The 114,868-nt window shown below is 38.0% G+C and overlaps 1 protein-coding gene and 1 long non-coding RNA gene across 2 annotated transcripts; both read left to right on the top strand.

The window, feature by feature from the left end:
* The first annotated feature begins 26,182 nt into the window (after nucleotides 1-26,182).
* On the top strand, nucleotides 26,183-91,614 carry LOC114353071 (uncharacterized). Its single transcript, XM_028304888.1, has 27 exons — nucleotides 26,183-26,822; nucleotides 52,269-52,528; nucleotides 63,270-63,381; nucleotides 67,047-67,200; nucleotides 68,202-68,304; nucleotides 70,227-70,415; nucleotides 70,831-70,903; nucleotides 71,327-71,407; nucleotides 71,871-71,916; nucleotides 72,310-72,466; nucleotides 73,103-73,231; nucleotides 74,112-74,230; nucleotides 74,751-74,875; nucleotides 76,557-76,717; nucleotides 77,341-77,472; nucleotides 78,218-78,349; nucleotides 78,841-79,068; nucleotides 79,520-79,651; nucleotides 79,710-79,841; nucleotides 80,779-80,910; nucleotides 81,629-81,760; nucleotides 84,585-84,749; nucleotides 85,829-85,947; nucleotides 86,779-86,886; nucleotides 89,504-89,621; nucleotides 90,444-91,411; nucleotides 91,450-91,614. The coding sequence occupies exons 2-26, from the start codon at nucleotides 52,441-52,443 to the stop codon at nucleotides 90,584-90,586; spliced, it is 3,210 nt and encodes a 1,069-aa protein (XP_028160689.1). The 5' UTR covers nucleotides 26,183-26,822; nucleotides 52,269-52,440; the 3' UTR covers nucleotides 90,587-91,411; nucleotides 91,450-91,614.
* LOC114353070 (uncharacterized) lies at nucleotides 56,665-58,934 on the top strand. Its single transcript, XR_003655915.1, has 3 exons — nucleotides 56,665-56,791; nucleotides 57,786-57,914; nucleotides 58,812-58,934. It is a non-coding gene; the product is annotated as an uncharacterized LOC114353070 (long non-coding RNA).
* Nucleotides 91,615-114,868: the final 23,254 nt, after the last annotated feature.

Below are 114,868 nucleotides of genomic sequence, written 5' to 3'. Positions count from 1 at the left end.
AAATTAGGTAAAATTGACCATTTTTGGCGAAATACCCAAAGAAATATTAGTGTCACTTAATTCAGATGCTTCAAAAATACGTCTACAAAGAATCTGCAGCTAATAAGAAACTCTTAGCGCGATTTCTCTGGCAAAATAACAGTTATCTTATAATTTTACGAAACATTTTATAGACAATAAAGTATTACTTAGTAATATTGTAAATTATAAATGAAATCTACAAAATCGTAAATCGCGCAAAAGCAATAAAATTGTAATGAGACTTCTTTAAGTTTACGTTAGTAGGACATAAAACGACGTTTACCGACATCACTCACAGCAAAATTAATAATCGCTACCCAAATTGTTCTGGGAAATTAAATAATTGCTGAGAAAATGTTTTCAATCTTCAATTGCAATAATAAAGTCAAAGATCTTTATGATCGTCGCGATATTATTAAAAATAGGTATTTTATAAAGTTTAAAAAACTCATAAAATATTTAATAGCTCAAGCAGTCATGTAAAAAGGCGATTTTTAATTAGGTCTGAATTGTGTCTGAATCTTCGAAAAGTTTTTGTATTTGAGTAAATACCTTAATCGGCCCTTAGTTGGAAAAAAGTAACATTGTAAAGAATATAATTAAGTACAATAATTTTATTTATTATGTCCTTATGTAATACAGAATTACAGACACATGATATGAGATTAATATAACTAAGAAACAAAAGAAAGTAAACTATACAATGCCGCCCTTTTTCTATGTTCATATCTATTTGTAATGTATTTTTTTACCAAATGTAATTTAACCTAAGTTTGTGAGGGGAAATAAATGATTTATTTATTATTATTATTATTTAGGCCTCGCCTCTGCTTTACAATCAGTCACAAAACTTCACGCCTTTTCCAAAACTCAATTAAACTCAACCTCTAAAAATTTCGAAATTTAACCTAACCTTGGCCGGCCGTTTTTGACCGACCATATTATAATAGCTAATCAAATAAAAACTCGGCCCTGAAATGCAGCGCGGCAAAAAACTACTTTCGAGGGTGTTGCGTCATCATTTTGTCCATCGACCTTTTGGCTTTTTTTCCGTTGGCAGCGGAAAATTTTTGACGGCGAACCAATCGTGAGAGCCTCTTGGAAATCTATTTTTTGAACTCGCTTTTTGGGCCACTTAACAAAGTTCGATGTTGAAATTTCGTAGATTGTGCGCGCTATGTTACGTAATATATTTATCTATAGGTAAGAACTAAGAAAGTATTTTGATCTTGGTTATAATAGGGAGTTAATAGGGACTCATAATACCTATAGGTAAGTCCTACCTTTTATAACTTACAGTGATTTGAATGAAAACAGATTTATTTACCTAGATCGAGTAGATTTCGATATAATAAGTAGGTAAATTAACATTGTTGTCCTCAATAAAATAAGACATTGTGAATTTCATCGAAAACCGTTCAGTTATTTTTGCGATATGGCGATATACTTCAAAGCGTCGCAAAAGTGTCGGACTGCAGATTCGAAACGATATGAAACGGCCTTATCACTGGGAAGCGATCTCTTCCATTATTATTTGTTATCACAGTCAGTTAACGGTAAAATTAAAGAAAGATAAATGATACTGTGCTTTGGCACTACAGGGCAAGGACCTATTTAGGAGCTTAGGTAGGTACAGTCAGCGTCAAATAGTTCGGACTCCCAAAGTGGCCAAAAGGACTCCCAAAGTGGCCAAAAGGTTGACAACACAACCGTTGTGAACTTTTTGGCTACTTTGGGTGTCACAAACTAAAGACGCTGACTGTTCTTATGCAAGGTTTCTTATTTTTGGGCCATGTCAGTCTTTTGTAGGTATAAAGACATAAATAAGACTATAAAATCTATAGCTACTCAGTACAAAGTGCAAACCACTGGCCGTACGAGTAAATTCAAACTAGAGAAAAGTTACGTGAATGTACGAAGAGCGATCGGCAATAGACTTTTACTATGGGTTCAATAACACCAAAATTGAAAGGAAAGGATGTGAAACTTGAATATTTCAGAGGTGGGATAACATTTTAGTTTAGTAGAAGGTTGCTGGGTAGCAATCAGTAGCGTAAAACAAGACAAATTGTTAAATCCAAACCTGAAGTAAAACAATTGAATTAAAATTCAAATTCAGATAAATTGTGCCGTTTTAATTTTTTTACGTTCCTGTTGCGTTCCAGCATTACTTTAACTCTACATTGCGGGGGTCAGGACAATAAATAGGTCCGAAAGAACCTAATTCTGTGATATTTGCTTTGAGGGCTACTTAATATAAAGCTGTACGGGTGAAATCAATAACTTAAAATACTACCTAACGCTTCGGTAATTACTTGAGTGTAAGTTTAAATGTGTAAGTTTGGCCCTTCATTTCATAATACGTCCCCAAGTTCCGTAAAGTCTGCAAATCCGCAAAAAAAGTCGCACTTACGCCCCTATAAGTTAAAAACGCAAGGTTGACAACATTTACCTACGTTACGACCGTGCTCTGCGGAGGCGATAGCCAAAAATAAAACTAAATTTACCACACACACACGCACGTGACTTAAAAATACATTACAAAACCTGTTCTAGCCATTCAGAGTCAGACAGTTTTATCATAAAAACATTCGAATAACGCTAACCGTTGTTACGCTGGTGTGGGTCTGACGGGGAGCACCGAGCGGTCTTTCGGACTACGTTCCTAGGTATTACTTAACTGTTATTTGAAGTTTTGTATTATGATTTCTTATCTTTAAGTATGTGCTATGTAAAATAACAGTGGGACATTGAGTTTTTAATTCATATATTGTGCCGTTGCGCGTTGGTTCCAGCTTCCAGCAGAGCATAGAAGACCACTCCCAGTCTTGCCAACCCTTAATAAAAGGCGGCAAAGGACGAAATACTTAAATATGCTCCCCCAACTCGTCTGGCCTTCATGGTTACTTTAGGCCAAATCCATCTATTTTCCTAGCATCTAGATATGCACCTCAAGGAAATTAGTGAGGTTCGTGTCGTGTTCCTGGAGCAGAGATTCCTGTAGAAATTGACATTGATGACGATGAAGAGAAGTTGACGGGTTATTTTCTACAAAAGAAGGTCAGTCAAAAGTAGACGCACTCGGTCGATCCGACCACCGCTCGCAGCACCGGTTACAAAGTCGTCTGCAAGTATTTACATGTTAATGACTGGCTAAAAATAGAGTCCAAATTGTAACTATATTTAGCAGCAACGGTACCGACCGGCGCACGGTGGGCTGATATTAGAGCTTCATAGACTTAGCGTCGCTCAAAAATCAAGTGCCGAATTTTGAAAAAATAAATATGCCAATGTGTTCCTTTACCAAAAANAATAATTTTATTTATTATGTCCTTATGCAAATAGGTAGGATATTAATTATAAACTAAGAAACAAAAGAAAGTAAACTAAATCAGTAGCGGCGTAAGGGGGGGGGGAGGCGGTGGGGGCGGTCCGCCCCGGGTGCCAAGCATCAGGGGGTGACACAAGTCGCGCAGATTAGTACTCACTGGCACATCTGGATGGCAAATCTGCTGTCTATGTCATGATATTGGGGTGCGATGCGATTGTCTTTCAATCTTCGAATCGGTCGCCCCGGGTGCCAACCCATGCTACGCCGCCACTGAACTAAATAATGTCGCCCTTTTTCTATCTTCATATCTATTAGCCCTCACCTCTGCTTTAAAATCAGTCACAAAACTTCACGCCTTTTCCAAAACTCAATTAAACTCAACCTCTAAAAATTTCGAAATTTAACCTAACCTTGGCCGGCCGTTTTTGATCAGCCACATTATAATAGCTAATCAAATAAAAACTCGGCCCTGAAATGCAGCGCGGCAAAAAACTACTTTCGAGGGTGTTGCGTCATCATTTTGTCCATCGACCTTTTGGCTTTTTTTCCGTTGGCAGCGGAAAATTTTTGACGGCGAACCAATCGTGAGAGCCTCTTGGAAATTTATTTTTTGAACTCGCTTTTTGGGCCACTTAACAAAGTTCGATGTTGAAATTTCGTAGATTGTGCGCGCTATGTTACGTAATATAAAATTTAACTGTAGGTAAGAACTAAGAAAGTATTTGATCTTGGTTTTTATAGGGAGTTATAGGGACTCATAATATCTTGTAAGTCCTACCTATTACAACTTACAGTGATATTTTAGTGGAAACAGATTTATTTACCTAGCTCGAGTAGATTTCGATATAACTTAACATTGTTGTCCTCAATAAAATAAAAGATTGTGAATTTCATCGAAATCCGTTCAGTTATTTTTGCGATATGGAGAACACTTCAAAGCGCCGGAAAAGTGTCGGACTGCAGATTCGATGTCGAATCGATACGATTCAGGCGGTCTTATCGATGGGAAGCGATCTCGACCATTACTTATTATTTGTTATGGACAAACGTGCTTCCATTTATTATTTGTATCACAGTTAGTTAACTTAGCCTATAAAATTAACGAAAGATAAGTATTGTGCCTTGTAAGGCAAGATGGCAAGGATCTATGGAGGTATGTACAGTCAGCGTCAATTAGTTCGGACTCCCAAAGTGATCAAAAAGTTGACAACACAACCTTATTCCGATTTTAACATACAAAGACGTGTTGCGAACTTTTTGGCTACTTTGGGTGTCACGAACTAAAGACGCTGACTGTTCTAATGGAAGGTTTCTTATTTTTGGGTCATGCCAGTCTTTTGTAGGTATAAAGACATATAAATAAGACTATGTTAAAGTCTATACTCAGTACAAACCACTGGCCGAACGAGTAAATTCAAAGTAGAGAAAAGTTACGTGAATGTTGAATGTACGAAGAGCGATCGGCAATAGACTTTTACTATGGGTTCAATAACACCAAAATTGAAAGGAAAGGATGTGAAACTTGAATATTTCAGAGGTGGGAGAACATTTTAGTTTAGTAGAAGGTTGCTGGGTAGCACTCAGTAGCGTAAAAGAAGACAAATGGTTGTCCAAACCTGAAGTTTATTCCTTAATTAAAACAATTGAATCTAGATAAAATGTACCGTTTTAATTTTGATTTAGCTTTCGTTCCAGCAGCGTTTCAGCATTACTTTTTAACCCTACACTGTTAAGATCGGGAAAATAAATAGGTCAGAAAAATCCTAATTCTATGATACTTGCTTTGAGTGCTAATATAAAGCTGTAGGTACGGGTAAAATCAATAACTTAAAATACTACCTAACGCTTCGGTAATTACGCTTGAATGCGTCTGTTAAATGTGTAAGTTTGGCCCTTCGTTTCATAATACGTCCCCAAGTTCCGTAAAGTCTGCAAATCCGCAAAAAAAAGTCGCACTTACGCCCCTATAAGTTAAAAACGCAAGGTTGACAACATTTACCTTACGACCGTGCTCTGCGGAGGCGATAGCCAAAAATAAAACTAAATTTACCACACACACACGCACGTGACTTAAAAATACATTACAAAACCTGTTCTAGCCATTCAGAGTCAGACAGTTTTATCATAAAAACATTCGAATAACGCTAACCGTTATTACGCTGGTGTGGGTCTGACGGGGAGCACCAAGCGGTCTTTCGGACCTATTAACTGTTATTTGAAGTTTTGTATGTGATTTCTTATCTTTAAGTATGTGCTATGTAAAATAACAGTGGGACATTGAGTTTTTAACCCTATACTTGGCAAAGACGGTTTTGGTTAATATTTGTGATTTACACTATAAATATTGGATTTAGGACGAGTAAAAATCATGTAAAAAATACGAAAAAAAATCTTAGGTATGTAGTTTTGGAAATATAGTATGTATCTTTAAGTGCACATTGCCAGCTTTGTAGTAAACTAAAAAATGGTTTAATTGTTAGTAAAAATTAGTTATTTAAATGAAAATTACTACAAAACCTTAAGCTATTCCTTATTTGAGAAATAAAAAATAAGTATATTTTACAAAAAACTGAAAACAAAGTAAAAAACCCACTTCAAAGTCTGTAACGCCTTATAAAATCTATGAAAAAAATCATAAAATAAAGTCAACGAGAACCTGGCAATGTGTCTTTAAAGATACATTCAAAATTGAAAGTAAATTATTACGTATCTGACAGTGTGCATTTAGAGATACATTCGGACAATCCGCATCGTACAAGAATAATTATACAAGTTTTGTGATGAAAAAACAGCACTATCATCAAGAAACCTTTATTTACTATCCATATTACTACAAATAATCACCAATATTCTTTGAAAAAAACACCGAAAATAATTAAAATTATTAGCCGGTGCGTAGACGCCTGTCAATGGTCTGACATTTTGTATATTACTGATAAATCTGTGCAGCCTGTAGCGATTCTATACTGTGTAACACAATCTGTAGTATTTGGGCTAATGTTATATTAAAAAAACAATTAAAAATTGTTTTTGGTTTCTCGTCCATATTTTTGTTTTGGTCAACGTATCTTTAAATGCACAATGCCAAGAAAAGGGTTAATTCATATATTGTGCCGTTGGTTCCAGCTTCCAGCAGAGCATAGAAGACCACTCCCAGTCTTGCCAACCCTTAATAAAAGGCGGCAAAGGACGAAATACTTAAATATGCTCCCCCAACTCGTCTGGCCTTCATGGTTACTTTAGGCCAAATCCATCTATTTTCCTAGCATCTAGATATGCACCTCAAGGAAATTAGTTCGTGTCGTGTTCCTGGAGCAGAGATTACAGTAGTAATAGACATTGATGACGATGAAGAGAAGTTGACGGATTATTTTCTACAAAAGAAGGTCAGTCAAAAGTAGACGCACTCGGTCGATCCGACCACCGCTCGCAGCACCGGTTACAAAGTCGTCTGCAAGTATTTACATGTTAATGACTGGCTAAAAATAGAGTCCAAATTGTAACTATATTTAGCAGCAACGGTACCGACCGGCGTTGGACAAAAATGAACGTTAAAAAAAACTGGCGGGTTTTTACGCTTCGCGGTTACGAGTATAATGTGCTCATGGATTGTTGGAAACATTTTTGGACATATTTTCGAGATTTTATCTCAGTATGACGTGTTGGTTTAGTTTTTGAGATTAAAGTGTGGGGCTGTGGACTTTTCGGAACTGTATTTTGAGCATAAGTTGTTGATATTATTATATTATACTAGCTTTCCGCCCGCGTGGAATTTTGTCTGTCACAGAAAAACTTTATCGCGCGCGTCCCTGTTTCTAAAATCGGGATAAAAACTATCATATGTCCTTTCCCGGGACTTAAACTATCTCTATGCCAAATTTCATCAAAATTGGTTCAGTGGTTTAGGCGTGAAAGAGAGACAGACAGACAGAGTTACTTTCGCATTTGTAATATTAGTATAGATTGAGAGCGAGCGAGAGTACAGTCAGCGTCAAATAATTCGTGACACCCAAAGTGGCCAAAAAGTTGACAACACAACCTTATTCCAATTGTAACAAAGACTTTTTTGCGACNTGAAAGACGATTCTGTTTACTCGGCATCTGGGCTGGAGAACATGAATCCTTGCTTACAGATGCAGATGTAAATAGAGTTATAATTGGACAAATTTTACATGAAATGTTTAACAAAACTCAGTTAAAAGACACATACATGGAATACTCAATACTCAATACTCAATACTTTTATTGCATAACCACATTAGCATTCACATTTATAGGTCTTACAATTTAGGCAGTTATACCAATAAGGTTGCGGAGGGAAAGCTACCTATTATAAACTAGCGGCCGCCCGCGACTTCGTTCGCGTGGACCTCGTTTTACACCCTTTTACCCCCGTTAGATATGATGTTTTACCTCATTTTACACATGTTGATAGATGGCGTTTCACGGTTTCCCCCGAATGAATATTTACGAACGTCATACCGTAGTTTGTCCAGTGCTGTAGATTTTAACCAATGACGATAGATGGCGCTTTTAGACACGTCTTATTTATTTATTGAAATTTATTTGCCACATATCGTCATAATGTTAATCTGGGTTATAAACAATAATACTGTAAAGTTTCAACAAAATCCGTTCAGTAGTTTTTGCGTGAAAGAGTAACAAACATCCAGACATCATGACATCCAGACATCCAAACTTTCGCCTTTATAATATTAGTAGGATATTTCACAATCCAAACTAATATTTACTATTTAGCATTTACTTACAGTAAATATTAGTTTGGATCGTGAAATATTTAAAATAAAAAAAAGAATAAAACAAAATAGGGTTTCAAATTACCTATCTATAATCTAATATTATAAAGAGGTAAAGTTTGTGTGTTTGTATATTTGTTAAATTGTAAGGGGTAATCTCGGGATCTACTGAACTGATTTTAAAAAATCTTTCACCAATAGAAAGCCACATTATATCTGAGTGTAATAAGTTATATAAAAACCAAAAAATTCCACGCGGGCGAAGCGGCGGGCGGAAAGCTAGTTTATTTATAATTATGTAAGAGCATAATTATTAAAGTCGAAGTCAAACATTCTTTATTTGTGTGGACCTATATTAACGAGAGATTACAAGAGATTACAAGGCGTCAAATATTTCAAGAAAAAAATTAAAAACTATTATAAAGCTAAATTTTGCTCTCATGGAGCCTTTACCTACTCTGACAAATTAAGACTTAGAGAAGAAACTAATAATAAAACTATTTAACTGTCCTGCAATGAAAAGCTTGATCGGGTACAACACCTCAAGTTATTTCAGAACTTGATTTCATTAAAAGACTCCGAATATCAAATCGCTTAGGTATCTAAAGTCAAACGATTCTGAAATGTCAAGTGGACTAATGAATAACCCATTAAGATAGTAGCGCCCTCCTGTCAATGACATACCTGGAACGATAGAGTTTTGAACAACTAATAAAAATGCTTTGTCCTAAATGACTGACGGATATCGTAGAGACCTGAAAGTTGGAAGGTGTGTTCTTTTTATGACGTAGGCATCTCATAAGAAAAGATTTTCCGAAATGGGGTCATGAAATGAAGGGGGTGAAAAAAGGGGGCAAAGTTTGTATGGGACAAAGTGATTCCTTGGTTCAATCTACTTGAAATTTAGTTTAACAATACCTTAATATAATTCATGAAAGACGTGTGGAACGGGTAGAAAGTAATTTTGGCAGTCATTTTCTTCGAAGTTGATATCAATACTACTTAGTGCCTTTGATTTAATTACTTTTTATTTTTACAAGTGTTTGAAAACTCCATTTCAGATTGTGTTCAATGTCAAGTGAAATCTCAAATTGAAATGTCTCAATCTCAATGAGGAGACTCTGTATTTATTCCTAGAATTCCCCAAACACCGTCAAATTACCCTTTCGAATTCAAGACAGTGCAGTTTCCCATCAGTCTGCTTCGTAATGACTATAAACAAAGCTCAAAGTCAAACTCTAGGGACCTCTGCTTAAACTCCCATGAGTGCACAGAGGTACGCAGGTAACCGCGTGTGATGCTTATAGCAATTTTCGATAGGTACAGAACCCCGTACATACGTCATACATATTATAGAAAGAAAACACCCAGACCAATACAAACAAATATGTTTCTGCAATTTTACTATGATATTTTTATTTATTAATAAACAAAGAGACTGAACAAAATTGATGCGTACCTATACTGATTAATGTTATTAACCACATGCAAAGCTTCGTGAATTGCAACAACTATAATTAAATTTATTATCCAAGCTCTAAATAATAGCTACTAAGAGTAACTTATCATAAAAAAATCCAATCGCTCAAGCTCCCAAGGGCCTACCGATAGGTCGGGTGACGTAATCTTGAAATTCTTTAAGCCGGCGCAGAACTTCCAGAAGGTCGGGCGACGCCACGGCCACTTTGAACAGTGTTTACTTCTGCAGTTATATTTTATATTTATTCGATTCTAGAAAATATTCCCAAAAAGTCTGAAAGGTGTTTTAATTAGTATCACTTGGATATGATTTCTATTAGAAAGTGTTGTGAGTGTGACGCTTGAAAGGAAGGAAGTCAACCTAACCTAACCAACTGCGTATTTCTATACTGTGTAGCTGAAAATTGTGGCGGGAGCTCTTTGACGCGCTGTTTTCGGCGAAGAATTGCGCGCGCAGATTTTGACAGCGCGAAATACCTACTTTAGAAGAAATACCAAGCCTTAATGTGATTAGAAGTTATTTTAGATAACTCATACTTGAACATGTCCGTTAACCAATGATATTATAAAAACAATAGTTCTATAATATCATTGCCGTTAACTAACAGCTTGTCGTGTCTATTGAGGTTTTTTAATTTTTTCCAGGTGCGTTTTCCGAACGAATATAGGTAAGTACCGTACGTTTTTCCGAAACAGCGTCGTTCGCAACTACGTCATTCGAGCCCATAAGCTTTCGAACTTATGAGGCAGTGGAAAAAAATACGCAATTTCGAACCTATAGACTCCAGCGCGTGTTTTGCCCTACACAATCAACAAAAATATGTCAACATTTAACAAAATTGTCTATACAAAACATTGTTTCATTCCACTACGTATTTTCCACCGGATATGGAAAACAAAAACATTGCTGATGCAATCAAAAATGTGTAGTGAAACAATGTTTTGAGTTGACAATTTAAAAACTCATTTATTTATGCAATTAGGCTTTTAAAATGCACTTTTACACGTCCCAGTATAACCCTACTACTTACTACTTACTGCTTCAGGAGAAAATCAATGGGCCAGTGTGCAGTGCTGAGAACAGAGAGCAGTTATTTCTGCTCTCTGGCTGAGAACTGAGAAGAAGCAGCGCAAGAAACTCATACCTGTTTTCACCATCAATCCCTAATTTGTAAGTGACCCTTTGGGAACTAAATTCCTGTCATGTGTTACCATAGGGGTCACTTAAAAATTGGGGATTGATGGTGAAAACGGGCATCAGACACTATTGTCAGCCTCTTTTTCAAGGGTTGTTTTTTGTTTAATGTTGAAATATTTTTGTTGATTGTGTAGGGAAAAAAGCCCAGCCCAGATCCTGGGATCTAAGAGTCCAACTCTCACCATCAGAGCTCTATGTAGATCTATTTTTAGACTATGAATCCATTACCTTAATTTTGTTATTCACTTTTCTTATGCATGTCTGGTTGCTACTTGACCGGACCCAAAATGGCTGCACAAAAACTTTAGGTGTCTAGCGGTCTGCAAAAACAAGTTATTTTTAATTCATTTCTATTTTTGGAATTGCGGTCAATCGACTGGGTCTAGTTTTTTGGTTTCAAGATAGATTTAAGAGTAGCGTTTTTGAATTGAAGCATTAACTTCTATGTAGTGCTAGATTGGATTTCTTTCCGTCAAGAAAATTCATGAAATTGTGGTCGTAATCGCGGTAGCAGCTAGCTAGTGGGTTATGTGGGGAGTGGGGCTCTCCCTAACAGAAGGGCAGGCCCCAAACTAAAAACTAATAAAGCCTGACAGTGTCCTACATTTAGAGCCTTGAGTAGGGAACGCGGGAAATCGCCATTGGCTTGACTATTTATTGCCTGTAGCATTCGGGTATTTCTCATCGCCACGGTTCTCATCGTCACCTTCGTGGCAAATTTTATTTCTAACTTATTTCAACTTTTTGTAAACAAAAATTGTAGCGCTTGATGTGAAGAGTGTATTCTCAGTAAATCAGTCAAATAGTGAGTCTCGTTTGGAAGCTTAACGTTTTGAATTTTTTGATGCCACGAAAGTGATTCTGTACTTCACAGCAATATTTTTTTCAAACTTTACTACTGTAAATGACTCTTAAGTGTTTATAAAACATATATTTTGTCTTATTTTCATAGATGAATAGAAATAACATAATATAAATAGGTACCTACTCAAATACAAGATAAAATTTTACCGATAATGTCACCTACTAAGTTACAAGATTCTACGCAATTGGTTTTAAGGGTGATACTGGTGGCATTCTGAAATGCTAAAGAAGCAAAAAAAGGATTATCAGTACCTCAATAAAAAAGAACTCTAACTGATTATCAGTCCCTCAACAAAAATATATTTTTATTGAGGCCAGAGGGCCTCGTATTTTTGTTGTGCAACTTTTAACTCAAATTTCAGATTAAAATCTTACAAACAGATACACAGTCACATATACAGACATACATACAGTCATACAGATATACATACAGTCATACAGACAGACAGACAACAAAAATACGAGGCCCTTATTTTTTTATTGATGTACTGAACTCAAGTAGAGTTAGCCACCACGTATAATTTATTAGTTATTAAAATATTGTAAAAACATAAACACCAGTCACTATATTTTAAAATAAACCAAAGCAAGAAATCACTTTCGTGGCCTAAAATCACTTTCGTGTATAAAACACCACGAAGGTGATGCCACGAAGGTGACGAAAATTTTAGTTTTTTATGAATTATCCTTAAATTTGAATTTAACGGTTCAAGTCGAATACTACACAAATAAGCCTAACATGTTAAGTTTTCAATAGCCTAAGATTCAATTAAATTGTTTAAATTTTAGAGGTAGAAAATATTGTTCAAGCAAGCGACGATATGTCTATGGATAATCACAAAAAGTTACGTATTTTTTTCGCGGAGCGACGATCGACCTATCTCACCTCCCCAATGGCCGGAGCGCGACTGACGTTAATTAACCGAATGGGCCATTCTTAAATTTGTGCCAATTTTTTTTTAAAAATTAAAGATTTTTTTTTTAAACTTTTTGCGATGTGTATCGAAAGTATAAACCAAAAGCATACTTTTGATGTATATGGACAACCTTAAAGCCCTCGGAAAGAAAACAAAATAGCCTACGTAAACACGGCTGTGACACTGCATGACACGGATGTGACAGTTTTACATTTTTACTGTAAATATTTATATTTATGTTGCTAAATTTATATCATCATAGTTTAAATTGATTAAAAATAAAAATACACTAAATTAATTTCATCAACAAAGGTGTTATTTGGTAATATTATGTACTTTTTTCTGAACATCTAAAAATTTAATAAAAATTGAGATCAAAAGTACATCAGGTAGTTAAATATCTACTAGATAATAAAAAAATAGACTCTATATTATTGGCACTATCTGATCATGCTTCCGATATGCTACCTACATGGTTTCGATATGATATGCTTAACAAATTAGTAAATCTTAAACACAGTAATTGAGTATCAAATAAGATTTTTGTAGGATTCACATAACAGTTAGTTTTGACAACTTAAACATGTTTCATAGTCACATTACCACTAAAAATATGGTTAATAGCAATTCCTTTTAAAACAAAACCGACCACCTCTGCAGGGCCTTTACCGGGAGCTGTCTCAGTAAAATTTGATATTACTGCAGAAATGAGAAAGTGCAATCATTTTTCCTTCGTGGCATCTAGAAAATCATACTAGCGAAAAATCAGTATACTTACTAAAAGGCTACTCCTAAAAATTGCACAATACACAAAAGAATTTAGCAGAACAACAAAAACTATTAAAATAATAAATATAGAATGTCACAACCACGCGTTTTAATGTCACGGCCATGTACTTAAATAGTTTGCGGTGGTGACACATTTTTAATACCATGGCCGTGACAATTTGAAACGTGTCCGATATATCCAAAAAACTATCTGTGAATTAGCAGATCTTGTGTAATTATCTGAAACTATGCTGCATGAGGTACATTATTATATTTTAAACAATAGCGTGACATTGATACCTACCTTTAAAAACCGTACACGGGATGGACGTGTTATGGTTGTCCCTTTTTTCAAATAAATAGGAAAAAATTTTTTGCGGCTCACTCACTACGTTCAGCCATTTGCAAATCTAATAAGATGATAATGTTACTGTTCTAAAAAAACTTAGCAAGGGATGTCAATATCAAACATAGTTTTTTACCGAGCTACGCATATTTAAAGTGGCGCACGTGGTTGTGACACAAAAACTGCTCACACAATGTTTGGTGTTCAAAATCAAAAATGGTCATTATTATTTTTTAACAGTCTTATATAACAAATATTAATCTTGCATAATTACTGTAATATTAATCGAAATAACATAACATCTCTTCAGAAAAAAATATTTTATGTCCAAATCCGGGAATCTCACACTACACGGTCCGTGACATTTTGGACTTTGAATTTTTTTTAAATAATCTTCTAATAGTTTTATGATAAAAATTATATTCGGCCTAGTTAATAGAGGTATTTTACTAAGTAAATTAATATACAGTGCACTGATTTTCTTAAAAAACATATGCTATTCTTACATCTCACACAAAAATGCGTAAGAATAAGAATGGCCCGAATAGAACGATGTGATTGGTTGCTGGTGTTCGGTTTAACGGCAATCTTGTATTATTACTCAAAATTTTAGGTACCTAAAATCGTGTGACCAACGTATTTCGCTTTCTCAATTCGAAATAATTATAAGAAGATATTTTTTTGACTATTGTGTGGAAAGTATATTTAATTACGATGATTTTAGTATATTCTACACACAAATTGAATGAAAATTGTGAATGCAGTAACCAAATGTTTCATTGCAACCGAAGGTGTGACACGATGAGAACGCGAAAAATGACCCCGTTTGTTATCGTTTCATGTGATGTTTTCGTATTATTTTTGCTTCTATTACGATAAAATTTATTTTGTATGTAGCTTAATAGATGTTTTATCATCTGATATCAAAGTTATTGTTCTAACTTATACCGTTTATGAACTATTATTGAGTGACCATCAAATTTGAGTGAAAATGAGAAGTACCCATTCACCGGCGCTCATTGCTAGTAGAGAGGCTGTGTTGAGGCCAGTATTTATGCTATTTTTAACGGTTTTTTTTAATGAATATTAGTATTTTTTGCACAAATTACTATCCCTATCCCTCTAACCCCTACCGATAAGCTTTAATACTTGTTTTAGGAGGGTTATTGAGTCCAGCATTACTATTATTTATTCTGTGGTCCAGCGGCGCCGTGGCGACTTTAGTAGAACCAACGTTTCGGAGTCAGTCAGTCTGACACCGACACCGTTAAGGCGATTNTAAATTAACTAGCTTTTGCCCGCGGTTTTACCCGCGTGAAATTTAGTATGTCACAGATCGTCATAAATTATAGCCTACTAGCTTTCCGCCCGCGGCTTCGCCCGCGTGGAATTTTGTCTGTCACAGAAAAACTTTATCGCGCGCGTCCCTGTTTCAAAAACCGGGATAAAAACTATCCTATGTTCTTTCCCGGGACTCAAACTATCTCTATGCCAAATTTCATCAAAATCGGTTGCGAGGTTTAAGCAGGAAAGCGTAACAGACAGACAGACAGACAGACAGAGTTACTTTCGCATTTATAATATTAGTTGGGATTGGGATATGTTAATCTGGGTTATAAACAGTAATACTGTAAAGTTTCAACAAAATCCGTTCAGTAGTTTTTGCGTGAAACATCCAGACATCCAAACATCCAGACATCATGACATCCAAACTTTCGCATTTATAATATTAATATAGTAGGATACAGGGCCGCCACAAGCGGGCGTGCAATCCTACTAGGATAATACTATCAACAAAACGTGCGACAGCAACTCAGTAAACGCTTAACTGTATTAACTCAGTCAGAACTGTGTTATTGTCCTGATTAAATAAAATATTTAAAGAAATATTTACTAATATAAGTCAAATAAGTCTAGAATAAGTCAATAAACTTTAAATATAAGAAAACATGGAATTATCTCTTCTTACGTAGCTAATCGGGTTAATGGTACCTAACCTATGCATAAAATAAGTATTTACTTTAATACCTATTTCAATCTTCGTAAAGACGCAAATAGCTGCATATTTATCGCGCTTACCGCAAATAAAAAAATATATGACGTCATTCTTTGGAGGACATGATTAAACCATATGAGTTTACTACTTTGAAACTCAAAATTATAGCGAAATCGAACTTAAATGCACAGGGGTAAGGGCGATGAGTGTATTTCTGAAATGTATCGGTAAGTTTGTTCAGATTTTGAGTCGCCATGTCACCGGAAAATAACAAGACTCGTAAGTTGATCAATTTTCTAGGTAGTTGATCAACTCTCGGAAAATAATAAACAGCATTTGAAATGCACTATTTAACGTTTGTATTTTAGTAAGTTGATTAATTTACGGCGTCTTGCCGTTAAATCATCCGACAAAGGCAAGGTGCACGTTGATTGGTTAAAAGACTCTCGTACTTTTATACCGCTCCCCGCCACCCGGCCGCCGCCATTACAGGTTTATNTTTGAGTCGCCATAACAAATATTTTGTATTGTACAGTCAGTATCAAATAATTCGTGACACCCAAAGTGGCCAAAAATTCAACAATCTTATTCCAAGTAACGAAGACGTATTGCGAACTTTTTGGCTACTTGGGTGTCATGAACTATTTGACGCGGACTGTACCTACTACAGTTTTCTGCATTTTTGTAGGAAAATAGCATAAATTTAATAAAACGGTTTTAAGATAAATGTACCTACCGTTATCTGTAAATTCAGACTAACTACGCTATCAATATTTGAATTCGAATATGTTTCTCTATCAACGAAATTAAAATGACATAACATCGAAATTTCAAAATATGAAAACACGGTGTCTATGACGTCTCATTTTTATATTTTTAATTTTTTTCCACACAGCTAAGAGCTACTTTACCTCCTGAAATCCTACCTAATTAAAATTTTGTTTACTTCCTACTAAATCTGAAATCTTTAATTTAAATTAATTCTGTCTGACACATATTATTTTCAGTCAACAACAAGGTCTTCCTTCCCATTTCCATGTTCCCATACCAGTTGCGTTTAAAAATTTCAACATTCAAAAAATATTTGCCGAATGAAATGAACCAATAATGCCGCCAACATAAGTTCAAAAACACACACTGGCCGCCAGACCGTTCTATCGATTTCGAAAAATTTTTTCCCCACGCAGACGCGAGCGAAGATATAAAATTTTTTATAACCTCCCCGCCCGCCCCCGCGTCTCTCAAAATTCCGTCTGCAAGAAAATCGAAGGCCACCAAAAAGAAAAATGGTAGAAAGTTCGCATGTAGCGTTAGCGAAGAAATTTTTAGAGAACGTGCTGTATGTAAGAGGAAACTTGGGAAGTACCGAAGGTGCTTAAGTATACGATAATTAATTAGGTAATAGTCTTGTTGATAATAATAGATAACATGCAGATCATAAATAAATAAATTCTTTATTGAATAACTTATTGACAGTTTAACAATAGGCTAATCTTAAACAATAATACTTAGACCCGTATTCACAAACATTACTATGAGGTCTCACAGGGCGCGTGGACGCACAGGGTGACACACGAACCAATCACAGAGCTCTATTTAACGCTAAAAATAATAGGTAGCTTGCTTTCGTTGTCGCGGCTTCTCTATTGTTCCTTCAGAAGAACATTTTGTGTCAGACTGTAACTAAGTAAATAGTAAAGTCCGATAAACTGTATTAAAAGAACAGACCAAAAATTTCATGTGTGCCAAGTGATTTTTTTTATTAAACCTTGGGAAACAACTTTTCTGCAGTCGCTACCCGCACGTATAGTAACGTAGTACATCAATGTATCAAGATGGCTTCATACATAGGCTGAGTCGAGGGGATACTTTCATAAATCGGCCATTTTGGATTAAAATTGGTAATGACATTTTGGCTCTATTATATGTCAAGATGATGAGGCAGAAAAGTTCTCGAGTGGTGACCGCGGAACATTAGACGTACTTAGTAAGTGTAAGCAGACCTCCCTCCCCCACTTGGTGGACTGACGATTTGATTGAAGGTGAATGCGGGCAGCGCAGGACCAGTCGTTGTGAAAATCCTTGGGGAAGCCTTTTCCAGTAGTGGACTAAGTTGAAACGAAATATCAAAGGGAAAAAACCCAACTGATGGATTCTAGGCGACCGTGGCGCCAATTTCGGTCCCAAATTTTTCAATCTGTTTTACAGAATCGGCCAAGGCTATCGGCATGAAGTTGATAAACTATGATTATTTGGTACAAAATCTCCAAAAATACTGTTGTGTTTTGTGCTCTGGGTTCGAACCAAGAAAAATTCGAGATAATTTCCTCACTATAACCGCAAAAAATTAGCATTAATATAGAAACTAAACTATGATGTCACAACGCCCACTTTATGTGTCGCCCTTGCCTTATTATTTTGTAGCGTTAACTTGACTTGTAGCTCAGATCATATTCTATGATCTGAGGCTTGTAGGTACCTTACAGCTGCCGTTTTTACGTTTATCTATTTATTTAATAGCATCCAAATAAAGATCTATCAAAAAGAAAATGCCTTCCGGAAATGGGCTTACTATACCAACGTCTACGACGCCCTAAAAGAACAGATAAAAACTGGCTGGCTGTAAAACGAAGACGCCCTGAGATGCAAGGAATAAAAAAGAAAAATAAAAAAGCCGTAAAAAGGCATCGGAGAGGGAAGGGGCGGGCGGGGGCCTCCAACTTCTACGCCATTTCGAAAATCGATCACGCGGCGCGTGTATGCCACCGTTTTGAATTTCGAACCCAACTATATTTCCACGAACTTTTGATGTAACCGAAAATGAGCTGTATTTCCAGCTAATGTGGACCATTATGGAATATTGAAAATTTGAAACATCGTTGTGTGTGTTCAAAACACACTCATACAGGAGTTACCAAAATATTAATGTTGGCCTTGCTGAAATAGATTTTTCGTTTTGGGAATTTCGTTTCAGGAGCGACCCTTTTAGGGATATTGTTGAAATACATTTTGAACTCGCATAAACTTTAAAGTTAGGCCTATTTAAAAACATATTCACCACGATATACGGTCATATTACGTAATATTATTATGAAAGGTTAGAACTTAGAACTTGTAAATCAAGATTTCTTAACGCTTTGAGACCAGATAAATAATCAATGGTGTCGGAACGGAATTGAACCCGAAATGTCGTGTCTTTCTTCGCACTGTGGCACCCACCACCATGCTATAGGGGAATTCCGATTTCTCCGAATCGACTATTCTATGATTAAACTTATTATCTATGTAGTTACTTAAACCTAAATTATTTAATAAGTTTCTATAAAAAAAGCATTAAGTAGGTAGATAATAATATGGAGCATGGCTAAAAAGGAAAATTACGGCTGAATTGTAGGCCTAGTTACCACCTAATTTTAACTGTAACTATAACATTAACCGGTGTTTTTGTATGGAATTTAATAGATTTTTGACGTACCGATATTAAAGTAAAAGTAAGATGGTGCAACCCAGCTTAAATTGACAAAAAAACGTTACGTCTTTCTTGAATTTGAAATGTTTCTGGAAAATCTCTTTAATTTTTCTCAGAGTATTACCGCTTTTACAATAAAAATGAGAACGTGTAAAATTATATTTAACAGCAGCAGGTAAAATAACATGTTAACCCTTCAAGTGCCAGCCAACTTGAAGGGTTATGTAAAAACTAGCCGCCCGCGACTTCGTACGCGTGGATCCCGTTTTACCCCCTTCATCTATCTTACGCGGTTTAGATTTTTTCATACAAATGTGGGAATTTTGCAATATCCTGTTGTAACTAAGCTTTAAGTTTACTAAGGTACCTGCATGCCTTTCAAGCGTCTAACTTAAGCGGTTTAGATATTTCATACAAAAGGATTTACCGCTAATTCTCGTTCCCGTGGGAATTTCGGGAATTCCTTTCTTAGTGCACCTCTACGGCACCTAAGCTACTACGTCCCTTCCAAATTTCAAGTGCCTACGTTTAGCCGTTTAGGCTGTGCGTTGATATGTCAGTCAGTCAGTCAGTCAGTTTCTACTTTTATATATTTAGATTCTTACACAAGTTATCGGACGCTATTAATTTATTATTGTAATGATAATTTTATGACTATGACTCATAAATCGGAAGCTTCTAGAAGATACTACGCTAGTAAAATGGGATCAACGACCTTTAAAACTCACAAACGGCTTTTATCACATGTTGGTGCCGTGGTTTCGAAGCTATTTAAAATTTAAACAGTTCAATACATAGAACAAATAATGGTCACAAAATTTGTATAATGGTGCTAGGTATTTAAAATTCTGAGACATAAGTAAACGGAAAATTATGATGTACAGTCAGCGTTAACTAGTTCGTGACACCCAAAGTAGCCAAAAAGTTCGCAACACGTCTTTGTCACAAATGGAATATTAAAGGTTGTGTGTGTTGTCAAGTTTTTGGTCACTTTGGATGTCGCAAACTATTTGACGCTGACACACAGATGTGTGCTGAAAAGTTGTGTTGAGTGAGGATCAGAAAGAAAGAAACCTATAATTGACCGGAAGTTTGAGAAAAATCCTTCATTTCCGGTCAAAAAACGTTATCACGAGAAAGTAAATATTAGGAAGACGGCCCCGGCAGGACGCAGGACTTGAGAAACGTNTTTTCTGGTGCAGATTTTATCGCCATAAATTATGAAACTTGATAGTCATGGATTTGACTGACAGCTGTCCGTCAAATTCCCGCCCCGCACCCCGCACTGTACATATTTTGTTCGCGATGTCTGTTCTATACGTAGTAATATTACTTCAATGTTTGAGACCAGTGGGTCTAGACAAAGTGCCATTATAATCGCAAACCAGTCGAAAAGTGGTCGAAAAGCCCCTTTTTTGTATGGAATTTGACGGATTCGATTTTCGATTCGATCAAAAAGTGCGTTTTGTCTAGGGGGGCAGATAAATAATCAATGGTGTCGGAACGGAATTGAACCCGAAATGTCGTGGCTTTCTTCGCACTGGCAGTGGCACCCACCACCATGCTATAGGGAAATTCCGATTTCTCCGAATAGACTTATTGATGAAACTGATTTCTCCGAATCGAATTATCTATGTACTTATTTAAACTTAAAGTATTTTAATGTTTCTATAAAAAAACAAGTGGGTAAGTAAGTAGAAATGGGGCATGGCTAAAAAGGAAAATTACGGCTGAGTTGTACCACCTAATTTTAATCGTAACTATCACAATAATCGGTGTTTTTGTATGGAATTTAATAGATTTATTAAAGTAAAAGTAAGATGGTGCACGTGCAACCCAGCTTAAATTGACAAAAGAACGTTATATTTTCTTGAATTTGAAATGTTTCTGGAAAATCTTTTTAATTTTTCTCAGAATATTACCGCTTTTACAATAAAAATGAGAACGTGTAAAATTATATGCAGCTTATAACAGCAGCAGGCAGCAGGTAAAATAACATGTTAACCCTTCAAGTGCCAGCCAACTTGAAGGGTTATGTAAAAACTAGCGGCCGCCCGCGACTTCGTACGCGTGGATCTCGTTTTACCCCCTTCATCTATCTTACGCGGTTTAGATTTTTTCATACAAATGTTTTTTCCCGCTAACTCCTGTTCCCATGGGAATTTTGCAATATCCTGTTGTAACTAAGCTTCAAGTTTACTAAGGTACCTGCATGCCAAATTTCAAGCGTCTAACTTAAGCGGTTTAGATATTTCATACAAAAGGATTTTCCCTGTAATTCTCGTTCCCGTGGGAATTTCGGGAATTCCTTTCTTAGTGCACCTCTACAGCACCTAAGCTACTACGTCCCTTCCAAATTTCAAGTGCCTACGTTTAGCCGTTTAGGTTGTGCGTTGATATGTCAGTCAGTTTCTCCTTTTATATTACATTCGATTAAAATGTACACAATTTATCGGACGCTATTAATTAAAATTTGTTACTGTAATGATAATTTTATGACTATGACTCATAAATCGGAAGCTTCTAGAAGATACTACGCTAGTAAAATGGGATCAACGACCTTTAAAACTCACAAACGACTTTTATCACGTTGGTGCCGTGGTCTCGAAGCTATTTAATTTAAACAGTTCAATATATTGAACATATAATGGTCACAAAGTTTGTGTAATGGTGCTATTTAAAATTCTGCTACATAATTATAAGAAAATTATGACGTACAGTCAGCGTCAAATAGTTCTTGACACCCAAAGTAGCCAAAAAGTTCGCAACTCGTCTTTGTCACAAATGGAATATTAAAGGTTGTGTGTGTTGTCAAGTTTTTGGTCACTTTGGATGTCGCGAACTATTTGACGCTGACACACAGATGTGTGCTGAAAAGTTGTGTTTAGTGAGGATCAGAAAGTAAGAAACCTATAATTGACCGGAAGTTTGAGAAAAATCCTTAATTTCCGGTCAATAAACGTTATCATTAGAGAGTAAATATTAGGAAGACGGCCCCGGCAGGACGCAGGACTTGAGAAACGGTGCCAAAGATCACCAGTGGACCACATTATCATCGCTCAAAAGGAACTAGGAACACATCATCATCATCATTATCAACATCATTTCAGCCATAGGACATAGCTGCTGAACATAGGCCTCCCCTGCTTTCCGTGTTGACTGATTGGTAGCGGCCTGTATCCAGCGCCTTCCTGCTACTTTATAAGGTCGTCGGTCCACCTTGTGGGTGGACGTCATACGCTGCGCTTTTCGGATTCCGGTACGAGGCCTCCCCTCCAGAACCTTGTTGCCCCATCGGCCGTCAGTTCTGCGTACTATAATGGCCTGCCCATTGCCACTTCAGGTTGCTAATCCGTTGGGCTACACTTAATAACTTAAAACTGTTTTTTGTTACTACATCCTAATCCTATGGTGTGGGGTATCGTTGCATAGGTTTTTCAAAAATAATGGGAGCGTGTGAAGACCATTTTCCGATTCAGGAATGGATAATTATGATGGATTCTATAATATGGATTTCAGAAATCTTCTCGCGTTAATGTTAGCGGAATCTTTAGCATTTAATATTATACTTATTGTTAAAGACAAGAGTTCAGTCCTCATCAGTCAAATGACTTATAAAAATATTTTTTCTACTTCTATTTTCGTTTCTTCAACAAATATACAATTCACAAACACCTATTAATAAACCGTATATTTTTATTGTATTTCTTTACTTTTACCTATTGTTCTATTAAATTTAACACGAGTACAATAATTATTACTTATTTGAGGTTAAAACTCATAATACACGATACATTCGATAAACACAATTTTTAATTAATATCAAATAGAAAAAATAACATGTGCAACCAACTGTGTTATTGCTTGGCCAGACTTTAAATAAAATTGTATGAAAGATAATTGGTTTGTTGACACCATTAAAAGTCTTTAAAAATACTTTTTAAATCAGTTTTTAATTAACTGTAACAGTTCATATTTAACTGTGATAATTTATTGCGTAATTGTTGTGTTCCGGCAGTTGAGAGGTAAGCTAGCAAGTTCCTTTGTGGTTGAGGATTCCGGGTGAACCTCGCTTCCACCTTCAGCCTGATCATCAGTTTCCATCAGGAGAGACGCAGGCCAAGAGCTTCCTCGTTGTAGATTAAAAATCAATAGGGTGGTTGAGTGGACACCCTAGCTAGTGTAGTTGTCAATTGACGTACTTTTAATGTCAAAACGAAAAACAACACTGCCACAGATTTTTAAGACAATTTATTTTGGAACGATGACGTCATCAGATGATAGCGATCGAACTCAAATTGACTATCAATTTATTTACCTATTGATTTCAAAGCTAATACAGAAAGAAACGGAATTTTACAGCCTTTCTAAAACTATTACTCGGTTTTCAGGCGTCCAAGACCAATTTTATGACAAGTTTTCAACACGACTTTTGCCGTTAGTTTCTAAATCAAAATAATTTAGTTTTTGCATCCGAGCCGGTGCGTCTCGTTGCAAAACAAACTAAGATGAAGAGAAAGGTGGGAAAATTCCATTGAGCGATGCTCGCGAGTGTAGTGCATTTCCTGCTCTACAAGATTTTCTTTCTCTCTCTTTCCCAAGTCTATTTACACCTCAATTTGACAACCATCAGCTGATGACATAAATGAATGTTAAGAAAAGGCGTAACTTTTTGCCAGTTTGGTAGACTTCGCTAATTATAACCAAGAGGCGTCCACAGCTGGACAAAGAAGGATATCCACAATAAGAATAAGAATGTCTTTTTTATTCAGCACAATTTAAGGTATACAAAGCAAGAGTAAGTAAACATAAAAAAATAATAAAAACATAATAATTATGCTGAATAGGCGCCCGCTCAGCAAAAATCGCGACATAACACAAACGTCATGCCGAAGCTGGTTTTCAGCGGGAACCAATGACTGGTCCTGCTCTGCCCGCATCCAGGTTCTTCCCGCGACCTTCACCACATCGTTACACGAGGTTTTCCAGTTTCGTGGTTGCCACCACAGACCATCAAAGAGACCTCTTTCTACGTTCTGTGGTTGCCACTCCCGAACTTTTCTGCCCCAAAAACCGTCAGGTAGATGGTGAGGTATGTATTAATTTGGTAAGCTTTATTTTGGTAAAAATAAATTGTAGCCCATTAGAAATTGGTAAATTAAATAATAGCAAAGCTTGCAACTTCGGAAAACGTGTGTGACGCGAAAAATATCTATCTTAAGTACCTACATGTAAACAATACTATGTATTTATTTACTTAATAGGTACCTACTTAAGTATATTAAAAATAAATACACAGGAATAGGCTTTTGTCCATCAGTGGACGTCTTTCGGCTGAAACGAACATAATATTATGGTTACCTATATTAACCGGATGCATTGACCGACCGCGGAATCGAAACGTAAACCTCACGAAAACATGCAACGGGCAGCAGAATCCAACGGTTACGAAGCGAATTATCAAATGGGTACGTAAGTAGGTACATGAATTACATAAAAACATAATTAAATACTAAATTAATAATCAAAATTTATATTTTAATATTAGAGGTAGGTACTCGTACTTACCTTGTACATAGGTACCATTATATTCTCAACAAACAAATTCATTAACATAGCTATGTACAGTTGTTTGTATACATTCACTGTTTGAGTACCTAATTATTTGTACTGAACCTTCGTATCGTAGTCACACTCACAAGTACCTACATACCTACCTACATAGTAACCCTACATTCTAGGCACAAAATTCTAGTCAAGTAGGTAAGTAGGTATAAACTTCGCCCAAGAAGGTCTACCTACCTAGTTATAGGTCTACCTATNGCAAACGCTTCCTCCAATTTAAGAGACCCAAGGAGGCGAAGGGAATCTCTTTTAATAATTTTAATATTGGGAGCTATGGAATTAAAATTCGAAATGACCCTATCTGAATTAGGGCAGGAGTCGGGTACAAACAATTCACATTTTGAAAAATTTAAATCTAAACCGGCTTTTTCAAAGTTTTGTGTTAACATATTTAAATCGGCCAAAACTGTATTAGGGTCTCCTCCAAGGGTCCCGTCGTCTAAATACCACATTATTATTAGAGGTAGTTACTCGTACCTTGCCTACATACCTAGGTACCATTAAGTATATTCTCAACAAACAAATTCATTAACATAGCTATGTACAGTTGTTTGTACACATTCATAGATTAGATTGACTATTTGAGTACCTAATTATTTGTACTGAACCTTCGTAGTCACACTCACAAGTACATACCTACCTACATAGTAACCCTACATTCTAGCACAAAATTCTAGTCAAGTAAGTATGTAGGTACCTATAAACTTCGCCCAAGAAGGTCTACCTACCTATTTATATAGGTCTACCAAAGTAGGCATACCTACTTACAGTCTACGAGTTTAAACAGCCAAGGCCCATGACTTGCTCAAAAATATAAAATGAATTTTTAGATTATTGATTCCGTAACGTAAGGCGCGCTCGACTATACAATTTTTATATTACCAAGTAATACAAAAACGCACACAGAAGTAACTTTATCCATACGATAACTACACATACGGGAAGTCACGCACACCAACACAGTTTTACATAGAAAAACAGCCGTTCTCCTCTCTAGCCCACTATCTATACGTAGTATAGAAAAAAACTTCAAAATAGTACGGCTTCACACACATTCCCGCATCATTAAACGAATGTCTAACGCGAAAGTATCAAACTAGCACCGCAATACAGTTCAGAATCGCTCGCACTATCTTGGCCGCCGTCTCGTTCTTGCAACCGAACGCTTTCGAGTTTTCCCGTTCACGATATTCCAACTCAAAATACGCCAAAAATGACGTCGAGCCAGTGTTGTTTCGAAAACAGTGTCTCGCGTTTCTTTCAACTGACGCCGCGCGCCCGCTCACCATTTATTATTTGGAATTTTCCGATCGACTGATTACTGTCCGTAGTAAGTTTTACAAACAAATTCGTATCCGTTTCGAATTTTTCGCGATTAGCGCCAAATAGGAAAGTCGTAAGTGGTGGAGTCAATACGGTTCATTTTGGCTTGTCAATCAAAGCTACCCGGCCGAATTAGGACGTCACAATAGTCCGCTGCCCTCGCATTACGACAGTTTGTTTTGTAATCTGCCGTATTGCACATAGAAAATTCTGACAGCTCGGAACCGTCACAAAAAATAATGTCGTTTTTATTACATTTTTTGATAAATTATTATTCAAATTTCATATCGGCGCCGATAGAACGTCCCTATCGATTTTCCTATTTGGCGCGCGACTGTATTTTGTACATTTTCGAAAGGTCCGCGGCGGGGAGTCTAGTCGCTTTCGAAAAAGATAATAAAAATTTTCTCAGCGACCGAACGGACGTCGCAAGCGGTGCTGTAAATTGGTAATAATTCCGTTGATTACACAGTAGTAATACATTGCCCGAATATGGGTTAGCGGCAAGGAATTCCGAGATCTTGCGACCATTGACTTCTGTGATACTTCATAGTTTGTTTGTGTGTGTTTTCTATTTTGTTTGTTTGATAGTTGTGTACAGTGCATTCCAATCGTGAAAGTTACTATAGAATTGTGTTTTTGTGGTGTTTCGGATTGTTTTGGATGCCAGGAGTGGCCTGGGAGGATGACCTAACGGACTCATCATCAGCGTCAGCTGATCGCCGAACGTAAGTTACTTGTATGCCTTCTCTTTAAAAAAAAAGTTGACCCTTCAAATTTCGAATGGCCATAGGTCACTTCAATTTTAAACTTAGAACGCCCTAAATACTATTTAAATTAGCGTTTTGATGACTCATTTCTTCTGATAATTTTGTAACTCATTTGTTGTTATTGAAATGACATCTAACAGTTTAAACATGATATTAAATTCCTGTGAAAGTAAGCAATGCATTAGAATGTAGTATGTTTACATCTGTTTGAGCTACAGTTGATATGTTGAAAGAAATCTGACCATGTTTACTGTTGGTTTCCTTTTAATATCATTGTCACTCCAAATTAGGCAAAAGAAAAACAAAATATAGTTTGACTGTATTATTCATGTTCTATGAAGAAACAATTTTAAAGTTTATTAATCACTTTGTAATTCTTTAGTTAATTACAGGAAGATTACTAGAATGTGATTGGTATTTATTAATAAGTTTTACACCCACAATCTTAATCTAACAATATAAGTACACATTAGGCAATTTAGCATTTAAAAACTAGCGTTTAGAAGATCCCCCATGAGTTATCCTTGGACTACCATGATCAGTAGTCAAATTGGGCTTCTGTCATTCCCAAAATGATTGTCAAAAAGTTTCAAAATGTCCAGTTATGTCATTTGTAGCCATATCCAGAAAGATTCCCAATGAAGCATAATTTTTACGAATATAATTTACGGTGACTTCTAAAATCTATCTACTTTTCCTATAATGTCTATTATGGTGTCCTAGTTATAAGAAATTTATTTCCTTTACTTCATTATTTTGTGTGCTGTATAATCTTAGTATAATTTTTCTGTTTTTTTTTAACGTTACTTTTTGTTATGTCCCGTAGGATAAAAAATAATTCATTTAAATTATTAATAATAAGAGACAAAAACTAAGGTCAAGATGTTTATTTCTGATTTATATTAGACTTAAAACCATTAACTTATCACAAGTTTAAAGAATGTTTAAATAATGCTATCTTGATGGGTTATTTTTAGTAGTTCACTGCCAGGGTTGCGAAACATTAAGCAATATTTACAAATTTTGTATCATATTTATAATACCATGAAGGTACCTATTTTGCTTTAAATGATTGATTTGTAGTGTTTTCTTTAACAAATAAAAATAATCACTTCTTTCACAATATCCATATTGAAAGTGAAATTATTCATCCAATTTTGTACATTATTGTTAGTTAAGGATACATTTGACTTACCTAAATGTAGCTTATTGTAATAATAGAAGGTATTTATTTAAACAATGCAAATATTATGCATGTAAGATAATTTTAATCTTAGACGGGTTATTCCCATTACTAACATATTTGGATGTTATATTTGGTTAAAATTTTCCTATTTTTGTGGTGTGCCTTACTAAAATAATTATGATGTACCTACTCAGTAAAATACTATTGTTACTAGGTTACTTAGGCTGGGTTGCACCATCTTAGTTTAACTTTAACAAACGTCAAAAATCTGTCAATCTCCATACAAAAAAGACTGGTTATTGTTAAAGTTAGGTGGTGCAATTCAGCCTTAGTAGGTAATGTTTGACTGCCATAGGTAATGAATCAACAAAGTCATTGTAGTGATTATTAATTTTAAAATTATTAATATTATTTTTTTAATTAAAGAAAAAATACAATATCAACAGCACCAGTATGTGTCACAGAGGTGTAAATTAAAAAGTGACATGTAACAAAACAATCTTCTTCTTCTTCTTTGGTTTATGGCGATGAACTTGCGTTTTTTCGCCACTGAGGGCACACTATTCCGCCAATGTCACGTGCGCAGCTTTTACACAGTGCAGTGGTTATAAAATAAGTAATTTGTAGCTGCAATTTAAGCAAACTTAAATACCTAAAACAAACAGACATCACAAATAAGACAACACAATACGTGAAAATAAAATATAAAAAGAACAAACAATAAAATTATGGGAGACAATAAAAAGGGATGTTGTTGTTGCGGGCGACAAACTAGGAAAAAAAAAAAAAGTCACAGAGCCAGAGGGATAATTTAAAAACAGAACCATCCACCTACAAATTAATTTTGTTTAAGTTAATGAATTTAACAAGGGATTTTAAAGTGGAAGGGTTATTACAATTAAGTACACACTTAATGTTAGTAGGGAGTGGGATTTTTTTTGGATAACAAAACAATAAAATTCTAGATCTTGTTTTGACACCTTACATGCACAGATGAAAAATGACAGTATGAATAGGTACAAGTATCTCCCTCCCTCCAATTAGGAATACCCCCTACTTCCTATCAAATGCATGATGCAGTGCCACATTATGCATTTAGTCCAACCTTTGCCATTACAGCCAACTCTTGCTACAAAGTGTGTACCAAACATTGGCGCCAATGTTTTAACATCTAGCTCTCGCGTTTGCTCTTATGCTGCTAGTCTAGACTTCAAGCGCGTCGTTATATGACAATGCGCGGGCGCAAAGCCTTTATATTATGTAAATCTTTATTTTACTCACACAAAAAATCGAACAGAATTACATAGTGAATGTATAAGATACGTTTGATGTTCATTCTTGTGTGAGTCTGATGCCTATGCTAGGTATTTAGTATACCTGTATTACAGGTCATCAGGCTCCCACCACCTCAGGTCACTAATAAGCTTTAATTTTACACTTTAATATTAACTTACTCGTATCAGAATTACAAGAAATATGTGTGTGTGTGTGTGTGTGTGTGTGTGTGTGTGTGTGTGTGTGTGTGTGTGTGTGTGTGCGTGAATGTGAGTGCTTCTTTAGAGAATGTTAAGTAAATAATATATTAACCTATACTACCATAATAATAATAATTTCCTATTTGTTTTGGTATTTATGTTAACACTGTTATTAGCTTTTCGGTTTCATCATAGCTCAAGTCCATGAGCCACTCTGAAACTTTCTTTTTACACTCACGATGCAGAAGAGGGTAGATGGTGAGGGTAGAATTAGCATTGTTGTAGAGTCGGTTTCCCAGAAAACAAAAGAATCTGTGGGCAAATTTTGTTTGGAATTGGACGGTGGAGCATACAGTACCCTTCCTGCGTTTGTCAGCGTTAAGAAGCGGGTTATATGGGAAGAGGGCGTGTTTGCGAAGTATGACAGCAAGTACAAACAGTTGTCGGACAGTTAACACTTTCCAATGTTTATATACCTCTGTTGTGGGATGTAGAATGGGTAAGAATGCACCAACCTTGAGCACCGCTCTCTGCGCCCTCTCCACTCTCAATAAATGAGTTTTTGCAGCACCACCCCAAGAGGAGATACAGTACCCTAGGAGGGATTGGCAAAGAGACAAATAGATTGTCCTTATGACCTTATAGCCAGCAACATGGCGTAATGTTTTAAATATATATATTAGTTTCCTTATCCTGGAAGCAAGAAGATTTAAGTGGGGTTGGAAGTTGAGGCAGCAGTCAATCATGACACCCAAATACTTCACAGAGTCAGTGGCGACTAGGCCAGGACAAGAACACGTTGCACATGCAGTCAACCTCTGGCATGAGCCCAAGTGTGATGTAAGATTAAAGTTAACCGGAACATTCCTCCTAGTAATCGAAAACGTCATATATTTGGTCTTGCCTACATTGAGTGACAGCAAATTACCGGCCAGCCAATCCGAGACCAACTCAAATCCAGCCTGGGCAAAACGAAAGACCGATTCCCAACCACGACCACGGAACAGCAAGGCAGTGTCATCGGCAAAAGCCACTATTTTACCATTCTGAAGTTTCATCTGACACAGGTCGTTATTAGCTCCAGCATGTCACAATGTCTTATATTAGCTCCAGCACTGTGTCTTAGTTAACTTAAATTAACTAGGTTTTGTTTTGTTTTGTAACCAATTTGTTTCTGAAAGTTGTTTGAATTACCGGGAAAACTTTTTTGAAAATCGGTACTGTGTTCCATAGATTACATCCTGCAATAAATCGTTTCAGCCAAATGACGTCACCTTTGTTATCCACAACATTACTGCTGGACAAAGGCCTTCCCCAAGGATCTCCACTAGGACCGGTCTCGCGTTGCCGCATTCAGGTACCTACTTGCTGCGTCACGAGATCATCAGTCCACCTGGTGGTCTAATGCCCATTTTCACCATCACTTCCTAATTTTTAAGTGAACCCTATGAAAACAAAATGCCTGTTCTGAGGTTAGGATGTGTTACCATAGGGGTCACTTATAAATTAGGGATTGATGGTGAAAACGGGCATAAATGTCTTCCGACTCGTGGTTGCCACTTGAGAACTTTTCTACAATCCTATACAAACAATGTTCTTTATAATATTAAAGTAGAATAGATACTGCTTCCAAATATTCACGCGTGGATTCCGGTCTAGCCGTCTGACATACAAAATCCTTACACGCGCGTGCCCTCTGACATTTTTACTAATGAATAGCTTAATAATGAGTTCAATATCACCAGCTATTAGATCGTAGATTCTAAACTTTCTTCCCCCATTTCACCGCCACTTTTATTTTCGTCCTCACCTAGGCTAAGACCAATCTGTCTCTCTCTTCAGCAGAATTCATCAAAATTGGTTCAGTAGTTTAGTAGACGACATGGTTAACACATACCAAGATTTAAACTTGGAAGTCCTTCCTTTTGCTCTCCCATTGCCGGTGAAGCTGCGACAGCCGCCTAATCTTCTAAGCCTATACTAGCCTTTTTAAAGAAATTACAATGATTATTAATACAAACGATAGAAATAACAGTAAAGGATATCGTACTCGTACAGCACACAAAGTAAATACAATTAAGGAAAAAAGTAAAAACTACGAAACCGGTAGTTGTAATCTCAGACAGACAGGCTTCCAGACTGTTTCTTGTCCGTTGTAAGCTAGCGGTTTAGTCTCCATATCTTGTTCAACTGAGGTCACAAGTCTGCATAATTCTAGTGTCAGACATTATGAGAAAATATGCAGCTATTAAGATTCGACCAAACCAAGCGTCCGCGATGGCGATGGCGATCACTACGCGTGCATAGATCGCCGCGACCAATGACAGGACGCGTTGATGTGAACTCATCCATCGCTACAAATTCATACACGACGTCTGATTGCCATCGCGCACGCAGGCTGCACGCGTTGGTTTGGCTGCCTGCACCTTTAGCCTAGGCGCAGACCATCGATTTTTCGTCGGCCAATAGTTTAGTCAGGCAGTTGATCAGTATGGGCATGTATGGAAGTGCGCACATTGGTTCTATATTGGCTCACATAAAATTCTAAATCCTATTCTTTGTCTTACTACCGATTTCTGTTCATAATAATCTCTCTTCATAATTTTATTTTTCATACTTTTTTTATTCATACATTTTTATTACTACCATCGGAGCTCATAANCCCGAAACGATGGAATGACCCCATAGGTAATGAATCAACAAAGTCATTGTAGTGATTATTAATTTTAAAATTATAAATATTATTTTTTTAATTAAAAAAAAAATACAATATCAACAGCACCAGTATGTGTCACAGGTGTAAATTAAAAAGTGACATGTAACAAAACAATAAAATTGTAGATCTTGTTTTGACACCTTACATGCACTGATGAAAAATGATAGTACAAATAGCTCTCCCTCGCTCCAATTAGGGATACCCCCTACTTCCTATGCATTTAGTCCAACCTTTGCCATTACAGCCAACTCTTGCTACAAAGTGTGTACCAAACATTGGCGCCAATGTTTTAACATCTAGCTCTCGCGTTTGCTCTTATGCTGCTAGTCTAGACTTCAAGCGCGTCGTTATATGACAATGCGCGGGCGCAAAGCCTTTATATTATGTCACAATGTCTTATTTAGCTCCAGCACTGTGTCTTAGTTAACTTAAACCAACTAGGTCTTGATCGCGAATTTGCGCGCGAAAATGTTTCTGAAAGTTGTTTGAATTACCGGGAAAAGAATTTTTTGAAAATCGGTACAGTGTTCCATAGATTATATCCTGCAATAAATCGTTTCAGCCAAATGACGTCACCTTTGTTATCCACAAAATTACTGCTGGACAAAGGCCTTCCCCAGGGATCTCCACTAGGACCGGTCTCGCGTTGCCACATTCAGGTACCTACTTGCTGCGTCACCAGATCATCAGTCCACCTGGTGGTCTAAATGTCTTCCGAGTTCCGACTCATGGTTGCCACTTGAGAACTTCTACAATCCTATACAAACAATGTTCTTTATAATATTAAAGTAGAATAGATACTGCTTGAAAATATTCACGCGTGGATTCCGGTCTAGCCGTCTGACATACAAAATCCTTACACGCGCGTGCCCCCTGACATTTTTACTAATGAATAGCTTAATAATGAGTTCTATATCACCAGTTATTAGATAGTAGATTCTAAACTTTTATCCCCCATTTCACCGCCTTTAACTTTTATTTACGTCACACCTGGGCTAGGCCAGTAATTTAGTAGACAACATGGTTAACACATACCAAGATTGAAACTTGGAAGTCCTTCCTTTTGCTCTCTCATTGCCGGTGAAGCTGCGACAGCCGCCTATACTCATGGTTTTTAAAGAAATTACAAAGATTATAAATACAAACGATAGAAATAACAGTAAAGGATATCGTACTCGTATAGCACACAAAGTAAATACAATCAAGGAAAAAACTACGAAACCGGTAGTTGTAATCTCAGACAGGCTTCCAGACTGTTTTTCGTCCGTTGTAAGCTAGCGGTTTAGTCTCCATATCTTGTTCAACTGAGGTCACAAGTCTGCATAATTCTAGTTTCAGACAATATAAGAAAGTATGCAGCTATTAAGATTCGGCCAAACCACGCGTCCGCAATGGCGATGGCGATCACTGCGCGTGCATAGATCGTTGCGACCAACGACAGGACGCGTTGATGTGAACTCACCCATCGCTACAAATTCATACACGACGTCTGATTGCCATCGCGCACGCAGGCTGCACGCGTTGGTTTGGCTGCCTGCACCTTTAGCCTAGGCGCAGACCATCGATTTTTCGTCGGCCAATAGTTTAGTCGGGCAGTCCCAAGTAACATTTTACTCCATTTAAGAGTTCACATTTAGTTCCAATGTGTACTTAAAGCATTAGTACAGTTCACTCGTGATGTATAAGCTGTATTATTGCAATTAATTACACCTATACCTGTCTAAGGGACTTATAGGAGTGTAGACTAGTGTAGAGTTATACTTTTATACGATTTTTGGTGTTATAATACTCTAACAACTATCCTTTAGTCAGCCATCTGACTAAGAGCATTATAGGAGGGTAGAGATACGGCAACCGCTGTTTAACGGCCTACTTGTACGATGTTATAGAGCTAGCATTTTAATAGAACACACGTGGTCATTTATAAAGCCAAAGGCTGTTATGTTTACTTGTTTTAGACTGTTATACAGCTAGTAGCTGTAGTAGGACTTGTTTGTGATAATTAAAATAACCTTTTTTTACTATCTGTACAAAAGTGTTTCAATGGTTCGCATGTACACTGTAGGCTGTTAAAAGGACTATATGTGTTGTCCATTAACATCAATAGCAGTTTATTTGTCCACAAGTACTACTCTTATTTGCTTTAAGCTGAAAATGAATGTGAATGTGATATTCTATTACACTTTTCCCCAAGCCTGTTTTTAGTTGTATTTATGGTGGTTCTGTACATGATGCAGAGGAAAATATTATGCCTGAACCTGAAAGTTCCCTTCAAAATATACAGATATCAGAGTGTGATGATTGCAGTTCTAGTGATAGTGAATACAATTTTGATTTAGACAATTATTTAACCTTTAGCAAAAAAATAAGAACATGGGCTATTGAAAATCGTATTCCTCATTCCGCTTTGAATAAATTGTCAGGCATAATAAACGAATTTAAACCGGGAACACTACCGTCTGATGCTTTAGGTATTCATACTTGACTATTAGTACCTGGGCTAGGCGATTTAACGGACATTAATAATTTTTATTGCGGATCTCTAAAATTTCAGTATTTGAAAGAATTAAAGATACACAATTGACCTGAACTAGGTACATCTTAAAGCTGTACATAAGTTCACATTAGAATAAATTTATAGACATTAGCGCTGTAGTGGTACAAATGTGGAACTTAATATAGATAACAGCATTCTAACAGAACACATGTGAACCTAATATACGCTCACCGCATTAAATTGGAGTTATAACAGTTCACATAGCCGTATTTCATTTCCACCATTTTGTTCTACATAACCTAAAATATTTACCAAATAAATCTCCAAAATTAATGCAGATTTATCACAAAATTCGCAGATAGAGCGATTGAGTTTTGGTTTCATGTTATAATTAATTACCGTAGTATAATTATAATGCCAATACAATATCAAAAACTGAAAATTGTAGATTTCCTCTCAGCCAGTTTTAAATATTTTAAAATGAATATCGCGTTTTTACAGAGGCGCGTAAATATTTTAGCTGTAAATATGTATACATTTCACGATAAAGTTGCATTCCCAATGGCATTAACATTATTAAGTATTTAAAACCCGTGTTATTATTTGCATAAATGATTATATTATCCGCCCGAGTTGTTTCCTCTTGGCACTCACGTACAAATACCAAACTAATATTAAAATGTGGAAATAATTTAGGACACACGTGAACTTTATGTAGCATTGGAGTACTTTTGTCGGACTTTATAACTTTGAAAGCTGTGCATTTAGCCACTTGTTACTCTTTATTGTCCTCACGTACGTTGTATGGTTCACACTGCGTCCCATATAGTGCCGTAAGTCAGCCTTAAGTACGATGTTACTACTTAAACTGCTATTATAATGCTATTATACTGCTAATGTACAGCCATAGTGAACTTAAAGCTGTCTAATTTGTGCCCAAACTGGTTCTATAAAAGCATTATAGCAAGCTATACAGCTCGTATACAGCTGACATACACAGCTTGTGGAGTACATGTGAACGACTATTGAACTCTTAAATGGAGTAAAATGTTACTTGGGGTTGATCAGTATGGGCATGTATGAAAGTGCGCACATTACACCGATTTGGTTTGGCCGATTCTTCATACAATTTAAAATCGGGCACAACTATCGGCCAACTAAAAATCGGTTGTCTGCGCCTAGGCTTAGACATGGCTTAATTATTGTTGTAACGTGTTCTGAAAACTCCCAGTAGTGGATTTACCAGTAAGCCGAATTAGGTACAGCCGAGGGCGGAGTTTTAGCGGCGGCGGATTCTGGGCCAAATTCTGTCTGCCTTGCAGAAATGAGAAACCAATAGGCAACAAATATGTAAATCCGTCACTAAGGCTGGGTTGCACCGTCTTGCTTTAACTTTGACAAACGTCAAAAATCTGTCAAACACCATACAAAAACCACCGGTTATCGTTATATTTGGTTTGGCCGATTCTTCATACAATTTAAAATCGGGCACAACTATCGGCCAACTAAAAATCGGTTGTCTGCGCCTAGGCTTAGACATGGCTTAATTATTGTTGTAACGTGTTCTGAAAACTCCCAGTAGTGGATTTACCAGTAAGCCGAATTAGGTACAGCCGAGGGCGGAGTTTTAGCGGCGGCGGATTCTGGGCCAAATTCTGTCTGCCTTGCAGAAATGAGAAACCAATAGGCAACAAATATGTAAATCCGTCACTAAGGCTGGGTTGCACCGTCTTGCTTTAACTTTGACAAACGTCAAAAATCTGTCAAACACCATACAAAAACCACCGGTTATCGTTATAGTTACGGTCAAAGTTAGTGGTGCACTCAGCCTAAGACTCTGAAGCATGTCATTTATTTTGAGTAAATCGATCAATCAAAACCTCCAGCATCCTAAACCATGTGTATTAAATATATTTTTATGCTAACAAATTAAGGATTACGAATTTTAAAACCTTTACCTTGTCATATCCACACTACATACATCCTCAACCCTACCATACATAGATAGACCAAAAATAATGATATAGAACTTCCTCTGTTCCAGTTTCCCAGAACCTGCTCCATCCCTTGAATCCTGATTCCTGCCTGATCCTGTATTTAGCTGTTTAGAAGATAACGCTCTAGAATCCTGTCTTCCTGTTTATATATTTAAGGACAGCTATAACAAGAAGAATCTTATACATGTTTATAGTGTAGCCTTAATTATAAGCTGCCACGACATGTGCATAGATTGCGTGGAAGCGTTGTTGTTTGATAAAATAAAGCGATATTTTGTATTAACCAAATCTATAGGAACACACATTTGCTGAAATTTCGTCTAATACGCTCGCAGGGACAATCCCAATAGCAGGGGTGGCCAACTTGATTAGACATAAGATCTACTGTTTACTAACAAAACCCTGGGCGATCTAACACTTACATACTTCTTGAAATCTTAAATGAAACAGCATAGTTTAGTACACAATCATGTAGTATTTTTTGCCTTGCCACGATCGACTGGACTAATATTCGCGATGGACCGGTTGGCCACCCCTGCCCTAGAGTCTAGTGTCTAAGGCCTAGACTGATTCTTGCTGAAGATCCTGTAATCCCATAAAAATGCTCATGGATTTGGTGTTTTTCTTGAAATAAAATAGAGTTTTACCAAAAACATTGCAGTGCGATACTGGTAAGTTTAGTAGGAACAATGTGAAAAGTTCTAAGAACTACTAAATAGGTCTGGACTAGAACCTTAAAAACTATAAAAACCTTAAAAATTAAACTAGTGAAAAAAGTAATAAAGTCCTATAAAATCACAATAACTATATGAGGAAGGAAAATCGACGAACCCTGAATAGTGGGGCTGGAGGCCGTGCCATTCGTCGATCGAACAGAATTTGGCACAAAAATAACTAGGGCCGAGTTGCTGGCGCGGGTAGATTTGGTGATAATAATAATTTTGATTTAACTAGGCCACTAGTTTTAAACGATCGACGTACAAAAGTAAGGAATAAAATTCGTTGACAGACAGCTGCTTGAGTAGTTCAATACCGAGCCGTGTGCTATTTGTTTGTGGTCGTCACATCTGTTGTTCCTGGTTTCTTCGTCGTGGCAAATGGAGAAAAGATTTTTATGAGTTGTCAAAAATCTTTCATAGATTTTCCAGCATAGGACGTCATCACATCACTATTCCGCCGCCAAATCAAATGATTGGTTGATTTTTAGGCTGGGTTGCTGCACCATCTTACTTTTTAACTTTAACAAACGTCAGAAACCAAACTCCATAGAAAACACACCGTATCGTTATAGTTATACGGTTAAAGTTAGGTGGTGCATCTCAGCCTAAGAATTTGAAAATCGAAAGTTATGGAGAATGCACCTACTAAAAAAAATTAATAACGTGGGACAGAATTATTAGTCAAAATAAAACCTTTATAGTATCTACTAGCTAGATGTAATCTCAAGATTTTTGAAATATCACGTTTCATGACTATCATGAACCTACTTACTAATAACATGCAGCAATTCCAAAACTACCTATGTAGTTGCTTGTCACCTTGAACGCGCAATTTTAGTCAATTTGCGGCCCCTCCCTTTTTGTACAAAAGTTTTCCGCTTGGTCAGTTTTCAGTGCTAACCTTACCAAGGACGACACTCGATTACTTTGAGTTATCAATGTACAGACGGCATGACAAGCTGTGCACTGGCATCTTATGGACTTGAAATACGGTGGATTTTGCAACTAAACATGTTAAGGCTGATGTGCCAATGTTTTGAAGGTAAAGTACTTATACAATCGATCAATGGACTCCGTCATAAAAATCGGCTAATGGGACTCGCATACTGAGGGTTTCGTATAGTCCAGTGTTTCTTAACCTGTGGTCCGCGGACCCCTGGGTTCCGCGAGCATAAGAATGGGGGTCCGCAAGCATATAAATGGGGGTTCGCAGCCAAGACTGATTTCCTAAGGGGCAAAAAAGTTAAGAAACGCTGGTATAGTTTACTATTCTTTCATAGTCTACATAAAATTGGTTTCATGAAAGTTGACTTTTTAACTGCAGTTAAAATACATGGTGGGGTTTTCTATCTTCAAATGTAGTTTGCCATGGCAAGAAAGTGACATCATTCGATTAAAATTGGAACACAATTAGTAGAACCCCAATTCCCATCGGCGGATGAATAAATCATTTCCAAAAACAGTGACGTCACAACAACTTATTGTGAATATTGTTTTGACAGATCAGAAATATTATGTCCATTGGTCATATATACAAACTGTTCTTTAATGTTAAATAAGCTTCAATCAATGATATTACAGAACTATGGATATGTTACGTTCATANCCAAATTCGGTCTGCCTTGCAGAAATGAGAAACCAATAGGCCGCAAATATGTAAATCCGTCACTAAGGCTGGGTTGCACCGTCTTGCTTTAACTTTGACAAACGTCAAAAATCTGTCAAACACCATACAAAAACCACCGGTTATCGTTATATTTACGGTCAAAGTTACCTAACTTACCACCTGGTGCAACTCAGCCTAAGACTCTGAAACATGTCATTTATTTTGAGACAATCGATCAATCAAAACCTGCAGCATCCTAAACCATGTGTATTAAATATTTTTTTATGCTATCAATTAAGGATTACGAATTTTAAAACCTTTACCTTGTGATATCCACACTACATACATCCTCAACCTTACCATACATAGATAAACCAAAAATAATGATAAAGAACTTCCTCTGTTCCAGTTTCCCAGAACCTGCTCCATCCCTTGAATCCTGATTCCTGCCTGATCCTGTATTTAGCTGTTTAGAAGATAACGCTCTAGAATCCTGTCTTCCTGTTTATAATTTAAGGACAGCTAACAAGACTAAACACAATCAAATGGAAAGAAACATTAAATCGTTATACATGTTTATAGTGTAGCCTTAATTATAAGCTGCCACGACATGTGCATAGATTGCGTGGAAGCGTTGTTGTTTGATAATAATAAAGCGATATTTTGTATTAACCAAATCTATAGGAACACACATCTGCTGAAATTTCGTCTAATACGTTCGCAGTGACAATCCCTAGAGTCTAGGGTGAAGGGCCTAGACTGATTCCTGCTGAAGATCATGTAATCCCATAAAAATGCTCATGGATTTGGAGTTTTTCTTGAAATAATAACTATTTTACCAAAAACATTGCAGTGCGATACTGGTAAGTTTAGTAGGAACAATGTGAAAAGTTCTAAGAACGACTAAATAGGTCTGGACTAGAACCTTAAAAACTATAAAAACCTTAAAAATTAAACTAGTGAAAAAAGTAACAAAATTCTATAAAATCACAAAAACTATATGAGGAAGGAAAATCGACGAACCCTGAATAGTGGGGCTGGAGGCCGTGCCATTCGTCGATCGAAGAGAATTTGGCACAAAAATAACTAGGGCCGAGTTGCTGGCGCGGGTAGATTTGGTGATAATAATAATTTTGATTTAACTAGGCCACTAGTTTTAAACGATCGACGTACAAAAGTAAGGAATAAAATTCGTTGACAGACAGCTGCTTGACTAGTTCAATACCGAGCCGTCTGCTATTTGTTTGTGGTCGTCACATCTGTTGTTCCTGGTTTCTTCGTCGTTGCAAATGCATAAGAAAAGATTTTTATGAGATGTCAAAAATCTTTCATAGATTTTTTCCAGCAAAAGGAGCATAGGACGTCATCACATCACTATTCCGCAGCCAAATCAAATGACTGATTGATTTTAAGGCTGGGTTGCTGCACCATCTTACTTTTTAACTTTAACAAACGCCAGAAACCAAACTCCATAGATAAACACACCAGTTATCGTTATAGTTATACAGTTAAAGTTTTAGGTGGTGCATCTCAGCCTAAGAATTAAAAATCGAATTATGATAATGCACCTACAAAAAAAATTGGGACGTAGAATTATTAGTCATAAAACCTTTATTATAGTATTTACTAGCTAGATGAAACCTCAAGATTTTTGAAATATCACGTTTCATGACTATCATGAACCTACTTACTAATAACATGCAGCAATTCCAAAACTACCTATGTATGTAGTTGCTTGTCACCTTGAACGCGCAATTTTAGCCAATTTGCGGCCCCTCCCTTTTTGTACAAAAGTTTTCCGCTTGGTCAGTTTTCAGTGCTAACCTTACCAAGGACGACGCTCGTACTTTGAGTTATTATCAATGTACAGACATGACTAGCTGATCACTGGCATCTTATGGACTTGCAATAGGGTGGATTTTGCAACTAAACATGTTAAGGCTGATGTCCCAATGTTTTGAAGGTAAAGTACTTAACTTATACAATCGATCAATGGACTCCGTCATAAAAATCGGCTAAGTGCGAATCGGACTCGCGTACCTACTGAGGCCGAGGGTTTCGTATAGTTTATTCTTTCAAAGTTTACAAATACGACATTGTAAAGGTAGTAGGAAGGCGCTGGACGCAGGCTGCTACCAACCGGGCAACATGGTAAACATTGGGGAGGCCTATGTTCAGCAGTGGACGTTCTATGGGCATGGCTGAGATGATGATGATGATGATTATTACATAAAAATGATTCCATGAAAGTTTGACTCGTTAACTTTGCAGTTAAAATTACACGTGGGGTTTTCTAGCTGCAAATGTAATTAATTTGCCATGGCAAGAAAGTGACATCATTCGATGAAAATTGGGGCCGAATTAAAATCCCAACTTCCATCGCCGAATCACTTCCAAAAACAGTGACGTCACAACAACTAATTGAGAATATTGTTTTGACAGATCAGAAATTGTCAATTAGTGGTCATATGCGGATACAAACTGATTTTAATGTTAAATAAGCTTCAATACAATGAATATGAAACCTAAGCCATAAATGTAAGTAGATACAAGAAGTCATGCTAAACTCGATCGCACAGAAAATGCAATTCTATGAAATGCAATTGTCTAAGCGATCAAATTGCAGTGTTTATGTGTGGGTGTTTTGTGAGTGTGCACTTGTTGAGTTAGTGTGAGGAACTGTGAATGTTGTAAAAAGTTATGAAATAGGCGCAGGGACATGGTTCAAGGAGTTCACTTGCTGTTTTGTTTATTCGTTTCAACCAAATGACGTCCACTGCTGGACAAATGTCCCCCAAGGATTCCCACAACGACCGGTCCAGCGCCGACCGCATCCAGGTTCTTCCCGCGTCCTTCACCAGATCGTCGGTCCACCTAGTGCACCTAGTTTTGTTTATTACGTGAAAAAAGGTTGGATTGACTTACAGCATTAATTGATAAGCCTGATACATAAAATAACTGAAATACTTTTAAATAACACAGAAAAACTGGAAATCAAACAAATAATGAAGTTTCTCATTCACTTTCCAGCCTAAGCAAATTAGATTTTGAGTTGCTTGGAAATCAAACAAATGAATAACGAACTTAGTAAATAAGTATACCAAATACACAAGTTATGAGATGATGATGATTGTATTTTGTTTTATAGATCGTAAAAAGTATGTTCGAATTTGTAGTGTCATAAGTTTTTGGGAGTTTTAGTTTATTTCAATTAATGTAATTATTTGTATCAGCCGTTTTTACAGACATTAAAATAAAAATACGATGACGTTAAGAACACGAAAACAAAATTAAATAATTGATAACCAACCATTCATCTTTTGTTTGTATTCGTAATGATTGCTTTTATCTGAAAAGCAATTAATTTTTAATAATTTCTATTATTTTTCTCAATCGAACATTATCTTTATTGTGACTACTAGAGTAAAATCCTTGGATTAAGGAAAGTCAAACAATAATAATTATGTAGCGACAGTGGATCAACGTTTTCGGTATTGGTGATTCAAGGGTTGGTAGGTACTTTGTTGGATCCCCGTTGACCGCTCAACTATTATGGTGAACTCCTTCAAGGATTTATTTGAAAGAAAAAAAGCCCTAAAAATAATCACGTAAGGAACCCTTTACAATTTTTACCTTAATATTTTGCTTAGCATTTCCAGAGACAAACATTTGCCAAATGCTTAGAAAATGCTGAGAAAAAGAAATAAACTTACGCTCGAATTCACAAACATTACTGACATGAGGTCTCACAGTGCGCGTGGACGCACAGGGTCCAATCACAACCCAATCAAAGAGCTCTATTCAACGCTGTGCGTTCCGTTTGCTGCTTCACTTAAGCAACAATCAAAATCAAAAATATTTATTCAGTTTAGACCACAAGTGGCACTTATGTTAATCTTATGACAATCTTTTGTGAATACGGGTGTTATGCCGGTTTTCACCATCAATCCCTATTTTTAAGTTACCCCTAAGGTACCACATACAGGCATTTTGTTTTCATAGGGGTCACTTAAAAATTAGGGATTAATTGAAAATGGGCATTAGTCACCAGTCACAGTCGCCACTTTATAAATTACAAAATATTTATGAAAGAAACTGGAAAAGTTTTACAAAGTACCCTGGCTCCTACACTAAAACTAAACCAATAAGTAAAATACACACACACAGGCACACAAACTAGGGTGAAATTGAGAATGATCGATCGCTGTCAGCGCAAAATGCACCTTATGTCATCATTATACAGTTCAATATCCGTCATGGTGGTATACACCTTAACTGCTTTGATATGAGATTGTAGAAAATTGAATTAAGCTCACATATTATTATAGTTATGGTTATGGATTAGGGCACTTACATCAATTTTAACGATGAGTGAGTGGTTATAAATGTACTACTAGTAGACTTATCGCAATATAGTGCTTATTACAACTTACATATGAAACCTAAGCCATGTCGCAGTAACTCAGTTTGATGTGTTGTCGTATGTACTACCTTAATGTCGAAAAGGTTTTACATTGAGGTTAGTCTAAAAGGTATACTAATACTTCTCCAAATTACCCATGAGGATAATATTCAGACATACTCGTACCTATAAGAAAAAGTATTACCTCCTACGTACAGTGAGTACATTACACAGTAGCATTAGAACTTGATAAGACACCACAATTTTCTACGATGACCGAGGCTTGCACGCTGATTCCCGAACTCCTTGGTTATTTTTTAAAATTAACATGCATTCTAAAAAGGTTAGATTACATTTTAATCTCGTAGACACTTCATTCAGTAAACATCTGTAGGTAGGTAATAATTTCCTTGAGCTGCTTTGTTTTAAACAGGCAATGGTCACAGACCAATCTTCTTAGGTTGAGTTGCACCACCTAACTTTGACGATAACCGGTGTTTTTATATGGAGTTTGACGGATTTTTGACGTTTGTAAAAGTTAAAGTAAGATGGTGCAAACCAGCCTTAGTTTAATAATTAATTCAATCAATTCGCGCGAATAAATTAATTCAATGTGATCTGTAAAGTTTTCCGCATTGGCCAAATAGGCACTTTTAACTATTTGAACTTAAATGAACTATAACAGGCAGAATAATGCTATTTTAATACAAAAGTCATTTACCTTTCCATGGAACCACAGAAAGTATAATTTTTCTGCGGTTCTACGGACTAAACAGTAGGTAGGTAGGATTTTTCCTTAAAATAATTAGTTTGTTTCGATAGCAACAAAAAGCAAGGTCATACATATTACAATTACAACATGACATACATAATTATGTAGAATACCTACCTACCTTGAAATTATTATTTCAGTCACCTGAAGAACACTAAACCACACTAAACTTCGAGCTGTCAAAATTTCCCGCCATTTGACAGACGGAAGTAGATTTTTTTTAAATTTTAAATGCTGTGTTTAGTCAAATGCCTTTTTTGAAAAAAAAGTTAATAGGTACCTAGGTGTTTTTCAGAAAAGGCTTTTTCTTAATAATTAGTGTGTGTGTAAAGGTTACAAATCACATACATACCTTTTAAAATGTAGTAGTACAACAAGTACAGGAGAACCAGAGAACCATTTAGTTTTGCAGAACAAGTGAGTCCCGGAAAAACAAAAAAAAAATATGCAGAGAGGAAAAGAAAGTTTTTGCCGCCAAAAGAACTAAAATGAGTAACCTTCATGAAACAAAACACTGTGTGCTGTATCGCCTATTTCCCACATCCGCCTTACCACGTTTTGTTCAAATTTCTTAGAGTAATTTCGAAAACTGACGCAAAATGCAGTGATTGGCAAAAACGCTAGTACCGAAATAATAACCATTGGTAGAAACAAATGAGAATCATTTTTAGAGAAATGAAAAACGGTTTTGGCGCCAAAAAACTAATTGTAACCTTTATGAAACAAAAAACTGCTATTCCCACTTCTTCCTGGGAAATGCGACAGTTTAAATTGTAATAATTTCGAAATCTAACGCTAAAAGCAGTGATTGGCAAAAACGATAGAAAATTTATTAGTAGAAAGAAACAAATGAAAATAATTTTCAGAGCAAAGAAAAACGTTTTTGGCGCCAAAAAAACTAATTGTTACCTTCTTGAAACAAAACATTGCGTATTCCCACATCCGCCCTGTTCAAATTTCTTGGAAATTCGACAGTTTAAATTGTAATAATTTCGAAATCTGACGCAAAAAGCAATGATCGGCAAAATACTTTCAAACCGACGCACTCATGCAAAAATGCGTAGTTACTCAAGCCAAGAGGCGGCGTTTTTAGTTAATGCAAAACACATTTTTACATTGCTAATGTTCTTTTTTATTACACGATACCAAACAATAGATTACTACAATTTGTAATATTGGTAAATAAATATGATACCTAAGTGATTTGTTGTAAACTTATTAACTTACTTTCTTTAGAGTTTTTCTTTTTCTAGTTTCACCGCCAAACGATGTTCTTCTGCTGTTTAGCTAGTTAACCTGACAGAGAATGCCGTATTGAGTCCGTTTAAATTCATTTATAAACTTTTTAAGGGGATGCCCTAAGAAATCCGAACGTTATGAGTTTTTTTTTTCAGAAAGTAAAATAGGAGATCTGCTGACACTGCCAGTCTGCCAGAAGGGATAGTATTCAGCTAATCATCCATTACATCAATATGGTCCTACGATTTTGAAGCGTCAAGTGGTAAAATCAAAAACCAACAACCCAGTATTGATAGTAGCGTTCCCTGTAAATGTCATATTTTAAGATTGTCCAACGTAGCGCCCTCATATTGGTAGGTATATACTTGGAATTTGATTAAAATATAAATTACATTTATGCACTAAGCCATAATAAAAAAAAGAAAAAGAAAGTTTGACGGATTCAACTTTTTTGCCCGGAACAATTTAAAATAAAATTGGACTTGGAATACAGAGGAATAATTTTAAGCTATTTTTGGCAAGAGAGAGATTTGATTGCCCTCAACAAAAAACAAATACTTTACAGTTCTACCGTCCCGGTGAATAATTGAAGATTTGAAGCCAGACAAAACCTTGTAAAAATAATGGCAGCATGATCAGATCTATTTTAACTTAAAAAGGCGTTAACATCGCTTGCGCAACGAGAAACTAGCTGCGCCATAGAGTTTTTGCCTCTAGTTCTCAGCGACAAACGCGCCAGTTTTCACATGAATTTAACTGTTTTCTACTTTTTTTAAAGCATCTTCCGCGGTGAGTAATTACGGCATTGGAACTGTAGGGAATGGCCAATCATGCAAAGTTTTTGTTTAGAAGAAATGAGGTCGATTGAAGTAAATAATCTACAGATTAATTAAAATGAATGTACACGTAAGGGACACGTTCCACACACGCTCCACTCCACTGATATGGTAAACCATTTAAATTGGTTTATTCTACTTTGACCTTTAAATTGATTTGTCCTTTGGATGAACCTTAGATTAAAATGTCATTTCCGTACTAAATGACAATTTAAACCAGAGTTCAACAAGGGTGTAACTTTTATTAATAAGGGGGGCGGAGTTTAGCTTAGTTGAGCTTAGCTAGCATAGTTGACGCAGTTCTCCATAGTCCTGTGCTAATAAACCGCAAACCATACAAACAGAAAACTTAAAATCGGTTGAAAAACAGGTTGCTAGTTAAGTAACTAGCATAACTATTGACTGCAACCACTGCCGACCGCCGAATAATCTTCATTTCTTCGTCGCTACACTCTTGCCAGAGTGGTTGTGGTCGTCACATCTGGTTTGGTGGCAAGCTTCACAATCCGTCGCCATTCCTCCCACATTGCAGCCTTTGAATGTCGAATAGTAGTCAAATCGAATCAGAGTTTCTTGCGCTGCCTCACATTATTGTCATGAACCAGTGTTTAGATACTGAATTTATAAAAGTTATATTTAAAAGCAAAAAGTAAATGACCTTTTATCAACCTCCAAAACGTAATTTCGCTTCAAAACATACAAATAATAATCTTTTATAAACAACTGTTTAATTTAAGAGGATATAAATATAAAATTATCGCCAGACACAAATTTTGACCGGACTTCGAAAACTGGCGATAAGATATCTGCTTACGTAACATTTTCGAAACGAAAGATAACCCGTCAGAGGTACAGCTTATCAGCATTCAAAATAGTGCGTGGCGGACAGAGGACAAAGTTTGACATTCGGAGAATAGGCTGGATATAGTTCCAAAATACTGAACTGTCCTATCCATGACATCGACAGTGGGGCGCCACCGTCAATACCGGATCGCTGGTTCCGATTTTTGCCATGTTGGAAACCATAATTATAGTTGAACGATGGTAGCGCCCCCCTGTCATTGAATTTGGTGGGACAGTTCAGCGTGGGTCATCTATATTAGAAGAGTGGTAGTTTTTTTTTCACTGCTAGCAGACTGAGCAGTCATGCTCTTGCCATAACATTCTTTTTTGTTCAATTATGGCTTCGTGCGGATTGCACATAATAGACAGTGGCAAGTAAGTATGATAAAATTCAAGTATTTATATGATTCAACTAGCTGTGCCCGCGACTTTGTACGAGTGAAAACCCGTTTTCGCAACATTTTTCATAGTTGCTCTGCACCTATTACTCGTAGCGTGATGGTAAAGTAGCCTTCCTCGATATTATGGGCTATCGAATACTGAAAGATTTTTTCAAATCGGACCGGTAGTTCCTAGATTAGCGCGTTTAAGTAAACCAACAAATTTTTCAGCTTTATAATATTAGTATAGATTGATGATGAATGTAGGTAAATGATAGATAGGATGAAATCCTTCCGTTTCCCTTGAGTTTCAGTAAGTTGTGGCACTTTACCGACACCTGAAGCGGACTTTGACAGAATTGTTAATAATGTATCATAAATTAATAGTCAGCTAAACAACTAATTTTAGAAAACAAATCCTGAAAATATGCTAATAATATGAATTAGCATTTGAACCAAAACAAACTTAATATAATGTGAAATGACTTTCTACAAAAGTCTGATCATTGCCATGTACCGCTACATAGATATTTGTTTGGTGCCGCAGTGGAATTTTTTGGTCTACGTAATAGTTAATATTTGCTGAAATATAAAATTATGGGTTATGATAGTTGGTGCTCGGTCGGTTCGTAATAATACTATTTTTGAACTGTTTTTGTGTAGGTACTAAGCTGTTTTTGTTTTCATTTTATACTCGTAGTAGTTCGCGCTACATTGTGTAAATAAGGATTATTTATTAATTTATAGATTGAAAAAGAAATATTCAGAAGAGGTGGGATTTAGTTATACGTTAGATGATCAAAGTAAACTAAAATAATAATTTAACGAGTCTACTTTGATCACCCAAGTCATCTTATTCATGGGTGATCATTTTTTTTTCATTTTCAAAATTTCTTTATTTCGTAAAATATTGTTACATCAAAACAGTTCTAGTGTACATCTTGGGTGATCAAAGGATACCATTCCTTTGACCTTCCCCACCATGGGCCACGGCATATGCTGAGTAGNCAATCGATGATGAATGAAAATGATAGACGAGATGAAATCCCCCTTTTATCTTGAGTTTCACTAACCTGGGGCACTTTACTGAAATCTAACGCGGACTTTTTGAGAGAATTTTAGGACTGATGGTGCATTATTTTTTTCCATTTGCCTACACTCATGCACGCTCACCAACATGGTTAATAAATGCTAACATAAATTAATAGTCAGCTAAACAACTAATTTTAGAAAACAAATCCTGAAAATATGCTAATAATATGAATTAGCATTTGAACCAAAACAAACTTAATATAATGTGAAATGACTTTCTACAAAAGTCTGATCATTGCCATGTACCGCTACATAGATATTTGTTTGGTGCCGCAGTGGAATTTTTTGGTCTACGTAATAGTTAATATTTGCTGAAATATAAAATTATGATAGTTGGTGCTCGCTTGGTTCGTATGTTCGTAATAATACTATTTTTGAACTGTTTTTGTGTACTAAGCTGTCTTGTTTTCATTTTATACTCGTAGTAGTTCGCGAAAAGAAATATTCAGAAGAGGTGGGATTTATTTATATGTTAGGTGATCAAAGTAAACTAAAATAATAATTTAACGAGTCTACTTTGATCACCCAAGTCATCTTATCCATCATGGGTGATCATTTTTTTTTCATTTTCAAAATTTCTTTATTTCGTAAAATAATGTTAACAGTTCTAGTGTACATCTTGGGTGATCAAAGGACACCAAACTGTACTGTAATAGACCGACCTTCCCCACCATGGGCCACGGCATATGCTGAGTGGAGTCCCATTGCGATGGGCATCGCTGTTGCAACAGGGTAGCACTGCTCAGTTCACTTTTTCTTTCCTTGTAATGTTTATGTGCTATTTCAATCTTTTTTGCCGTATACCTTCTTTGTCCTTAACTAAGTGATGTTCATCGTAATAAATGTATCTTTCTTTTCTTTCAAAAAGATGACTTAAAAATGCGGCAGCCACAGCAGCTTTTTGGAACGGTCAATGCAAAAACCGAACGGCCATCTTACTAGAACTTTCCACGAGCATGACGATACCTCTTACGAGTCTAGTTTTTAAATTGAGTCAGCGGTTTTTGAGCCAGAATTTTTTGTTTTTATTCTATCTTGAAATAGCAAAGGCATCAGTTTTACAGCCAAGTTTTTCATTTGAGATTTTTGTCCTTTCACTAGAAAAGGCAAAGGTATAAGGCAGAGTTGCACTCCTAATTTTAACCGTAAGAGTAGGCGCACACCGTTGATTTTTCGTCGGCCGATAGTTTAGTCAGGCAGTTGATCAGTATGGGCATGTATGGGAGTGCGCACACTACGCCGATTCAATTTGGCCGATTCTTCATACAAATTAAAATCGGGCACAACTATCGGCCAACTAAAAATCAACGGTGTGCGCATACTCTAACTAAACGATAACCGATGATTTTTTGTTTGGAGTTTGACAGATTTTTGACGTTTGTTAAACTTAAAATAAGATGGTGCAACTCAGCCTAAGTGGTTATAATTAAAAAACTGATTATCTGCATCTTTCTATAGGAAAAGAGAAAACGAGTTAAGACTTATTAGTTGATGAAACCATAAAGTTACTTTTACTATGCTTTTACCAATATGCCCTGTATGGTTCATGAACCAAACATGTCTATGTTGCTAGAAACACCTAGAACTTTCCAGAAATCTAGCAACTACCCAGTTCTGTTCTTAATTGAAACCAGTAAGTAAACGGCATTTGTTTTTTAACTGTACCTACATTCTTTTGTTTGGTTTTTATTCTTTCACTAGATTTACGCCAAGAAATGATCTATTTTTTTTTAAACAGATTTAACGGCTTCGGATTGTATCCTTACGGCCAAATCTTTAGTGAGATAAAGAAATGATTTACAACCAAGATTGACATTTTACTTCTTTTCATTAAAAAAAAAAGCGAAGGAATAACATCCATAAATCATACTTTTATAACCGCTATCCAAAATCACGCTTTGCCAATAGGATCGTAGAAAGTGACAGCCAGCACAAATGTATTTTTACTTCGAAATAAAAATCGGACAAAAGAGAGTACACTTCTAAAATATTACTCGTATGAAGAAATCTGAAAGGTGTTGAAAAGCAGCTGTCATCGTGTTTTTATTTTTAATTTGATTAATTGTAATCAATGTCAGTGTTTAATTATCGGCGATGTTATGTTTTTAATTAGGTAATCTGTATAATTAACAGTTAAGGAAATATTTAGATTTCAAATTGACTTTTTGTTAGTTTTGTTAATTGTATTCTTAAATGAGTACGACATTTTAATGAAAAAATGTTTGAATCTTTATTGGAACTGTCGCGCTAATAGAAAATGGGTTGTTTTCCAATTATCGAAAATAATACACTTGAATTTTGTTGTTGTAAGCTCGCTAATGTTTTGTACTTTCTTACATTTACATTACAATTAATGTTTGGTTTGTTTATTTTACGTACACACGCCCACACTGTTTACTATCCATTTCCGTTTTTGCTCTCGCTCTAATCAAATGGCGATTCTTTGCGATAGAACGAGATGACATGACTTTCAATGGGCAGTTAACACTGTTGCCGATAGTACGTGCGCTATGATTTTCTCCAAAGATTTTTGACAGAAAAAGATTTGATGGTATTTGACACTACTAATCATTGACGTACTTTTTTATGAACTGTCAAAACGAGACTCCCATAGATTTTGTAGGGCAATACAAGCCGATGACACTATTTTGCCAACTCAAATGACTTACGCTGAGTTGCACCACCTAACTTTAACGGTAACTATTATTATTAGTGTCATATTTTTGACATTTGTTAAATTTAAGTAAGATGGTGCAATCAATTAGAAAGCGACCAAAATCTTCATTTACAATTAATTTAGTTTTTAAAATCAGGATGAAGAGCGTTTTTAAAAAGTTGTGCTAACAATTATTGGTGAATGGAGTCAAATACCCAATTTCTATTTGAATAAATAAAAATGATTGTTTGAAAAATGAATGATGTGTTTTTATTTAGTACGTTCAAAACACCACACAAGACCAATTTGGAATAGGAAGAGGAAAATTGAGAGAATTTCCCGGGAAGTCCGGAAACATTTTCAAATTCGGGAAAGTAAACGAATTTGTCCTGCAGATTTTCATAGGGATCTTTTTTAATGCTTGTCGCATCAACTAGTTATTCGAATAAATGTTTTAGGGGAAGAAATGTAAGCGTTGAATATCAAATTAGCATGTAATGTAGAAGACGTAGCGTGGGCAGGCCTGCTACTAGGTGGACCGACGATCTGGTAAAGGTCGCGAGAAGAGCCTGGATGCGGGCAGCGCAGGACCGTTCATTCTGGAAAACCTTTTGGGAGGCCTTTGTCCAGCAGTGGACGCCATTTGGCTGAAACGAACGAACGAACAACAATATTACAACATAATGATAAATTGCCACATAAAATCACTAAGACTGGGTTGCACCATCTTACTTTAACTTTGACAAAGGTCAAAAATCTGTCAAAATCCATACAAAAACCACCGGTTATCGTTAAAGTAACGGTCAAAGTAAGGTGGTGCAACTCACCCTAAGAGAAAATTATCATTTTGACAGCTCAGCTTTTGAACGAATTTTTAGAACGCGTTTTTATTCTATTTTGTTTTATCTAGCTTCCTTAGCCTACCTATTCTCCATAAAATAAATTACAAATACGACATTCTTTTTAACATTTAATTCCTTTGTTGCAGGTAAAAAAAGAAACAAACCACCGAAGTACGACATTCCAAAGCAAATGTACCTAAAATAAAAGACATAAGAGGCTTGAAGAACGAGCGCGAACGCAGGAGAGCACACGCGAACGCGGGCGAAGCGAACAGAGCGAGATTAGACTGACGCGAGCGCGAACACAAAAGCACACAAATGAAGATGCTGCCCCAACAGTATTGTTTAAGGTGGAAACACCATCATTCTAATGTACAGAATATGTTCGCACAGCTGCTAGAAAAAGGTTGGTATTTTTTTTTTCTTTTAAAAAAAAATAGCAAATAGCCCAGTGCAAGTGGTGTCGTCAGTGACAGACTCTCGGTCTCCTAATCCAGATCCAAGGAACGAGGTTTCACTGTATTGCCGCTGCGGCGCTGCCTCTTGACTATTGTGGTGAACTCGTAACATAAGCATAGTTTAGCTCAACACGAGTAACTATTGATCATCATCATCATTTCAACCACAGGACGTCCACTGCTGAATATAGGCCTCCCAATGTTTTTTATGTTGATCGATTGGTAGCGGCCTGCGTCCAGCGCTTCCCTGCTACCTTTATAGGTGGACGTCGCACGCTTCGTTTTCCGATACGCGGCCTCCATTCCAGAACCTTGCTGCCCCATCGTCTGTCAGTTCTGCGAGTAACTAAACTGGCCATCACTACCTTAGTTTTAGCTTATTTATTGGTAGACGGACAACTTAGTTCTAGTTTAGCTTAGCTTAGTTCACTGAGTTTAGTTTTCATTTAGTTTAGCCGGTGGTGGACGTTCGGCTTTAAGTAATAAAAATACTCTCTGTTTAATATACTAGACAGACAGACAGCAGACAGTTTTCGTTCATTGTTTCGACCAAATATTATTATGTCCAGTGCTCGACAAGATCTCTCCAAAGTTTTCCACAACATTCAGTAGCCTACTGAAGCGAAAATACATAAATAGATTGTGACACATTTTTAACATTTTGGACACTGTGAGCTGTGACAAATTTTTTTTCGTGCGCTGTTTCTTCTCAGGACTGGCCCATTTATTGTCCCGAAGCAGTGGTAGGGTCAATATTGGGACGTGTAAAAGTTCTTTCTAAAAGCCTACTTGCAAAAATAAATGACTTTTGATGAAAAGTAGTACACACAAAAACAGCCTGCATTATAGTGTTTAAAATAAAATAAACTTTAAGTTAAAATTAAGTTGTCCCAAAACAGAATAGAAAAGTCTAAAATACGAATTTCGGCCTCGTTCTGCCTATTTTTACTAACTCTTTGGTCATGAACTAGCGTCAAAAAAACAAAATAATACCACGAGACAAAAGAACGACCTTAGTACATGAAGGCCAACTTCGGTTGCTGCATAATATTTTTAATATGCCATTTTAAATTCGCACAAAAACACTTTTTTGGAAACAACTTCTTAAAATAAACTCGACCTTTTAAAGAGGTCAGTGGTCAGGGCGTATTTTTGAAGCATTCGAATTTAAATTTCGTATACTATTTTGCAAAAATGTTTACGTACGTATTAAGATTAGCTTGATTTCGTATGCGATTTTTAAATTCTAGTATTTCAAAAATACGTCTCAGGTGGAAGTATAAATAAATTCCAATTTTAAACTCGATTTGAATACATTTTTAAGAGTTCAAATTCCGAATTCCAATTTTGACCTTCGAACCTTAGGCAAGAATGGTAAAATCGCTTTTATAAAATAACTGAGTTGCACGGTTGCACCATCTTACTTTACCTTGACAAACGTCAAAAATCTGTCAACTCCATACAAAGAGCACCGGTTATTGTTAATGTGACGGTTAAAATAAGGAGGTGCAACGCAGCCTTAAGTGTACTAAAAGACAACTGTTGGCCAAATCCTCCATTTGTTCAATGGAGACTATTATGACCTGATGACGAAGTATTTAATTTTTGCACTTTTCTTTTGGAAAAAGGAGTCGTTAGTTACTCTTTAATCGCTTTCGAATCGACATTATTGCTTTGTCTATTAATAAAATGCCAAATGTTGTTGCAGGAATGGATAACAACAACTTACTTTTTTATTTATCTTTTTCACTATTAACGACACGCAGCCGATGTAATATGATAAAGTAATACACTCGATTTTGAAATATCGTGTTTATTTTTGTAATTGTTTTACGATATGCACTCGATTTTGAAATATCGTGTTTATTTTTGTAATTGTTTTACACAAATTAATTGCTGTGGTCGCACGCGCATTTGATGTCCTGTTCGGGAATTGACAAATATTGTACTTTTTTCTTCTTTATGAAGAACACGCGACGCGATATTTTTATTTGTTATTTTATAAAAAAAATTTTTTACTGTCGTGAGTTTTAAAATTGTCCCGTGGTTCCTTTTCTTTTTCATGGCACGCGAAGCGGCACGGTTATGTTATTTTATAAAATATCGTCTCAAAAATGACCTTTTTACTGTCGTGGGTTTAAAATTAAAAAAAATCCGTGGTTTCGACACAGCAGAATAGGACCCCATATTGCCGTGGATGTCGTAAGATATGACTAAGGGAGAAATATGCAAACATGCCTCCCCAACCCGTCTAGCCAAGTTTAGGGAGTCTAGGCCAAATACTCCATTTGAATTTTCAGTGAGATGATAAATAAAACTAATCGCTTCTTCTTCTTTTCGTGTCGACAACAAACCTACACAGTGTCAGCCCAAAACTCCGCCACAAGAGTGGCGTTGTCAGTAGCACTCATCAAATCCTCCTGAGTGCAGTTGCTTGGGCACTCAGGGCATGACATTAGGTGCTTCATCGACTGGGGAACAAAACTAATTTGTTTTTTGCAAGTGGGCTTTTAAAAAGCACTTTTAAGTATTAACCATACCACTGCTTCGGAACAATTAATGGGCCAGTGCTGAGAAGAAGCGCAAGAAACTCAGTTACTATTGTCAGCCGGTTTACAGTCTTTAAAATATTACACACTGATAAATATTATAAAATATTTTGGTGCATAATCCAATAAAACAGAGAGTGCATAGATACCTCTCATTATAAACATGGTAGTAGACACCTCTTGGTGTCTACTACATGTCTGTAGAAGTTAAATAAAAGACAAATATTCTTCTATTTTTATGTTTACCGAAATATGACTTAACATAGCACACGTGTCTCGATTTTGAAATGTATTTTTAGATACATTCAAATAATTTATTGTAATTTATTTAAGAGCGTCGCATACATTTTATTCTATTTATACATCAATGATGAAATATTTATAATTTTGAGAAAGTTTGCATGTCTTTACCATTGACCAATACAATTATTGCTTTGCCCGCGACTTCGTACGCGTGAAAATAGTGAATAATATTTCGCGTTATTGCAACATTTTTCTTTACTGCTCCGCCCCTCTTGTCTGTAGGGTGATGTTTTATAGCCTAACTAAAGCCTTCCTCGATAAATGGGCTATCTAACACAAACATTTTTCAACCAGTAGTTTAGAGCAAGATTTTGTAATATTTAGATTTGAAAAAGTAATGAAAAATTGTTAAGGTTTTATCCATAGGTACAGCATTATTTTCTAAAAATAGACAGGCTGGGTTGCACCAAAAATCTGTCAAACTCTGTACAAAAACACCGGTTACTGTTATAGTTACGGTTAAAGTAGGTTGGTGCAACTCAGCCTTAGTTGCATCTGTATGATAATAATATTGTTGCATTATAAAAAAAACCGGCCAAGTGCGAGTCGGGCTCGCACACCGAGGGTTCCGCCGTGCAAACGTAGCGGTTTACAATTTATGACGTATTAAATCAAATTACTTACTTGATTCCGTTGCGAGTAGTGGCGAATTTCAAAATATGCGGTATGATTATTTTTTATTTATTTATTTTNACACCCTGTATACAGCATGAAGGGACTCTCCGCATTTATTAGAATTTCAACTTCAGATGTACGCAGTATGATATCCCTGTGTAGACAAGTAAAACATATTTTTTGTTGTAGTGACACGGGAAGAGAAAGAGATCCAGAATGGCAGCACGGGAACCTGGTAAGTGATGTCTACACAGTGTTTTTTAAAGACCTTATAATTATGTTAGGTATCTAATGAGTGCCTTTATATTGGATTAAGTTTTAGCCTGGGCGCAGACCACCGACTTTTAGTTGGCTGATAGATAGTGGGGCTGTTAATCAGCATGGATGGACAGTGGACACGTATAAAAGTGCGTACACTGGTCTGGTATCAGCCGATTTTTCATACAAATTGTAATCGGGCCCAACTATCGGCTGACTAGAAGTCTGTAGTCTGCACGGAGTCTAGGTTAAGCTTTGTTCTGTAATACGTGCCATTGTCATTTTCAGAATATATTCAATTTTGTCACAAAACTCTTTCTCACCCACAGGATATAACCGCGGAACGCGTAGTCGGTTGGGGCGGCGGCCCGGAATCAGCAGGCGACTGGTCGCGAGAGCCGTCGGATGATGAGTGGGCCGATGCACCCACGGATATCGGGTCCTTCCTGCATACTAGACTGAGGGTCGATGGAGATAATAGCGCTGGTAAGTTTTCATAATAATAAGTTAAGACTAGAAATATTTTTATATCAAGCCCTGTCAACAACTTCGTCACCGAGATGCAGGTTTGCATAAGCAGCGTGTGTACTAAGGATTTAGGATATAGTGCCATCTATTGGTGTTGCGACAACAAGTCGTATTGAAGCAATAGCTGGTGCTTTCAAAAGCAACAAACAGCAGGACGATGAGTGGGCCGATGCACCGACTGATATCGGGTCCTTCCTGCATACCAGGCTGAGGGTCGATGGAGACAACAGTGCTGGTATGTATTTATGAGTATGTGCTGAGGATTTAGGATATAGCGCCATCTATTGGCGTCGCGACAGAATCGCTTTTTAGTTAGTCGGCGCTTTATAAAGCAAGAAACAGCAGAACGTAAGGTTATACAGATAGGTACGTAGACAGCGAGTGGGATGATGCACCCACGGATATCGGGTCCTTCCTGCATACTAGACTGAGAGTCGATGTAGACAACAGCGCTGGTAAGTTATTATAACTTTATCACCAGCAAACGCAGACTATGCTTCTTCAGAGTCAACTTCAAACTTGGGAATAGCATGAACTCCACAGGCTGCTGAGAGTCGATGGAGACAACAGCGCTGGTATGTATTTAAATCAAGCCCTGTCAAAAACTTCGACACCGCGATGCAGGTTTGTGTCACGATAGCGTGTGCCAAAGATTTATTTTACGATAGTGTGTGCTAAGGCTTTAAGCTACAGCGCCATCTATTGGCGTCGCGACAGAACTGCTTTTATTCAGTCGGTGCTAGAAAAAGCAACAAACGTGCTGGTGAGCTGGTACACAAGTGTTTGTTTGTTTATAATGAGCTAAGAAGTAACCAGAGTAACATCGTTTGTCTTTAAAACAAATTTGATCCCTCCTAAACAAAGTAATCGTGACAAAACCAATTTATTGATTATCCTATCGATATATCAATAAACTCTTAAGGTCTTATTCTCAAAATATTGTTTATTTCAGACGACGAGTCAAACGACAGCGCCGGCGGCGCGCGGTCGGTCTCGTCGGTCGCGGCGTCGTCGTCGTCGGTCGCCGACCGGACCGACGTCAAGGTGGAGCCGTTCGCGATCACGCCACAGACCAATAAACGTGAGTATAAAGGTCATAGCAGACTTATCAACTCGGAAAGGGATCAACACCATATCGCCTTTCGTGCGGTGTCAACCGCGAGGCGAGGTGTTTATCCCAACTAACATTATAAATGCGAAAGTAACTCTGTCTGTCTGTCTGTCTGTCTGTCTGTCTGTTACGCTTTCCCGCTTAAACCTCGAAACCGATTTTGATGAAATTTGGCATAGAGATAGTTTGAGTCCCGGGAAAGAACATAGGATAGTTTTTATCCCGGTTTTTGAAACAGGGACGCGCGCGATAAAGTTTTTCTGTGACGGACAAAATTCCACGCGGGCGAAGCCGCGGGCGGAAAGCTAGTATCACATACAAAGAATACTGACCGCCTCGAGTTGATACGGTTACTATCCGTTTCCGGGTTGATAAGTGTGCACGTCCTTACGTCATTGAAGTAACGATTTCAAATTAATTTTTTTTATTGCATAATATGTTTTTATAGGCGTTTTTATAATGTGAAGGCACTCGCTGTCATATAGTATGGAATTATCGGCAGCGCGACTGTCGCACGTTTGTCGCGCTGCTAAGTCGCCTATATGTGAAAGCGCTCATATAGTTGAGCGATGGTGGCCCCTCCCTTGTCAATGAGTTGGGTGGCAGTTCAGTGTAGTTTATCTATATTAATACAGGTCAGTTCCTGTTTACTAACAAAACCCTGGGCGATCTACCACTTACATATTTTTTGACTTGAAATCTTAAATGAAACAGCATAGTTTAGTACACAATCATGTAGTATTTTTGCCTTGCCACGATCGACTGGACTAATAGTCGCGATCCACTCACTAGGAGTTGGCCACCCCTGCTTTATACGACTACACCAGAAGGAGGGTTATGTTTTTAATTGTTTTTTTTTGCCCACAGCGACGGTAGGCCCCAAATCTGGCCCCACGGACCCCCGTTTCACAGACGTGGTGAAACTGACGGACTACCTACAACACGGACGGAGGCCGCAGTTCTGGGAGGAGCACTATGTTAAGAGGGTAAGCTTTTGACCCTTGTGCAAATGTGCTCACTTGCAAAAATAAAATGGGTTTATGAGTTTTTGTGTCATGTCAATAATTAAAATATGCCTTATAAATACTCATTTACATTCTGAAAACCAGGACTTAGCTCTAAAGCTCAGTACTATGCTCAGATTGATGCCTTTTGCTAACGAACAGTATTTTTAAAAGTAAAAGTTATAAGCATGAATAATGAAATCCGCATCACAGTAAAAATGCACTAATGGCCGTTTTCACCATCAATCCTTAATTTTTATGTGACCCATATGGTAACACATAACAGGAATTTAGAATAGAATAGAATAGAATATTATTTATTTGGCACAATACACNACAGACAGACAGACAGACAGACAGACAGACAGAGTTACTTTCGCATTTATAATATTAGTTGGGATAGTTGGGACTAAAGCCTTCCTCGATAAATGGGCTATCTAACATAAAAAATTTTCAACCAGTAGTTTAGAGCAAGATTTTGTAATATTTAGATTTGAAAAAGTAATGAAAAAAATTGTTAACGTTTTAAATTTTCCATACAGCATTATTTTCTAAAAATAGACAGGCTGGGTTGCACCAAAAATCTGTCAAACTCTGTACAAAAACACCGGTTACTGTTATAGTTACGGTTAAAGTAGGTTGGTGCAACTCAGCCTTAGTTGCATCTGTATGATAATAATATTGTTGCATTATAAAAAACGCATCTACATTGAAAAAAGATATCTGTCAAGTATTTATATTTTTAGTTTCGTTGCTATATTAGAATGCGTAATTAACATAACCATGTGTTTCTATACTCGAAATTTATTTTTGGATACATTTGAATAATTTATTTTAATTATTTACTAATGTAGTTGCTATGCGATTAGTAACTTGGTTTTTTTTTGTATTGTTGAAATATTTTTAGCATTGCTTTTTGCAAATTTTGTACTTTGGACATACCTTACCTACGTTGAACTTACGAATACGTAATTATTTTATAAATCCGATTAGTGTAGTCTAGTGATAAGATCACATAGAACCATAGATCGTCTCGGGTTCGATTCCCATTGGGGGCAAAATTTTCTGCTTGGTTGGTGGTGGGCTTGTTAATAATCAGCCTTACTTTAACTATAGCCAAAATCAAATCATTTAATGGAGTTAGTCAAATATGGAGTTTCCATACAAAAAACACCGGTTATCTTTGTAGTTACCGTTAAAGTAAGATGGTGCAACGTAGCCTAGAATTTTTTATTCGATAAGACGCAATAAAAAAAAAGATCGTTTAAAGAAAGAAGCTTACTAAAAAGTTTTACTTGCCACTGGCCAGAGGCGAAAAAACCATTTAAGAAAAATAACTTTTATTTTTAACTAGCTTTCCGCCCGCGGCTTCGCCCGCGTGGAATTTTGTCTGTCACAGAAAAACTTTATCGCGCGCATCCCTGTTTCAAAAACCGGGATAAAAACTATCCTATGTTCTTTCCCGGGACTCAAACTATCTCTATGCCAAATTTCATCAAAATCGGTTGCGAGGTTTAAGCGGGAAAGCGTAACAGACAGACAGACAGACAGACAGACAGACAGAGTTACTTTCGCATTTATAATATTAGTTGGGATTGTATTGCCAGTACGAGTATTACGCAAACCAATGTTTTGATTGCGCGATTCAAAATGACGTCGCCACATTAAATTGATTCAAATTTACATTGACGTGTATGCTATGGACCGGGCATATAAAATAAACGTGCTCGGTACATGCACGATTTGGGAAAGGAACATGGCCGCAATGTAGGCAATCAACTGACAAATACACAAAACCAAATTTTCACAAAAGTTGCCTATATTGCGGCCATGTTCTTTTCCCAAATCGTATTTAAGTACCGAGTACGCATCAGACAGTTGGTGACGTCACATGAAAATGTTGCCAGAAGAATATTGACCAAATATTCATAATCTTTTTTCTTCATACGTCACCATGCCATGGGTAACTTAGAAAAAGATACATAGCAGTTTTTTTTCCATCGCTGCAACTCCTGTGTAGCCAGGATCTACAGCTTGACCGCCAATAAAAAACCAACCAATGAAGGTCAAGTTTGTCCCGGGGGAAAGTTAAACTGTCATTGGACTCGCAACGAAATTAATCAGAAATGTAAATGTTGTCATTAATGTTTCAATTTCATATTTGTGCAATTTTTGTATAAATAAATAGGGCCTCTCCACTTATTTGGTACCTCCATGGTATCATACGACACTAACCTAGCCACTGACGGAAAGTTTTGAACAAAAAACCTACTTGCCAATCGGTTTTTTGACCACACTGGACTTTGAACTCATGATAATACGAGTTGGCCACACAAAGACAAGATTATTAACATTTAAAACGCGTGACCAAAATTTTTATTTGAGTTGAACATTGAGATCGAAAAAATCTACAACTAACATCTAACTTAGTCTGATTTAAAAAAAAATGTTTATAGAGGAAGCTTTGGGATATTAACTTACAGCCAATAGGAGCGGAGCAGTAAAGAAAAATGTTGCAAAAACGGGAAATACCTATCTATTATTCAAACTATTTTCTCATGTAAGTCGCGGGCACCGCTAGTTTAGAATATTTAAAGGGCCATAGATAGATAGATATCTCTATAGGGTTTATGAAACTGCTGTTGGGCTTAAATTGTTATTTTAATTAGCTTAAAACATGCTGAATAAGGCCCAGAACAGACGGTGAAACGCAACTGCAACGAAACTGCAACTTTCTGATGATTCTTATGAATGAAACTGAAACTGAAATTTTCAAACTGGTCGCGTCATGTGTGGTCTCTCAACGGACGCTATGGCAGAAACTTAGATGCAACTCAAAAGTAACTAGCAGTTGCAGTTTCATTGCAGTTGCGTTTCACCGTCTGTTCTGGGCCTACTCGTAAGTGTTCCGAAAAACGTATAGTTTGCGACTTGTAGAGCAAAAACTAAAAAACCGGCCAAGTGCGAGTCGGACTCGCGCACCGAGAGGGTTCCGAACAAATCTGTAGGTGTATAACTGTGATTTTGTTACAGCTTAAAGGTACTATAGACCTGAGTAGGTATTTGATACCTCTTCAGCCAGATAGACAGACGGGACTATTCCCACTTCTTGTTCCCACCACTGCAACTCCTGTGTAGCCAGGATCTACAGCTTGACCGCCATAAAAACCCAACCAATGAAGGTCAAGTTTGTCCCGGTTGAAAATTAAACTGTCATTGGACCGCAACGAAATTAATCAGAAGAACATAGGAGGAGTTCGAAATTAAGGTTCGACTTCCCTCCATTGCAAAGCGGATGACAAGTGACAAACAAACACAGGTGACAGACAGACAGACATGACGAATCTATAGGGTTCAATTTATTGCCATTTGGCTACGGAACCCTTTTGTTAATAAACTGTTTTTATCGGGGTACTCCCAGCGTCCCAGCATAGTTTTTCTCACATAAGTCAAATCAAAATAAAACTGGTTTCTTAGAAGTCGTTCACTCAAAAATTCTCGAAATATTTTTGGTTGAGTCATGCCCGAATCTATTTTAATACTCACGTTGTTTCTTTGTAAACAGGAAACGAGAACGTAAATGTTCAAAATGTTATTATATTACTAAGATAGTGGAGTTCTAAATGAAGGAGAGCTAACTTTGTTCATTCTTCGGCCATTTGCGTTTTTCATACATTCAATTGAGTCTACAACGTGTTGACGAAAAAATTTACGAATAACTTCTTTTTCGCTTTAAAATTACAACTCTATAAACGATCCAGTAATTTCATTTATTTTCGCATATTTTTTCCTTAGTCACCCCTTACGACATGGAGAGTGGGAATCCTCTACTCTGATAGAACCACACGGCTTAAGGCCCGGTTTTCACCAAGGCGTAGCGCAGCGGAGAAGTTTTGGGCCGTGAAATTTTTCTATAGAATTTGACAGCGGCGGTGACTTGTCGAGGACCGCAGCTGTGCACAGCGTAGAGGAGTGGAAATAATCAGAAACACTTCTCCGCTCTGCTCCGCCGTGGTGGAAACCGGGCTTTAGGCAGAACTTTTTTAAAATAACGAATAGTCCCATTAACCCCTTGTGGCAAGTTAAATAAATATGCTTGTGTTACGACAGGGTTCACCACTATACAAGGTTTACGCCACTTCTTGCCCATATTTTGTCCCGAATTGGTGGTAGGGCAATATATATTTGGAAGACATGAGCGCCCTGGAAAGGGCCTAAGTACCTACTGAATAAAATCTTTGTCTTTGAAATACTTTGAATAGTCCATGTATTTTGTTTGCGAATTTTCCCAAGTCTAAAGTAATTTCTATGTTTTTTCCAGAGCGGTTCTGCGACGTGACACTGTACTGTTCACCGAGCTTCGCGACGCAGGTCCCCAATAAAGACACGGTGGACCCCCACCACATACGAGGGGTGTCTCTCAGGGCACACAGGTGAGGAACAAGTTACATTACTATAGCTATAGTAATCAATCAGGTATGTTAAGGATATGAAGTTTCGGATATTAGAATTAAAAAAATGAAAAATTCAAATAGCAAGATGCTGCGCGACCTACATAGCCACTTTATGTACTATGATGACACATATGATAAAGGTAAAACAGGCGAAGATATTAGATGGTGCCAGGGAATGCCAGACAAGTAACAAATATTAAAAATTATTAAGATTTAGACTCCGCCTTTATCTGAAACTATCCGAAACTTTTAAATCGGTTATGGATATTTTTTTTATTTCGGATATCCGATAGCTTCGGTTACGGTTACGGATATCCATAACATCTCTGAGTATCATTCCATCCACGAAGACGCGCCCCACGAATTTTTGGTCTCGGTCACGCGGGGTGCAGGGAGTTTGATCCGAGCAATCCGAGCGGCATTATTGTAGTGTGCGTGTGCACTCACGGATGATTTAGCGTGTACCGATAACACTCAAACATTAGCGGAAGAATGGTGGGGCGCGTCTTCGTGGATGGCACTATTATACATACGAGGGGTCTGTCTCAGGGCACACAGTTGAGAAGTAAGATACTTACTGGACCTTTCCCACCGCCAAAGCCGTGTTTAAACTTCAGGACATGTGGCTTATCATCCCGGAAAGGGATCAACACCATAAATCGCCTTTCGCGAGGCGTTTATGTTACGGTGCAGATAAGTGTACGTTGCATGCAGTACGGAGTTTCATACATAGAATACTGACAGCCTCAAGTTGATACGGTTACGATCCGTTTCCGGGTTGATAAGTGTGCTTCGTCCTTAAGGATTAAAGGCCCTTTGGCTATGTTCAAATGGTCGTAATTACGCGCGTAAAGATTCTTAATTATATTATTAAAAGCCCTAGGAAAGTTTACATGATTGCGTCACGATCGTAAATCGACAATGGTGAATTTTTTCTACTCATGTGTAGTCAGGATCGACTTGATATAAAAAGTGGAAATAATGAAATCCAATTGATTATTCAAAACAACAAGGTGGACCGACGACATCATAAAGGTAGCAGGAAAGCGCTGGACGCAGGCCGCTACCAACCGGGTAACATGGAAAGCATTGGGGGAGGCCTATGTTCAGCAGTGGACGTCCTATGGCTGAGATGATGATGATGATGAATTGATTATTCAAAACATTTCTCCGCTCCGCCTTGGTGGAATCCGAGCCTTAGTCGTCATGCCTATTTGTCTACTACATCAACAAAATAAATGAAAGCAGTTATACAAAAAAGTATTTTTTAACAATTTAGTCGTAAAATTTCAATAACATAATACGTAATTAGACCCACTTACTGTTGTTTACATTTTTAAACGATTTACGTCATTCTCATATAATAAATACTATTAAATACTTACAATTAATATACATTCAAAGCATGTCTGACTTGATATACCTAACTAGATTGATTTATTTTTTTTTGAGTTTTCTTTTTATTTCTAATTACATATCTACTTTCCCGAGCAATTTTAGTGCAAATAATGAAATCGTTTGTTTATAATTTTAATTATAATTAATCATTATTTTTGTTATGTGTAGTGTAGTTGTGAATTTCATCTCAACAAGTTTTAAATCAAAATGTGCGAAGAATTTTATTTTTATAATTGGATGTTCATTTATTTTTTAATTGGTTGATTAGTAGTTTAAGAAGATACATTATTGTATCTTCCCAATCTTCCCATTTATCTATAAATCGATTTTAGCGATAAAAATGCGGTTTTATGTGAAGGGTTCGTAGTATGTATTAAGGAGTAATTCACCACCAGAATTTCAGTTGGTTTAAGAACGCGAACGTTTATTTCTCAAAAGATAGAACGAATTCCGGTTATATTGCGAATTCAAAAACTATATTATACGAATAGCGGCCGCCCGCGACTTCGTACGCGTAGATCCCGTTTTACCCCCTTAGGGTGGAGTTTGGTAAAATCCTTTCTTAGCGGATGCCTACGTCATAACATCTACCTGCATGCCAAATTTCAGCCCGATCCGTCCAGTGGTTTGGGCTTCCAGTGGGTGATCCGAACATAACATTTTCGTTGTCTCCTAGCAAAGGATCATAAAAATACTTGGAAACTGAGCTTTTGCCTGTTGTAAAATTCGTAAGAACTTTATAATTAATAAATGCTTGAGAAATTAGTCTTTAAAAACCAGCGTTGTCTGATTTTTTTTTGCCAAGTCGGGATTTTGGAACTTTTTGAGTCAGAAGTTTTTAAATACATATTTATTTTTTTATTTGAATTGAATTTACATTTGCACGTCAATAGATAGCAAAAACAGCCACGGAAAATGTTTTTTTTATTAAAATATAATGTTTTAAATCCTATCGTTAGATAGTTTAGTTTCGTTTTCGAGTTATCCCCGAAAAGCGGGACTAAACCTGTCCCGGACGGGACATTTAATTTTGATTAAAAATCAGGACGTCCCGCCAAAATCGGGGCGTCTGGCAACACTGGTAGCAACCCTCACTCTACACGTGTCTGATGTCTCTGACCAAGATCACGGTCAGCCTCTTCCAAGAAAACCAAGGCGTGAAACGTGATGACACGCCCTCCAATTTTTGACGTAAACTTTTACACCGTTCACTTTTTGGCCAATGGCGGCGCGCGCGCTAACCCCCGCCTGTTTTTGGCAAGTATAGGTACGCACGCATATCATTTGGAAGTACATAACCATTGGTGGGGCCGTGTAGGTATTCGATGGAATGGCCTTGATTTATACGCTAAGAAAAGAACTCATGGCGCGATTTTCACCCGCGCCGGCGGCGGTTGCGGGCCCGCAGGTTCTGTAGAATGCAGATTATGTAAAAACTAATGCCAGAACTCACGACGCGGTTTACGCCCGCAGCGGGCGCGGTTGTAATCGGGCCCCGCTTGCAAAGAGAATTAACACTAGCGTCTTATAATTTTATTCTCGTTCAACATTTCATCTAATCATCATAATGGGGAATGTGCATGGTTTTTTCGCGCGCTGCCAATCCCCAGGAAAGGCGTTTACGTTACGGTGCGGATAAGTGTGAATTGCAGTATGGAGTTTCATACAAAGAAGACTGACCGCCTCGAGTTGATACGGTTCCTTTCCTTTCCGGGTTGATAAATGTGCTATGACCTTTTACGACATCCACGAGAAGGGGTAATCCTATACTCATCAACATCATTATCATATCAGCCACAGGACGTCCACTGCTGAACATAGACCTCAATGATTTCCATAATGACCGGTTGGTAGCAACCTGCATCCAGTGCCTTCCTACTTTATGAAGTCTTATACTACTCTGCCGTAACCACACTGTTATTCGTTCGTATTTGTTCGTTTCAGCCATATGACGTCCACTACTGGACAAAAGCATGTCCTGCGCTTCCCGCATCCAGGCACCTCCCGCGACCTTCACCAGATCGTCGGTCCACCTAGTGTCTGCCCCATCTGCCATCAGCTCAGCGAGCTATGTGCCCCGCGCACTGCCACTTGATTTAGCAAAAAGACGCCACCTTCCATACAAAATCTGGCATTGCCATTTCAGCCCGATCCGTCCAGTGGTTTGGGCTGTGCGTTGATAGATCACTATATCAGTCAGTCAGTCAGTCACCTTTGAGTTATATATTTATTTGTTATCATTGCAGGGTGGTGTTAGCAGCATGCTCGGAGCTCCTGGGCGCTTTGCTGGGCGCGCACGAGGCGCAGGGCGAGCCTGTGCTGGTCATAGACGGCGCCGAGCCACGACATCTGAGGGCGCTGCTGGATTATATGTATACTGGAGAGATGAACGTCCACCATGTAAGTGTTTATAATAGTCCTTAATGCGTTGGGAATAAAGAACATACTTCTGTGCTTATCATAGACAAAAAATCAAGCAAATAAGGGCAGTGTAAAGTGAGCATAAGGTGCAGTTCTGTGCTTGTCATAGACGGCGCCGAGCCCAGACATCTGAGGGCGCTGCTGGATTACATGTATACGGGAGAGATGAACGTCCACCATGTAAGTGTTTAGATAGGCGAATTAAGTTAGTGATTAATGCGTTGGGAATAAAGAACATAGTTCTGTGCTGGTTAGAGACGGCTCACGCCGCTGAAGCGCGACATCTGAGGGCGCTGCTGGATTACATGTATACGGGAGAGATGAACGTTCACCATGTAAGTGTTTATAAATATAATAGTCTTTAAAGCGTTGGGAATAAAAAACATAGTTCTGTGCTGGTTAGAGACGGCTCACGCCGCCGATGCGCGACATCTGAGGGCGCTGCTGGATTACATGTATACGGGAGAGATGAACGTGCATCATGTAAGTGTTTAGATACAATAAAGTCTTTAAACTGAATTCCTATGACCTGCACAGGACTTCATACTTAGTTGTCGACACGTTACATTCCTGTGCTGGTCATAGATAGGAACATCAAGCAAGCAAAGTGTGTACTATGTCATGTGTGGGTGTCATGGGTGTCATAAGGTGCACAGTTCTGTGCTGTTCATAGACGTAGTTGAGCCACATCAGAGGGCGCTGCTGGATTATATGTATACGGGAGATATGAACGTCCACCATGTAAGTGTATAAAACGGGATTATTCCCACCTCTCGTTCCCACCGCTGAAACTTCTGTTTAGCCAGGATCTACAACTTGACTGCCAATAAAAACCCAACATGCGAAGGATAAGTTTGTCCCGGGGGAAAGTTAAACTATCATTGGATGCAATGAAACTAATCAGAAGAACATCGGAGGAGTTCTAATTTAAAATACAGCACACAATATCACTCCCGTAACATAAAAATGTGTTGTTTCAGTCACAGTTGGCAAGCCTTCTCAAGACGGCCGAGGAGCTGCGCATCAAAGGCCTGACAGATATACGGTGGAACAATAAAGATGAGCCGCCTGACTGCGAGACCGGTAAGTAATAAATCTGTACTATAGTCCGGTCGCCGAGCAGATAAAATTTCGTACAACGACCCCAACCATCGTTCAACTGATAGTTTCCAACATGGCAAAAATCGGAACCAGCGATCCGGTATTGACGGTGGCGCCCCGCTGTCAATGTCACGGGTAGGACAGTTTAGTATATTGGGTCTATACATATTATAGGGCGCTACTTTCTGTAAATATGTAATCCCATCAAAAACAATACTTGTCAAAAAAACCAAGTCTCGCAACTCAGTTGTACTACGGTAAAAAGTTGTGAGATCCATGTAATACCAAGTCCAGGCCAGGAAATCTTTAACGTTTTACATAAATTATTGACTTGGCCATCGCACTAAATAATTTAATTTACACGTGTTTTCATGCGATGGCCAAGTCAATATATTTATNTTGGGCTGTGCGTTGATAGATCACTATGTCAGTCAGTCAGTCACCTTTGAGTTATATATTTATTTGTTATCATTGCAGGGTGGTGTTAGCAGCATGCTCGGAGCTTCTGGGCGCTTTGTTGGGCGCCCATGAAGCGCAGGGCGAGCCTGTGCTGGTCATAGACGGCGCCGAGCCCAGACATCTGAGGGCGCTGCTGGATTATATGTATACGGGAGAGATGAACGTGCACCATGTAAGTGCTTATAATAGTCCTTAATTAGGCTTGTGTAGTACATATACTATGTATGTACTAATAGGAAGCAATTCCTTTAAGTGAACGAGAACGAACTATTCCTTTTCGCCAATAACAACCCAATCAGTGAAGGTCAAGTTTGTCCCGGGGGAAAGTGACTGTCATTGGACCCAACGCGCAACGAAACTAATCAGAAGAACATAGGAGGAGTTAGAATTTTATTAGAATAATGCCTGTTTTCACTATCAAACCCTAATTTTTAAGTGACACCTATGAAAACAAACTTCCTGTTATGTACCATAGGGGTCACTTAAAAATTAGGGATTGATGGTGAAAACGGGCATTAAGCACACAATATCACTCCTCTAACATAAAAATGTGTTGTTTCAGTCACAGTTGGCGAGCCTCCTCAAGACGGCCGAGGAGCTGCGTATCAAAGGCCTGACAGATATACGGTGGAACAATAAAGATGAGCCGCCTGACTGCGAGACAGGTAAACATAATCTACACTATAGTCCGGTCGCCGAGCAGATAAAATTTCGTACAACGACCCCAACCATCGTTCAACTGTATAGTTTCCAACATGGCAAAAATCGGAACCAGCGATCCGGTATTGACGGTGGCGCCCCGATGTCAATGTCACGGGTAGGACAGTTCAGTGTATTGGGTCTATATTATAGGGCGCTACTTTCTGTAAATGTAATAATTACATGGTTGTCATGGCAAAATCGGAACTAAGAGTACGCGCACACCGTTGATTTTTCGTCGGCCGATAGTTTAGTCGGGCAGTTGATCAGTATGGGCATGTATGGGAGTGCGCACACTACGCCGATTCGATTTGGCCGATTCTTCATACAATTTAAAATCGGTCACAGCTATCGGCCAACTAAAAATCAACGGTGTGCGCCTACTCTAATAATCCAGTATTGATAGTAGCGCCCTTCTGTAAGTGTCATAGGACGCTTCAGTGTTGAAGAACTTTTTTGCCACTTGACGTTTCAGAATCGTTTCACTATAAGATGACCCACGCTGAACTGTCCCACCAAACTCAATGACAGGGGGGCGCTACCATCGTTTAACTATATGGTTTCCAACATGGCAAAAATTGGAACCAGCGATCCGGTATAGACGGTGGCGCCCCACTGTCAATGTCATGCATAGGACAGTTCAGTATTTTGGAACTATATACGTCAATGATTTTTATTGCCAAAAATGTCAATGTTAAAATAAAAATACTATTTCCCAACGTAATATAAAACTATTTTTTCCAAAGGAGTAGTAACAGCCGTCCCAACACCATTGAAACCGGAAGCGAAGCAGCCCGCGGCAGAGAAGCAGCCGTCGCCCAAACCGAAGTCGCCGAAGCATTCCCCAGTGAAGTCGCCGAAGCAGATGGAAGCAGAAGTCAAGAAAGAGACTGAAGATGAGGTGGATATCAAGCCAGAGAAATACACTGTTAATGGTGAGTGAGTAGTAAAGACTTATGATAAGGTCGTCTGTCCACCTTGTGGGTGGACGTTCCACGCTGCGCTTTCTGTTACGTGGTCTCCACTCCAGAACCGCTGGGAAGGCGCTGGATGCAGTTCGTTACCAGCCAATCAATGTGGAAATCATTGGGCCTTCAGCAATGGACCTCCTGTGGCTGAAATGATGATGATGATGACTTATTAAATTAAGCAGGTCTAAATAAAAGGAATACGTGAATATTTCTTACCATGTCATCTGAATTCAAGTACATAAGTTATCCAAATAAAGATTATTTCCTAAACCTGCCAATAGATGTCACTGTGCAGAAGAACTTAACTCGCGCTAGTGACTTCTATAACCTAGTGAGAATTACAGGCATGAATAAGAAATTAAATTATGTTTTCTTGCAGGTGGCCCACCTCCTCTCATAAAACTACCCACAAAAGAGAAACCCAGTCCGCCGAAAAGAGAGCATTCAGATTCGTAAGTATATCTTTCATTGCAAAGTCAAATAATGTTGAAATCACTTTAATTACTAATAAAAAAAAATCTGTACTGTACTGTTCCAGTACATTTCTATCATATCTCATCCCATAGCTATGCTCGCACACTCACTGCGGGCGCCCGTCGCACAGTCGCGACAGCAATATAATTACGCGCGAGCGATAAGGATGGGTAGCTTGGGGTCATTGGACAAAATTCTACGTGCTCACGGACCAGGCTTTAGTGATTATTATTAACCTTGGAATTTACTAAAAATAAAAATAAAAATAAAAATTAGTTCCGAGCTTTAAAAAAAGTGTTATATTTAAGAATATTTTTTAACATTTTACCTAGTGAGAGGAATTTTATCTAGAAAATTCAGAATGTTTACTGGATTATACAAGTTTTTTTTTTAATTTGCAGAGAAACGCCCAGTCCGAAGAGACAACGGCTCGCAAGCGGGACAGAACACACAGACGACGAATCCGCTTCGCACTCGTTACCGTAAGTTTGTTTAGTACTCGTAAAGTATTTGAAGTTTTTGAGGTAATAAAAGGTGTGAGAAAACCTAACAAATATGAATTCTGGTGCTCAACCACGACGTTTTAAGGACATCGCATATTTATCAACCCGGAAAGGTCGTAACCGTATCAACTCGAGGCGGCCAGTATTATTTGTAGGAAACTCCATACTGCAACTCAATGACAGGGGGGCGCTACCATCGTTCAACTGTATGGTTTCCAACATGGCAAAAATCGGAAACAGCGATCCGGTATTTACGGTGGCGCCCCACTGTCAATGTCATGCATAGGACAGTTCAGTATTTTGGAACTATATGAGCTTTATTGGGCTTGCTTCGGAAGACCCTTTACGAGTAGATGTCGCTTTTTGATTACCTATATTTTCTAACTTCGTTCTCTTTCCTCCGATTTTTTCATGATTCAATAAAAAATATTTTTTGGTGCAGTGACACGGGGAGAGAACGAGACCCTGAATGGCAACACGGGAACCTGGTAAGTGATATCTATACTGTAATGTCTGTAATATTAATAAGTTAGGTTGTATGTAGGTAGACTGTTCTTCTACATATGTGAATTTAAACAATAATTATTAGATGTCTTTGTTGAGGCCTTACGTTTCAATCTACAGCCTCAATTTGAAGATATCGCTTGAGTTTTAAGTGTCTATTAAAGACACTATTTGATTTCCAGAAAACAAATTCTTGATTCGTCCTAACTTTTTTTAAATTATTTTCCACTATTACTGATTAGTGATTATTTCTATTTTTAGCGCACTTTCTTTAATATGTTGTATTAATTAATTCTCTAAGTACAGATCGTGATTGGTTGTCAAAACATTTCTCTCCGCCGAAACCGGGCATTTCAACTACGTATTGTTATCCACAGGATATAACAGCGGAACGCGTGGTCGGTTGGGGCGGCGGCCCGGAATCAGCAGGCGATTGGTCGCGAGAGCCGTCGGACGACGAGTGGGCCGATGCACCCACGGATATCGGGTCATTCCTGCATACCAGGCTGAGGGTCGATGGAGACAATAGCGCTGGTATGTAAATCAGCTTTGTACTTATAGATAACAGTTTGGTATTTACTTCTGGTCCTTTCAAAAACTTCGTCACCGCGATGCAGGTTTCTTTGAAGAAAGCATATTTGCTAGTGATTTAGGATATAGCGCCATCTATTGGCGTCGCGACAGAACAGCTTTTATTCAATCGGTGCTTGACAAAGCAACAGTGCTGGTAGTTATTTAAATCAAGCCCTGTCAAAAACTGTCACTGCGATGCAGATTTGTATAACGTGTGTGCCACAGCGCCATCTGTTGATATCGAAGCAACAAGAAGTATTTTCGCATTAGTAGCTGCTTGAAAAAGCAACAAACAGCAAAGCAGGTATGTTACACGTTGTGTTTGTGAGTTCGATAGCCTATTTATCGAAGAAGGCTTAAGGCTGTACATGGTGATTAACCAGTGTCCAAATTTTTAGGAGCGACACGGAATCAGTAACTTAATCGATTTACGTAAAGAAAACATTTATTTTTTTCATATTTGAGCAGTAAAGAATACCTAATATTGCAAAAATGGGAAATGTTATTCAAACTACTATCACGCGCGTCGCGTCATCATCACGGACACAGTTTACAATCAATTCTAGGGTCCACTTCTCAAAATATTGTTTATTTCAGACGACGAATCAAACGACAGCGCCGGCGGCGCGCGGTCGGTCTCGTCGGTCGCGGCGTCGTCGTCGTCGGTCGCCGACCGGACCGACGTCAAGGTGGAGCCGTTCGCGATCACGCCACAGACTAATAAACGTGAGTACCGTCATGATCACAGTCACAGTATACGATTCCATCAGAGGTAAAGTCAGCATCAAATAGCTTGTGACGCTACATTTCGTTTGTATTTGTAATTAAAATTAAACGGTAGTAACACGAGCAATATTTTATTGCTGTTCTAACAACTTTCAACTATAGTAGTAAGACGGGTAAACACTTTAACGGTATTACTACTGGTAGTAAGAATGATAGTAAGACGGGCAATAAAGGCACCCAAAGTGGCCAAAAAGTTGACAACATTATGGTGTTGCGAAATGTAGAGTGCCCGTTAAAAGGCTACCTTTTTTATTATTATTTTTGACGTTCATAAGTGCTAAAATATTGGTCTAAAAACTGAATAAAATATTTTTGGTTTTGATTTGACGCTGACTGTACGTGCCCACTGGACGAACATCCGAAGATGAATCCAAAATTCGCCCTGTATAATATTATTTTTGTGGCATTTAAAAATTCACGCTTATTGACCCTTGCAATTTTTTATTGGACTGTTTTTTCCTACAGTGAAATAAGAAATGGTGATTACGAATAAGGCCCAGAACAGACGTTACGGTGAAACGTAACTGCAACGAAACTGCAACTGCTAGTTACTTTTGAGATGCATCTAAGTTTCTGCCATAGCGTCCGTTGAGAGACCACACATGACGCGACCAGTTTGAAACTTTCAGTTTCATTCATCAGAATCATTAGAAAGTTGCAGTTTCGTTGCAGTTGTGTCTCACCGTCTGTTCTGGGCCTAAGGCATTACAAAAATAAAATAATAAAAATACATACATATGTACAATAAAATCATCTTGTCAACATTTGTTTACTCGTACTTAATCTAATTGCTGCTTAATTGGATTTTTTTGGCCCCCAGCGACGGTAGGCCCCAAATCTGGCCCCACGGACCCCCGTTTCACAGACGTGGTGAAGCTGACGGACTACTTACAACACGGACGGAGGCCGCAGTTCTGGGAGGAGCACTATGTTAAGAGGGTAAGCTATAACCAGAGTAAATACAAATGAGTAGGTTATCTTCAAAGAAACGCACCGAGCGCGGTTTGTATGTGAGCGCGCCAATACGTATGCGGCGCGCACGCACACACTGACAAAATTTATCGTGGATTATCGGGGAGCCAGTCGTGGTTGCGCCGAATGCTGCTTTAACTTTTAATTGGACAATTTTTATGTTTTCAAACATCTCGCTTGCTACGGAGATTCCTTATTTGACTGGCCTATTTTATTTAGAGCTCCTGTATTAGATTTTAAAGTTTTAAACTTTCGCGTTCCATTTCGACTTAAATAACTCATTTATAAATGTCGCGTTAAGACCCGTGTCTTTCTATTCAAGTTAGAGCTCCTGGTTGTAAATTAAATTAATAAATAAAATTTTATATTTAGTTTTGAATAGATACTGGTTTTTTTTTGGAGGAAAAAGGAACTGATCATTATTATGCTCAAGGCCCCCTAGGTTAAAGATGGCCATATCCCTAAATTGTACATTTCATTCCCACAGGTAATGGAAGCAGTACGTATGAAGGAATTAGAGATGAAGCAAGCGGCAGAGATTCTCGGTGTGAGCTACGGGACGCTGTACGGGCGGTACAGAGACGTGTACGGGTGCATCAACAGGCCGTACCGGTAAGAAAACATTTATTTTACTTTACTTTATTAGGAAAACAATTAACAAGCTGAAGTGGCAATGGGCACGGAGAACTGACGGCCGATGGGGCAGCAAGGTTTTGGAGTGGAGCTCGCGTACCGGTAAACGCAGCGTGGGACGTCCAGTCGTCCACCCACAAGGTGGACCGACGATATCATAAAGGTAGCAGGAAGACGCTGGACGCAGGCCGCTACCAACCGGGCAACATGGAAAGCATTGGGGGACGCCTATGTTCAGCGGTGAACGTCCTATGGCTGAAATGATGATGATACAGTGTTACTTAACTTACGCCCGTATTCACGAACGATGCTTGCTTAAGTGACGCAGCAAATCGAACGCACAGCGTCGAATAGAGCTCTGTGATTGGTTCGTGTGTCACCATGTGCGTCCACGCGCACTGTGATACCTCATAGTGATGTTTTTGAATACGGGTGTTAGTATGAAGGAACTAGAAATGAAGCAAGCGGCAGAGATCCTCAGCGTGAGCTACGGGACGCTGTACGGGNCCCGTTACAATCGCCAACCAAGTTACATTACAAATATTATGTTATAGGCATATTACATTACAAATATTATGTTATAGACAATTTAGTTTGCAAGGTCACATAAAAATTAGGGATTGATGGTGAAAACGGGCAATAGCCTACTAAATTCATTTGATTCCTACAGGTAATGGAAGCAGTCCGTATGAAGGAATTAGAGATGAAGCAAGCGGCAGAGATCCTCGGCGTGAGCTACGGGACGCTGTACGGACGGTACAGAGACGTGTACGGGTGCATCAACAGGCCGTACCGGTACGTGATACATATTTGACACTGGTCGCTTTAGTTTACAGCTGAAACGAAAGAAACTTGATTGGACAGCTAGTTCAAACGATGCTGAAACGTAAACGGAGCGCAGCGTTGAGTATCTGTACGTACACACACCGACTGGTCGTCCCTGGGATAGATAATTAAGTTGTTGACACTGCAGAGACACTAGACACAATAGAAATTGTATTTTAAATAAACAAGTTGAAAAAATCGAACTGCCCAAGGCGGGAATCGAACTCACGACCTTTCGCTTGCCGGGCGACTAATTGCTCTTCCAACTGAGCTACTTTTGCCCGTTTTCACCATCAATCCCTAATTTTTAAGTAATTCCTATGGTAACACATAACATGAATTTGGTTTTCAAAGGGGTCACTTAAAAATTAGGAATTAATGGTGAAAACGAGCATTAGACACTGGATGAACCCGTCGAAATTTTATTGTATTGTTCGAATCGAGGCTCACCGGTGAGCCGCGTGGCGTCCAGCGTGTTAATTTTATGTCCCTTTAGAAATACGAGTATTAAAAACGCGAATTTGCGTCCACAGTACCTATTGTATGGGCTGTCAAAATTAATCTTCTAATAGGAAAATAGGTGCGATAAGTTCGTATTATAATTGATTTCTAAGCTATTAAAATTTCAATCATACAAAATTTGATGTATTTACGTAAGCTCTGTTTTCGGTGCCCAGTTATTTAAGGGATTGGAGTTCAGAATTAATATTGTGCAATGTTGTTGTGTTAATTGTATTGTTATTGTTTGTTCTTTGTAGCTGTGCCTTAAATAAATAATTAAATTGGTGTTTTGGAATTATTGGTTAATAGAGTCATTCTAATTTGTGTCCCACAGAACGGCCCGCGACTTCTGGCAGGCCAAAGGCCCGTCCGAAGTGCTGGAGCGACTGCAGCGCGGCGAGATCTCGGTGGAGGCGGCGTCTCTAGCGCTCGGCGTCAGCGTCAACAACCTGGCCGCGTACATGGCCGACTTCCCGCAGCCGCATCAGGAGAAAGGTGAATTTATCAAGTCATTTCAGCCACAGGACGTCCACTGAAAATCATCATTTCAGCCACAGGACGTCCACTGCTGAACACAGGCGTCCCCCAAGGATATCCACTGGTCTTGCGCTGCCCGCATCCAGATGCTTTCGTATATGGCCGACTTCCCGCAGTCGCGCCAGGCGGAACGTGAGCTTGATCAAGTCATTAAGTCTCCACAGGAACAAAACTATAATTTACCAACCTGCGCCTTCCTGCTACCTTTATGAGATCATAGCTGCCCCATTGACCGTCAGTTCTGCGTAATTATTTGCTCTGCTCATTGCCATTTCATCCGTCGGGCTATGTCAGCGGCTTTAGTTTGTTCATGGATCTCCTCATGTAGCCTTTTGAGCTTCCTTACAAGGACTATAGTGGAGGCCTCATTTCCCTACCATATTATCATGCTGGTGATACACACTGGTTGCAGACTTTCGTCTTTAGACACTGAGGTAATTTGGACAAAAGGACGTATAATTTCCCAAAAAGTGCCCAGTGGAAGGTTGTAGACTTCTGTCTTTAGGTACTTTGGATAAGAAGACGTTGTGTAGTCTTAACGCTGCCCAACCTATAGGAGAAAGATCACTATAATCCATCAGGCCCGTCCGAAGTGCTGGAGCGACTGCAGCGCGGCGAGATCTCGGTGGAGGCGGCGTCTCTAGCGCTCGGCGTCAGCGTCAACAACCTGGCCGCGTACATGGCCGACTTCCCGCAGACGCACCAGGAGAAAGGTGAGTCAAATGACGTCACAGCTGGACATAGGTCTCCCTCAAGTATCCACAACTCTGCCCGCATCTAGGTGCTTCCATATATGGCCGACTTCCCGCAGCCACATCAGGAGAAAGGTCAGCTTTATCAGGTCATTTCAGCCACAGGACGCCCAATAGGCATTCCCCAGTGACTCCAGATTGGCGGGCTGAGAAAGGACAGTATTTCACTTATTTCAGCCACAGGACCGCAATGGTTTCCAGATCGGTTGGTAGCAGCCTGCGTCCAAAACCTTCCTGCAACCTTTGAGTCCGGATTGGCTGGCTGAGAAAGGACACTATTTCAGCCACAGGACGTCTACTGCAGAACATAGATCTGCCCCAATGATTGCCCGATTGGTTGGTAGCGGCCTGCATCCAGCGCCTTTATGAAGTCATCTGTCCACCTTGTGTTGGGACGTACCGTCTATTCCAGAACCTTGCTGCCCCATCGATAGTCAATTGTGTTCCATAGTAAGCTGGACTTCCTTACGAGGTCTATACTGTAGTGTGAGGCCTCATTTCCCTACCATATTATCATGCTGGTGATACACACTGATTGCAGACTTTCGTCTTTAGACACTGAGGTATTTTGGACAAAAAGACGTGTAATTTCCCAAACAGTGCCCAGTCGAAGGTTGTAGACTTCTGTCTTTAGGTACTTTGGATAAGAAGACGTTGTGTAGTTTCAACGCTGCCCTATAGGAGATAGGTCAGTATAATCCATCAGAACCGTCCGAAGTGCTGGAGCGACTGCAGCGCGGCGAGATCTCGGTGGAGGCGGCGTCTCTAGCGCTCGGCGTCAGCGTCAACAACCTGGCCGCGTACATGGCCGACTTCCCGCAGACGCACCAGGAGAAAGGTGAATTTTATCAAGTCATTTCAGCCACAGGACTCCCACTGCTTAACAAAAGCCTTCCCCAAAGATTTCCACAAAGGTATGTTGGTAGCGGTCTGCATTCAGAGCCTTCCTGCACCTTACAAGGTGGACAGAGCTAGCACCAGGAGAAAGTTGAGCAGCGTCAGATCATTTAGTCTTCACTCACATTAAGAGAAAGGTCAGGATTGCCATAAGTTAGTCTCCTCTGCAGGAACATTAAAACCATCATCGTTATCAGGTCAAAGGGTCTCCACTTCAGGAGCACAACTCTCTAATTTACCAGAGGCAAATAGAGGACTTAAAGTCTATAGCACGCCGCGGCGCGCTGCTTTGTGCTTTCTTATAAGGCCACGTTTCAGTGCCATATGTAACACACTCTGGTTGTAGACTTTCGTCTTTAGGTATTTTGGATAAGAAAACGTTGTGTAGTTTCAACGCTGCCCTATAGGAGAAAGATCAGTATAATCCATCAGGCCCGTCCGAAGTGCTGGAGCGACTGCAGCGCGGCGAGATCTCGGTGGAGGCGGCGTCTCTAGCGCTCGGCGTCAGCGTCAACAACCTGGCCGCGTACATGGCCGACTTCCCGCAGACGCATCAGGAGAAAGGTCAGCCTTATGATAAGTTCCAGATGAAAAAGCTTTCCAGATTCATCCAGGTGCTTCTGTATATGGCGGACTTTCCGCAACCACACCAGGAGAAAGGTGAGCTTCAGAGCTTGATCAAGTCATTTGGTCTCCACAGGAGCGGAACCCCATTTACCAGAAGAAAATTGAGGCCCATCTCAGAAACCAATTACACACTCCCCCCTTATCATGACATTTCAGGGGTCCAGCACCCCTGAAAAATGACCCTAGATACGCCAATGCGAACGCGAGAAAATGTGTGAGAGAAAAGCAAATGGAGGATTTGGCCTCTATAGCACGCTGCTTTGAGCTTTCTTATAAGGCCACGTTTCAGTGCCATATTGGTAACACTGGTTGCAGACTTTCGTCTTTAGACTCTGAGGTATTTTGGACAAAAAGACGTGTAGTTTCCCGAACAGTGCCCAGTCGAAGGTTGTAGACTTCTGTCTTTAGGTACTTTGGATAAGAAGACGTTGTGTAGTCTTAACGCTGCCCAACCTATAGGAGAAAGATCAGTATAATCTATCAGGCCCGTCCGAAGTGCTGGAGCGACTGCAGCGCGGCGAGATCTCGGTGGAGGCGGCGTCTCTAGCGCTCGGCGTCAGCGTCAACAACCTGGCCGCGTACATGGCCGACTTCCCGCAGACGCACCAGGAGAAAGGTGAGTCATTCAGCCCAATGACGTCACAGTCTCCCAAGTATTTCCAAAACGCATCCAGGTGCTCCATTCAGCCAAATGACGTCACAACTGGACATAGACCTCCCCCAAGTTCTAGTTCTAGCGCTCGGCGTGAGCGTCAACAACCTGGCCGCGTACATGGCCGACTTCCCGCAGACGCACCAGGAGGAAGGTCAGTCATATAGCCCAATGACGTCACAGCTGGACATAGACCTCCCTCAAGTATCCACAACGCTGCCCGCATCTAGGTGCTTCCATATATGGCCGACTTCCCGCAGCCACATCAGGAGAAAGGTCAGCTTTATCAGGTCATTTCAGCCACAGGACGCCCAATAGGCATTCCCCAGTGACTCCAGATTGGCTGGCTGAGAAAGGTTAGTCTCCACCACAGAAGCAGAACTACAATTTACCAGAGGCAAATGGAGGAGGAAGGTAGCGGTCTGCATCCAGAGCCTTCGTGCTACCTTTGAGTTCACAAAGTGGACAAATAGCTAGCACCAGGAGAAAGGTCAGCATCATATGTCATTTAGTCTCCTCCCACATCAAGAGAGAAGCCAGGATTGCTATCAGTTAGTGTCCATTGCAAGAGCACTAAGAGCAAGTTCCAGATGAAAAAGCTTTCCAGATTGACCGATTGGTCTGCATCCAGAGTGAAAAGTCAGCATCATCAAGTCATTTGGTCTCCACAGGAACAGAACTCCATTTACNCCATTTACCAGAAGAAAATTGAGGCCCATCTCAGAAACCAATTACACACTCCCCCCTTATCATGACATTTCAGGGGTCCAGCACCCCTGAAAAATGACCCTAGATACGCCAATGCGAACGCGAGAAAATGTGTGAGAGAAAAGCAAATGGAGGATTTGGCCTCTATAGCACGCTGCTTTGAGCTTTCTTATAAGGCCACGTTTCAGTGCCATATTGGTAACACTGGTTGCAGACTTTCGTCTTTAGACTCTGAGGTATTTTGGACAAAAAGACGTGTAGTTTCCCGAACAGTGCCCAGTCGAAGGTTGTAGACTTCTGTCTTTAGGTACTTTGGATAAGAAGACGTTGTGTAGTCTTAACGCTGCCCAACCTATAGGAGAAAGATCAGTATAATCTATCAGGCCCGTCCGAAGTGCTGGAGCGACTGCAGCGCGGCGAGATCTCGGTGGAGGCGGCGTCTCTAGCGCTCGGCGTCAGCGTCAACAACCTGGCCGCGTACATGGCCGACTTCCCGCAGCCGCATCAGGAGAAAGGTCAGTCAAATGACGTCACAGCTGGACATAGACCTCTCTCAAGTATCCACAACTCTGCCCGCATCTAGGTGCTTCCATATATGGCCGACTTCCCGCAGCCACATCAGGAGAAAGGTCAGTGCTAGCGCTAACATTCGTCATCATCATCATTTCAGCCACAGGACGTCCACTGCTGAACACAGGCGTCCCCCAAGGATTTCCACTGGTCTTGCGCTGCCCGCATCCAGATGCTTCCGTATATGGCCGACTTCCCGCAGTCGCTCCAGGCGAAACGTGAGCTTGATCAAGTCATTAAGTCTCCACAGGAACAAAACTATAATTTACCAACCTGCGCCTTCCTGCTACCTTTATGAGATCATAGCTGCCCCATTGACCGTCAGTTCTGCGTAATTATTTGCTCTGCTCATTGCCATTTCATCCGTCGGGCTATGTCAGCGGCTTTAGTTTGTTCATGGATCTCCTCATGTAGCCTTTTGAGCTTCCTTACAAGGACTATAGTGGAGGCGACGTTTCACTACCATATCTCATTGTGATAACACACTGATTGCAGACTTTCAGCTTTAAACACTTGAGGTATTTTGGACGAAAACACTTAGTTTCCCGAATGCTGTCCAGTCGAAGGTTGTAGACTTCCGTCTTTAGGTACTTTGGATAAGAAGACGCCATGTAGTTTTAACGCTGCCCAACCTATAGGAGAAAGATCAGTATAATCTATCAGGCCCGTCCGAAGTGCTGGAGCGACTGCAGCGCGGCGAGATCTCGGTGGAGGCGGCGTCTCTAGCGCTCGGCGTCAGCGTCAACAACCTGGCCGCGTACATGGCCGACTTCCCGCAGCCGCATCAGGAGAAAGGTGAACTTTATCAAGTCATTTCAGCCACAGGACGCCCAAAAAGCATTCCCCAGTGACTCCAGATTAGCCGGCTGAGAAAGGTCAGGGTTAGCGCTAACATTCATCATCATTTCAGCCACAGAACGTCCACTGCTGAACACAGGCCTTCCCCAATAAACTCCACAAAGGTCGGTTGGTAGCGCCCTGCTTCCAGCGCCTTTATGTTGCCTTTAACAGGTCGTCAGCACATCTTGTCCTACGCTGCGCTTGCTGGTACGTGGTCTCCGGAACCTTGCTGCCCCATCGGCCATCAGTTCTGCATACTATGTGCCCTGCTCATTGCCACTTCAGCTTGCTAATCCGTCAGACTATGTTAGCGACTTAAGTTTGTTCATGGGTCTCCTCATTCCTGAATCATGATTCGACTTAAAGAAACATTGAGCATTGCCCTCTCCATAGCTCGCTGAGCTTCTTTAAAAGACTTATAAAGAGAGGCCACGTTCCAGTACCATGTGTAAAAATCATTGGTTCAGACTTTCGTCTTTAGACACTGAGGTAATTTGGACTAAAAGACGTATAATTTCCCAGACGCTGCCCAGTCTAAGGTTGTATAGACCTATTTACATTGTAGACTTTGATTATGTGTATTATTATTTAAACAAACTTCAGAAAGGAGTCTACGTTCATCTGTGGGCACTTCTTCGAAATCGCATTCTTCGGCTGATTCATATGGACAAATTTCAAATTCAATTTTAGGTTTGTAACATAGACTCATATGAAAATAGGTACCCCCAATAACATATATTTGGATAAGGGACTCGTTTTTGTAAAGTAGTTTTCAAGATATCGACGTTCAAATATTTTGTGCCCATATGAATCAGAATTTGTTACATATTAATCAAAAATAGAAATAAAATTTATGATATTTATGTACAATTGGCTCTAAATTAAGAAAATAATCATATTATTACAAAAACAATGATCTGTTGTTATTAAAAAATGCAACGATTCAACAATAATTCGTGAAAAAACTTTTTTTTGAAACTTTAGTATAGGTACATCCATAATATTTTGTCATCATCATAATCATTTCAACTGAACATAAGCCTCTCCCAATGATTTACATAATGACCGGTTGTGTGTTTACATCCTGCGCCTTCCTGTGGGAGGACGTTCTACACTGAGCTTGCCGGCACGTAGCTTTCACTCCAGAAACGTGCTATCCCATCGGCCATCATTTCTGTATTATCACTTCAGCTTGCTAAAACATCGGACTATGCCACTATACGACTTTAGATCGTTTACGGATCTCCTCATTTCGGATTCGATTGCATAAAAAACAAGCATAGTCCACTCCATAGTACACTATGCAATTTTGTGGTTCGTAAGCCTACAGTGAGAGGCTGCTTTTCAGTACAATTTGTCATCACTGATAAACACACACTGGATGTAGACTTTCATCTTATGGCACTAAGGTATTTTAGATGACTACCGAGCTGTATCACTTATCCAAGCTATCGTTGTTAAGACGTCCACCCACAAGGTGAAGAAGGTGAGATGAGCTTATAGAGGTTGTGGCAATGGCAATCAGTTAATCTCGAAATCATTGGAGGCCTATGCTCAGCAGTATATTATTATGTGCTATGGACGCCATAAGTGTAGCTGAAATAATAATAAAAATAAATCGTTGGCAATTTTATACAGCACCATTTAGCTACAAAATAAGCAACAAATAAAATATGCTTGTGTTATGGTTGCTAGCTTAAAGGATATAACTACGTATTTACTGTTTAAACACCAATTATTCTTAGCATAAAAATGATAATGTATTTTTTATTCATAACAAGACCGCAATCGCACCTGGTCTTAAGTGAGATGCAGTCTGGGATGTCATTCTTAGTTAAAAAAAACCCTTTTTTGGTGCTTGAAAGACCAAAAACTAATTTATTTTATGATTCATATAGGGCCCTGACCATATGAATCACGCACAGATAAATCAGTTTTTTGCCTAAAATCAAGCAAAACTCGTCATACATACAGACTACAGTGTTGTCATTTTTCTGCATGAATCTATAACCCAAAAGCATCACAAGAAAGACAGATAAGATTTTTAATGCAATAATGTAATTTTATAAAGTAGGCATTGTAATCAGCATGCCACCTGAACCAAGCACAGATGAATCAAGTATTTGCCTTCGTCACACCGGATTCTAAGCCAACCAGCTCCACGTCTGCCTTCTAGCTCATCCGTTGCAAGATGGGCTTGCCTCCATGCCAGAAANAACAACCTTTCCGCGTACATGGCCGACTTCCCGCAGACGCATCAGGAGAAAGGTCAGTGTCATGATAAGTTCCAGGTGGAAAAAGCTTTCCAGATTGACCGATTGGTCTGTTTCCAGAGCCTTACTGCAACCTTTGAGTCCACAAGGTGGGCTTCATCAGGTCATTTAGTCTCCTCCCACATCAAGAGGAAGGTCAGGATTGCCATCAGTTAGTCTTAGAAGCACTAAATCATCATTAGGATGTTAGTCTCCACTGCAGGAGCAGAACTCCAATTTACCAGTAAATCGAGGTTTTGACTTCTCCATTCGTTCATTCATTCATTTCAGCTAAATTACGTCTACTGCTGGATAAAAACCTCCCCCAAGAATTTCCATAACGACCCATTCTACGTTGTCCGTATCCAAGTGCTTCCCGCGACCTTCACCAGATCTTCGGCCTGCCCACACTACGTCTTCCGGCCCTTGGTCGCTACTTAAGAACTTTTCTGCCTTAAAGACCATCAGCTCTACGGGTATGCTCCGTAATAGCACGCTGTATCTGCAACTTTGAGCTTTATTATAAGGGCAAAAGGAGAAAGATCAGCATAATCCATCAGGCCCGTCGGAAGTGCTGGAGCGACTGCAGCGCGGCGAGATCTCGGTGGAGGCGGCGTCTCTAGCGCTCGGCGTCAGCGTCAACAACCTGGCCGCGTACATGGCCGACTTCCCGCAGACGCATCAGGAGAAAGGTCAGTCGTATAGCCCAATGACGTCACAGCTGGACATAGACCGCCCCCAAGTATTTCCAAAACGCATCCAGGTGCTTCATTCAGCCAAATGACGTCACAGCTGGACATAGATCTCCCCCAAGTATTTCCAAAACGCATCCAGGTGCTTCATTCAGCCAAATGACGTCACAGCTGGACATAGATCTCCCCCAAGTATTTCCAAAACGCATCCAGGTGCTTCCGTATATGGCTGACTTTCTGATCATCATCATCATATTTCAGCCACAGGACGCCCAAGAGGCATTCCCCAGTGACTCAAGATTGGCTGGCTGAGAAAGGTCAGGGTTAGCGCTAACATTCGTCATCATCATCATTTCAGCCATAGGACGTCCACTGCTGAACACAGGCGACCCCCAAGGATTTCCACTGGTCTTGCGCTACCCGCATCCAGATGCTTCCGTATATGGCCGACTTCCCGCAGCCGCATCAGGAGAAAGGTCAGCATCATCAAGTCATTTGGTCTCCACAGGAACAGAACTCCATTTACCAGAAGAAAATGGAGGCCCATCCCAGAAACCAATTGCACCCTCCACCCCTTATTATGACATTTCAGGGGTCCAGCACCCCTGAAAAATGACCCTAGATACGCCAATGCGAACGCGAGAAAATGTGTGCGAGAAAAGCAGTGTAAGTAGATCCGGTCCTGTTGTCTCCACTGCAGGAGTATAACCCTCTAGAAGTAAATGGAGGATTTGGCCTCACCATAGCACGGTGCTTTGAGATTTCTTATAAAGCCACGATTCAATGTCATATTGGTAACACTGGTTGCAGACTTTCGTCTTTAGACACTGAGATATTTTGGACAAGAAGACGTTACTTCGTTAGTGAATCTCCTCATTTCTGATTCGAACACAACCCTGTCCATAGTACGCTGTGCAACTTTAAGCTTAATAAAAAATAGTGAGATGCCAAATTCAGTACCAAATGTCATTAATGGTAACACCGGTTGAAGATGAGTATTGTTTTTAACCGACATAAAAAAGGAAGAGGTTCTATGCTTCACTGTTTGTATTTTTATTTTAAAAATAATATTGTTGCAGAGTTCGAGCCGATCCCCATAGAGATAGATCCGTCTCTAAAGATGCGGCCTCGCACGTACAGCGCCGGCTCCGTCGCCGCCAAGCCGCCGCCAAGGAAGCTAGCGCCTGTGCCCGAAAAGGTAAGATCAGATACGGGACTATTCCCACCTTTCGTTCCCACCGCTGCAACTCCTGTGCAGCCAGGATCTACAGCTTGACCGCCAATAAAAACCCAACCAGTGAGGGTCAAGTTTGTCCCGGGAAAGTTAAACTGTCATTGGACCTGCAACTAAATTAATCAGAAGAACATAGGACTTTGAAGTTAGGGTTCGACTTCCCTCCAGTGCAAAGTCGGTAACAGGTGACAAAATAAAGGTTTAATAACCTTTATGAAACAAGATAATAATATACACCACGGACAGTAAGCAATAACTATGGGAACCTATTTTGTGAACGTGCCAATAATATGTTTCACAAAATTACTTAAAAGCACGGAATTTTTTCTTTGTCGTGGCAAGATCGGTTTTATAATTTGCAGAAACAGGTGTATGTTGTATTGCAATTGAAGTTGTTGGCTAAATTTGGTCCTTCGAGCCGGATGTTGACCAAAAAATTGATTTCTTTTATAATTGACTACCCTCGGCCATCGTAGTTTATAAGGATTCTATGTTATAATAACTTATATTGATTACTGAGATTGTTCCGGCGTTTCTTCTCAGTACTTGCCATAATGTTTGTCTTGAAGCGCTGGTAGGGCCCATAAGATAAGGAGACATGTAAAGTGCTCTATAAGGGATACCTTTTTAATTATATTTGATGTCCAAAATACTGGTCAAAATTGAATAAATATTTTCGATTCCCGCTTTAGGCAGTTCGATTTTTACAAGTTGTTTATTTATTACTTTGAAAAGCGACTCTAAGCGCTAAGAAATTTTAATGAATATTTTTGATTTGATTTGATTGTTATACAGCCATTCCCCGCGAAGCCCGGCTCTCTCGACGGCGCGTTGGCCGCGGGAGATCCCTTCCGCAAGCTGGCGCCTGCGTCGCTGACCGTCGCGCCTGCCGCCTCGGATAAGGTAACGCATTCTAAAGGTCCAGACCAAATTTAGTCAGTGACTGAGTTATGACAGGAGAAGCAATGGAGGGGTGACATTGACATAATATTATAACGTGACAGACCAAACAAATATGAACCACTTTCACATCACAAAATCAAAAACCGCTTGTTCCCAATGAGTCACACCAAAACTCATTTTTATTTTATTCATTTTTATTTTATTTTTCTATGCTGAATAAAGTATTCTTATTCTTATTCGTTGGGGAAAAAAATCCCATCAAGTCACATGGCACACCCCTACTCGATAACCTGTATTTTCTGACTGAAAGCTTTCATATTATTTGATTTTTTAATGTATTTTGTACATTGTTTATTTATAATGAAAGCTCTTTTATCTTGTTATTAAAGGTATTTAATGTATGTGATTAGTACCAGTGTGACTCGTTGGGAGCAAGCGACAAAAATGGGTGTTTTTAAACTCTATGGTGAATATTTCGAATCGCTCCAGTGGTTTCGGAATAAAATAAAATAAAAAATAAAATATAAATATCTTTGGACAATTTCACACAGCGCTATCTAGCCCCAAAGTAAGCAATTCATATTCTTGTGTTATGGGTGCTAGCTTAACGTTTAGGAATTAAGTTTTTATATTTTTGTTTGTAGTGGAGCCGTTTCTAAGTCCGCCTGGCTAGCTACCACTATGTTATTTAAGTCTGTAGCATACGTTTTGGATATGTTACAGGTAATAGGGATATTTCCGGGATAAAAAACCAAGAGTTTGAATTAGTCCTTCAGTTATCAAAAAATACTCGACACGTATTTTTCACTTTTTCAAACTAATGAAAATTGAAAGAGATGAAGGGTGCCAAAAGAGGTTCGTGACGTCAAAGAGTGCTTAAAAGTGCACTACTTTGTGACATCACACGGAACTACATCGCATCATAACTTCGTAATAATGTTCTCAATGGTTGCAGCTCGCTTCTGAGGTCCTGATTAATTGAATTTGTTACAGCAGTCCAAAAAGATAATGATCGGCAGCCTCATCGACGAGGATCCCATACCGGCAACCGTGATCACCACCTCCGATTCCAAGGTGGTTACAACAAATGTGACCACCCCCACCACTGCTGGCAGTGAGTATCACACTACTGTACACTTACCTTAATAGCAATTTAAAATGGAAATTAAAATCAAATAGTTAAAGAGGAAGAATGATGTTTTTTAGAAGAAGTTGTTTATTTTAAACAATGTTTTGTTTAAATTAACTTAAAAAAATCGAACTGCCTAACTCGTGGGTTCGAGTCTCGCCTTAGGGAGTTCGATTTTATCAAGTTGTTTATTTTAAATTTAGTTTGAGAAGCGACTCAATTCGCTAAGAAATGTTAATAACGAAAAAACATTGTATGTATCGGTTTTTAAGCCGATAACAAAAATTTGTCTACAAATAGTTACTCGTAAGCGTAGGCGCAGACCATTCTAGGTTTTGTCTTACTAATATTATAAATGCGAAAGTTTGTATAGATGTTAGGTAGGATGTCACGATGTATGTTTGTTACTCTTTCACGCAAAAACTACTGAACGGATTTTGTTGAAACTTTGCAGTATTATTTTTTGTAACCTAGATTACAAACAACAAAAACACAACTACATATTATACAATCATAGCTGGGCACCGTTAATCAAATAGTTAACTTCGTTAATCGTTAAACCGTTAATAAAAAAATTAACTTCGTTAAACGTTAAAACGTTACATTCAGCAAGACTTAACGCAAGTTAACGTTAATCGTTAATCCGTTAACACATTATAATAAAACGAAAATAATAATTGTATGCAAGGTTCAAATAATTTCGAAAGCTTGTATCGCGCATGGAATTTATTCCTCTTTTTAGCCAGACAGTTTTGACAGTTCCAACTCCTTGCCAGACAGTTTTTTTAGGATAGCTGCCAAAGCCACGATGACCAAAACTTCATAATCCACCAACATTCTAACCTATATTGGGAACATACNATTTTAATAAATATTTTTGATTTGATTTGATTGTTATACAGCCATTCCCCGCGAAGCCCGGCTCTCTCGACGGCGCGTTGGCCGCGGGGGATCCATTCCGCAAGCTGGCGCCTGCGTCCTTGACCGTCGCTCCCGCCGCCTCGGATAAGGTAAAAACAGCTAAAGCCCGGTCTATGAGCACGTAGAATTTTGTCCAATGACCCCAAGCTACCCATCCTTATCGCTCGCGCGTTAATTATTGCTGTCGCGACTGTGCGACGGGCGCCCGCAGTGAATGTGCGAGCGTAGCAAGCGATAAGGATGGGTAGCTTTGGGTCATTGGACAAAATTCTACGTGCTCACAGACCAAACTAAAAATCAATTCAAAAATCAATTCTGACTGCAGCAAGTTTTTGGAAAAGTATGAAACTACGGATTTTGTTGCCCTCGATTAATTATAAAATAAAGTGATTCTCAGCACTTTTTGGGATCTAATAGATCCCGAATTAAACGCTCTAAAAATACTATTTTGTAGAATATTCCTTCTAATAAAATTTATTATTGAGTTGAGTTTTGGCAGTTACTTACAGCCAATTCTCAATGGTGGCAGCTCGCTTCTGAGGTTCTGATTAATTTAATTTGTTACAGCAGTCCAAAAAGATATTGATCGGCAGCCTCATCGACGAGGATCCCATCCCAGCCACCGTGATCACCACCTCCGATTCCAAGGTGGTTACAAACGTGACCACCCCCACCACTGCTGGCAGTAAGTATCACACTACTGTGCACTTACATTACCTTTAGAGACTCAAAATCTAAATGAAATACCTACCAATTGCGTTTTTAGAAAGATAAAAACCTATTTTAAGTGTATTGTCGATGATACTGAATAAACATTTTTTCTTTCTTTCTTTATTCTTTCTTTCTTGTTTTTTAGTGTTCCGTAGTCATGACAAGGAACTCTTAAGTTTCGATATGTCTGTCTGTCTGTACGAGGTTTTGCTTGGAAACTATTGTCACTATCGTTGGATAGGTATTTTAAAATGGCTTAGGGGTTTAGATTAAGTCTATTTTTCCATTTAGGGATCTGTTTGCAAATTATTAAAGTTTAAGTGCCAATTTTTCTTCGAGTAGGGCGTCCGTCTGTACACACTGTATCTGTGTAAAGTCTGTAACCACTAACGAACGTGTAACACTCTTACCATGGATTTCGTAAAAAGTGACTAAAGAAATGAATCCTCCAATATGACTCTGGTAAATTGGAGAGGGTTCATATTGATAATGTGATTTTAAATAAACTTTACAAAAATCTGAGCTACTTATACATTGGGAGAACCTGTCGAAATAGATGCGACTAGAACATTTTATTAACTGTGACGCGTTGAGTCCATAACCTGATGAAATAATAAATCGTTAGATTGAATAAGAACTTAGTTTTGTTTTAGCAAATAAGTTACTATATATATATTTTTTATGTAAACACTGTGACCACAGACCAGAGAGTGGATATAAGCATAGACAATACAGAACGAGATGCGTTCACACTTCATCATAATGTAATGTCAAAATTATCTTTTTAATCCCACAGGTGGTAAATGGCCGACAATCCGCGTGGCTTCTCTAGAGTCCTTAGGAGGGGCGGCCTCGCCCTCTGCTCTAATGAGGACCCGACCCGACCTCACCATAGTGGCGGCCAAGCGACCCGACCAAGACAACTCTGAGTCCAACTAGTGAAGTGCATCAGTGACGCGACTAGTGCGGTGATGTGCAACTAGTGCGGTGACTAAAAATCACAGTGACATTACAACTAGTGCGGTGACTAGTGACAGTAAATCAACTAGTGTGGTGACCAGAAGATTCGGTGACACAGTGAATATACAACTAGTGGAACTCAGTGACACAGTGAATTTACTAGTGCGGTGACCAAAAATTCAGTGACATTGATACTACTGCAGATATATAACCTAACAGAAGGGTAGTTGACATTGTTATGTATTATTAAAAAACGCAATTTATTTAAAACACTTCATTTTGAAAACGTTTATTTTTCGTTGTTGAAATCAAAAAAATAGTCAATTGAATTCCTAACTAGTGGCATCTTAAGGTGAGTATAGACTAAAGCGTATCTATGTAATGTAACGTTCTTACGAATGGTACAATACAGGTATAATGTACATTTGGTTCGTGAAATGGTGATACTAACACTAGAACATTTCATAGAGCGGTTCGTTGTTCTGTTACAAGTGAATGCTTTAAGCTTTAACTACACCAATGCGTGCAGTACGCCATCGCCGGCGCGATCAAAGGCCAATGACAGGGCCCCGATTACGCTAAAAATTTTCATCGTCGTTTCATGTCGTTTTGACAGCTAGTTGAAACGAAGCATAGACGTAAACGTAAAGCTAAATATCTCATGTGACAAGGAAAATACTAGGAAGGTACGTCTGTTACCGTGATACCGAATTCGCATCTCAGCTGGAATGAAAAACGGAGCGCAACTGTAGAAGAAGTGCGTATGTATTGGAGACGTTAAAAATTAGCGTAATCGGGGCACAGGTCGCGTGAACTGTTATAGGTCGCGTGAACTGTTATAGGTCGCGTGAACTGTTATAGGTCGCGATGGCGATCTGCACGCGTTGGTGTGGTTAAAGCATTAGTCTAGACTTTCCTATAGGTTCCTTTCTCATAAAAAGAGTTTTGATGTCAGGTTATGTCAACTACTCTATTCAATACAGAAACAGTATATTAATAACAATAACATAGTGGGCGGGGCACATAGCTCGAAGAGCTGATGGCCGCTGGGGCAGGAAAGTTCTTGAGTGGCGACCACGAGCTGGAAGACGTAGCGTGGGCAGGCCTCCCACTAGGTGGACCGACGATCTGGTAAAGGTCGCGGGAAGTACCTGGATGCAAGCGGCGCAGGACCGGTCTTTGTGGAAGGCCTTTGTCCAGCAGTGGACGTCTTTCGGCTGAAACGAACGAACGAACGAACATAGTGATAATACCACAAGGTAAATAATAATATGATATTTTACTGCCGATAGAATGTTCTTTATTGTACATGAATTAAGCAATCTGTCTGTCTAACCTGGGTGCCTTTAACATTCGAGTAAATAAGTGCTTACTGAGCAATCGTCATTGCTTACCATTTGGTAAAGTTATAAAGGTAATAGCACACTTATCAACCCGCAAAGGGACCAACACCGTATCGCCTTTCGCCGCGAGGCGAGGCGTTTATGTTACGGTGCGAATAAGTGTGCCTTGCTGTACGGAGTTTCGTACAAAGAATACTGACCACCTCGAGTTGATACGCTTGCGATCCGTTTCCGGGTTGTTATGTGTGCTTCGTCCATAACTCTACAAGTTTGAAGCACTTTTGAAGTCTCGCTGACGTTTTACGTAACCAAAAAATCACGAAGGCGAGGGAGCTTTACTTGTGTGCGTACGTGTACATGCACATAACGATAGTGTAATGTCTATCAAAACTTTTGAAAAACGGTCAGCAGCGAGCCACCACACATGTAAAGCTCACTCGCCTTCGTGATTTGGAAGAACTATACTATTTTGGTTACGTAAAACGTCAGCGAGACTTCATGAGGGTTTTCGCGTATGAAAGATCCGCTAGATGGCGGGACGTGGATGTGGGGTCTGACTTCTGCGTGATTGGTGGATTTTGACATATTATCTGTCAATGTCATGTCAAAAATAACCAATAATGCAGCATTTGGAACTCGCGTCTACGTATTGCCATCTAGCGGATTTTTTATTCGCGAAAACCCTCATTGCAACAACTATACTGTCAGTAACCTAGTCGGTTACATCTTATGCCTGTAATTTAAGTTAAAATAAAATAGTGTGCATGTTGATACACTTTTATGATTATTTTAGTTGTCCACATATTTTTCAAGAAACACAAAATAAATATAAAAATATTAAGATTTCTAAACCGACTGGATTTAATTACGGATTAAGTGCACGAGTTATTTAATGTTTAGAGATAATTTAGAGAATGCAATATGTAAGCAATATTGATGTTTATCGTTCTTTTTTATTATTTTTGACAAAACTTTTGGGTCTTTACTAAAAATTATTGTGAAATTAATACCGCGAATTTTGGTCTCTTAAAAAACTTATTAGACCAGATTGGACTTCAGAAATATGCCTCATGATAAAATATTATTGAGAAATCAATACATACTCTTTGTTTTAAAAAAATCTAGTACCTAAGTATTACTTTTTCTCAAATATAGCTATAGATAGACACCACTGACACTATCTTGTTTGTAAATACATAATGTTATATCTTTAGTTAGCTGTAAGTTAGAAGACCAAATTATATATTACTGATACTTCTGTTTGTTCATTATCGTGCTAGATTTAGAAGTTGTTAATATTGGTTCTTTTTAAAGAGTAGACCAAAAGATAGATGTCTGATGATCTAGAAAACTACAAATCTTTAGATCCAGGCCAAATTACTATAAATTATAATAAATATACTGTATCAAAAGCTGTTGTCAACATTTTTGTTTTCTAAATTTTGTTTTTGACAACTACGTATAGGTTACGCAACGAAAGTTGAGGCGAACTTGTTCTCTATGTTCTGATTAATTTCGTTGCGGGTCCAATGACAATGTATTTCCCCCGGGACCAACTTGACCTTCACTGGTTGGGTTTTTATTGGCGGTCACGCTGTAGATTCCTGCTACATGGCAGTTGCAGCGGTGTGAACGAGAGGTGGGAATAGTCCCGTAGCTACCTCGCTCTTGTTAATGTCTGCAAGTGAGACAGAAAGCACTTGTCAGTCCGTTACGAAGACGAAGCGCAGACAGCGTGTACAGATACCATTCTTGCTTGTGTTATTGGCCTGATCTATAATAATTTCTTCAAAAAAAATGAAAAAAGTTATGCAGATTTTAAAGTTTTGTTAACTTATTGGTAAGGCATATAATTTGTGGAGCTACTCTTTAAAAGCAATAAATAAAAATGACAACATCCCTATTAGATATAAATGCATATTTATATGTTATATTTATATACCTAAAGTGTGAAAGTCTAAATTTATATTTAGAACCAAAGTAGCTTAAGATATGTAACAAAACCCACATTTCCATATTATATTCTTACACTTATAAACTGTATATTAAAATTAATATATCAGCATATTAATGTATAGTTTAGACTTAACGTAGTTTAGTAAACATTAATTATATTTGTATAAAATATAAATTAATATAATCAGGTCGAATCGATGAAAACCGTCACTGTATGAGTTAAATTATAACATATACATAGGTTATACATACATAATGTAGATACTAGATACACATAAAAGAAATATATTTATACAATATACTCTCTCGTTCCTGTGTAAGAAATTTCTTTTTGTTAAGGGTAGGCGTTTCATATATTGACGTCAAAATGATTTTCAAATATTTCAACCGCCATTGGAAAAATGATTGTCATTGAGTTTTTGTACAGTAAAGATGACAAAATAACTCTTATGCGTCATCATTGAAACAAATCTAAATCTGGCTATTGAAAAATCTGCTGTAAACTCATTATTTTAGCGATTTTATTTCGACAGAATTAAATGTTACACACACCACACACACACACACACACACACATACACACACACACATACACACACACAACCTGCATGCAAGCCTATGTTTCTTTTTTTTTTGCCCCTTTGACTGTTTTTTACGAGATTGTAATAATATATAGAATCCATTATTGGCTGTAAGAACAAAAATACCTGTTTGTATTATTATTATAAAGAGCTGTGGTTTTCTGAATAAAGAAAAATAAAATAAAATAAAATAAAATGTTAAATTAATTTCAAAGTTAAATGAAATCTTCTATTCTTACAAAAGTGATAAAAAAAGATCTACTGAAACAAACCTTTACTTATACAATAAGATACGTCATTATGACGTAAATATATGAAAGAATTTAGGTATGTTCAATTTTGTAACTTTATTTTTAATCGTCATAAGGCGTGGGGAGATTGTAAAATGTAATTTTTATGTTATTGTAATTTTTAAGTGCGTTATCATAAGTTTTAAAATCTCGGGCCTATGTTATGTTAAATTTTAAAGGCAAGTTATGTGTCATGAGTAGAAAATTTATTGAATGAATGCATTGGTTTTGTGGTGGAGAAATGTTCGAAATACCTATTTATTACCAATAATCTTTTATTTTTTTTGGGGGCAAAATCAAATCAAATTACTTAAATAAAATTAATTTTCTAAACACAATCATTCTTAATTCTTATTTCTGTTGGATAAATAGATTTATTTTTAGATAAACTCAACATAATACAGTCATACAGTGTAACATTAAAAAATACTGAAAACGTATGTATAGATGGCCCACCCTAGCGTCGTGTTGTATTATAAATAATTTATCCAAACTTCAATTGGATGTCTCATACCAAATTTCCTTTTGTTTTTAAGTTATTTTTTAGGTTTTTTTTATGACCCAAGGTGTCTTCAAATTAGGGACGTTAAAAAATCGATTCACTAATCTGAAAGCGCCTTGAGTTTCGTGAATAAAATTTCTTGATTACAGTGATCCATTTTATAAGTTTACTTCATTTGAGTGATTCTATTGCAAATTGATTAAAAACTCTGTATTGTTTAAGTGTTATTAAATGGGCAGAGCAATGTTAAAGTTGATCCCATTTTATAACAATAAAAGTATTAAAAAACCAAGCCATAACAGTTCTACTGCTAGAACGAGAATTAACATACCAATAGGCATATAAATTTTGTTTTTTAGGCGAAGTTCAGATACTATAGTCTGGTCTGCGAGCATGTAGAATTTTGTCCAATGGCCCCAAGCTACCCATCCTTATCGCTCGCGCGTAATTATGTTGCTGTCGCGCTCGCACACTTACTGCGGACGCCCGTCGCACAGTCACAGAAATTGAAGAAAATAATATAAAAAGTACTGAATAAATAAGTAAAAGAATCGCTCTTTATGAAGTTAACTAATAAAATAGGTCCGAATATAATAAATAGCTTTATTTAGTGAAGACATGTCCGGTCTTTAGTTGACTAGAGATTGTGGTCGAGTGTGTTTTTATTAAGACAAAAAATTACTTATCTAAACTCCTTTTATAATTTCTTTTTATTTTTTTAAACCCTTTAACGAATTTTCATTATTTCATGATTAAAGGCTTCACCAGACTGCTCGCTTTATTTTAAACAGTAACGTTTTTTTCAAGCATATTAAGTAAATCCAACGGAAGAAAGTTAATAGAAAAATATTTTTAAAGACATTTGAGTCATTTTAAAAATACACTAGACCACAGTCAAAGTAATTTAAGTAATTGTTATCGACTCATAGGTTTATAAGATTTTTATTTATTAGGATCAATTTATCGAGTTTTTGATTGTTAGTATTTTTTACTTGTATTAGCCGAAAGAACTCATGTATTTTTAGTTAAAATTCGATTATGTCGAACTCGTATTACAAAACGATGTTCAAACTCGATTCTAACTCAAGCATAAATTGAAACTTGCGATTGGCTGAAAATGGCTATTTGATACCATTTAAAGTGCACATTTTTTCTAAGAGACACTGGTATTCAAAATTAAATTAATTTGTAATCAACTGTTTTAGCATTTGTTGTTTTGAAATTGTGAAAACGTACTGACGTCACCAGCTACATAACAATATCCTTTTCCAATAAAGAAATCTCAGCTTTACTTCTTGATTTTGAGTGGTAGACTCATTTGAATGTTTGTTTGAATGTCATTCTGTGATGCGGGTCGTATACTGTTTTGCCATTTTAATTGGATGGAAAAGTTCTCTAAGAACTGGCTTGAATGGTACTCAAAATCTAGAGCTTCGTTTTGTAATATAAAGACATTGAACAATAATATAAAGACTATTTCATACGTTAACACCATATTATTGAAGTATTCAATTTATAATTCGGATGAAATTTTGCACAAACTGTATACAATTTTTTAAGAATATGTAACAATTTACTAAACCCTTCAAGCCAGTTTTTAAAACCATAAAAATTGTTCAACTTTTTTGGCTGAAAAAGTCATAATCCAAAATTTTCATTTTTATTTAAAATTGAAGACTTTTTAAATTGCAAAAGCTGTTTTTATATTGAACAGAAATTCTACAAATAATACTCTCATTAGTTTTGTTTTAAATTTAAATAAATATCGCAATAATATTTAGGTTAGTAAACAATAAAAAATTCACCCATACTGCAGCATTGTTATTGGTTTTTTAGAATAGTTTCAGTATGTTATGGTATAATTTAAATTATTTAGGACAGTGTTACGTGCCTATCTGATGTTAGGAGCCTAGTTTGAGACGTTGTGCGCCACCTCCACTGTCGAGATGCTATCTGTTAAGAAATTCAATAAAAATTATAAAAGAATCAATGCTTATTATTTCCTCGATTTGTACCCTAATGTATAGATCGTTTCGTCCACGAAGACGCGCCCCACCATTCTTCCGCTAATGTTTGAGTGTTATCGGTACACGCTGAATCATCCATGAGTGCACACGCACACTACAATAATGCCGCTCGGATTGCTCGGATCAAACTCCCCACCAATTTTTGGTCTCGGTCGCGCGGCACCCCGCGTCTTCGTGGATGAAACGATCTATAGAGTAAGGTCTGTCACTGTCACTTGCTAGTGGCGTAAACAGTGGCGCCAACTGGTAAGCGCTGAAGCGGTAGGACTATCGCATTTGCATTCACAAAAGTAGTGTCAAGCCAAAGCCCTGAGGTAGAACATCACGGGTCCATATTCGGTTGCATAAAAAATATTGTCATAATTTAAGAGTGCATAAAGTTTTTTGGCATACTCATCAAGTCGCATAACGTTCATACAGAATAAATCATAAGGCATATATTTTTTTGNAGCGACTGCAGCGCGGCGAGATCTCGGTGGAGGCGGCGTCTCTAGCGCTCGGCGTCAGCGTCAACAACCTGGCCGCGTACATGGCCGACTTCCCGCAGCCGCACCAGGAGAAAGGTCAGTCGTATAGTCAAATGACGTCACAGCTGGACATAGACCTCCCTCAAGTATCCACAACTCTGCCCGCATCTAGGTGCTTCCATATATGGCCGACTTTCCGCAACCACACCAGGAGAAAGGTGAGCTTCAGAGCTTGATCAAGTCATTTGGTCTCCATAGGAGCGAAACCCCATTTACCAGAAGAAAATTGAGGCCCATCCCAGAAATCAATTACACACTCCCCCCTTATCATGACATTTCAGGGGTCCAAGCTCCCTCTGAAAAATGACCCAATGCAAGCGCGAGTAAATATGTGTGAAAGTGTGAGAAAATCACATTTAGGCCTTCGTTCATTAAAGAGATCAACGTCAGAACATAGACTTTCGTCTATAGACACTGAGATATTTTGGACAAGAAGACGTAGTGTAGTCTTAACGCTGCCCAAACTATGGGAGAAAGATCAGTATAATCCATCGAGCCCGTCCGAAGTGCTGGAGCGACTGCAGCGCGGCGAGATCTCGGTGGAGGCGGCGTCTCTAGCGCTCGGCGTCAGCGTCAACAACCTGGCCGCGTACATGGCCGACTTCCCGCAGACGCATCAGGAGAAAGGTCAGCCTTATGATAAGTTCCAGATGAAAAAGCTTTCCAGATTCATCCAGGTGCTTCTGTATATGGCGGACTTTCCGCAACCACACCAGGAGAAAGGTGAGCTTCAGAGCTTGATCAAGTCATTTGGTCTCCACAGGAGCGGAACCCCATTTANTGTTATTGGTTTTTTAGAATAGTTTCAGTATGTTATGGTATAATTTAAATTATTTAGGACAGTGTTACGTGCCTATCTGATGTTAGGAGCCTAGTTTGTGACGTTGTACGCCTCCTCCACTGTCGAGATGCTATCTGTTAAGAAATTCAATAAAAATTATAAAATAATCGATGCTTATTATTTCCTCGATTTGTACCCTAATGTGATCGTTTCGTCTACGAAGACGCGCCCCACCATTCTTCCGCTAATGTTTGAGTGTTATCGGTGCACGCTAAATCATCCATGAGTGCACACGCACACACAATAATGACGCTCGGATTGCTCGGATCAAACTCCCCGCACCCCGCGCGACCGAGACCAAAAAGTTGTGGAGCGCGTCTTCGTGGATGAAACAATCTATAGAGTAGGTCACTGTCACTTGCTAGTGGCGTAAACAGTGGCGCCAACTGGTAAGCGCTGAAGCGGTTAGTCCTATCGCATTTGCATTCACCACGATAGCGCCACTGTAGAGTAGGGAGTAGGGTCATGTTGTCAATCGCTAGTGGTACCAACTGTATACAGGGTGTCCCCAAAAGTAGTGTCAAGCCAAAGCCCAGAGGTAGAACATCACTAGGGGGCTCAAATTCGTGTTATGAATATGAATACTTCTAGATCAGCTAGGCCTAGTATTCATCTGACAATAATAAAAAAATACGGCATGTACTTTAACTATTCGCGCCACAGGGACCAAAAGTACCTAAGCACAGAAATTTAAAACAATTAAAATTCAAAACCTTATGATGATGCAATAAAGAATTGAGTATTGAAAACTACCAAAAATCGCGGAACATACATGGGAGAGATTCGGGTTGCCCTAGTGATGCTCTTTGGGCTTCGGCTTGACACTCCTTTTTGGGACACCCTGTATATAAAAGATAGCCCTCATTGTGGCGCCATCAGGTGAGTCAACGATACATTTATTATATTTGCGGAATAAAACACAAAAATACAGTAAATAAAAAAATATATTCAAATTAGTTGACAATTTTCAATTATTTACATATACCAACCATTTCACAAATATACCAATAAATTAGATAACTTACAACTTAGGGGCCTTTTTAGCCTATAAACATTTAAAAGCAATCCATCGAGACACAGATTGTATCATACATACATAAATAAAGAGAATTTGTTCGTAAAATTGTTAGAAGTTACAGAAAATTTCTTATGTCCACAAACACTGTATTTTTTATTAAAACAAAAATGCAATGATAACGGTAGGAATGTTTTAAATCGAGCACTTTTGTAGAAAGGTCTTAAATAAACAACAAAGACGTGTTGCGAACTTTTTGGCTACTATGGGTGTCACCTTGACTCTGACTGTAAAAAAGTGCACATGCGTTATACGCCTTGACACTTTGTTAAATTATTAATTGTTAAATTGTCGACTAATTTTTGAAAAGTCAACGAAAGATCTTGTTTAAACACTAAATTAACAGATTTTGTGACCTAAATTTATACTGTGTGTAATGTATACAAGTATTAGAGGTGTATATTATACGTACTTTATAACAACATTACTTATACATATACACACAATTCTCTGTATACACATAATATAATTTAACAACAACTGACGTAGTGCATATCTATGGTGCAAGCTATTTGTTCTTTATTTGTTACTTTTTATATATTTTATTACAAAAACATTTACTACAACGCTGGTATTATACAACTTTAGTTATTAAAAATACATATTAAATAGCATCCATCGAAAAATATAGTATGTTTGAATACAGTGCTTTTAAATCTTAAAACCTACTTCTATGTGCTCAAGAATCTTCGTTGCTCTAAGTGTTCGTCTCGCTCACACATGCCACTTTAGAAAAGGATGGTAACAGCGAAACAATGTATATATTTATTACACTTAAATAACAGATCTATATTGTACTTACGAGTAAAGTGGACGTGCTCTATGCATTTAGATTTTAATTACAAATGATTACAACGGCTTCATTAATAATTACATTTATAAATATATCAATAACGTGAACATCTGAGCATGGAATATGGAAATGTAATTAGTTTTACAAGATGTAATTAAATTACAAAAAAAAGTAATTAACTGACCAACTGAGAAGTGATGTTAAAAATGTTGTTATTATTTTATTACATTTCCATAAAAAGGATTTAAAACAGGATGTATGCGATGACAACAAGTGAAACATTTCGTCAAAAAGTAAAAAAAAAAGTGGAATGCCCATTTCAGGTGCAGGCCTTGCTATAGAGGCAGGTGTTATGTAATGAAACCGTTTACCTAGCAAGTTTGACTCGCTAGATGGCGGTAAAATCGATCGGCAGTGTACTTTAATAAAATAATTAATAAAACTTTAACCAATTTTAAAGTATCTACATTAAAAATAATAATTTATCGTCGGAATACATTTAAAAAACTCGTTGTGATTTTGTTAAATTATAATATTACATAACACCACCCGGTATATCGTTTAAATAAAATAATATTATACATATAACATCTTTACAAAACCCGCTAGTGATCTAACTAATATTAAATTTAATAGAGGTCATGTCTAACATTTGAGGCAGCATTTTATTAATAAAAGAAACAATTAAAATTATAAGGATAGATAATGTTCAGTTTTTTGAAAATTTTACTTAGATGCTTTCACAACACAGGTGTCCAAATCGTAGGGTAGTTACCAAAGACTATAAAAATAGGTTAAAGATCACCTTCAGATGAAGTAGATTAGTGTAGGGACTAGGGATAAACTGTAAAGGACATATTGTAAAAGAACAAAGTAAAGGCCAAAGTTCCTGAGAAAAAAATATTTTCATTAATTTTATTTTTTAATGAATAGAATACAACAAGCAGTTAATCAGTTTACAGCAGCGTGAGAAGAAATAGAGAATGGAATAACGAAAAAAGTTTAGTTTTATTTTTTATGACATTGTAATAAGTTTTTTAGACCACTTGACACATTCTGTATACTTTTATATTTTATTTTAAAAAACTGCAGTTTATTTATCTGAACACTATGGTAATGTAATACAGTGTAGTACAGTCAGCGTAAAATAGTTCGTGATGCCCAAAATGGCCAAAAAGTTGACAACACAATCTTATCCCAATGAGGGTTTTCGAGAATGAAAAATCCGCCAGATGGCAATACGTAGACGCGAGGTCCAAATGCTGCATGATTGGTTATTTTTGACATGACATTGACAGATATGTCAAAATCCACCAATCACGCAGCAGTCAGACCCCACATCCACATCCCGCCGTCTAGCGGATCTTTCATTCGCGAAACCTTCATTGTAACAAAGTCGTGTTGCGAACTTTTTGGCTATTTTGGGTCGAACTATTTGACGCTGACTGTATAGAAAAGTTACATACAGTCGACCGCACAACAATCTTTCGCAAAATGACAAATTTCCCCAATGAATTTGAAACTTTATTGCCCGTAGTTTAAGTTTGAAATTTCAAAGACAAAATTTGGCATTTTGTGGAAGGTGATATATTTCCGACTGTATCTTAACGGTTGAATGACATAAGTGACGTCACAGAAAAAAAGCCTCCACCTAATATTAAACCTTAACTAACCCCATTTTATAATAATTACGATTAAACTATATTTTAATAACTTCTGCAAGACTATACGAAGAATCCTTTATTATTCAAGCAATGAGAATAACTTTAAAAACTTTAAATTATTTGTAATCTGACAATGACACTACTGTCATTAATTGACATGTGTCATGAACGAATGACAGCAGCGAAAAAGCTGTTAAATTGTCGTCAAAGTAGTTGTTAATTTTTAATGCCAATCCCACTTGTGTATTGTACCGCAGAAGTGCCCATATTAGAATAACTAAAAAATAAAACCTTAAAATTGTCCTTAACGCCCTTGGACCAAACTAGAACGCGATTTTTAAACGTCAATTACATTTCTCCTGTCAAAAAATACGTTAAATTTGACAATCGAGCGCATCAATTGAAATTTGACAGCATTTTGACGTTTAGAAACCGCGGGAAAGTAAACCTATAGAATAAAATTACCCTTAAGCTCTATGACATCACATGTATGTATTTTTAACTAAAGAGACTCAATATTTTGGTACGACTCACATGCATTCATCTTCCTTTCGCAGCTTCAGCTTAAAATTTAAAGAACTTAGAATTGTGACGTCACGTTATGTCAACAGTTTTTTAATGGATATTGTCAAAACAAAACCATAATTTTATCATGAAAAAGTATGAAATATCTCAAATGATTTAGAAAACCACACACTAATCTAAGCAAGACTTTTGATAAGTGTGAGATTGTGATTTTTTATTATCTTTCACATCAGTTATCTTTAGGGAATTAATATTAACATTTTTTCTTGGTTGGTATGAAGTATGAAGCAAGCACTTTCCTTCATTTCGCAATTTATAGATATTGATTTTATTTTTTAAAGTAATTTAGCGAATATAGTGTACAGAATGCTACAAGTGTCAAAAACAATTTTATTTCAGATTCAAGTTACTGTTAACGGTGTGTTCACACTGTGCATAGTTCGCCCGGGACGTGCGTATGAGACGACCTTCAACAGTCTCATAAAATAAAATACACGCCCCGCGTAAGACCCACTACAATGTAAATCCTTTTAATAAACTAGAAACCATTGTATTCTATTCATTAAATAAAATTCTAAATATTGGGTCATGTTTTAAGGTACCAGCGTCAATAGGGTTTCTGCTCGAGCTTTCTCGAACTCGAGAAAACTCGAGAAATTTGGCTTCATTCGAGACGAGNCTCAACCGAAAACGAAACCGAAACCGAACATTCGGTCGGACACTACAGGCTTAGACAAAAGTAAGTTTTTAATTATTTAATAGGTTAACGTTGCTTTTAGACTGGTCTACTCTTTCCTTTTTTACCCGACTGCGTGACGCAAAGGAGTGGTACCTGTATCTAACAGCCTATGTATGTATGTTTTTGAAGCACTATAGAGACCAAACTCTTGGGTCGATTTTTATGATTCGCACGTCAATCGATTTCTCTTAGTCCGGTGAGTGTCACTAAAGACATGACGTTAGTAAAAAATCAATATGACGAACCATTCTGCCGTCAGCACACGGCTTATCACCAACTACTTATCACCAACAAAAAAAAAATAGTCATTGATGTCTCCGACTGCATTTGTGAACACTTTGTCTTGTTCCTATCTTTTCAGTTCATTTTTACGTAGTTGGGTTTTAGTTTTTTTGTATATTAGATTTAAAAAAACCTGTGTTTTTATCAAATTTCAACCGATTTCAACAATTTTAATTAAAAGACTCGAGACCCGAGAAAACTCGAGACTTTGGCCTCGAGAATTCCCGAAACTCGAGAAAAAAAATAGGTCGAGAAATCAGAAACCCTAGACAAGCTGTAATAAACTTATATTGCTATGTAGCTCTATTCTCAATTAAGGTGATAAAGTCGTCCGATGACCAATAGGTCGTGTGGTCACGTAGGTTCACGTCTTTCTGAGGCTATATTTTTAGCGGGAAATCATGTCATGAACATATGACTAGGTATTACAAAATAATCCTAATAACTATGACTTTACCAAACAAAAATAAGAAAATTCACTAGACAAAGTCCCTCTTCCCCGAAATTCGTGGGGGTCTTACTCATTATATAGGGAAAAGAATATAGAATCCCTCTGTAAGCTCCTTATTTGTTTTGTAATGAAATGTATGACAGGGACAGGGGAGCTTAATGAAAACTCTTAAGTGCCCGTTTCTTAATCTCCTTTGTATTGTGTATTAGAGATTTTTGTTTTTCGGTTTTGTTTGTTCGAGAGATTTTCTCATTATGATGCGATTTTATTTTTCGGTAAAACGACACGGGGATTTAGGGGCTTTCGAAAGTTTTTGTACGGGATTACGAGAGTAATTGCTGTTTAGGCCTTAACCGCTTTTAGATTGTGGAGGAATTATTTTTAAATTGATTATGTAATACACAGGTTTGGAGTGCTTTATTATTATTTCAATAGTCAGAGTTTAAATGATTTAGGTAACGAATATACTGAAAGTTTTTTTTATTATAATAGTTTAATATTGTACTCTTATTAAATATCCGAATGTATTGTAGATTTATAAAGGCGCTGGATGCAGGCCGCTACCAACCGGCCATTGTGGAATCATTGGGGGTGGCCTATGTTTAGCAGTGGACGTTCTATGGCTGAAATGATGATGATATGATTACAGTAATTAAGTCTTGCGTATCTTCTATCTAACTATAACGAGTATAAAATGCTTACTTTCATTAATAAAAACAAAAGAAGAATCTAAAGCAAACAATAAAGTTTATAACAAAACCATAGCCGTTGGCCATAGTCCTTCTACGAAACAAAAGAAATATAATAAAAATAATTCATACAACTTCGTCCCTACATCGTCAAAGTGAACAGTATCTAATGTGTACCGTATGAACTTTCTCTGACGTTTGTAAACAATGAATGGCGTAAGGGAGACGACAATACAAAGTGTACGAGCGAACACAACAAGAGGAATGCGAGTAGTTGCGTCTATTTTTTGGGGTTCTGTCGTCATATTTTTAGGCATCTCACAATTATTTCTTTTGACTATTCTTAGGTTTGAGTATAGTTCTAGTGTCTGTAATAACGGGGTTGTGAACTTGTGACTTGTGACACGATGACTCAAATTCGAGTTTAAAATTTCTTACAAATAAATATCCCATCGATACAGTACGATAATAACAACTAGTTTTTTTTTATGTGACAGGAGGCAAACGAGCAGACGGATCACCTGATGGTACCTAAGTGATTACCGTCGCCTATAGACACCCGCAGTCCCAGGGGCGTTACAGGTGCGTTGCCGGCCTTTAAGGTGAAAATGATAACTGGTATTGTTTTTACCTACAGCCAGCGTCAAATATTTCGTTACACCTAAAGTGGCCAAAAAGTTTACACAACTTTTCGTCAATTAAATCGGTTTTGATGTTTATTTTTAATCTACCTATGTGCTTTATTATCACGAGCTCAATTTATTCTATTTTCAGCATATGAAACCGACTCCACTGTCCCCAATTAAGTATGTTTCCAGTCTCGCTTACCCAAAGCAATAACCGTTGAATGGCAAGTTCCTAAGTCCCGGGATAACGTCTTTTATGACCAGTGCACATTATGTTGATGTCCTCGCATGTGACAAACAAAAGACTTTATTTACTTGGAGGAAAGGCTACGTTAAATAGGACGAAAATGTATACGGAACCTTAATGTAGATCCGTCACGCACTTGGCCTATTCCCTTGTGCGTGTCTCGATTGGTTGAACAGAAAAGCATAGATATAGTCTTTGAATGTATCAAAAGCTATTCGTATTAAACGTAAAACTTAAAGATCACTTATTCTACCTACAAAGGACTTTTAGTTTAAGTATATGAACTTGGCTTGACACGCGGCAGCGTCTAGATAAGTCCGCTGGGCTACTAGCAACGACGTTATCAGAAGTTTTGAATGTTTATATCGTTTAGAAACAGCATAGAAAGATGCCAGTGACAAATAGACTTGAAAATACATACACAACGAGGAATCTCTTGGCCTGTATCTCACCTGATGGTAAAAGATATATCTTACCTTACTATCTTCTAATCGTTAATATCTTCTCTTAGTTATCGGACACTTCTACGTTTAATCCGTTCACAGTTCTCGATAGCAGTAAAAGGTACATGAAATATCGAAAGTTCGTACAGAAATGGGACCCATTGTTGCGGGGGCTGCAAAAAGAGAAATAATTCGAGGGCCGCTGGTTCGGCAGATAAGTAGTCGGCTCGAGCGCAACCGCGGGCATGCATGAGTAAAACTGGGCCTATACTGCAGTATGAGTGTGCCTTGTTAGGCTGCACTTACACCAATGTGTGTTTTTTCACATAAAGGCTACATAGCGCGCGTCTATCCCTTTCAAAAACCAATCAGCATCCCATGTATTTCTCTCTCGTCGTTATCTCAAGTCTTTAAACAAAATATCAAAGTGGCTGCAAATAGATAGGTACTTTGTTTAATTTTATGGAATACACAGTTTTTACAGTTTTTAATCAAATCGATTATCATCATCGGCATTAGAGCCCCACCACTTTTTCGTTGAGGGAAGCGCGGGGTGCGGGGAGTTTCGTAATGTAATCTCTTCGTCAGAGATTTCAGTCACTGTACTACTTACAATATTCTGTGTTCGTGTAAGGCTGCCCTTCAGGGCTGCTCTAATTGGTTTTTATTTATTTATTTCCATGTCCAACGTCGCCAAGTATTAAATTATACAGCATTCCGCTAATGATGAAACGAACTATCGCACTACTACTAACTACCTAACCTAACCTAACCTAACCTAACCTAACCTAACCTAACCTAACCTAACCTAACCTAACCTAACCTACACTTAATCTTAAACCAAGGACCCATAAGGTTTTATAAGTTTACTTCGCCTGAACTACCTAAGTTGCCAGCATTTTATAGAACGCGTACCTTTTTTATTTTTACAATTCGGTGTGACAGTCCGCCAGTGCAGTCTAGCTATCGTTATTTATTTGACCGTCGGTATTGAGAGGAGTTTTATGCTCGCGGGCCCTAACCTATTAACTCGCCCATGTTTTGTACAACAAGTGTACACAAGTTTTGTAGCTCGTTTATTCAGATTGCAGCTGAATTTCGGAAGGGTGGAAATTCGGTTTATATTTATGAGTACTGACGTGGTGATTGAGGCTGTTGTGGGATACTGTGAGTGTAATGAAGTAATCTGGATGCTGTAATGATTCATGGTTTTTTAATTGGTGAACTGACCATCACAAGTTACATTTTGTACATTATTTACTTTCATATTTACCATTCACATTTGGTTTAATAGTAACTACCGTGAATTCATTACAAAGTTGCTAATTCGATTATGAACTTTGTTACCTTTTATACGAAGCACTTTACTAATACGTTTGAATAACAGTAATTTAATTTTACGATAGCCTATAGTTGGATACTTGGTTGTTGCTGTGTATTTTTGAAACGCCAAATAAATTAATACTAATTGCTACCACGTACGATTCGAATAATACATATTTGCTAAACTAACAAAATATTGAAATAAATATAATGCAAATCTATTTTTATGCAGCGTGGAAATTTTCCCTGTAATAAAAGACATCCAGTATCCTGCATTTCAGCCTGAAAAATCAGCTTTAAATATTATCGCACGCCACGAACAATATATCATGTAGTGTCGTGAATATACGAGTCTGCCCTGAAGGTTTCCCCGCTGGAATTTTTAATAACATTCAGCAACATTCGTTGGCTCTCCCTAGGACAATAAGGGACAATATGACAATGGCCGTCCATAGCTGGAATCCCTATTGTCAACCGTCGTACGCACACTAGACCAGCAAAGAAAACAACCCCTATTTCAGCAGATGTAGAGTCGAAAATAAGAGCAGTCTGTGTTATTCGACTAATGTTTAATACGAGTTGAATGAGGAATTTGTATCATGTGCTTTTTAATTTTCATCATATTGTGAATGGGGGTTCAGATGGTATGAAGTTATTAAGATTTATTTTTATAAAGCTTGAAATGTGTAGTTGATGCTAAAGTTCATTCACCTATGATGAGATTTGAATGCTACATCGAATGATAAATAGACGGTCTGTTTACGCCGATAGAGTCCATTTTAATTAGCTTATTTTAATCAGATTTAAACTCACTATGCACAAAAGTATTTTCGAGGTATCACACGAAAGTCAATCTTAGATAACTTTTTTCTTATTGACGCAATAAAAATAAAGGATCCACTGTATTAAAAAATAACAGCACTACGCCATCGAGTTGAAATAACAAAATAAAGTTAACTCTACGTCTAACCTTAACAGTTACAAGTTTTTAAACCTTTTCAGATTGGTACAAGTCTTGAAGATTACATCCAGTTAACCCCTCGGTCCTCCAATCACAACAAACATTGCGAAAGGGGCATCGACCCCCGAGCTTAATTCAGTTAAGAAAGTTGATGCGAAAGTTTGGGCGGCGTTCGCGGACTTTATACATTGGTGGCCATTCTGTTGCACCATTTATTTAACAAAGCTATTTTTTAAACCATCTCCATTACATTGTATGAAAAGGAAAGAGACATATGGTTAGAAAGAAAAGGTGCTAAATAAATAACTTTCAGCTTTAGCCTTATAGATTTTTTTTATGTTTGAAAAATCAGCGATAATAACATTATTGTTCCTTGTATTTCCATTTTCGTACTAAAAGCCCTTTAAGAAGTAAAATATTTACACATTTGTATTAAATCGGTAAAAATTACAAGTAAACAATGAAATTAATAAAAATGAAATAACATTTTCGAAAGCAGCTTAATAAATATAATCGGATTTTATCGGAAAGTTTCAATGTATATTATTTATTATCTTTCTTCCATTAGTCCGAAGAAAAAGATCACTATTTTCTTTTTCTGTCTCTATGATATATTTTTCCCAACCCAAGGGACATGTAGCTAAGATGTTGTGACAGCTATTTCTGGACGCTTAATATGTTTTGATAGAATATCCGTGATAATTCAAGACAACTACAACATTTTGCCATTTCTTCCATTAGTCTAGCAGTTTCTACCTGTGTATTTACCTGCATGGATAATCTTACTTATCGTAGGAGAAATTCTGCAAAAATTGCTCCTACTACTTATACTTTATTACTATTTATTTATATTAACCGGCAGACTGAGTTTGTTGCGGCGCTTCTTCTCAGCACTTGCCTAATGTTGGTCTCGAAGCGCTGGTAGGGTAAAAAGATTATGAGACATGTAGAGGCTCCTTAAGAGCAAAATATTTGACGATTTGTAAGTACTATTTATTAGTCTATACCTATAAATAAGGAAATTTTGACTTTGTCTTTGAAAAATAGTGCTGACGACTGTTGAATGAAGTCACACGACAGTCCTGTTTTGCAGGATTCAGAGAAACTGGATTGCCGTAGGAAAGGGCCCTAAGGTATATTAATTGCAAGATTCTTAATTCCATCGAATGGTCCAGAAAATTGGAATCGGAATTCCACATCGGAATAGAATAAGAAGTAAGATTTCCCTTGGGTTAATTAATGCTGAGGGCCTGACAGATCTGTTGCCGAAAGCTCATTTCGCTGCTGCTTTAAATTTCTAATTCTGGTGGGTAGCATTCTGCCAAGTTAATGAGCCGGAGGATAATGAAGCCACTGTTACTGAAACTATCTCCGATAACGTTAAGAAGGATTGGGAAAATGTTAAGCTACTTTTCGGATACGGAATCAGAACGGGATTAAGTGAAATTGTATTGTGTTTTTATAAGCTTTTATTGAACTTGCAATGTTTGTATGTTTGGGTCAAGTTTTGCGACTAATTTTAGAATAGTTATTGAGATGCAGTAGTTAACCTTAAGATGGGATAATTTCTTTGCTACCACGATACAATGAGTTGAGGATTTCATTAATACATAATTTACACCTATCTTATCTACGGCCATGTTCTGTCCTATGAACATTATTAAGGAAATAGAGAGTCGTATTATTATATCTTAATTAACTTTGGAAACAGTTTATGAGCAAAGTTTTTGAATAGGCGCTTCCATATAATTACAATAACCAACTTGGTTTATATGAGAACGGGCTTTAGGTAGGTCATATCGCTCCCCTACAATATATCTACTATGGTGTCGAATACATGAAGGATTCTGCGGGGATCGAATCCGTGACCCCTGGCATAGTAGTTTGGTTCGCTATCAACGAGGCTAGGTGGCCGTCAGTATATTAGTATAAACCTACGCTTTGTATGTTGATGAATAGATAAGTATTAATTACTTCAGTACTGTAACTGAATCTTCGGTGTGAATATGCATTTCTCTTGAACAGTCAACAGCACAGTATACTGTAACATTTTTGTTGCAATATCGATCTTATTACAACCATATAAGTTGCCACAGTTTTTACCTCAATGTGCATTGTCCGTACCAACCCCTCTAGCATTGCTTTGGTTTTATGCAGTTCCACAGTAACTGCATTCGCAATGGTACTCGAATTAAAACTCTCCCCATCGTGAAAGTGGGTTGGGAAAAAACTGACCCATTTCTGCGACAACACAATGCTTCTCGCTTAAATAAATTACTTTTGTAGGACGGAGGATAGTTTTTGCAGAACTTAGAGCCAGTGTTGCGGATTAAAGTTTTATTCTAACTATTTTTACTCAAGAGGATGCAAATGGTGTCTTAAAATGTTATTTCGTTTCCTTAGTCGATTATCTTAAGTGTTTGCAAGTTCGTGTGTATTCTAACAACATTATCTATTGCGAGCTATATGTAGGGATATAGAAATCGTACGTGCATATAATTGGTATTCCATGGACATGCCAGACATACCAGATTGACACTATGGTCGCTGCTATAACACATACACAACTACCTACGGCTAATTCCATCCATATAAATATTTACTACAACCTATTGTCGTTAGGTATTGGATTCAGTACTTTTAACATGATTAAACCAAAGGCAATAGTTCTTGACAGTAACCTCTAGGGGGCTGTATAATCTGTCATGCATTTAATGTCATTGTTTATGCAGTCGCTATATACCTACCTACTGTGCGCGTGCCTAATGTAAGCTCAGTAAGTACACTGATGATTGTATAATCTTCTTCTTTTCGTGTCGACAACAAACCTACACAGTGTCAGCCCAAAACTCCGCCACAAGAGTGGCGTTGTCAGTAGCACTCATCAAATCCTCCTGAGTGCAGTTGCTTGGGCACTCAGGGCATGACATCAGGTGCTTCATCGACTGCGGAACAAAACCGCACCTGCACTCCATGCTCAAGCCATCCAAGAATCCCCACCCCATCTACACTAATATTATAAAGAGGAAAACTTTGTTTGTTTGTTTAGTTGTAATGGATAGGCTCAAAAACTACTGGACCGATTTTAAAAATTCTTTCACCATTCGAAAGCTACATAACTCACGAGTAACATAGGCTAAATTTTATTTTGGAAAAAAATAGGGTCCCGTAAAATATTTGGGATTTTCATAAGACGTGGAAAAGCGCCATCTATCGTCATTGGTTAAAATCTTCTTGCGCCTGACAAACATTTTTGAGGTACGTAAATATTCATGAAGGCAAAGCTGTCAAACGCCATCTATCGACATCATTAGTAAATTAGTAACTAAATATTACATGTAGGTACTATGAATAGCGCTGTTCGTAAATAATATTGAAAATTTAATAAATAAAGATATTTTATGTAACTGAACCATTCACTGTATGTACCTATTTGAATCATTCACTGTGTTTAAACGAGCAAATCAAAGTGTTAATTAGTGACTTTTTACAAACTTCCTTGCAAATTCTTACTAAAACTAGCAGCCGCCCGCGACTTCGTACGCGTGGACCTCGTTTTACTCCATTAGGGGTGGAGTTTCGTAAAATCCGCTCTTAGCATCTATAGCGCATACATTTTAAATTTCAACTCTTATTTTAAACACATAGGACTTTCAGTGAATATGATAATGATAAGTGACTTTATAAACTTCCAACCCTCCTTTTATCTCCTTAGCCCCCGTAGTTGATTTCTAATGATACGTTTTCAGTATATGTACCACCACCACCACCACCATTTCAGCCATAGGACGTCCACTGCTGAACATAGGCCTCCCCCAATGCTTTCCATGTTGATCGATTGGAAGCGGCCTGCGTCCAGCGCTTCCCTGCTACCTCTACGATGTCGTCGGTCCACCTTGTAGGTGGAAGTCCCACGCTGCGTTTTCCGGTACGCGGCCTCCATTTCAAAACCTTACTGCCCCATGGGCCGTCAGTTCTGCGTACTATGTGCCAGTCGCATACGAACAACAGCAGTGAGATTCAAACAAGTTTGATCCATGATGCCGCACGACTATTGTGTGAGCCCACCCGTAACCCAAGCTTATTTAGCTTAACACAAGGGGCTGGACGGGACTATTAGTAATTTGTGCAATACAAAGTGCTTATAATCTTTAAAAAAATCTTTTTATTGCTGTATTTAACCTTCCTTTCGTATACTAATTTATGCGTCAGTGTCAAGTCTGCGATTTTTATTCTTTGAAATTTTCGTAAAATGGCTGCCGCCGCGGTGACGCCTTGTAATTAACAAATTAAAATTAAATTAGTGTTTTAAAGTGCATAAATGTACAACTTAATGGTAAAAAGTCATTCCTTTATTTTTACTTAATATGTATCTGGAGTTATTTGAAAAGTATTTTCGTCTATAGGATGGCATATTTCAAAAAACAAAACTGCACTCAAACGTGTTGTCACAGCAACCGCTGAGCACATACTAATTGGATTTCGGTCCGTGGACCTATTTACGTGCCAGAAACAGTCTAGTTGACATGTCTTCTCTAGTACGTAGTACATTATAACTCAATGGTTTCCATCCGTTAATAGCCCTAGAAAATATCCTCAACTATGCCCAATAAAAATCTTAGCCTTTAATTTTACTGTTTAGTACCTCAAAAATGAAAAATGAAAACCTCATTTTCGCCATTTTCTCTGCTACCCGGCCTTCGGCGCTTCTTCTCAGCACTTGCCTAATGTTGGTCTCGAAGCGCTGGTAGGGTAAAAAGATAAAGATAAGAGCAAAATATTTGACGATTTGTAAGTACTATTTATTAGTCTATACTAGAGGTGGGCGCCGATATACAGGGTGTCCCGTAATGTAACGTCAAGCCGGAACTGGGTGTTGAGGCAAGTTATGCTGGTTATCAGAAAAATATAAAAAAAAATCTATGTGGCATTTTGTCAAAATAATAGGCATTTAAAAAAAATCAAAAAATTCTACTCCCGGTGACGGTCTTTTTACTCGTGTTGCCACAAATCTTCACTTTTTCCAAATTTTTTTTTTGTTATGTTCCCCTGAATAATGCTTCTCTAAATTGTTATCAAAAGTACAAAACCAGCTGCTCCAGCTTGGATGAAAAAAATACATTATTCCCAAAAAAATTTTCAAAATAAAAAAATTGCCTAGTTTAAACTGACTGTACTGAAAAAAAATTGTACTACGCGAGTGTGGCAAGTGACATCATAATTTGGCGCATTTAGTAAGGATTCCAAAATGGTATAACACTTGGTAAATTCTTGCTGTAATTGTCGACAATTTATGTTTTTTTTTGGAAATAATCCCGTTTTTAACTTTATCTACCTTGGTTAAAAATATTATTCTAATGTGCCCAAAATTCAAGTTTCTGGCTTAAGTGAGGTGAAGAAGCCATTTTAAAAGGTATGAGCAGGACGGAGAGGGCCATCCTACCAAGCAGGGATGTTATGGATATCCGTAACCGTAACCGAAACTATCGGATATCCGAAATAAAAAAATATCCATAACCGTAACCGAAACTAATTCAAAAGTTACGGATAGTTTCGGATAAAGGCGGAGTCTAAGGGTACAGTTTCAAACTGCAAAACTATGAAATCTGCAGTATACAGGCCGCTGCAATGCCGCGCTGCCGATTTCATAGAGTTTTGCAGTTTGCGGTCTGCGGCCCGTCTTGGAATTGTACCTTAAATCTTAATATTTGTTACCAACTTGTCTGGCATTCGCTGGCACCATCTAATATGCCAGCCTGTTTTACCTTTATCATACATAGGTGTCGTCTTAGTTGGTACATAAAGTAGCTATGTGGGTCACGCAGCATTTTGCTATTTGAATTATACCTACATTTTTGAAATTCTAATAATTCTATTATAGTTTTACAAAAAATCCGTAACCGAAATTATCCGAAACTTTCGGATAATCTGAGATGATTTCATATCCGTGGCCGTAACCGAAACCGGTATAATATTATTCTAATATCCGTGACCGTATCCATAACCGAAACTTCATATCCTTATTATCCCTGTTACCAAGTACAAGTGCAGGCAGAGCAGGTAGTAACGGGGCGCACGCACGGGTGACTTTTGTCACAGTATGTCAACTACTAATTACTGTCATGGTGACAAAAGTTTCTGTGACTGACTGTACGGTAGTCAGTCACAGAAACTTCAATTTTGGGCACATTAGAATAATATTTTTTAACAAGGTAGATAAAGTTAAAAACGGGATTATTTCCAAAAAAACAAAAATTGTCGACAATTACAGCAAGCAACAAGCAAGTGTTATACCATTTTGGAATCCTTACTAAATGCGCCAAATTATGACGTCACTTGCGATACTCGCGTAGTACAATTTTTTTTCAGTACAGTC

Source organism: Ostrinia furnacalis, unplaced genomic scaffold (genome assembly GCF_004193835.3).
Source record: "Ostrinia furnacalis isolate ACB-3 unplaced genomic scaffold, ASM419383v2 OfSCF1604, whole genome shotgun sequence".
NCBI lineage: Eukaryota > Metazoa > Arthropoda > Insecta > Lepidoptera > Crambidae > Ostrinia > Ostrinia furnacalis.
Note: the sequence above shows the minus strand (reverse complement) of the source record. Positions and strands in the feature narration are given on the sequence as shown.

What these genes read in the sequence shown, in the direction of transcription:
- LOC114353071 (XM_028304888.1), top strand. Translation starts at nt 52,441, where the DNA reads ATGAAGATGCTGCCCCAACAGTATTGTTTAAGGTGGAAACACCATCAT. An exon ending in GCAGACGCACCAGGAGAAAG is followed by an intron (nt 77,473 to 78,217) that starts GTGAGTCAAATG and finishes ATAATCCATCAG; the next exon opens with AACCGTCCGAAGTGCTGGAG. An exon ending in GCAGCCGCATCAGGAGAAAG is followed by an intron (nt 80,911 to 81,628) that starts GTCAGTCAAATG and finishes ATAATCTATCAG; the next exon opens with GCCCGTCCGAAGTGCTGGAG.